Source organism: Oncorhynchus nerka, linkage group LG27 (genome assembly GCF_034236695.1).
Source record: "Oncorhynchus nerka isolate Pitt River linkage group LG27, Oner_Uvic_2.0, whole genome shotgun sequence".
Taxonomy (NCBI): domain Eukaryota; kingdom Metazoa; phylum Chordata; class Actinopteri; order Salmoniformes; family Salmonidae; genus Oncorhynchus; species Oncorhynchus nerka.
Genome location: NC_088422.1, coordinates 39,974,124 through 40,113,205, shown reverse-complemented (window position 1 = coordinate 40,113,205; position 139,082 = coordinate 39,974,124). Strand labels below are relative to the sequence as shown.

General features: G+C 45.6%; 2 protein-coding genes across 6 annotated transcripts; both read right to left on the bottom strand.

Moving 5' to 3' along the window:
* Positions 1–32,399: 32,399 nt before the first annotated feature.
* LOC115111218 (serine/arginine repetitive matrix protein 2-like) lies at positions 32,400–45,603 on the bottom strand. Of its 5 annotated transcripts, none has more exons than XM_065011665.1 (13): positions 45,409–45,603; positions 44,650–44,884; positions 44,284–44,414; positions 43,855–44,020; positions 43,371–43,570; positions 42,344–42,461; positions 37,676–37,983; positions 37,353–37,404; positions 37,183–37,254; positions 36,879–37,003; positions 36,534–36,611; positions 35,929–36,091; positions 32,400–33,834 (listed from the first exon to the last, which is right to left on the bottom strand). In XM_065011665.1, the coding sequence occupies exons 2-13, from the start codon at positions 44,822–44,824 to the stop codon at positions 32,609–32,611; spliced, it is 2,814 nt and encodes a 937-aa protein (XP_064867737.1). In that variant the 5' UTR covers positions 44,825–44,884; positions 45,409–45,603; the 3' UTR covers positions 32,400–32,608. The 5 variants fall into 5 exon arrangements, with proteins under 5 accessions (XP_064867737.1, XP_064867740.1, XP_064867738.1 ...); XM_065011668.1 differs by having other exon boundaries at positions 44,650–44,840; XM_065011666.1 differs by lacking the exon at positions 45,409–45,603 and adding an exon at positions 45,239–45,402 and having other exon boundaries at positions 44,650–44,907.
* Positions 45,604–47,907: 2,304 nt separating this feature from the next.
* Positions 47,908–116,933, bottom strand: LOC115111767 (semaphorin-4C-like). The gene is made up of 16 exons (XM_065011663.1): positions 116,378–116,933; positions 69,294–69,497; positions 61,934–62,088; positions 59,448–59,510; positions 58,616–58,714; positions 57,779–57,875; positions 57,541–57,660; positions 56,751–56,902; positions 56,062–56,237; positions 55,579–55,723; positions 55,123–55,336; positions 53,748–53,863; positions 52,946–53,103; positions 52,596–52,687; positions 49,773–52,356; positions 47,908–49,434 (listed from the first exon to the last, which is right to left on the bottom strand). The coding sequence occupies exons 2-15, from the start codon at positions 69,394–69,396 to the stop codon at positions 51,452–51,454; spliced, it is 2,595 nt and encodes an 864-aa protein (XP_064867735.1). The 5' UTR covers positions 69,397–69,497; positions 116,378–116,933; the 3' UTR covers positions 47,908–49,434; positions 49,773–51,451.
* Between the last annotated feature and the right edge of the window lie 22,149 nt (positions 116,934–139,082).

Here is a 139,082-nt window from a genome sequence, read left to right as displayed (position 1 = left end):
CTACATAACTAGTACAGTATCTTCATATACTTTTCACAACATCAGGAATTGGGTCAGAAAACAGAGATTGATCGCAGGTAATAACACAACTGCACAGGTTATGGGAAAACTAGCCACATGTGAGGAACACTTGTTATTATAACTTTGCCAAGCAACGTGGTTATCACTTTGCATAGCAGAACAAATCAACTGAAATAGCAACAACAACAACAAATCACAGAACACCAGCAAGCCACTTCTCGTGGCTAGTTAGCTAACGTTAGTTGTGTTCAAGTGCCTTATATCAGCAAGCACGCAAACGTTAGCTAGCTAGCTTTCTACTCCATGCACAACATAAACATGATAATTGATTACATATGTATGGTAGTCAGTAACTGATGAAGATAAATCGTTTAAAAACTATGCTGTGACTTAGTAGCTGTGTTCGTTATCTGGCTAACATTGAGCATGTGTCTATCGTTAGTTAGCTAACGTTAGCCATGTCGGTCAAAACAGATTGGTGGTTAACGTTCCAGTTAGCACAGCTAGTTACAGTAGCGTTAGCGATCCATGAAACAGCCCCAAGTGCCTAACTTTCTCAATATTTACTGCTCTGGCTCTTTACGTCACTCTAGTACTGATATGAATTGTCAGGCAATTATGTGGTTACAAACCTTCCCGCGAACTGAAGTTATTTGCTTGGGAGTAGTGACGAAATAGCTCAAAATAGTAACAACGTGTAGTCTCGGTGAAGGAAAACCGTGTTTTGACACAATCAACAATGACAGATTCATACAACGCCCGAGGCTTCAAACAATAACACATGCCATCACAAGGAATAATCCCATTTAGAATGTCATGGATGATATTCGCGGTGAGATCACGGCCTACAAAGCCGAGGCACAATGTAAATTACAAAACGGCCATAACCGCTATCCGGCAAGTGCAAACATGAAGATCTCAAAGTGCTTGGAGAATGTTCCATTAACATGACATGTTCTATGGCCGCTCGGCCTCCGCCTCGGCTCTGGGTGAAAATATTTCCCCGCAAGACTCGTCCCTACACACCGCTAGATAACCCACACCTCTCCCTACTTCCTTCCTCCATCACCCACCCTCCCACCTAGTGCCTGCGGTGAAGCCAAGGCCGTTGGAGCGAAGTAGGCCTCGGCTCACTCACTCACTCGCCCCCTCCTTCCTTCCATCCAACCAACCAACCAACCACCGCCCCCCCTCGCGATCTTCATCTCCCGTACCCCTTTCCCTCTACCTCTCGCGGTTCCCAGAAAGCTAGGACGGATCCAGTTCGGGTTTTAAAGGGAAGCTCGGAGAACTTGTAATATCCTCTCCCCACTAGCCGCTACTCACCGTAATTTCGTGTCGAGTTGCCGAGTAGAATGTGCCAAAATTCATTCGAATCAGAGACAACAACAAGCCCAAAAATGCAGCCAGAGACCAGAGGCTCCAAAGCTGACGCCATCTTTGAGTGGAACAGGAGCTCAGCTAGTGGGGGAGGGGGGAACAGTCGGGGCAAGGGACCGTCTGCATCGTTCAAACGCAAACCCTAGTGGACCGGACAGGAAAATACACTGCAAGGGGAGAGGGGGGGGACAACAGAGTTGAAGCTGTGAGGGGTGGATATTGGTTGAACACATGAAATGGAAGAAAGGGACAGATGGTGAAGGGATAGGTGTTCTTGCTTTCTCCACTGGGGCGCGCGCACACGGATATTGCCGTTTAGGGGAACGTCTGAATTTATGCCTTTACAGCTGGCTCGTAAGAGAAATCAAAGCAACTGAGTGTGGTTTTAATGTTAGAGGGTATTTAAAGATCAAACAAGAGCCCTCCACACAGCCAGGTAGGTTCTGCAATCTATTGCAGCAGCTCTGTTATTTATTAGAGCAGGAGAATGAACCAGCAACTTATACAGTGCTCGAAATAGGCCTAAATGTTGAGGGCTTGTTACTATATATCCGACCATGCTTAGTAGGCTATCACTTGACAAAGCCTATCAGTTTATGTTGAGCGCTTATTCCCCGCCAGTCAGATTATGATACGTGGGCAGCTATTATCCTCCCACAAAAAAAAACGATTATGTAAATTGCCCGCAATGCCAAGCAACAGTAAACCACACCATAATAATAGAATTTTGGATTTCAACCTTTAATAGCTCTTACACAAAGCTTGTCATGACTATGTAAATTATATATTCTGAATCAGGGTAGGGTGGACAAAAATACACAGCTATTTTTTGTTGGAATTTCATTTTCTTCCTTATTTACAATCATCGATAGCTCCTACACAAACGTCCATGACTATGAAATTATATATTCTGAGTCAGGGGAGGATGGACAAAAATATAAATATTATACATGTTTTTCTTCAGGCTTTCAATCTTTAATATTTCTTGCATAAAGCTCTTACACAAATGGCAAGCTTTTATATATATATATATATATATATATATATATATATATATATATATATTTTGTCCATCCTCCACTGACTCAGAATATATACTTTCATAGTCATTGCACACTTTGTGTAAGAGCTATTGAATATTGAAAGTAACATTTTAAAAATGAAAATGTTCTAAAAAATGTTTTACTTTCACCAACAACAAAAAAGCAGTGGATTTTTGTCCATCCTCCCCTGACATATATACATACAGTGCCTTGCGAAAGTATTCGGCCCCCTTGAACTTTGCGACCTTTTGCCACATTTCAGGCTTCAAACATAAAGATATAAAACTGTATTTTTTTGTGAAGAATCAACAACAAGTGGGACACAATCATGAAGTGGAACGACATTTATTGGATATTTCAAACTTTTTTAACAAATCAAAAACTGAAAAATTGGGCGTGCAAAATTATTCAGCCCCCTTAAGTTAATACTTTGTAGCGCCACCTTTTGCTGCGATTACAGCTGTAAGTCGCTTGGGGTATGTCTCTATCAGTTTTGCACATCGAGAGACTGACATTTTTTCCCTTTCCTCCTTGCAAAACAGTTCCTCCTACAGACCAGTATCCCTTCTTTCTTTTCTCTCCAAAACTCTTGAACGTGCCGTCCTTGGCCAGCTCTCCCGCTATCTCTCTCAGAATGACCTTCTTGATCCAAATCAGTCAGGTTTCAAGACTAGTCATTCAACTGAGACTGCTCTTCTCTGTATCACGGAGGCACTCCTCACTGCTAAAGCTAACTCTCTCTCCTCTGCTCTCATCCTTCTAGACCTATCGGCTGCCTTCGATACTGTGAACCATCAGATCCTCCTCTCCACCCTCTCCGAGTTGGGCATCTCCGGCGCGGCCCATGCTTGGATTGCGTCCTACCTGACAGGTCGCTCCTACCAGGTGGCGTGGCGAGAATCTGTCTCCTCACCACGCGCTCTCACCACTGGTGTCCCCAGGGCTCTGTTCTAGGCCCTCTCCTATTCTCACTATACACCAAGTCACTTGGCTCTGTCATAACCTCACATGGTCTCTCCTATCATTGCTATGCAGACGACACACAATTAATCTTCTCCTTTCCCCCCTCTGATGACCAGGTGGCGAATCGCATCTCTGCATGTCTGGCAGACATATCAGTGTGGATGACGGATCACCACCTCAAGCTGAACCTCGGCAAGACGGAGCTGCTCTTCCTCCCGGGGAAGGACTGCCCGTTCCATGATCTCGCCATCACGGTTGACAACTCCATCGTGTCCTCCTCCCAGAGCGCTAAGAACCTTGGCGTGATCCTGGACAACACCCTGTCGTTCTCAACTAACATCAAGGCGGTGGCCCGTTCCTGTAGGTTCATGCTCTACAACATCCGCAGAGTACGACCCTGCCTCACACAGGAAGCGGCGCAGGTCCTAATCCAGGCACTTGTCATCTCCCGTCTGGATTACTGCAACTCGCTGTTGGCTGGGCTCCCTGCCTGTGCCATTAAACCCCTACAACTCATCCAGAACGCCGCAGCCCGTCTGGTGTTCAACCTTCCCAAGTTCTCTCACGTCACCCCGCTCCTCCGCTCTCTCCACTGGCTTCCAGTTGAAGCTCGCATCCGCTACAAGACCATGGTGCTTGCCTACGGAGCTGTGAGGGGAACGGCACCTCAGTACCTCCAGGCTCTGATCAGGCCCTACACCCAAACAAGGGCACTGCGTTCATCCACCTCTGGCCTGCTCGCCTCCCTACCACTGAGGAAGTACAGTTCCCGCTCAGCCCAGTCAAAACTGTTCGCTGCTCTGGCCCCCAATGGTGGAACAAACTCCCTCACGACGCCTGGACAGCGGAGTCAATCACCACCTTCCGGAGACACCTGAAACCCCACCTCTTTAAGGAATACCTAGGATAGGATAAAGTAATCCTTCTCACCCCCCTTAAAAGACCTAGATGCACTATTGTAAAGTGGCTGTTCCACTGGATGTCATAAGGTGAAAGCACCAATTTGTAAGTCGCTCTGGATAAGAGCGTCTGCTAAATGACTTAAATGTCAATTTAAATGTAAAACAGCTCGAGCTCAGTGAGGTTGGATGGAGAGCATTTGTGAACAGCAGTTTTCAGTTATTTCCACAGATTCTCGATTGGATTCAGGTCTGGACTTTGACTTGGCCATTCTAACACCTGGATATGTTTATTTTTTAACCATTCCATTGTAGATTTTGCTTTATGTTTTGGAAGACAAATCTCCGTCCCAGTCTCAGGTCTTTTGCAGACTCCATCAGGTTTTCTTCCAGAATGGTCCTGTATTTGGCTCCATCCATCTTCCCATCAATTTTAACCATCTTCCCTGTCCCTGCTGAAGAAAAGCAGGCCCAAACCATGATTCTGCCACCACCATGTTTGACAGTGGGGATGGTGTGTTTAGGGTGATGAGCTGTGTTGCTTTTATGCCAAACATAACGTTTTGCATTGTCTTCATAGTCATCTCAAGCGTAGTTCAAAAGCTGTTGACGAGAGAAACCCGAATGTCCAATACAAAACTAATTTCACCTCAAATCCAAATCAAATCAAATCAAATTTTATTTGTCACATACACATGGTTAGCAGATGTTAATGCGAGTGTAGCGAAATGCTTGTGCTTTTAGTTCCGACAATGCAGTAATAACCAACAAGTAATCTAACTACACACCGCTCGGTACCATATCAACATCACCTATGAATGTTCTGCATTTCAGAAAGGGGGCTGCTTTCAACCCTGCTTGAAACAATATCATGTTTTTTATTTGCATATTATTCTGAAAGGTAAGTCATTTAGGCATATCAAGAAGCTGATTAAACAGCATGATCATTACACAGGTGCACCTTGTGTTGGGGACAATAAAAGCCCACTAAAATGTGCAGTTTTGTCACACAACAATGCCACAGATGTCTCAAGTTTTGAGGGAGTGTGCACTTGGAATGCTGACTAAAAGATTGTCCACCAGAGCTGTTGCCAGATAATTTAATGTTAATTTATCTACCATAAGCCACCTCCAATGTCATTTTAGAGAATTTGGCAATATGGCCAACTGGCTTCACAACCGCAGACCATGTGTATCCACACCAGCCTAGGACCTCCACATCCGGCTTCTTCACCTGCAATGGGGTCTGAGATGAGCCACTCGGACAGCTGATGTGCAAACCCACACTTTCAATCTAAGAATGTATGCACAAACTGTCAGAAATTGTCTCAGGGAATCTCATCTGCATGCTAATCTTCCTCACGAGGATCTTAACCAGACTACAGTTCTGCATTGTAACTGACTTCAGTGGGCAAATGCTCACCTTCGATGGCCACTGGCAGTCTGGAGAAGCATGATCTTTACTGGTGAATCCCGGTTTCAATTGTACCGGGCAGATGGCAGACAGTATGTATGGCGTTGTGTGGGCGAGTGGTTTGCTGGTGTCAACATTGTGAACAGACTGCCACATGGTGACAGTGGGGTTATGATATGGGCAGGCATAAGCTACAGACAACGAACACATCTGCATTTTGTCAATAACAATTTGATGATTGTGGACTACAGGAAAAGGAGGACCTAGCACACCCCCATTCTCATCGACGTGGCTGATGTGGAGCAGTTTGAGAGCTTCAAGTTCCTTGGTGTCCACATCATCAATAAACTAACATGGTCCAAGCACACCAAGACAGTCGTGCAACTCTCTGTTATTATCTATGCATAGTCATTTTAATAACTCTACCTACATGTACATATTACCTCAATTACCTTGACTAACTGGTGCCCCCGCACATTGACTCTGTACCGGTACTTCCTGTATATAGCCTCGCTATTGTTATTTTACTTCTGCTATTTAATTATTTCTTACTTTTATTTCTTACCTTTTAAAAAAAAAAAATTATTAACTGCATTGTTGGTTAAGGGCTTATACAGTGGGGCAAAAAAAGTATTTAGTCAGCCACCAATTGTGCAAGTTCTCCCACTTAAAAAGATGAGAGATGCCCGTAATTTTCATCATAGGTACACTTCAACTATGACAGACAAAATGAGGGGGAAAAATCCTGAAAATCACATTGTAGGAGTTTTAATTCATTTATTTGCAAATTATATCTCCATAGATTTGGGCCTAATTAATTTTTTCAATTGACCGATTTTCTTATATGAGCTGGAACTCAGTAAAATCTTAGAAATTGTTGCATGTTGTGTTTTTATTTTTGCTAAGTGTATGTACATAAGCAGTAGCGACCCGTTATTCAGGGCATGTGGGGTAGAGCCCCACCTGTTTTGCAAAGGAAAACACAAAAAAACATATACACTACCGTTCAAAAGTTTGGGGTCACTTACAGTGCCTTGCGAAAGTATTCGGCCCCCTTGAACTTTGCGACCTTTTGCCACATTTCAGGCTTCAAACATAAAGATATAACACTTTATTTGTTTGTGAAGAATCAAGAACAAGTGGGACACAATCATGAAGTGGAACGACATTTATTGGATATTTCAAACTTTTTTAACAAATCAAAAACTGAAAAATTGGGCGTGCAAAATTATTCAGCCCCCTTAAGTTAATACTTTGTAGCGCCACCTTTTGCTGCGATTACAGCTGTAAGTCGCTTGGGGTATGTCTTTATCAGTTTTGCATATCGAGAGGCTGAATTTTTTTCCCATTCCTCCTTGCAAAACAGCTCGAGCTCAGTGAGGTTGGATGCAGAGCATTTGTGAACAGCAGTTTTCAGTTCTTTCCACAGATTCTCGATTGGATTCAGGTCTGGACTTTGACTTGGCCATTCTAACACCTGGATATGTTTATTTTTGAACCATTCCATTGTAGATTTTGCTTTATGTTTTGGATCATTGTCTTGTTGGAAGACAAATCTCCGTCCCAGTCTCAGGTCTTTTGCAGACTCCATCAGGTTTTCTTCCAGAATGGTCCTGTATTTGGCTCCATCCATCTTCCCATCAATTTTAACCATCTTCCCTGTCCCTGCTGAAGAAAAGCAGGCCCAAACCATGATGCTGCCACCACCATGTTTGACAGTGGGGATTGTGTGTTCAGGGTGATGAGCTGTGTTGCTTTTACGCCAAACATAACGTTTTGCATTGTTGCCAAAAAGTTCAATTTTGGTTTCATCTGACCAGAACACCTTCTTCCACATGTTTGGTGTGTCTCCCAGGTGGCTTGTGGCAAACTTTAAACAACACTTTTTATGGATATCTTTAAGAAATGGCTTTCTTCTTGCAACTCTTCCATAAAGGCCAGATTTGTGCAATATACGACTGATTGTTGTATGAGTCTCCCACCTCAGCTGTAGATCTCTGCAGTTCATCCAGAGTGATCATGGGCCTCTTGGCTGCATCTCTGATCAGTCTTCTCCTTGTATGAGCTGAAAGTTTAGAGGGATGGCCAGGTCTTGGTAGATTTGCAGTGGTCTGATACTCCTTCCATTTCAATATTATCGCTTGCACAGTGCTCCTTGGGATGTTTAAAGCTTGGGAAATCTTTTTGTATCCAAATCCGGCTTTAAACTTCTTCACAACAGTATCTCGGACCTGCCTGGTGTGTTCCTTGTTCTTCATGATGCTCTCTGCGCTTTTAGCGGACCTCTGAGACTATCACATTGCAGGTGCATTTATACGGAGTCTTGATTATACACAGGTGGATTGTATTTATCATCATTAGTCATTTAGGTCAACATTGGATCATTCAGAGATCCTCACTGAACTTCTGGAGAGAGTTTGCTGCACTGAAAGTAAAGGGGCTGAATAATTTTGCACGCCCAATTTTTCAGTTTTTGATTTGTTAAAAAAGTTTGAAATATCCAATAAATGTCGTTCCACTTCATGATTGTGTCCCACTTGTTGTTGATTCTTCACAAAAAAATAGTTTTATATCTTTATGTTTGAAGCCTGAAATGTGGCAAAAGGTCGCAAAGTTCAAGGGGGCCGAATACCTTCGCAAGGCACTGTAGAAATGTCCTTGTTTTTGAAAAAAAAAACTTTTTTGTGTCCATTAAAATAACATCAAATTGATCAGTCTACAGTGTAGACATTGTTAATGTTGTAAATGACTATTGTAGCTGGAAACATCTACATAGAATATTTACATAGGCGTACAGATGCCCATTATCAGCAACCATCGCTCCTGTGTTCCAATGGCACGTTGTGTTATCTAATCCCAGTTTATAATTTTACAAGGCTAATTGAGAAAACCCTTTTGCAATTATGTTAGCACAGCTGAAAACTGTTGAGCTGATAAAGGAAGCAATAAAAATGTCCTTCTTTAGACTAGTTGAGTATCTGGAGCATCAAATCAAATTTTATTTGTCACATACACATGGTTAGCAGATGTCAATGCGAGTGTAGCGAAATGCTTGTGCTTCTAGTTCCGACAATGCAGTAATAACAAACGAGTAATCTAACAATTCCAAAACTACTACCTTATACACACAAGTGTAAAGGGATAAAGAATATGTACATTAATGTCACGAGTCCGACCGAGGGTGTTTCCCCTTCCCGGGCGGGTGGCGCTCGGCGGTCGTCGTCACCGGCCTATTAGCTGCCACTGATTGTTTTTCCTCCCCCTCCTTGTATGTTTAGTGGTAGCACCTGTTCATGTTTAATTAGTTTGTCTTTATTAGACAGCCGGCCCGCCTGGTTGTTGTGCGGGATTATTTCTATGTAACCTTCGGCTCTGTGTTAGAGGTACGTGTTAGTGCCTGGTCGTGATTTTTTCCATTGTACATTTTGATTCCCTGTGGTTGGGAACGTAACTTTTGTGAGCACCCTGTGGTGCGTTGGTGCTATTAAAAGATGCACAGCATTGAACTCTGTCTCCTGCATTTGACTCCACACCCACGACACCCGGAGCATTACAGAATCCCGCACCTATCAAATTGAATGGAGTCAGCAGGAGCAGCAGCCAACCCTCTCCCATCGATGGAGGAACGGGTTCTCCACCACACCACCGTCCTCCATCGGATCGGATCCGCGATGGATCAAGTGATGGAGAGAATGGACAGATGGGAGAGGAGTGGTCTCCTCTCTCCACCTTCGGCACCCACGGTTCCGGACTCCCCATCTCCCGACTCCAGCACCCTCCTTCTGACGCTACCGGGGACTTATGATGGAGCGGCGGCGGGTTGCCAGGGGTTTCTGCTTCAGCTGGAGCTATACCTGGCCACCATCAGACCCACTCCCTCAGGAGCAGAGAGGGTGAGTGTCCTCATCTCCTGCCTCACGGGTCGTGCTCTGGAGTAGGCGAACGCAGTCTGGAATGGCCCAGACTCAGCGCGGGAGCACTACACAGAGTTTTCCCGTCGCTTCCGTGCCGTGCTTGATCACCCTCTAGACGGCCGAGCGGTGGGAGAACGACTATTTCATCTCAGGCAGGAGAGGAGGAGCGCCCAGGATTACGCGCTGGAGTTCCGGACCTTGGCAGCCGGATCTGGGTGGAACGACAGGGCCCTTATGGACCACTACAGGTGTAGTCTCCGAGAGGACGTCCGCCGGGAGTTAGCGTGTCGGGACACCACTCTGTCACTGGATCAGCTGATTGACATGTCCATTCGACTGGATAATCTGCTGGCTGCCCGCGGGCGTTCAGAGAGGGTCCTGTGCGTTCCACCACCCAGCCCCTCCGCTCCCATTCCAATGGAGTTGGGAGGGGCTGCGCCGAGGGGTACCAGAGGAGGAGGCCTTCCCTGCACCAACTGTGGTCGGAGAGGACACACGTCTGATCGGTGCTGGGGGGGTCCGTCTGGGAGTAGAGATGGCAGGCGGAACGCTTCTCGGTCACCCCAGGTGAGTCAGCATCAAACTCACCCAGAACCCCTTGTTGGCCACATGTTTGTCTTAACCTTTTTCCTTCACTTTTCCCCTCTTCCCAGCATAGGGCGCTAGTCGATTCAGGCGCAGCTGGGAACTTTATGGATCGCGGACTCGCCCTTAAGTTAGGGGTTCCGCTGGTACCGATAGATTCTCCTTTCCCCGTGCACTCCCTAGATAGCCGGCCATTAGGGTCAGGGATGGTCAGGGAGACCACGGTCCCACTGGACATGGTGACGCAGGGGAATCATAGGGAGTGTATCAGTTTCTTTATTATTGATTCGCCTGCGTTTCCAGTGGTGCTGGGGACTCCCTGGCTGGCCCGGCACAATCCTAAAATTTAGTGGAGACAGGGGGTTCTCCAGGGGTGGTCAGAGGAGTGTTCTGGAAGGTGTTTAGGAGTTTCCATCGGTGCCACGTCGGTGGAGAGTCCAGACCAGGGTTCCACGGTGTGCATTCCCACTGAGTATGCCAATTTGGCAATCGCTTTCATTAAAGTGAAAGCGACTAAATTACCACCTTATCGACCGGGAAGGGATTGTACGATAGATCTCCAGGTAGACGCTGCGCTTCCCAAGAGTCACGTGTACCCGCTGTCCCAGGAGGAGACGTTGGCAATGGAGACATATGTCACAGAGTCGCTGGGACAGGGGTACATTCGGCCCTCCATTTCACCCGTCTCCTCGAGTTTCTTTTTTGTGAGGAAAAAGGAGGGAGGCTTGCGTCCGTGTATCGATTATAGAGGTCTAAACGCCATCACAGTGGGGTATAGTTACCCTCTACCTCTCATCGCTACGGCGGTGGAATCGTTCCACAGAGCGTCGTTCTTCACAAAACTGGATCTCAGGAGCGCGTGTAGTCTGGTGCGTATTCGGAAGGGAGACGAGTGGAAAACCGCATTTAGTACTACATCAGGCCACTATGAGTACCTCGTCATGCCGTATGGGTTAAAAAATGCTCCAGACGTTTTTCAATCCTTTGTAGACGAGATTCTCAGGGACCTGTGGGGGCAGGGAGTGGTTGTTTATATCGATGACATTCTGATCTACTCGGCCACTCACACCGCGCATGTGTCTCTGGTGCACAAGGTGCTTGGTAGACTGCTGGAGCATAACCTATACGTCAAGGCTGAGAAATGCGTGTTCTCTAAGCGAGCCGTCTCTTTTCTGGGATATCGCATTTCCACCTCGGGGGTAGTGAAGGAGGTGCAGCGGTTTTTGGGTTTTGCCAACTACTACCGGAGGTTTATCCGGGGTTTTGGCCAGATAGCAGCTCCCATCACCTCACTGCTGAAGGGAGGCCCGGTGTGGTTGCAGTGGTCAGCAGAGGCGGACGGAGCATTCAACAAGTTGAAGGCGCTGTTCACTGATGCACCCGTGTTGGCGCATCCGGACCCCTCTCTAGCATTCATAGTGGAGGTGGACGCGTCCGAGGCTGGGGTGGGTGCCGTGCTATCACAGCGCTCGGGTACGCCACCAAAACTCCGCCCCTGCGCTTTCTTCTCAAGGAAGCTCAGCCCAGCGGAGCGTAACTATGATGTGGGGGACCAGGAGTTGCTAGCGGCGGTTAGAGCTCTGAAGGTGTGGAGACACTGGCTTGAGGGGGCTAAGCACCCTTTTCTCATCTGGACCGACCACCAGAATCTGGAGTATATTCGGGCAGCTAGGAGACTTAACCCACGTCAGGCAAGGTGGGCCATATTCTTCATCCGGTTCCGGTTTACTTTGTCTTATAGACCGGGCTCCCAGAACGTGAAGACTGACGCACTGTCCCGCCTTTACGACACGGAGGATGGGTCCACCGAACCTACTCCCATCCTTCCCGCCTCAAAGCTGGTAGCCCCAGTGGTATGGGAGGTGGACTCGGACATCGAGCGGGCGTTACGGGCTGAACCCGCGCCTCCTCAGTGTCCAGTGCGGGGCGAAGGTACGTGCCGCTTGGTTTTCGGGACAAACTGATTCGGTAGGCTCACGTCTTACCCTCCTCGGGTCACCCTGGGGTGACGAGGACAGTGGGGAGCCTTCAGGGGAGGTATTGGTGGCCTACGTTGGCTAAGGACGTTAAGGGTTATGTCTCCTCCTGTTCAGTGTGTGCTCAGAGTAAGGCTCCTAGGCACCTTCCTAGAGGGAAGCTACAACCCCTCCCCATTCCACAGCGGCCATGGTCACATCTGTCCATAGATTTCCTGACCGATCTTCCGCCGTCTCAGGGGAACACCACGGTTCTAGTGATTGTGGATCGGTTCTCTAAGTCCTGCCGTCTCCTCCCCTTGCCCGGTATCCCTACAGCCCTACAGACTGCGGAGGCATTATTCACCCATGTCTTTCGGCACTACGGGGTGCCGGAGGACATCGTTTCTGATCGGGGCCCCCAATTCACGTCTCGGGTATGGAGAGCATTCATGGAACGCTTGGGGGTCTCTGTCAGCCTGACCTCCGGTTATCACCCTGAGAGTAATGGGCAGGTGGAGAGAATGAACCAGGAGGTGGGTAGGTTTCTGCGGTCGTATTGCCAGGATCGGCCAGGGGAGTGGGCACGATACATTCCCTGGGCTGAAATGGCTCAGACCTCACTATGCCACTCCTCTACTAACGTGTCCCCTTTTCAGTGTGTGTTGGGGTACCAGCCGGTCCTGGCACCATGGCATCCGAGCCAGACCGAGGCTCCTGCGGTGGAGGAATGGGTACAGCGCTCCAAGGAGACCTGGAGGGCCGTCCAGGAATCTCTACGACAAGCGAGTGGACGGCAGAAGAGGAGTGCTGACCGCCACCGCAGTGAGGCCCCCGTGTTTGTACCGGGGGACAGGGTCTGGCTCTCGACCCGAAACCTACCTCTCCGCTTGCCCTGCCGGAAGCTGGGTCCGCAGTGTGTAGGGCCCTTTAAAGTCCTGAGGAGAATAAACAAGGTGTGTTATCGATTACAACTCCCTTCCTATTATCGTATTAACCCCTCGTTTCATGTGTCTCTCCTCAGGCCGGTGGTAGCTGGTCCCCTGCAGGACAGTGAGGTACCGGAGGTCCCCCTGGACATCGAGGGGTCCCCGGCATACACGATCCGGGCCATTCTGGACTCAAGACGCCGGGTGAGGGGCCTGCAGTACCTCGTGGACTGGGAGGGGTACGGTCCGGAGGAGAGGTGCTGGGTACCGGTGGGGGACATCTTGGATCCATCCATGTTGAGGGATTTCCATCGCCTCCATCCGGATCGCCCTGCACCTCGTCCTCCGGGGCGACCTCGAGGCCGGTGTCGTCGTGCTGCGGGAGCCGCGCGTCAGGGGGGGGGGGGGGGGGGGGGTTACTGTCACGAGTCCGACCGAGGGTGTTTCCCTTTCCCGGGCGGGTGGCGCTCGGCGGTCGTCGTCACCGGCCTATTAGCTGCCACTGATTGTTTTTCCTCCCCCTCCTTGTATGTTTAGTGGTAGCACCTGTTCATGTTTAATTAGTTTTTCTTTATTAGACAGCCGGCCCGCCTGGTTGTTGTGCGGGATTATTTCTATGTAACCTTCGGCTCTGTGTTAGAGGTACGTGTTAGTGCCTGGTCGTGATTTTTTCCATTGTACATTTTGATTCCCTGTGGTTGGGAACATAACTTTTGTGAGCACCCTGTGGTGCGTTGGTGCTATTAAAAGATGCACAGCATTGAACTCTGTCTCCTGCACTTGACTCCACACCCACGACACCCGGAGCATTACAATTAAGATATATATGAATGAGTGATGGTACAGAACGGCATAGGGAAGATGCAGTAGATGGTATCAAGTACATTATATGCATATGAGATGAGTAATGTAGGGTATGTAAACATTATATTAAGTAGCATGGTTTAAAGTGGCTAGTGATATATTTTTTACATCAATTACCATTATTAAAGTGGCTGGAGTTGAGTCAGTGTGTGGCAGCAGCCACTCAATGTTAGTGGTCAGGGCGTGAGTTGGGGTGGGCAGTCTATATTTGTTTTTCTATGATTTTGGGGATTTCTATGTTTCGGCCTAGTATGGTTCTCAATCAGAGGCAGGTGTCATTAGTTGTCTGTGATTGAGAATCATACTTAGGTAGCCTGGGTTTCACTGTTTGTTTGTAGGTGATTGTCTATGTTAGTTGCTTCTGTCAGCACAGTTCTTATGATAGCTTCACAGTCGTTATTTGTTTATTGTTTTTGTACAGTTTACTTCGTGTTTTTTGTCATCTATTAAATTATGCATTCACACCACACTTTGGTCCGCTTCTTACGACGATCGTGACACCAGACCCTCTTCTTACCAGAAAGATGGTTGTTTCTGTCGACACAATGCGTGAAGAAACCAGCTGGCTGCACCGACTCCGATAGAGTCTCTCGAGTGAGCCATGTTTCCGTGAAGCAAAGAACAGTCTCAGTCTCTGAGAGACTTCCAGCGCCGACAGAGATGGCCACCTCGCTTTGCGTTCCTAGGAAACTATGCAGTAATTTGTGGGTTCGATTACAGGCTCAAAATGGCCAGACACAAAGAACTTTCTTCTGAAACTCGTCAGTCTATTCTGGTTCTGAGAAATGAAGGCTATTCCATGCGAGAAATTGACAAGAAACTGAAATCTCGTACAACGCTGTGTACTACTCCCTTCACAGAACAGCGCAAATAGGCTCTAACCAGACTAGAAAGAGGAGTGGGAGGCCCCGGTGCACAACTGAGCAAGAAGACAAGTACATTAGTGTCTAGTTTGGGAAAGAGATGCTTCACAAGTCCTCAACTGGCAGCTTCATTAAATAGTACCCGCAAAACACCCATCTCAATGTCATCAGTGAAGAGGCGACTCCCGGATGCTGGCCATCTAGACATAGTTGCAAAGAAAAAGCCGTATCTCAGACTGGCCAATAAAAATAAAAGATTGGCAAAAGAACACAGACACTGGGCAGAGGAACTCTGCCTAGAAGGCCAGCATCCCGGAGTCGCCTCTTCACTGTTGACGTTGAGACTGGTGCTTTGCGGGTACTATTTAATGCACCAGATTTGCCCGTTCCTGCTGTGAGATGTTACCCGACTCTTCCACCAAGGCACCTGCAAGTTCTCGGACATTTCTGGGGGGAATGGCCCTAGCCCTCAACCTCCGATCCAACAGGTCCCAAACGTGCTCAATGGGATTGAGATCCGGGCTCTTGGCAGAACACTGACATTCCTGTCTTGCAGGAAATCACGCACAGAACGAGCAGTATGGCTGGTGGCATTGTCATGGTGGAGGGTCATGTCAGGATGAGCCTGCAGGAAGGGAACCACATGAGGGAGTAGGATGTCTTCCCTGTAACGCACAGCGTTGAGATTGCCTGCAATGACAACAAGCTCAGTCCGATGATGCTGTGACACATCGCCTCAGGCCATGACGGACCCTCCACCTCCAAATTGATCCCGCTCCAGAGTACAGGCCTCGGTGTAACGCTCATTCCTTCCACGATAAACGCGAATCTGACCATTACCTCCGGTGAGACAAAACCGCGACTCGTCAGTGAAGAGCACTTTTTGCCAGTCCTGTCTTGTTCAGTGAAGGTAGGGTTGTTCCCATAGGCGACGCTGTTGCCTGTGACGTCTGGTGAGGACCTGCCTTACAACAGGCCTACAACCCCTCAGTCCAGCCTCTCTCAGCCTATTGCGGACAGTCTGAGCGCTGATGGAGGGATTGTGCGTTCCTGGTGTAACTCGGGCAGTTGTTGTTGCCATTCTTTACCTATCCCGCAGGTGTGATGTTCGGGTGTACTGACCCTGTGGAGATGTTGTTACACACAGTCTGCCACTGCAAGCTGTCCGTCCTGTCTCCCTGTAGCGCTGTCTTAGGCGTCTCACAGTACAGACATTGCAATTTATTGCCCTGGCCACATCTGCAGTCCTCATGCCTCCTTGCAGCATGCCTAAGGCACATTCACGCAGATGAGCAGGGACCCTGGGCATCTTTCTTTCAGTGTTTTTGAGTCAGTAGACAGGCCTCTTTAGTGTCCTAAGTTTCATAACTGTGACCTTAATTGCCTACCGCCTGTAAGCTGTTAGTTTCTTAACGACCGTTCCACAGGTGCATGTTCATTAATTGTTTAATGGGAAACAGTGTTTAAACCCTTTACAGTGAAGATCTGTGAAGTTATTTGGATTTTTTACGAATTATCTTTGAAAGACAGGATCCTGAAAAGGGGACGTTTCTTTTTTTGCTGAGTTTATATATACAGTTGAAGTCGGAAGTTTACATACACCTTAGCCAAATACATTTAAACTCAGTTTTTCACAATTCCTGACGTTTAATCCTCATAACAATTCTTAGGTCAGTTAGGATCACCACTTTATTTTAAGAATGTGAAATGTCAGAATAATAGTAGAGTGATATATTTCAGCTTTTATTTATTTCATCACATTCCCATTGGGTCAGAAGTTTACATACACTAAATTAGTATTTGGTAGCGTTGCCTTTAAATTGTTTAACTTGGGTCAAACGTTTCAGGTAGCCTTCCACAAGCTTCCCACAATAAGTTGGGTGAATTTTGGCCCATTCCTCCTGACAGAGCTGGTGTAACTGAGTCAGGTTTGTAGGCCTCCTTGCTCGTACACACTTTTTCAGTTCTGCCCACAAATGTTCTATGGGATTGATGTCAGGGCTTTGTGATGGCCACTCCAATACCTTGACTTTGTTGCCACAACTTTGGAAGTATGCTTGGGGTCATTGTCCATTTGGAAGACCCATTTGTGACCAAGCTTTAACTTCCTGACTGTTGTCTTGATGTTGCTTAAATATATCCCACATAATTTTTCCTCCTCATGATGCCATCTATTTTGTGAAGTGCACCAGTCCCTCCTGCAGCAAAGCACCCCCACAACATGATGCTTCCACCCACAGTTGGGATGGTGTTATTTTGCTTGCAAGCATCCCCCTTTTTCGTCCAAACATAACGATGGTCGTTATGGCCAAACAGTTCTATTTTTGTTTCATCAGACCATAGGACATTTTTCCAAAAAGTACGATCTTTGTCCCGATGTGCAGTTGCAAACCGTAGTCTGTCTTTTTTTATGGCGGTTTTGAAGAAGTGGCTTCTTCCTTGCTGAGCGGTCTTTCAGGTTATGATGATATAGGACTCGTTTTACTGTGGATATAGATACTTTTGTACCTGTTTCCTCCAGCATCTTCACAAGGTCCTTTACTGTTGTTCTGGGATTGATTTGCACTTTTCGTACCAAAGTACGTTCATCTCTAGGAGACAGAACACGTCTCCTTCCTGAGCGGTATGACTGCTGCGTGGCCCCATGGGGTTTATACTTGCGTACTATTGTTTGCACAGATGCACATGGTACATTCAGGTGTTTTGTAAATTGCTCCCAAGGATGAACCAGACGTTTGGAGGACTACCATTTTTTTCCTGAGGTCTTGGCTGATTTCTTTTGATTTTCGCATGATGTCAAGCAAAGAGACACTGAGCAAAATAAATAAATTAATTAAATACAGTTGGGAAAGAGGTAGTTGTTTGGGCTAAATTATAGGTGGGCTATGTACAGGTGCAGTAATCTGTAAGATGCTCTGACAGTTGGTGCTTAAAGCTAGTGAGGGAGATAAGTGTTTCCAATTTAAGAGATTTTTGTAGTTCGTTCCAGTCATTGGCAGCAGAGAACTGGAAGGAGAGGCGGCCAAAGAAAGAATTGGTTTTGGGGGTGACTAGAGAGATATACCTGCTGGAGCGTGTGCTACAGGTGGGAGATGCTATGGTGACCAGCGAGCTGAGATAAGGGGGGACTTTACCTAGCAGGGTCTTGTAGATGACATGGAGCCAGTGGGTTTGGCGAAGAGTATGAAGCGAGGGCCAGCCAACGAGAGCGTACAGGTCGCAATGGTGGGTAGTATATGGGGCTTTGGTGACAAAACGGATTGCACTGTGATAGACTGCATCCAATTTGTTGAGTAGGGTATTGGAGGCTATTTTGTAAATGACATCGCCAAAGTCGAGGATTGGTAGGATGGTCAATTTTACAAGGGTATGTTTGGCAGCATGAGTGAAGGATGCTTTGTTGCGAAATAGGAAGCCAATTCTAGATTTAACTTTGGATTGGAGATGTTTGATATGGGTCTGGAAGGAGAGTTTACAGTCTAACCAGACACCTAAGTATTTGTAGTTGTCCACGTATTCTAAGTCAGAGCCGTCCAGAGTAGTGATGTTGGACAGGCGGGTAGGTGCAGGTAGCGATCGGTTGAAGAGCATGCATTTAGTTTTACTTGTATTTAAGAGCAATTGGAGGCCACGGAAGGAGAGTTGTATGGCATTGAAGCTTGCCTGGAGGGTTGTTAACACAGTGTCCAAAGAAGGGCCGGAAGTATACAGAATGGTGTCGTCTGCGTAGAGGTGGATCAGAGACTCACCAGCAGCAAGAGCGACCTCATTGATGTATACAGAGAAGAGAGTCGGTCCAAGAATTGAACCCTGTGGCACCCCCATAGAGACTGCCAGAGGTCCGGACAGCAGACCCTCCGATTTGACACACTGAACTCTATCAGAGAAGTAGTTGGTGAACCAGGCGAGGCAATCATTTGAGAAACCAAGGCTGTCGAGTCTGCCGATGAGGATGCGGTGGTTGACAGAGTCAACCAGATCAATGAATACGGCTGCACAGTAATGTTTCTTATCGATGGCGGTTAAGATATCGTTTAGGACCTTTCCCCCTCTTAACTTAGCCTACTGTTCTGACTTGGTGGTACACATGTAGCCTGTAGCCTGTTTTATATAAATTGTATCATTGAACATTGTAAGAGCTTTGATTGTCTGCTTAAATGCCCCTTTTATTTATCCTACGGTTCTGACTCGGTGTACAGGGAGACTACTGTAAGAACGATCCATGTTCTGAATTCTGTCGCTGTACATTTCAAAAGTGCCGAACAAATAGTTATATTGATTACGTCTGTCCTAGCTCATTAATGTCTTAATCAAAATTAAAGATGGCCTCTTATGCTCTCGTCGTTCCCTTATGCTATAGTTTGTACATCTCAATTGTCCGTAGAAACCCCATTTGTTTAAGCAAGTCAGCCATATCAGCTGTGTTTTTTTGAAATGGCACTAAATGAGGCTGAATTAGCTGTTTCGCTGCCAGACAAGGCTCCACTGATAGCCAGGTGTAGCGGTGGTAAGGATTCACTCCATGGTGCTGAAAAGAAAGCTCTGCTGTTGGGACAGCTTTGTGTAGGCCCTAACACCTCCTCGATCACACCGACAGCATCATTGCATTTTGGTACACCAGAAGTACATTCATTTCAAATGGAAAACTGTGTTTGCCTTGCAGCATTGCATTGCAGAGGCAGTGCGTTCTGTGTGGTGCATAACGTTGGATTTATCGAACGTATGCGTCAAACTGTATGCATAGACTGCTTGACAGAAATGGTAGCAGAAGATTAATCTTGAACTTTGGTTCCACACATCCAGAAGATGCTGTGTATTATTTTGCACAAAAACACTGTCGGTGTGAGCAACAGTTTGTGGGCACAGTTTGTCACTGTTTTATAGTGCAATTAATGTATTGTTTAGTGTTGTGTAGTGGCTTTGCTGGCATGCATTTAAAACATGTTTAGTTTTTTTTGCTACACCTAGATTTACGTGATAAAATTGCCACTGTGCGCAAGTGCATTGTCTCTTTGGGCTACATCTAGCCCATTCATTGTCTCTTTGGGCTACATGTAGCCCATTCATTGTCTCTTTGGGCTACATCTAGCCCATTCATTGTCTCTTTGGGCTACATCTAGCCCATTCGTTGTCTCTTTGGGCTACATCTAGCCCATTCATTGTCTCTTTGGGCTACATCTAGCCCATTCATTGTCTCTTTGGGCTACATCTAGCCCATTCATTGTCTCTTTGGGCTACATCTAGCCCATTCATTGTCTCTTTGGGCTACATCTAGCCCATTCATTGTCTCTTTGGGCTACATGTAGCCCATTCATTGTCTCTTTGGGCTACATGTAGCCCATTCATTGTCTCTTTGGGCTACATGTAGCCCATTCATTGTCTCTTTGGGCTACATGTAGCCCATTCATTGTCTCTTTGGGCTACATCTAGCCCATTCGTTGTCTCTTTGGGCTACATCTAGCCCATTCGTTGTCTCTTTGGGCTACATGTAGCCCATTCGTTGTCTCTTTGGGCTACATCTAGCCCATTCGTTGTCTCTTTGGGCTACATCTAGCCCATTCGTTGTCTCTTTGGGCTACATGTAGCCCATTCGTTGTCTCTTTGGGCTACATCTAGCCCATTCGTTGTCTCTTTGGGCTACATGTAGCCCATTCATTGTCTCTTTGGGCTACATGTAGCCCATTCATTGTCTCTTTGGGCTACATCTAGCCCATTCGTTGTCTCTTTGGGCTACATCTAGCCCATTCGTTGTCTCTTTGGGCTACATGTAGCCCATTCGTTGTCTCTTTGGGCTACATCTAGCCCATTCGTTGTCTCTTTGGGCTACATCTAGCCCATTCGTTGTCTCTTTGGGCTACATGTAGCCCATTCGTTGTCTCTTTGGGCTACATCTAGCCCATTCGTTGTCTCTTTGGGCTACATCTAGCCCATTCGTTGTCTCTTTGGGCTACATGTAGCCCATTCGTTGTCTCTTTGGGCTACATCTAGCCCATTCGTTGTCTCTTTGGGCTACATGTAGCCCATTCGTTGGCTCTTTGGGCTACATCTAGCCCATTCGTTGTCTCTTCGGGCTACATCTAGCCCATTCGTTGGCTCTTTGGGCTACATCTAGCCCATTCGTTGTCTCTTCGGGCTACATCTAGCCCATTCGTTGTCTCTTTGGGCTACATCTAGCCCATTCGTTGTCTCTTCGGGCTACATCTAGCCCATTCGTTGTCTCTTCGGGCTACATCTAGCCCATTCGTTGTCTCTTCGGGCTACATCTAGCCCATTCATTGGTGCTAACTACCTTTAGCGTCTATTCATTAAGTTATCTTCTGACTGGGGGAGATAAGAGCCCCAGCTGATTCTATCTTTTTTTATTTGAAAGATTATATTTCGCTGTTAGGAAAGATAATTCCATGTTCCGACAACCTTATGGCAAGCAATGATTATTTATGTTTCTAAAAGTGAAAACAGAGCATCGGGATTGTAGTTCACATGGTCCCACCTGTCAGCGGTGCTTATAGCTGAAAACCCTTGGGATAAGGCAAAATGCCTTGTCAATGCCTTGGGTTCTCCAGAGCAAGGCTACATCATGGGTCCATGCTATTCGGAATCCTTGGGGAGTACCTACCCAATTGAAGTTGACATTTTAAATGGTTACGGTTAGGGTAAGGTTAGGGTTTAGGGTAAGGAAGTCCCACAGATCCTAGATTGCACTGACCTTACATCATGCATGGATCAGTTTAGTGTCACATTAGTGAATGACCCTATGGCTACATTTACACAGGCAGCCCAATTCTGATCTTTTGCCAATAATTGATATTTTGACTGATCAGATCATATATTTTGCTAACAACTGGGGAAAATATTAGAATTGGGCTGTTAGAAATTACACTATCGGCAATGTAGCCTATAATGCATTTAAATCTGTCAACCACATGGATTTTAAAATGTCCTTAATTCTTTAGTTTCCTCTTTGCTGAATAGAAAACAACAACATCTGCCTGTCTATCAACCAGGCAAAGACCAGCCCTCCTTATTAGAACTCCCTATTCATGGATGCAAAATGTAATTATCTGAAGCTTTGTTTAAAATGATTAGCCCCCTGCAGTCCTCGGAGTGGGATTATCAAGTTATAAAGGGAGCAATTAGATCAGAAGAGGTTTTCCCTGTTTAGAAAAAACATGAGACATCACATATGCACATTGAAGTAGCTACCTGTAGGCAAGGTAGGTACATAGGTAGGTAGGTACAGTAGGTAGGCAGGTAGACATGCAGGCTGTGTTACCTGTAGCAGATTTTGACAAAAGAGAAATATCAAATATGTGTGCAAAAAAAATATTCTTAGCATACATGAAACCATCATCACAAGCATACATCTCAAAATATTTAAAAATGGCATCTTTCAAATATTTCAGTGCTACAGTGATCATAAATTTAAACTGAGCAAGAAATAGAAAGCACAGATAGAAGATGGGGAATGCTCATGGCATCCCCCCTTGACTCAGATCTACCATCGCAATCAACATCAATTAATAATGTCATGTACTATCTATTACAGAGATTATATCAATTGAGTCTGGTTTAACAAAAAGAGTGGGTACACCCTCCTGGGTATGGGAGTACTCACTGAATATAGTGCATTCGGAAAGTATTCAGACACCTTGACTTTTTCAACATTTTGTAACGTTACAGCCTTATTCTAAAATGTACTAAATTGTATTTTTTCCACTCATCAATCTCCACACACTACCCCAGAATTAGAAAGCAAAAGCTGGTATTTGAAATTTCTGAAAATGTATTTATTTTTAAAGATATCACATTTACACAAGTATTCAGACCCTTTACTCAGTACTTTATTGAAACACCTTTGGCAGCGATTACAGCCTCAAGTCTTCTTGGGTATGACGCTACAAGCGAGGCACACCTATATTTGGGAAGTTTCTCCGTTCTTCTCTGCAGATCCTCTCAAGCGCTGTCGGGTTGGAGGGGAGCATCGCTGCACAGCTATTTTCAGGTCTCTCCAGAGATGTTCGATTGGGTTCAAGTCCGGGCTCTGACTGGGCCACTCAAGGACATTCAGAGACTTGTCCCGAAGCCACTCCAGCGTTGTCTTGGCTGTGTACTTAGGGTCGTTGTCTTGTTGAAAGGTGAATCTTCGCCCCAATCTGAGGTCCTGAGCTCTCTGGAGCAGGTTTTCATCAAGGATCTCTCTGTACTTTGCTCTGTTCATCTTTCCCTTGATCCTGATTAGTCTCCCAGTCCCTGCCACTGAAAAACATCCCTACAACATGATGCTGCCACCACAATGCTTCACCATAGGGATGGTGCCAGGTTTCCTCCAGACGTAACGCTTAGCATTCAGGCCAAAGACTTCTTGATTTCATCAGACGAGAGAATCTTATTTCTCATGGTCAGAGTCCTTTAGGTGCCTTTTGGCAAACTCCAAGCGGGCTGTCATGTACCTTTTGGTGATGAGTGGTTTACGTCTGGCCACTCTACCATAAAGGCCTGATTAGTGGAGTGCTGCAGAGATGGTTGTCCTTCTGAAAGGTTCTCCCATCTCCACAGAGGAACTCTGGAGCTCTGTCTGAGTGACAATCGGGGTCTCTTGGTCACCTCCCTGACCCAAGGCACTTCTCTCCCCCGATTGCTCAGTTTGACCGGGAGGCCAGTTCTAGGAAGATTCTTAGTGGTTCCAATCTTCTTCCATTTAAGAATGCTACAGGCCACTGTGTTCTTGGGGAACTTCAATGCTCCAGAAACGTTTTGGTACCCTTCCCCAGATCTGTGCCTCGACACAATCCTGTCTCTCAGCTCTACAGACATTTCCTTCGACCCCATGGCTTGGTTTTTGCTCTGACATGCACTGTCATCTGTGAGACCTTAAATAGACAGGTGTGTGCCTTTCCAAATCATGTCCAATCAATTGAATTTACCACAGGGTGGACCCCAATAAAGTTGTAGAAATATCTCAAGGAAGATCCATGGAAACAGGATGCACCTGAGCTCAAATGTAAGTCTCATAGCAAAGGGTCTGAAATAAGGTATTTCTGTTTTTAATTTTTAATAATTTTGCAAAGAAAATCTAAAAACCTGTTTTCGCTTTGTCATTGTTCTACATATTATTGTGTGTAGATTGCGGCTGCAACGTAACAAAATGTGAAAAGGGGGAAGGGGTCTGAATGATGCACTGTATATCACCCTGGATTTTGGTAAAGCAGATGTTTGGTTTTCTATCCGTTCTGATCAACAGTGGGAGCAGATTACTTTTTTCTTTTTGTCCTTGCTGCTGTTTACACACTGGCCCATTGAGGGGTCCTGATAGGCAATATTACCACCAGGCAGAGTGCAGACAGAAGGAGAGGCATTATCATCCTTTTCACAGTATTATTCCAATCTTATAGTGTGGAAATAGATATATAAAACACATTAAATCACGTTTTTTACTGCACTGGGCCTTTAAAATACATACAACTGGATTTTGAGCAGTAGAGAAAGATAACAAATGAAAACATAAATGGAACATAATGGGACTTGAAATGAACATTTCCACAATGAAGACAAACACTGCTGATATTACATATATACTAGAGTGTTGAAGAGTCGGTGTAGCTGTGAGTGAGTGACTCCAGTCAATCTTTGCAGTGGTGCAGCCAGACTCATATCACTGTGCAGAGATCCTGTTTTGAGTCCTGCACAGATAGCTAGGCAGCGGCCAGGACTGCTTTTGTCTGTGTTAACTAGAAAGCTTCCTGCTGTGGCTGGCTCCTAGCCAAGTTCCAAAACCCCAACCCCACTGCTCACACCCCTCCCATCCTGGAATGGGCTGCTGAAACATACAACGGAAATTTCCAGGCCTGTCCGCCCAAGAACATGCCCCCACTGCATCCCCACCCACATGGCCCCTATTCCCTCCCCTCCCTCAATCCAAAGGGGACAGAGAGCAGCTGGAAGGTGAAGTGCATCGTGTTGGAAACCCAGAGCAGGGCCCTCCCTGACTGGGGACACACTCCAGGGATTGAGGATGGAACTTAAAGTCAAGCCAGACACCTCTCGCTCACTCACAAAGTGGTGGAGAACTCTTTCCACGCTTTCCTTTTTCTGAAATCCCCTGAAAACATAAACTCCTCCACTAGTACCTTAAAGTACCTTTAAAGTGCTTTGAAGTACACTTCTCTGTCAGACAGTGCCCAATTGAAAGACAAAGGAGGAGGTTGTGTGGACAACTCTGTTTGACAAATCAATTGTCTTGCTGACTGTACTTTGCAATCCTTTCAGCGTGAGTACATTTACAGCTGTGTCGCTGACAAGGTCATTAACATGAACAACTAATTCTGACTCTAATATAATTAATCCTAAGTGGAGGAGTTCTGTATTCAGTAACGATGACAGAAATGTACCTCCTCTGCAATGGAGCTACTGACACACTGTAACAAATCCGTAGGTCCATGAAGGAACCTGTTGGTTCAAAACGTGAATTTTACTCTGTCATAATACGAGGCAATACTTTGAGATACCATCTGCTAATTGCTATACGGGCAATTTGGGTCCTTCTGATACCATAGCTAAACCCTGTTGGAGAAAATCCATTGGCCAAGGCACCATTCCAAACCAATGCCAGTTTTCCATTCCTCCAAAAGCACGATTCTCAGACAAGTCTTACAGCAGGATGCATGTCATAATGTAGTGCCTCTGATTTGACGTGTTAAGAGAGGGACATTATTGGTGTTAAAACTCAATTGATGGTTTAACTCTGGCTTAGATCCATTTCTGCCATAGACATCTTCCTAGGTGGGTCAGCAGCCCCCAGTCTATTCAGTGTGTTGTGGGAACCCCTTTGTCTAGACACCTAGGACCCTCCCCTGGGGCTATAGTCACTGATACACAGTGGTATCACAAGCCCCTCTGCCTGAGAGGGCTCAGTCAAGGGATATCAAGTTGTCTTTATCTGGAAGGTTCTGCATACAGAGAAGAATGCTTCAATATCCTGGGTGATCAGTGTTTCTGTGCTCATTTACATATCCATATAGATTATTTCAGAAGACAAACCAAACATTACACACATAGAAGTTGAAAGATTGTGAAGATACCATGTGGTGTATGTCTTCTACCGTAGCTTTGTTCCTAAAAAAAAGAAGTGTGAGTATTTCCATAGTCTAGTCAGTCCATAGACCTTGAGTTGTAATGTGTGGTCTAATATTTACAGAGCAGGATGCCCCTCAGACAACAATGCCCCCTCCAAGAGCCTTTCACATTCCTGTGGGCCCTATTGGCGGGCTGGGGACTTAACCTCTGGAGCTCAACACTCATTGTCTGCACTGCCCCCCCCCGCTGTCTCTGCAGACTCCCATAGTATACCCCCATTTTCTCATTCCCGCAACATTTACTTTCTCAATAATCTCCTTCTCAACTAGTGTTACTGCTTCTGCTTTAGTAGCTTCATTATGAGTCAGGATTCATGGCTACTGGGGCATGTGAGTTTGTCTCTGAATTAACATATAGGTAGGTAGTGGAGAGTTCTTTAATATCTCAAGTGTTCTGTGGATATGCCTTTGTCCTTGAATAGTCCCTGTTAATATGTCATTGATACATATTCAAGACCCATATGAAATTTCGACAAGTCAGTCTACTGGGTTCCTTTTAAGTCTTATGCACTTCCTTATGAGATAAATTGCATTAAACACCTAATGTAAGTCCTTGGTTAGTATTGTATGATCCTCATTATTCAGTGATCCAGTCATCCATTCAAGATGGCACATAATTAAGATCAGGTTTGTGTAAAGATCTGTATGTTTGTCTCCCCCCTGTGCCGACCAGGGGAAACGAGAAAGATGTGGGAGAAATACAGTATGTTTGCAGTGGAGGCTGCTGAGGGGAGGACGGCTCATAATAATGGCTGGAACAGAGCAAACGGAATGGTATCAAACACATGGAAACAGTGTTTGATGTATTTGATACCATTCCATATAACCGTCTTCCATAATGCTACTACAATCATGTCATAGATAGTATAATTGTACAAATAGACATGAAATTGGCATGTCACAGCTAATCTACAGGCCCTCTGACCACTGCCAGACGGCCATAGAAGAGCAGTGGGGAGAGGCTATGAGGCAGACCCCGCGCCAGAAGGAATCAGTTGGAGGGCATTTGATTTCCATAGGCGGCAGGTTTTTAAAAAAATGGGTGTAATAGTAAAAACCATGGGCAGCTCATGAGTTTCAAGTTTGGGGAAGATTACAATTTATCCTACCATTTCTACCGATCTGCATGCCATTTATGAATATTTATATATGCACATTTTCATGGAACAGTTTCATTTCAATAATAACGTTTTCGTTTCTCAAAATTATTGTCACGTTGTTAATCATATCAATCTAAAGTAAAATGATAAAAATCCAAAAGTTTAAAATCAACTATGGCAAGAGCTCTAGCCTCTGTCATATGGACACATTGATACACTGTGATCCATTGGCGGCTAAATAAATGAGTTCAGCTCAGAGATAGCCTATAGGCCAATGCAGCAGTACGCTTATAACGTCCATCATCAACTAAGTAAAATATATAGGCCTAAAGCCGACAACTAAAAACGGTAGAAAATATTCTGATAAATTCCGGTACTTTCAATCACATTCACCTCTCTTCTCCACCTGTCTGACTCCCTTTCTATCTTTCTTGACATGAACTATTGCTAGTGATGTTCAACATTTGATCAAATCATCACCTTATTTTCTTCTTCTTCTTGTTGCAATATTTGAAATTATACTCAAGAATACATATATTCACAAACATTTTAGACACTTTTCACTGACAGCCGCAACTCAATTAGTTAGACATATTGTCACCCGCACTACCCAAATGGCGAGCTTCCCAAACACACTTGTGATTTAAAACAATCTACAGCAACAACAAAAAATGTGGCTAAGTTATGCTTCCTGGTGAAGTATTTTGAATGATTTTATTGAGACATTTATCATTTTGGCTAAACATCAATCCAGCATCCTAACTGCACTCGCCAACTTTCCTTTCCAATTCGCAAGAGGCTGAAACCAGAGATCTGAATATAATGACGAGATGCTCATGTCTCCGGGCTAACAATGAGAGTCTTTTGTCCCAAAGGCGGGAAGGCAGGCGACAAGCGTAGGTCTGCATATTCTTCCAATAGAAACGCATTGGGTTTATACTGGACAGATTTGAGTTAGGCCTCTTGCTTCGCCTCTTCCTTTCTGCTGAAGCTATAAAACCGGAGAAAGCATCCGTGCGAGCGAAACATAGCCCCTCTATGTGTAGCCCATGTATCTAATGATGTCTGGACATACATAGTATGACATACCATACTCATTTGGTCCAGACAGCATCAGGTACATGGTCTACTATGCTTACTAAAACAGGGGTGTGCCGTTTCACTCGGCTGGATGCTTTAACTGAGATTGATGAGTCTTTCTTTCTGCGCGAGTCTCAGATAAATAAGTGTTTCCCAACCTTTCCCTCAGAAACACAGACACATAGGGGTACTATGTACCTCAGCATATCCCAAAGACACACCTTGTCAGATTGTCTCATCTAGTCCAGACATGCCCAGGAAGAAACTATCTTTCCTTATACAGTTGAAGTCAGAAGTTGACATACACTTAGGTTTGAGTCATTAAAACTCATTTTTCAACCACTCCACAAATTTCTTGTTAACAAACTATAGTTTTGTTAACTAAGTCGGTTAGGACATCTACTTGTGCATGACAAGTAATTTTGTTTACAGACAGATTATTTCACTTAATTCACTGTATCACAATTCCAGTGGGTCAGAAGTTTACATACACTAAGTTGACTGTGCCTTTAAACAGCTTGGAAAATTCCAGAAAATGTCATGGTTTAGAATTGGAGGTGTACCTGTGGATGTATTTAAAGGCCTACTTTTAAACTCAGTGCCTTTTTGCTTGACATCATAGGAAAATCAAGCGAAATCAGCAAAGACCTCAAAAAAAAAAAATGGAGACCTCCACAAGTTTGGTTCATCCTTGGGACGAATTTACAAATGCCTGAAGCTAGCACGTTCATCTATACAAACAATACTACGCAAGTATAAACACCATGGAACCACGCAGCCATAATACCGCTCAGGAAGGAGATGTGTTCTGTCTCCTAGAGATGAACGTACTTTGGTGTGAAAAGTGCAACTCAATCCCAGAACAACAGCAAAGGACCATGTGAAGATGCTGGATGAAACAGGTGCAAAAATATTTATATCCACAGTAAAACAAGTCCTATATAGACATAACCTGAAAGGCTGCTCAGCAAGGAAGACGCCGCTGCTCCAAAACCTCCATAAACAAGCCAGACTTCGGTTTGCAACTGCACATGGGGGACAAAGAACGTACTTTTTGGAGAAATGTCCTCTGGTCTGATGAAACAAAAATAGAACTGTTTGGCCGTAATGACCATCGTTATGTTTGGAGGAAAACGGGGGGGTTTGCAAGCCGAAGAACACCATCCCAACCATGAAGCACGGGGGTGGCAGCATCATGTTGTGGGGGTGCTTTGCTGCAGGAGGGACTGGTACACTTCACAAAGTACATGGCATCATGAGAAAGGAAAATTATGTGGATAAATTGAAGCAACATCTCAAGACATCAAGTCTTGTTAAAGTTAAAGCTTGGTCGCAAATGGGTCTTCCAAATGGACAATGACCCCAAGCATACTTCCAAAGTTGTGGCAAAATGGCTTAATGACAACAAGTCAAGGTATTGGAGTGGCCATCACAAAGCCCTGACCTCAATCCTTTTGAAAATGTGTGGGCAGAACTGAGAAAGCGTGTGCGAGCAAGGAGGCCTACAAACCTGACTCAGTTACACCAGCTCTGTCAGGAGGAATGGGCCATAATTCACCCAACTTATTGTGGGAAGCATGTGGAAAGCTACCTGAAACATTAGACCCAAATTAAACAATTTAAAGCAATGCTACCAAATACTAATTGTGTGCATGTAAACTTCTGACCCACTGAGAATGTGATGAAAGAAATAAAAGCTCAAATAAATCATTCTCTCTACTATTATTCTGACATTTCACAATCTTAAAATAAAGTGGTGATCCTAACTGACCTAAAACAGGGAATTTTTAGTAGGATTAAATGTCAGGAATTGTGAAAAACTGAGTTTAAATGTATTTGGCTAAAGCGTAAGTAAACTTCCAACTTCAACTGTAGGAGTGTTACTGCTACTCGCAATACTGTTCTTCAGTTTGATGTTTGTCCCTCACTCAGAACATGTTGTATGTTGGTTGGCTAATTATCATACCTCAAGTCACTTGTCAATCAAGTGACCAGAACAGCTCTATCCCACTTAAGCTTCTATTCGAATTAGACTTGTATTTATCTACTCATATTAGAGCCCTGGGACAAGTCACCTGTCAAAGGAAAAGAGGTAGCAACCAGCTAACACCGCTACAGACATAGCAGCTGGACAGACCAGGAGAAAAACACGAGGCTGGGGCCCTTAGGAGCCCTTGGTGCTGCAGTAGTCCATTCCACTCTTTGTTGCTCTCATCCTCCTGCTGTCCTTAGCTCTATAGGAAACCCATGCAGAGCGGAGGGAGAGTGACACCACAGAGCATGAATAATAGAGAGCTCAGATCCTCATCCTACAACACTAAGGTCCTGAGGAGCATGTCGGAACAGGAACAAAACGGTCATCCCCATTGACTTTGGAAGAGTAGGGATGTGTATAATGTATGTAACGTTAGTGTGACCTTGTTATTAAGGAACGGTTGTCTTTTGTTGGAGTAGCTTTTTGCAGAACGTGTAAAAACTGATTTACTGTAAGATCTTGTAAATCACTCAAAGTATCAATGACCCCATCGGTAAATAAATGTCATTATTCCACGAACAGGAAGTAACATTTGCGTGATTCATCACTTGGCGTCACACGCACTTTATTTATAGGTAGGGCAGTCAGGCCTACACAGTATATCAAAACTGGAGATAGGTCATAAAGTGGAGCCACATGCATTTTCATTGCAACAGCTGGAAAGTGCAGTGTAACATATAGACCTCCTGCACAGAGTGATGATTGAGAGAGGTTCAAGACTACATTTTTGTAACTCTCCCTCTCCAGCTGTCAGCCCGTTCACTATCCCATGAGGGGGGGGGGGGGGGTTGCCACGGTGACAGGAGGCCACGTCTTGGGGGCGTCGTTTTGGTCAAAGGACTCCATTGTTCTTGTGTTAAGCCGTCTTCACTATGCCTGTCTGCCAGGCTCAGGGGCTTCACACCCCGACACACACTGGCCCAATGAACCCATTAAGTAGTAGGAGGAGGCACGTTCAGACAAACACTGCAATTACAACACAAATCACCTTTATAGACAGCGAGGAGGAATGAAGGCATATATATTAGTCCAACTACAAGGACGGAACAAAGACAAATTGGTAAATGAATCAGATTCTATTAACGAGTTCACGTAAGAAAGACAAAACTTACAAGAAAACTGAACAGAATGCATGTTGTAGTATTTCTTGAAGTCTTTAAAAGAACAAAGACTCCACATAATAGTACAAGGGCACAATAGCCAATGACGGGATTGAATATCAAGTGGTTGATTAGGCCTGATAAATTGTTTGATATGCGTGTTGTCCTACATGTCCCCACCTGGCCAGTATGTTTATCAGCTCAGCCATCCATCTTCTACAGAGAAAAACCGGAGGGATCTTGAAACAAGACAAATCACTGCTTTACCCTTAGTTTACACTGTCCTGTATTGGATGCGTTAGGTATAGTCAGTTCCAACCCACTAAATTGTATTCTCTTACCATATAGTGAAAAGATCGATTTCGCCAAAGGTTTGATAATATATATTGGTCTACGCCTTGGTTGTGTCATTTTGTGCTGCTGTACGGTCTTTGGGCCTTAGTTCAGAGGGGACAGTGACCTCTACTGGTCAACTACCAGCACCCAGAATGAAATGGCATATCAAAGTACATGATCCTTGCAGATTGTTTTTATTGCATACTTTAGTCCCCTGCTATTTGATTTATTTCTGCATTTACCAGAGCGTGTATCCATATGCAGAGCACGTTATTTTCCTTTCCATTAGCGAAAACATCCACTTCATGTCTATAAAATAGGGAGGAAGCCTGGTTCAGCTCAGACTGTAATGGTCAAAAGAGCCAAGGAGACATCCTGCTCGAAGGGGAAATGTAGAACAGTATGACTTACTACAATGGTGACATAGATGCACTCTGATTACCAGTAGATAACTGTGCTCCTCTCTGTGTATTGACAAGCTTGGCCCATGAAACCAGCTACAGATCGGTACAGTCTGATCTATTGTACGAAATAACCATCGTTTTTACTAGAACATATAGTCGTCACAGGAGGGGAGGGCAGCTCATAAATGTCTGTAACGGCGCAAATGGAACGGCATCAAACTCATGAAAACCACGTTAGATACCATTCCACCAATTACCTCCAGCCATTACCATGAGCCTGTCCTCCCCAATTAAGTTGCCAACAAATTCCTATGACATACTGTATGTTTTCAACTTTAGGCATGTGTATTTCAAGAGAGGCCTGTACAATGTTTAGACGATGAATGGTTTGGAAGATACCCATTTTATTTAATGGATACAGGAGGTAAACATTTTAAAAATGACTAAATAACTGCCAGACAGCGCAATCACATTAACGGAAGACCTTATTCTATTTACACAACTTGTTAACGACTAAAAAACAAAAAGGTTTATAAAACTCCCAACAAACAATTAGCTCAGAACCACACCCATTTAGCTTCTCTAAAAGTATCAAAAAGGCAGGTGTGTATCAAATGCTACCCTATTCAATATAATATGTACTACATAGTGAATAGGGTGCCATTTCAGACACCGACAGGCTAGGGGCAGCGTGAGCAGCTCAACGGTCCACTTACTCCAGGGGCGGGGCAGTAGAGCCTGGATTGAGCTGCGGCGGCTCCTGGTCTCCCTGCGGATAGCCCTGATGGAGTCTGGGGAGGTTTGGGGCAGCCAGGCCAGGCCGGAGCCTCTGGCCTCAAGGGTGCTGCTCTGGCTCTGGTTCCTCAGGCTGCGGCGGACAGACCGACGCCCCCTGCTGGGAAGAGGCCGCAGCACATCGTCGATACTGAACTCTTCCTGTGCCCAGGGGGGAAGGAGGGAGTCTCGGAAGGAGGCCTGTTCTGTAATGCTACCCTGCTCCATCTCTGACCTGTGGATGTCATTCTCCACATCTTGCCCGCTCTCCTCCACTGCCTCTGGACCGTTTGACTGAGGTGCCTGAGCCTCCTCCCTCTTCTCTACGACTGAGCTGGCGTATATAGAGCTCCTTCTACCCCTGGAGCGGCCTGGGCCCCAGGCTTCTCCGCTCTGCTTGCCTTTGTTTGGTCTCTGTTCTACATGGCTCACTGCCTCCTGCTCTAATGAAGCCACTGTGGCGCTAACCTCATGTGTAGGAGGGCAGCATGTAGTGTCTGCCCTAACTGGACTTTCCCCACTCCTACCTGCATCTGGTAGTGTGCAAGTGCATTGATCTGTATCTACAGGGTCTGAGGTACACTGAGCATTAGGTTCACCCTCTCGGTCACCAGGTACAGTGTGCTTGGCTGGACTGGACACTGAAACCTCTGCCTGGCTTGTTTCTGTTGGGTCTTGATCAGTGTTCTCTACCTGCTCTTCACTGAGACAGTCATCAACAGGAACACTCACCTTCCTGCCTTTCCCTCTACCTCCTCTAATAACACTCGGTTCTTTCTGCTCTTTGGTTCTGAAGGTATTTGTTGGACCTGACCACCGTCTCCCGGCCCGTGCTGCCCTCCCAGTCCCAGAGTAGCCTGTGGTAAAGCCTACAGGGGCTTCTGAAGGCCCAACAGATGGCTCTGCAGCTGGGATGGTGTCTTCTGGTGAGACCCCACCGGCCGCGGGGCACAGGCGGCTTTGCCACAGGGCTGCAGCCATGACCACTCCAGTGATTGGGTCGCTGTTAATGACATCTTCCAATAGGCTGGAGTCTTCTTTGGCTGTGGAGGGAGGACACACAGCATGGATGACTTAAGCAATAAGGCCCAGGGGTGTGGTATAGGGCCAATATACCACGGCTGAGAGCTGTTCTTCGGCACGACGCAAAGTGGAGTGCCTGGATACAGCCCTTAGCCATGGTATATTGGCCATATATCACAAACCCCCGAGGGGCCTTATTGCCATTATAAACTGGTTACCAACGTAATTAGAGCAGTACAAATAAATGTTTTGTCATTGCCATGGTACACGGTGTGCTATACCACGGCTTTCAGTCAATCAGCATTTAGGGCTTGAACCACCCAGTTTATAACACTGTCTAGACTACAGATACTACTACAACAGACAGTTGAATGGCTGTACTTGGACATGCTCCGAGTCAGACTGAATGGCCTATGTGAGAATGTTTACACAATACACAGTAGCAGCATTCTATTGTTGACTGTACTTAGTACTGTATCAAGTGTCAGTCAGTGAGAGAGGAGTGGCCTTGAGCGGTGTATCTTCAGTGTCTTCATGAGTGAGTGTGGATATAGGTATTAGAGGTCGACTGATTAATTGGGGCCGATTTCAAGTTCTCATAACAAATCGGTAATCAACATTTTTGGACGCCGATTATATTGCACTCGACGAGGACACTGCGTGGCAGGCTGACCACCTGCTACACAAGTGCAGAAAGGAGCCAAGTTGCTAGCTAGCATTAAACTTATTTTACAAAAAACAATCTTAACATAAACACTAGTTAACTACACGTGGTTGATGATATTACTAGTTTAACTATCGTACCCTGCGTTGTATATAATCAATGTGATGCATGTTCATTTATCATCGAATCACAGCCTACTTCGCCAAACGGGTGATTTAACAAGAGCATTCGCGAAAAAAAGCGCTGTCGTTGCACCAAACGTATCTAACCTAACCATATCAATGCCTTTCTTAAAATCAATACACAAGTATATATTTTTTAAACCTGCATATTTAGTTAAAAGAAATTCATGTTAGCAGGCAATATTAACTACGGAAATTGTGTCACTTCTCTTGCATTCATTGCAAGCAGAGTCAGGGTATATGCAGCAGTTTGGGCCGCCTGGCTCGTTGCGAACTATGTGAAGACCATTTCTTCCTAACAAAGACCGTAATTAATTTGCCAGAATTTTACATAATTATGACATAACATTGAAGGTTGTGCAATGTAACAGCAATATTTAGACTTATGGATGCAACCCGTTTGATAAAATACAGAACGGTTCCGTATTTCACTGAAATAATAAATATTTTGATTTCGAAATGATAGGTCATTAATATGGTCAAATCCAGAAACTACGGCTCGTATTTCTGTGTGTTTATTACATTATAATTAAGTCTATGATTTGATAGCGCAGCCTGACTGAGCGGTGGTAGGCAGCAGCAGGCCCGTAAACACACTTTCCTGCATTTGCCAGCAGCTCTTCGCAATGCTTCAAGCACTGCGCTGTTTATGACTTCAAGCCTATCAACTCCCGAGATTAGGCTGGCAATACTATAGTGCCTACAAGAACATCCAATAGTCAAAAGGTATATGAAATACAAATGGTATAGAAAGAAAGTCCTATAATAACCTCAACCTAAAACTTCTTACCTGGGAATATTGAAGACTCATGTTAAAAGGAACCATCAGCTTTCATATGTTCTCATGTTCTGAGCAAGGAACTGAAACGTTAGCTTTTTTACATGGCACATATTGCACTTTTACTTCTCCAACAGAGTTTTCGCATTATTTAAACCAAATTGAACATGTTTCATTATTTGAGACTAAATTGATTTTTATAAATCAAATAAGTGTTCATTCAGTATTGTTGTAATTGTCATTATTACAAAAAATATAGATACATAAATAAAAATCGGACGATTAATCGGTATAGTCTTTTTTCTGGTCATCCAATAATCGGTATCTGCGTTAAAATCATAATCGGTCGACCTCTAGTAGGTATACAGTGAAATCAGCAGAGTGGAAGCCTTGCTCTCACCAATCCAATCATATTTAATCAATGATTAGTTCAAGGAAGGAATGTTTCTTCCTGGGCAATCAAAAGACAGCCTAACAGCGGCATGCTCACCTGTGTGTCTGGAGGTGTGGGGGTGTTGAGGGGTGGGGGAGCAGCTGAGGGAGGACAGGTTCTCTCTGATTGGGCTGAGGTTGGGGTTCTTGGATGCATAGGCTCTCTTCCCATACAGAGAGTGATTTACCTCCTTCTTCCCAAAGCCACGCTTTGCTAAGTTCTAGAGAAACACAAACAAACTGAATACCCAAGCTGGTTTGCCCCAGCCTTACAACCGTGCACCTCTCCTGATTTATGTTTTGATATTGTTTTACTGACACCTCTGAGGGATACAGTAATTACATCAATCAAAGTAGACTTCCTTCTTTGGTCCCTTGAAAACGCTCATTCCTTTCATGTTCAGAACTAAAGTAGATCCCACAAGTACTCAAAACACCACCTTCTAAATATAGTTTGGTTCTTGCTCAATTTGAATCACCTAAATCCCTTGAGCGCGAGGAAGGCAGATTGACTGTGGCTAAATAAAAGGAAGTTAGAACGAGGCAAGTAGCTTGGTGTATGTAATACCTCCCCGAGGCTTAGCTCACTACTATCCACAGCCTCAGAGTGTAATATCATAAGTCGCTAGAGAAAGTAAAGTGATGAGCAGAGCCCAGACTGACCTTCATCCTCCCACAGGCAGACTTGGCAGCCGTACGCGTCGACCTCTTCTTCACAGGCTTAATTTCCTCCTCTGGTTGCTGAAAGAGCAGAGAAAAGTGAGGGATATGGAGAGAGAGAGAAATAGAGGTAGAGAGGGAGAAATAGGTAGTGAGAGACAGGTTGCATTAGGATAGGATCTATTTCGTTATACTCGCAAGATCTTCCATTGAGATTAACCCTAAATCATCAGATGAATATAATATTAAAACTATGGTAACATTAGTCCAGAGATAATCTTGTCATTGGTGTGTAAGTGGAAGAAATGAGGATATCCTGTTCTGTGAATGAGTGGTGTGTTAACTGACCTTTCTCTTTCTGCTGCGAGAGCGGGCTGTGGCAGGGGCGTCTGATTCTGGTTCACGGTCCAGGGCAGGATCAGGCACTGGGGCGGGGTCAGGCACTGGGGCGGGGTCAGGCACTGGGGCAGCATCTACAGCAAACACCTCAGTTTCAGACTCATTTGGCACCACTGTAAAATCAATGACTTGAGGCTGATGAGGAGATGTGCTGTTACTTAAGGAGAGAGAGAGGGTGTGGAGAGAGGGTGTGGGCGGTGGATGAAATATAATCCGTCTGAAGTGGGAGTCAACTGAAGTGACACTCTCTCACCTGGCAGTGCCTCACAAATGGAGTCCTCCTTTTGGAAAGCGGAGTTCAAATCCAGAGGTTGAGCCTCCAGCTCTGTAAATATGTACAGCAAGTAACAATGTTATGTTTTACACAGAGCTTGACTGGAAATATAGCATCCTCTCAGCCATGATCACTGTTCAACAACCAACCTGCATTGTCCAAGGAACTGTCAACGTCATCTTCCATTGAAGGGAAAGTGATCTGAGGACAGAGAATTACTACATTATTTCCATGGTGAAAAACAACTAACCCACATGCTGAATTACCAAGAATAACAATTCAATCAGTCCATTCTCATGAGGAACACTGTAGCTAAATGTTTTGGCAACGTAAAACAAGAGTTCCTTATTGGACGATCAGGTAGTCCCTTCCTGTTTCATTACATTTTCTTCTGTTTGGTGCCTAATGAATACAACCCTTACTTCATAATTTTTGCAACAGGTCAATCACTGTGTTAGTGAGTGACTTGTACCTTTCCCTGAGTGTCAGCGCTCTGTTCCCCACAGCAGGGCCCACTAGTGAGGGGTGGGGATGCTCCAGTCAGAGAGGGGCTGCTGAAGTCTGGCTGGGCCAGGTTTAAAGGGGTCCTCTGGGGGGTCTTCAGCAGGGACCTCAGCTGGGACACCCCGGCAGATGTTGGGACCCTGCCCGGGGTGCCCCCCTTCCGTAGAGGGGTGCTGGGGGGCAGCTTCTTGTCAAAGAGCTCGGGGGGCAGCAGGATCCCGAAACGCACCTGCTTCTTCACAGTTGAGGTAACGTTACCAGAGGAATCAGCTTCATCTAAAGGAAAAATACAGATTTATCATCACTTGACCCTACTCAAAACAGCTCTATTCAAACAACTGCTTCTCTTACAGAAAAATGTGGTTCCATTTTAGTCGGTCGTTCGGTATGACATTCACCTGAACTAAAAACACGCCAATGAAATGCAGAGCCCACCCTCGGAAGCGCCGCCTTCCTGGCTTTAACACCTGGGCTCGGATTCACTTCCTCAATTCAGCTCGACTGAAGGTGAATTTGTCAAACAACTTCCAAGCACACAAAGACTAGTGGATTCGGCTCCAACTTAGGTGTCTGTGGAGAGAGTACTCATCCCCCTAGACGTTGCTAGCTTTGGGTCTTGGTGTTTGCTAAAAGCTAACTACTTTCTGCTCTGCTTGTGTAGCTCCAGGTCTTATAATATGCCATTTAGCAGACGCTTTTATCCAAAGAAACTGAGTGCATACATTTCATGTATGGATGGTCCCGGGAATTGAAGCCACTATCCTGGCATTACAAGCTCCATGTTCTACCAACTGAGCAAAATAGGACAATGCTTCCTATTTGGGAAGAAATGTGGAATGCTTCTTAATGTTTGCTAAAAGCCTACCACTTTGGTTTTGAACCATCAACCATACTCTAGTCCATTTACAATGAAAATGAAAGATAATCCTGTTTGCCCGGGGTGGAAACACGCTCAAGCAGGGCCAGCTCCAGGCATAAGCAGTCACTTAGAGTCAGTGCCCCAAAACATTTGACAGTGCCTTCAGAAAGTATTTATACCCCTAGAGACTTATTACACGCTGTTGGACAGATTTCAAGATGGATTCAAATTAATAATTCTCACCCATCTACCCCATAATGATAGTGATTTATTCATTGAAAATGAAATACAGAAAATTCTCATTTACATACATATACACACCCCAGAGTCAATACATGTTAGAATCACATTTGGCAGTGATTACAGCGTACTGGGTAAGTTTTAGGGTTTTGCACAATTTTCAAGTCTTACCATAGATTTCCAAGCATATTACAGTAAAAACATACTTTGCCACTCAGGAACATTCACTGTCTTCTAGGTAAGAAACTGCAGTGTACTCAGTAATCTGTTGTATTGGATTTGCCCCGAACATAACACTTTGTAATCATGACAAAAAGGTCATTTATTTGCCATTTTTTGTTGTTGCAGTTTTACTTTAGTGCCTTGTTGCAAACAGGATGCGTTTTGGAATATTTGTATTCTGTACAGGCTTCCTTTTCACTCTGTCAATTGTGTTAGTATTGTGGAGTAATTACAATGTTGTTGAGCCATCCTCAGTTTTTCCCTATCACAGCCAATAAATTGTGCGACTGTTTTAAAAGTCACCATTGGCCTCATGGTGAAATCCCTGAGCGATTTCCTTCCTCTCTGGCAACTGAGTTAGGAAGGACGCCTGTATCTTTGTAGTGACTGGGAGTATTGATACAACATCCAAAGTGTAATAACTTCACCATGCTCAAAGGCACATTCAATGTCTGCTGCTTGATTTATTTTTTACCCATCTACCAATAGGCGCCCTTCTTTGCAAGGTATTGGAAAACCTCCCTGATCTGTGTGGTTGAATCTGTGTTTGAAATTCACTGCTCAGACAATTGTGGGTGGGGCAGTCATTCAAAACACTATTATTGCAGACAGAGTCCATGCAACTTATTATGGGGAGTTGTTCCTGAATTTATTTAGGCTTGCCATAACAAAAAGGGGTTGAGTACTTATTGACTCAAGACATTTCAGCTTCTCATTTGTAATTAATTTATACAAATTTTGGAAAACATAATTCCACTTTGACATTATGGAGTATTGTGTGTAGGCCAATGAAAATCAAGGGGTGTGAATACTTTGAAGGCACGGTCTATAGACGAAACAAAAAATAAATGCAATAATTTCCAAATAATTTCAGTTCATAAAGGAAATCAGTCAATTGAAATAAATTCATTAGGCCCTAATCTATGGATTTCATATGACTGGGAATACTGATATGCATCGATTGGTCACAGATATGCCTAAAGAAAAAGTAGGGGTGTGGATCAGAAAACCAGTCAGTATCTGGTGAGATCACCATTTGCCTCATGCAGCGTGACATCTCCTTCACATTGAGTTGATGAGGCTGTTGATTGTGGCCTGTGGAATGTTGTCCCACTCGTCAATGGCTGTGTGAAGTTGCTGGATATTGGCGGGAACAGGAACACGTTGTTGTATACGTCAATCCAGAGCATCCCAAACATGCTCAATGGGTGACATGTAGTGGAAGCTGCGGATCTCATCACGGTATCTCTATGCATTCAAATTGCCATTGATAAAATGCAATCGTGTTCATTGTCCATAGCTTATGTATGCCCATACCATAACCCCACCGTGGGGCACTGTTCAGAATGTTGACATCAGCAAACCACTCCGCCACACGACACGGTCTGCCATCTGCCTGGTAAAATTGAAACCGAGATTCATCCCTGAACAGCACACATAGCCACCGTGCTAGCGACCAACGAAGGAGAGCATTTGCCCACTGATGATGTTGGTTACGACGCCAAACTGCAGTCAGGACGACGAGAACGTAGATGAGCTTCCCTGAGAAGGTTTATTTGGTTGTGCAAACCCAGTTTCATCAGGGTGACTGGTCTCAGATGATCACGCAGGTGAAGAAGCCAGATGTGGAGGTCCTGGGCTGGCATGGTTACATGTGGTTGTGAGGCTGGTTGAATGTACCGCAAAATTCTCTAAACACGACAGCTGAGGCAGCTTAAGGTGAAAAAATTAACAAATTCTCTGGCAACAGCTCTGATGGACATGCCTGCAGTCGACTCCTTGAAAACTTGGGACATCTGTGGCATTGTGTTGTGACAAAACTGCACATTTTAGAGTAGCCGATTTCTTGTCCCCAGCACAAGGTGACTATGTAATGATCATGCTGTTTAATCAGCTTCTTGATATGCCACACCTGTAAGGTGGATGAATTATCTTGGCGAAAGAGAATTGCTCATTAAGATGAATGTAAACAAATTTGTGCACAATATTTCTGGGATCTTTTATCTCAGCTCATGAATCCAACACTTTACATGTTGCGTTTATGTATGCATGCATGTATGTATGTATGTATGTATATACACAGCACCAGTCTGTATCACAACCGGCCGTGATTGGGAGTCCCATAGGGCGGCGCACAATTGGCCCAGCGTCGTCCGGGTTTGGCCGTCATTTGTAAATAAGAATTTGTTCTTAGTTGACTTGCCTAGTTAAATAAAAAGGTTTCAAATAAAAAAATCAGTCAACAGTTTGGACACACCTACTTATTCAAGAGTTTATTTATTTTTACTATATTGTAGAATAGTGACGACATCAAAACTATGAAATATCACATGGAAATGCTTATTTGAGTTCTTGCATAATATGTATGGACTTGGTATTTCACCAAATAGGGCTATCACCCCTACCTTGTCACAATATACCACCACTACCATGTCACAACACAACTGATTGGCTGAAACACATTAATAAGCAAAGAAATTCCACAAATCAACTAAGACACCTGTTAATTTAAACGCATTCCAGGTGATTACCTCATGAAGCTGGTTGAGAGAATGCCAAGTGTACAAAACTGTCATCAAGGCAAAGGGTGGCTACTTTGAAGAAACTAAAATATATTTTGATTTGTTGAACATTTATGGGTTACTACATGATTCCATGTGTTATTTCATAGTTTGTCTTCACTATTATTCTACAATGTAGAAAATAGTAAAGATAAAGAAAAACCCTTGAATGAATAAATGTCCAAACTTTTGATTGGTACTGTATAAACAGTTATTTTATTATCATGACTGTATTCATCCATAAATCGTCAGTTATGCTAAGGCTGGGAATTGCTAGGGACCTCACGATATATTATCACCATGATACGAAGGTGCCGTTAAGATGTGAATTCACAAAGTATTGTGATTTTACACTGGGATTTTATTGCGATTCCATATTCCAAACATATTGCTTACCATATGTCTGCTGCAGAGGGACAAGAGAACGCGAGAACTAGTTTAGATCAGTCATGGAAATAAAAGTGCTGAAAAACCAATTATTATTATTATTTAAAAAGATGGAGAACAAGCTATGAAGGAAGTTTTGGAGTTTTGGTGCAGGTACAGCCAACTAGGGCAAATAAATATATACATGCACAGCGATAGCCAAAACGATATATCGTCAAAAATAACATACCGAAATGCAACCGCATCAAGCCCCCTCCATCACTAGGTTACCCAATTATATAATTGCCATGCCAGGCCTATCTGTAATATGCTAAGCTTGCACTGGGCTTCAAAGCACAGACAGGGGAGCAGCATATAGCGTATTTACCTGTGGGGTTCATCTCCAGAAGAGATGGAATGGCAAACAGAGGGGACAGAGTTGTCCTGTCTGGTCCTGAATGCACAACCAGAGGTTGGTTGGAGCTGTGGACTTCAAAGGAGCATTCCTGTTGAGTGAGAGGGAACCAAACAGAATTTTTGAGAGCCAGGCAGGAACATGGGGTGAGAATAGCAGTTGTGTGCTCTGTAGAGCTGTGAGGACTTCACAGACAGAAGAGAGGAGGCTGGGGTGTTGGGTTGTGTCCCAAATGACACTCTATATAGGGAATAAGGGATATAGGGAATAAGGTGCCAGTTGGGACACATATTTGGTCTGTGTGTAGATAAAGCCTGGTGGCTTCTTACTTGCTCCTGCTCCTCCTTGGTGGGAGTAGAAATCTGCTTTAGAGGAGAGGACTGGGGCTCCCCCCGTGTGACCTGGGACACAGTATTAGTATGCAGGGCTGGTGGCAGGGACACACTAGCGCGTTCTAGCTCACCAGAGAGCTCAGTGTCATTCTGGGGCTGTACGCCGGGTGTTACAGTGAGAGCTGGATGATGGTCCTTGTTCTGGACAACTGCAGCCTGGGGTAGGGGGTCATGGTGGGTTTCGTGGACGTCAGAACATTGTGGCCACAGTAGAATAGTTCATAGTAAAATACATTTGGGCGGCAGCGTTGCCTAGTGGTTAGAGCGTTGGACTAGTAACCGGAAGGTTGCGAGTTCAAACCCCCGAGCTGACAAGGTACAAATCTGTCGTTCTGCCCCTGAACAGGCAGTTAACCCACTGTTCCCAGGCCGTCATTGAAAATAAGAATGTGTTCTTAACTGACTTGCCTGGTTAAATAAAGGTAAAATAAAAAATAAAAACATTTAGTTTAAATGAGCACTTTTCAATATTTATTACCAGTTGATCAACATGTACAAGCCAATGTCGCAAAAAACATCAACACACCAACAGATGCTGAATGGTTGGCCAAGTTATATTTGTCATTCAACGGACAGAGAAGTGCTTGGTGAGTGTGTGGTGAGGTTACCTCATTGTTTTGTTGCTGCTTCAGTATGGTGCCGGTGCGTTTGAGGACAGGAGTGTTGGCCTCGCCAATTTCCTCCACACAGATCCCCTGGGAGACTGCTGTGCAGCGCCTCTTACTGGGTGGTGGAGTTAGAAAGGGAGGCTGGCTCACTGGGGTCTTGTTCTCCTTCCCACCACTGCTATCATCACAGCTCCACCCATCTGAGAGTTAAGACAACACCCATAAACAACCACAGCCCAGAATAGAAAACCCTTATAGAAGACACTAAAAAGGGCAATCTGTAGTATCTGGACATTTCTCCATTCCCTCAAAGTAGTATAACAAATATATCAACACCCATAAACAACCACAGTCCAGAATAGAAAACCCTTATAGAAGACACTAAATTCTAACTAGTTGAAAACTGAAATGGTATACTCAAAGCACCAATTTCAGTTCATGTAATAATAACAGATTAATAAATGAGTCACTGAAGCAGACTAACCACCAGACAGAAAATCTCTTGTCTTGATGCATCCCCCGGTGTGATTGTCCTGTTGTGGCACCGGTTCATTCTCATTCTCCTCCACAGCCATTATGCTCTGGAAAATAGCCATCTTCTGCTTTAGAGTAGAGGGGAATCTGGGAGAGAAGGATCTGGCTTGGGTAGGCTATGAAGAGAAAGACATGGTAAACACACCATTTCAAATTATTGGTTTCAAACCAAGCTGTTTGACAAATTAGAGACATTGTAGCAAGAGAGACAGCTTATAGGCCTATGTCATAAATTGAATTGACTCTAGCTAGGAGAATTGCTAGGTCCAATTCAGATTAACACAAGCAGTCCTAGAGCAACCTGTATCTGCAGTCCACTACCTACAGTATTTTTATTGCACAATCTTTGAGTATGATCATGCATGAGCAAACATCTCACCTGTGTGGCTGTGGGGGGAGTTTTCATCCTCTGTTGGGCTATGTAGCGGATAAGGGAGTTGGTCTCTGGTGAGCCCCGTACCCCAACATTAGACCTCCGCTTAACCTTCAGCTGAGCCAGGCGAGATTTTTCTGGAGAAAGACGCATTTAATAGATGCACCATTTATTGGGACATTCTTAGTTCAGAAAAACTCAGATTTTATTGCATCAAAGCACTGTGTAGACCCTATAACATAACGTCACATTGCCATGGAAAATTTGTGTTTCCGTTGACAATAACGAGTTGATTAGATACATGGTAACGCCAGAGAGAGCAGTGTACCCATTGGAATGATAAGCAGCTAACTTCTTCAATGTCTGAATTACCTTTGGCGTTAGAAGACGGCGTGAAGCTCTGAGGGGAGAAATCCAGTTGGGAGGGTGTGAGCTGGGATAATTCCAAAGGTGTTGTGATGTTGCTCAGAGGAGGACACGAGGCCTCCAGTTCATTCAAGGTTTCAGCTCCCTCAACGTTGTCCATTTTCAGCTCTGAACTGGCCATGATCTAACTTACCTAGCTACAACAGAAAGGAATCCAAGCGACTTCAGTGGGGTCTTTCACCTGAATTAGAGATCACCCAACTGCTGTTAACAGTCGATCAAATTGGATCAATGACGCATTCAAGGAAGGCAAGGCTGACAAAACAAGCAACGACTGTTGATCACACACTAAAACAAGTGGTTTATTATGCGACAGGCATTTGTGGCTTGCACGTTATTGACACTATGCATCAAACAAACATTAAACACATCTTACAAAGCCACTTACAACTTTTATAAAACAAACTCTGAAGTTAGCTACAAGTTCACATTTGACTGTTTGCTACGTTACAAACTGGCTAACGTTAGCTTGTTGGCCAGTTAACGTCGTTAGCTAACACTAGCTAGAGTTAACACTCAATCGACAGCATCTTACCTTAAAAATAATGTTTTTTAGAAACGCTACAATATCCACCCTTATGAATCCAACTAGACTTAGCTAAACATACCAACTAAATGACTACAAGAATCAAACGTTTTTCAGCTAGCTAACATGCTTGCTAGCTAGTCCATACTAGTGTAATTTTCAAATTTCGCACCACTCACAGTAGCTGTGGCACGAACATCCTTCCGCGACCTAAACAAATGTTGGTTAACGTTAACATGTCCAACGAAATCATTACATGTATGTTAAAACAAACTCAAAACTAAATTCAAAAAACATTTTCGTTAAAACTTGTCAAAATACGGATATAAATCGATAGTTATGGACATTTGGGCACTATTTCGTATGTCTACAAAACGATCTAGTTTCATACGAACTGGCCAATGAATGTGAACGTATATGTCACGTGTCTCTTGAATACCCAATGAATCACATCCGTTTTAGTGCTCCAAAATTAGTTCCTACGCTAGCAAAGAGGAAGAGTCGAGCAGAACATTATTTCCATTTAAATAATCTTTGTAGATCATATTTTTCCTTGCGCACTGGTGTAGGAACAGCTCATCCATTCCCAAGTTTCCAAACTTCTTCCCAAAAACAAATGAAAACTCTTCTTTGTGTTAAAACTTGGTCTTACATTGCCTATACATTTGGTAAGATGAATTGGACCCTCTGGTAGTAGTCCGTTAGACGGCCTTTGGCATACTCTGGTAGGCCCCTACTCAGTCTCTACTGCTGCTACTCATACAAATACAGTTTTCCCCCTCGTTGACAATTCACCTGATAATTGCCAACATCCAATCAGTCAGACAGACAGGTTGCAGCCACCTCACAAGCATCTTTATTTACCTCCAAACAGGGAGGGGAGAGTTAGTGTGCCTAAGCTTTAGAAAAAAAGGTGCTATCTAGAACCTATAAATGTTCTTTGGTTGTCCCCATGGAACCATTTTCACCCCTAAGTGTAGCTTTGTAGTATTAGTCTGAATGCAAGACCAAGGATTTTGATACAGGGTTGAAGAAAATCTCTTCAGACAAAACAATGTAGACCTACTGTGTCCTTCCTCTCATTACTGTCTGTCCCCAATGGTGGAAAAAGTACCAAACTGTCATACTTGAGTAAAAGTAAAGATACCTAATAGAAAATGACTCAAGTAAAAGTAAAAGTCACCCAGAAAAAATCCACTTGAGTAAAAGTCTAAAAGTATTTGGTTTAACATGTACTTCAGTATCAAAACTAAATGTAATTGACTAACTAAAATGTAATTGATAAACTATACTTATGTACCAAAGGTAAAAGTATAAATAATTTCAAATTCCTTATCCAACATTCAGATATCCTTTACAAACAAATCATGTGTTTAGTGATGCCAGATCAGAAGCAGTAGGGATGACCAGGGATGTTCGGTTGCTGCGTGAATTTGATTATTTTCTTGTCCTGCTAAGCATTCAAAAGTATTTTTGGGTGTCAAGGAAAATGTATTTTCACAAGGAACGTAGTGAAGTAAAATTAATCGAAAATATGAATAGTAAAGTACAGATACCCCCAAAAAACTACTTAAGTAGTACTTTAAAGTATTTTTAGTTTGGTACTTTACATCACTTTCTGTCCCTCTGACGCTCCCTATACAGTATACCCACGGTCCACCTTCTTCCTATTCCTCCTTCTCCCTCTCTCTTTCACTCTCTCTGTTGCCTGTGTGTGTGTGTGTGTGTGGGTGCGTGCGGGCATGTCCGTGTGCGTGTGTCCGTGTGTGCATGTGAGTATGATGAGATGACATAGCCATGGTTGGTGACCTATAAAGAGGGGATTAAAGCAGTTCTCTGTGACCCAGCTGTGTACACCGTGACGTCACACTCCCACCCCTCCCTCCCTCCCTCCCCACAGTTGGGTCCGTCTGTCTGGCACACTGAGAGCATGTGGCCTCGCTAGCACCAGGCATACAGGCAAGCAGCAGGCACAACGTGAACAGGGAAGAAGAGACTGAATGAGCGCCAGACATGGTAATGCAGGCCTTGAAACAGGAGAAAGAATAGGCCTAATACAATAGATTAATAGGCCATATGTCTGGCCTAATAAAGTAGAATCAGGCCTAATAGAATATAGCCGTGGCTCCCAGGCTTCGCTCAAGGTGAGGTTCAAGTCTGTGACAGAGGCTAAGTGAAATATTATAATAATAAGCTTGGGCCTAATATCAGGCCTAATATAATCTTCTTCTTTTTTTAAAGAACTCCAAAAGGACAGGGCCAGTCATCCTCCTTTGAGATGTTACAAATTGTCTCCCCTTCTTTATGAAGACCTTATATCATTATTATAATTCCCCTGTGCGATAAAGAATATTTCATGAGGTATCTTACTTGAGTTCTTCCATAATATGTTTGTGATGTTTGTTTCCTGTTAATTATATTTGACAGCTGGTAAAGCTCTTCCCATAGCTACTTGTTTCAATTAGTGAGAGCATACGACTACATCCTTTTCACATGCTGCCTCTAATGCACTGAATGCTCAGGCTGCTGTCGCACTAATGAGCTGAAGCACACTCCGATTTTCATTTGCAGCATGTATAATGTTGTACCCTTGAATGTTGGATAACAGAGATGTTTATGCTTACACCCATACTCTTGGTTTGATTATAACCATGAACCACCAGCACACATGTACACAATTTGGGTAGATCTCTACTTTTATTCATGTATATATACACATATAAAAAATAAGGACATATGTACAATGATAATAAATATCGACATGTTTGTACAAGCAAAATAAGTTACTTAACATCCGTTAAAAAAAATTGTGAACAAACAGGCAGGGGAACCTTTGCAACTTAAAGCCAAAAAGGAAGAAATGATAATAATAATAATGATAATATAACAATGATAATATTGAATAACAGCAGAATCAAAAGCCTTGAGAAGACTGTGGAAGGCATTGTTTTTGACAGGTATATTGTAATAACTAGCCTATCTATATCCAGAATTGTTACACACAGGTAAATATTTATTTTGGTAGCTTTAGCATTGTATTTAACTAGGCTAGTCAGTTAAGAACAAATTCTTATTTTCAATGACAGCCTAGGAACAGTGTTCAGGGGTAGAACAACAGATTTTTACCTTGTCGGCTCGGGGATTTGATCTTGCAACCTTTCGGTTACCACTAGGCTGGCTACCTGCCGCCCCAACATCCCTTAGCCTACCATCCCTTTTGTGAGTTTGATGGATAACATTCTTTTAAAACAGTTTCATGACTTATCAGACATAATGTCCATTGGTAGACAAATCAGATAAATATCTATACCAATCTTAACAGCTCCTGTAGCTGTTGATGCATAATACATGGTTAAGTGTCAGAACCAATGCGTGGTAACATATTAAAACGTACATATTTTCAAATGAAAGGCATCTATAAATATTTCAGATTTAGTATCAAACCTTAGATCATCAAATTATGAGTTATCATTTGGTTTTAAGGAGGTTGCTGTGCTTGGCTGGTTCTATGACGTTCAAAGGTTTTGGTGATTTGTTTACCTTTTCATGAGCTAGGGAATCAGGGATACGCTTCAGTAGATTACTACTGACATGTAAACAGGATGTTGACCAGCCGCGAACATTTTGCCTTCTGAAAAAAATTAAGCTCTAAATAAAATATGCAGGAAAGTTCTAGACACGAGAGTTCTTTGAAGTGAAGTTGGACGGACGGTTGAAACTTAAATATCAAAGTGGAATAATGAAATAATATTAAATAATAATGTTGAGAGAGAAAAAAAGCAACTGCAGTCTACTTTGGCTTATCCGAAGGTGAAGAGGCACGGCAAAAGAAAACATGTTTAGAAGATGGATTCATGAAGAAGTCCTTAACAACTCTAACCATATATTCTTTTTTTTTTCTAGAGAACATCAGCGTAGGCAAAAGTTTGAAACATGATACACTTCTTTTACAATTATGAGCATGTTATCGGAGATGTGTACAGTACATTTGCAGAGAAGGTCATGCAACACTAGGATGAACTAACCACTGATGGCCAAGTAAGGAAGTACCTCTTCAACTCAGGGATCGTTGCAATATTCTACATCCCCTTCAGCTGTCTCTAGTCTACATTGGGGACAGAAAGAAAGAAACGTCGTCACCCTCTTGTTCCTTTCTTTGTCTTGTGTTGTTCTCTGGTCCCTGCAGATGTGTCACACAGCCACCCCTGGAAGACAAAGCACAGGAAGGGTAAAACTAACATGTTAGAGTGGGCACACATAGTGATAATTGTACATGCAAGGCCACTTCCATGAGAGTAGAGATGATTCAGCATAATAAAACAACTATGTTTCATCTCAAAGGCTGTAAAACTCTTGATTGTGACACTTGTTTTTCTGGCTCGGTCTTTGGGTGTCTCTTAGGCTAGTTCCAGAATTGTTCACGCCAAGCCATAACAGTGACATAGGAGTCGGCATGACAGCACAAACAGATCTAGCCTGGCTAGAATCTTTGTGTGTCTGTAGGCTTTTAGAGAGAGAGAGAGAGAGAGAGAGAGAGCCATACCTCTGATTGATGTGCCTCTGATTGCTCTCTGGACCTGTTGGTTTGTCACAGGCCATTCATCTATCTTCCATCTGTTCTCCGCTTGTCCCTCCAACAGCACAGGGCAGTGTGTGTTTACAGTTGAGTGTCCATCCTTCTCTCTGTGTTCAGGCTTTCCACAGTGGTGCCAGGTCATTCTCTGGACGTCATTCGGTAAGTGGGCGGGGTTTGGGGAAATAAGTGGTTAAAGGGCGTGTCCAGGTACAGTGCTGCTCCGTCCCCTCCAGCACACACTAGTACATCCACCACGTTTGGCATTCAGGGCGGTGCAGGGAGGGAGGTCTTGGCAGTTCAACTCGCCACCACCCCCGCCCAGACACAAACATACCATGTAAAGAGCTTGTTGAGACATCCACTGCAGTCGCAACAGTTTAGTGAGAGTTGACCTACATTCCCCCATGCCATCCCTGCTACTTTACTGAAAACAATGCCTTTGCCTCATCTGAAATTCAGAATAATAAGCGAGTGTGCTATTGTAGGTTCTGCTGTGGGATTATGTCAAACAGACATGTCCATAACCATATCCCAAGGAAGTGTACAAGCATCAACCACTTGTGTAAATGTGTAGTGTAGTTATTGTAAAAGTAGTGCTAAAATGTATTTACTAGTGTGGATGTTATTCGGGGAGATATCTACTTTGTGCAGGGATATGAGAAGTTTGTACGTGCTTCCATCACATTCTCATTCACAGAGAGGCGCTTTAAAGCCATTGGTCTCTATTTGTCGCTTCCGTAGTCCGCAAGGCATAGAAAAAGAACACATAGAAATGTCTTCATTTAAATTGTCACAATATATCAATGTGGCAGGAGTTGAAGACCTTCTCAGAGGAAAGACTGACAACGTGAAAAAAGTACAAATTGAGCCGAGGAAGTCTAATTAAGAGTTTGTCCTTCATGTAAACCCCCCATGTCTTTCAAACAAAACTCACTTCATTTTCTCTCTCTTTATCCCACTCGTTCCTTCCCAGGTTTTACCCCCTGAGAGGGGAACGTGATTGTCGTCATGCTTTTGGGATTAATTTGTCTTTTATGTGGCTCTCTCACTCTCTTTGCTCACAAATACAAAATCGACTTACTTACTCCCGTGTTAAGTGCAGCAAGCGAAAAAGTCCTCAACAGAACATAAAAACAGCAAGCCAGCTCCTCCATCTTTCAGTCAGTCAACTCGTGCTGCTTGCTTTATTGGTTTAGCCCTGAAGCTACAACCTTGTCATGAGTTGTTGGTTGTCTCTTATCCTGAAGGAGTTCTCTCAGGAAATCTCTCCATTTGTTTGAGGTGAAGGCTGAGTTCAATTGTCTTTAAATACCGAATTTACACAGCTTGGGATTTGCACAGTGAAAGCAAGTGAAACTGGTGAAGAAGGTAAAGTGTGACGTATGGAACACAATAACAGGAGAGGATGCTGAGGAACGGGTCGGGGTGTGTCACCTCACATGCTGTGTGCAAAAGAAACATCTACCACCAGTCACAGAGTCAGCCAAACGAGCACTGGCAGAAAAAAAGAGAGAGAGCATGGAGCGAGAGTGGTGTCGAGAGAGAGAGGCGTCCTCTAAAGGAGGGAGGTAGGTTAGTTGCCGTTCGTTCTCAATTTTTTTCATTTTTTTCTTCATTGCAACGGGCGTGGAGAAAGACGACTGCTGCTACACAGACGACTCTTCAGGGTTCGCGTCGGGCAGCACGCTCCTCTGCTGCAGGGTCCGACGCAGCTCCTCCTTGAAGGGGCTGGAGTAGTCGTTCCCGCCCCCGCTCAGCCCCAGCCCTCCTCCACCAGAACCACCCCCGCTAACCCTCTCCTCCCCGGCCGAGCTCAGGTTGAGGCGGATGTAGCCGTTGCTGCCGGAGCCCCTGATGTTGGTGAGGCTGAGCCGGCTGGGGGAGTGGATGGGCTGGCCGGGGATGGCGCTGGGAGACGCCGTGGGGGCATGGTGGTGAGACTGGCTGCTGGGGCACAGGGCGTGGCCGGGAACGATCTTCAGCGAGCCGTCTGAGTAGTAGTAGTTGGCGCCCGTCTCCCAGAAGCGGTCCTCGTCGCTGGGCATCTTGCTGGGCACGAAGGTAGGTGGCTCCTTGGGCAGGGTGATGGGGTAGACCAAGGTGCTTTCCAGGGGCTTCATCTCCGTTCCTTTACCTATGGCCAGCTTCAGACGCCTCCTCAGATACAGAGCTGCCACCAGTAGTAGTAGACAAGCGGCCCCCAGGGTGATAACCAGCACCCAGAACAGACCCATGCTGCCGTCAGGGGCCCGGGCTGCCATGACCACAGGGGAGCTGGCCACCACCGACACCTGGTAGCGCTCCATCTGAAACTTGACCCCCTGCTCCTCGGAGTAGCACACGTAGCGTCCCGCGTGCACCGGCATCACGTTGGGGACCACCAGAGCCTTCAGAGTCCGGTCGAAGCGTGCCCCCCCGGCCTCCTCGTCTCCTAGCTGCAGCTCCCGGTCATTGAGGAGCCAGGAGGGCTGGGCCAGGTTGGACACCAGCTGGCAGGGCAGCACCATGTCTGATTCCACCACTACTGTCACATTCCTCAGTCGAGAGTTGTCTGGGAGAGAGAGAGAGGGTATGTGTTAGCCAAGATGTTTAATTCCTGAACTCTAAGTTCAATTCATCTCAATTCAGTTCAATTCGCTTAGTTCAACTCAACTGAATTAAACTTGATTCAATTACTAAATTCTAAGCTCAAATCCATTCAATAACTATCAAAAAACTACAACTGTAGTGACCAGTTATTGCCACAAGGGGCCACCAGTCCAGTTCCTCTCCAGTTCCTCTCCTACTCACCAGGGCTGGGGATGGCCACAGGCTTGTCAAACTTGGCTTTGCCCCTGCTGAATCTCTCCAGCATCAGATCCTGGGATAGGGAGGAGGTAGACCTGTGGAACAGAGAGCACAGAGAACAGGCATTAATAACATGTTTTTCTGCTATTGGCCTCCACTTTCTGCTACTGGCCTCCACTTTCTGCTACTGGCCTCCACTTTCTGCTACTGGCCTCCACTGAGCTGCTGCTAGCACAGGTGGACCCAGCCCACTGTGCAGGAGCAAAGCAGAGGAGGGGACAAGTAGAAGAGGGGAAGGCAGAACCACTGAGCAGGGCAGAGGGGGAGTGGAGGGGAGAGGCAGGCATGCTCACCCGCGGTGGAGGTCGATGCGGACACAGGCGCGACCCTCACTGTCCCAGGCACAGTAGGGGTCCCGGGACAGAAGGCAGTCTGGCTGCGACTGATAGCGGCTGCAGTTAGCCAAGGGAAGCTGGAGCACTTCTGAACGTGAGCCAATGTACAAGTACTTCTGCAGACATATTCAGACAGAGACAGAGGGAGAGAGAGAGGGGGGTTGAGAGAAAGACAAGAGGGGAAAAAGAGAGAGGGAGGAGATAGAGATAGTTGAGGAGGATGGAAGAAACAGAAAAAGAACAAGTCAGACAGAGGGCAGTGTAGATAATGGGATAATCGCTCTCAATTACAATAACATTTTGTTTTCCCTCCCCTCTTCTTTCTCTGTTTGGCTAGAGAGCAAAGCTTGTTATGAAATAGCTGGCCAGGAAAAGCCTGGTTTAATTAGATAAGGATCAGCATGTGAGTGTAATGCCAGTGAAACAGAGTGGTGACACTCAGACATGTGAGGGCATAATGGTGTTGAGTAGGGCCCGGAGTCTTTCCTAGTTGCGTCACATGATCAGGGAATACTCCTGGTCCAGTGATGGTCTATGTGTAAGTAAACTCAGAACGGCCCAGAGGGCAGGACCCAACCTCCTGCTTCTGTAGTGTGAGGCAGCTGGATGTACAAGTACAACTTGATGGTCTATGTGTAGAGCTGGGGAAAACTCCAGACCCTAGTGATGGTCCATGATGGTGTAGGGCCAGGGAAAACTCCTGGGCCTAGTTATATGGACTATATGAACAGATGGGGAAATCCCCTGGCCTGATTGTTACCTTGGTGTGAGAGATGGTCAGGCTGTCCACTGGCTGGGGAGAATCAAACAGCTGTATCTCTTCAATCACATGGGCCTCCGAGCCGAGGATCACTACCCTCTGTAACCAGCCGTCCGCTAGAGGAGGAGAGGAGAGAAAAGAGAAGAGGGGATAAAGAGGAGAGCAGGTAGGATGAGAAGAGAGGTACATCATTTCAGAATGTTGTACTGTACTTTACTCTTTGGGTAATATTGGGAGCAAGGTTACATCCCCTGCATTGAAAGGCAATTGAGCTGCTGCTGCCGGCGGTGTGACCTTGTGTGTCTGTCTGGGTGGATGGCGCTATTATGAGCAGAGATCTGCTGTGTGTGCTGAACCTGCCCTGCCTCCTGCCCTCACCACAGTGGGACTGTCATGGATAATGTGAGGGACTGACCCTGGACCCTACGGGAGCCTGGCACAGAGCAGAGCAGCAACACACACACACACGCACACTCACACACACAAACACGTAAATGCTGTATCATGCTCCTCGCTCGCTGTGTCGAGAGCATTTCGGCTAATCCCCCAATCCCATCCTCCGTTTCTAACTGTCCTCGCCAGACTTGTTCTCTCCGCATCAGCTGTCATCCTGCTGCAGTTAATAGCTAATCAAGCCCGCAGCCCAATTGGCAGTGTGTACGTGTGCCAAGGGCCCCGTTGAGTTTGTGCTGTGAAGCAAGGCAGCAGGGGGCCTGCCAAGCTACTGAGCCCATCGTCAGTCTGACAGTCATGGGCCTCCAACACACCGCAGGCACAGTCAGGGATTCACTCTACACTGCACTGCAGTGAGTGGAATTCTAAGTAGTAGGCTACTTAATGGGAAGTAGCTACTGCAGTTGGATGTACTGTATGTTATTGATGAAAGGCATTGTCTCCCGACAGGCAGTGTCCTTCCTAGGCCACATGCAGTCTTCAACGGTCTTCAACAGTCTTCAACCGTCTTCAAACAGCCACGCAGCTGGAGTCGTCCTGCTATCTGACGTAAGACAATCTTATGGAAGTAGGATGAAGTTGTCCTGAATCCACCTGAACACTGATCTCAGGCAAACTGTGGGTCTTGAGGGTTTTCTTAGGAGGGTTGGGAGTTAAAGTAAACTGATCCTACAGCTGTGGTTAAGGGCATCTTTAGTGGGCATATGGGTTAATCTGGGACCTGTCTTGGTACTATACTGTTATGTTGCGTATAGGAAGTTCTTACACAGTACACTGATCTCAGTCAGTTTTGTGTTTCCTCCATTGTGGTTAAGCTGAGGTGGTAAGGTCAAAAATATTCGGAATCTTGCGGCAACTTCAAACTCGACCATCTTCAGTGGGTAGATTCTTAGCCCGCGCTGTACGCACTGTCAGTAGCTACCTGTGCCTAAGAAGAGCATGTTGTATGCCCGCGTGTCCAGGGCGCTGACCCGGTCCACTGCCAGGCGGGTGAAGTTGATGCCCTTGGTGAGCAGTAGGGGGCGAGCCTGAGCCTTCTCCTCCATCAGAGGGTGCTTCTTGGCAAAGTTGAGGGTGGCGTCTGGCAGCTGAAGAGAGCTGTTGTAGCCGTTCTCCCTATGCCAGCTCGTAATACACTGTGCCGTGAAGAAGAAAGGCGAGAAGAGACAGAGAGGAGAGAACAGAGAGCCGTGAGAGAGAGAGAAAGAACAGAGAGAGAACAGAGAGAGACGTGAGAGAGAGGGAGAAACAAGGAACATTGTTAGTTGCGGGACAGGCTGGCATTGCTTGTTGGCTCTGATCACTCTCCAAACTCTCCCTGTCCAAGTCACTCTATTCCTCCGCCCCCCCCCGCTCCCTCCCTCCCTCCATCACTCACCGCTCCGGGCCGTGGGCTGGGGACAGTGCCAGTGTATCGCCCCCATCTCTGCGACGCGTCTCTGTACTCCTTATAAGGGCCATCAAACACCTTCTTCACCTCCCCTATCTGGTACTGACAGACTGCTGACACATCCACATCGCCCCTGGGACAGGAGAGAACAACAAAACGACGGGCTTAAGGTTATTACCTAGATGGGTTGTTTCTGTGGTCATTTTTACATTGTCTGTTTGTATGAGAAATAGAATGATGGTTGTGCTCCACTAGGAGATAATAACAGAATTCAAAAGGTCCGTACACAGACAAGACACGTTAGCTGACTGAAGGCCGTTAAAACTGTAATTTTGGGCATAAGATCATATTTTCAAAAGAAGAAGTCACACCAAACCCAGTGTTAGTAAAAGTGCTAAGTTAAGTTGGAGAGAGAGAGCCTCTTCTCTTTGGCACATCGGACCCCCTGGCGGTAGTGTTATTGTGACTCACCACTGGGCGTGGAAGATGCCATAGAAGGTGGTGGTGCGCCAGTCGGTGCCTGGCAGGGTGAAGACTGCCCGCAGGTTGTTGAAGGTGACGTGTCGCTCGGGGAGAGAACACACCAGCCTGGCCTTCTGGAAGGTGGTCCACTTCTTCTGCAGGGTCCTAGTGCCCCCCAGATCACCCTGAGGCGAGAGACACACAAGAGTCAGTCAGGGGTCAGGAGTCAGGAGAGGTGGCATATTGCCAATGTGGAGGGGAAAGTCAGTTCACTTGCATTATGATTTGCTGATGGCTTCTGATACCATTTTAGGGTTGAATTGGGTGAGAAGAGTGGTCTGATAGACTTGGGAGGGGACAGAGGAAAAGTTAGGAGAGGTAGTCTAGGGGCAAGGGTTTATCCTTTGACCTCACCAGGAAAAAGGTTGTATGATGTAATGAGAGTGGATGGCAAACTCTGAGCTCATAACTCGCAACTTCTCCTGATAACTATTGACACCTAATGAGGATAGGACTGGGTGAGAAGAGTGACTGGAAAGAAAGAGTGAAAAGAGGGTTGGAAGTGTTTGAGTCTCACTGTAAAAAGTCTGTGAGCAGAGTAGGATTGAGTGGTTTGCTTGTGTGTGTGTTCCGTTGGCAGTGTGTGTGTGTGTGTGTGTGTGTGTGTGTGTGTGTGGCCATATATGCGTGTAGCCTACCTTACAGACACGGGCCACCCTGGCCACAGTGAGCTCCGTGTCACAGTCCAGCTCAACAGCTCTCTCACTAAAGAAGAAGTAGATCTTGTCATCATCCCCCTCCTTGCTGCCACTGCTCTCCCTCACCAGGGCCGAGCCCACAAAGTCAGGTTCTGATGGGACAACACACACACACACACACACACACGATTTATGAACACGCACGTATGACTGCACAGTCACACACACTACCACCTCCACTCCCCCTAATCTCCCACCCTCTCACATGCGCTGCTATTTAACCCTCTAACCTCGTCTCAATTTTATACCCTCTCACTATCCCTCATCTCTCTCACCCCTCTTCCCTCACGTATCCCTCCTGTCCACTTCTCTAACCTCATCTCTCCACCTCTCACCTCTCACCCCTCCACCAGACTCTTTCACACTCTCGCCTGCTTTTTCCATCTCACTGCTTCTCTGCTCCTATTAGCTAGCCTCTAACCCAGTCCTTTTCTTATCTCTCGTGTCTCGTCTCCCTCTCCAACTCTTTCCCCATACATAGACTATCCTTTTTCCCTTTCTTTTTCCATCTAACCCCTCTTCCTCTCCACTTTTCCTCTCCCTAACTTCCTCCATCTCCCTCTCTCTCCCATCCCCCTCTCTCCATCACTTCTCTCTCTCTCTCTCTCAATTCAATTGCATTATTGACATGGGAAACTCTCTCTCTCTCTCTCTCTCTCTCTCTCTCTCTCTCTCTCTACCCTCTCTCTCTCCCCCTCTCTCTCTCCCCCTCTCTCTCCCTCTCTCTCACCGTTGAGCCAGGCCGGCAGGTATTCACTCTTCATGCTGTAGTGTTGCTGTCCCAGGTTCCTCAGGATGACAGGCTCAGTACCCAGGAAGTTGTTCAGTGTGGCTGAATACAGCTCCTTGTCTGAGAGACACAGAGACAGGCAGGATAGGCACAATTAGGGAACAGTTACACATAGAATATAAAAGAACAGAATAAATAGAATAAAACAGAATAGAATAAAACAGGATACATGACCTACCCACTATAAGGCCTGTGTGGCCCTTGGCTGGGTCATAGGGACACTTGCCCTTCCCATCCTCAAGGGAGCCAGGGTTGAGACTAAAGTGGTCTGCATTCTATGGAGAGACAGAGGTGGTCAGTGGTCTGTGTCGACTAACACAGCTCCGGGCTCTGTCTGTCCGTGACAACATTTGTAACAGGAGCCACAGTCCTCGCTCCCTGCATCCACCACACTGTCTTATCATATCACCGTTACAAACACATGTAGAGCCAGATACCACGGCCTCGTTGGCATTGAATACTCTTTCCTTTGACACAGAGGATTCAGCCTTAGGGAGGTTGTGGTGTGGAGGCATGGAGATAGAAGATATGAGACATGACACCATGTCAGTGGTGCTGCTAGCTGTGAAGCCACCACAAGGACAGCTCAATTCTAATATAACTCTAATACAACCCTAATACAACTCTAATACAACCCAAATACAACTCTAATACAACTCTAATACAACTCTAATACAACCCTAATACAAGCCTAATACAACTCTAATATAACCCTCATACAACTATAATACAACCCCAATACAACTCTAATACAACCCTAATACAACTCTAATACAACTCTAATACAACCTTAATACAACCTTAATACAACCCCAATACAACCCCAATACAACTCTAATACAACTCTAATACAACCTCCTGACAGAGGGAGTGGGATGAAGTTGGCCCTATTTGTCCATAATGGCACCCTTTTCCCCCTATAGTAAACTACATTTGACCAGGGCCCAGGTCAAAAGTAGACCACTAAGTAGGGAACAGCCTGTAATTTGGGACTCAGCCATTGAAAGCCACTCACGATGTAGGTGCACTTGGGCTGGAAGGCGTAGGTTCCACAGGTGTAGAGGTGGGTGTGGTTGTAGCTCTGCAGGAAGCGGATGTAGTTGAAGCACTCCGTCTGTGGGAGGGGGAAAGATGGGGCTGAGACTGAAGCATAATATTCAACCATTTATAGCAATAAGGTGGTACTCAGTCTAAGGTGGTACTCAGTCGAAAGGGGTACTCAGTCTAAAGGGGTACTCAGTCTAAAGGGGTACTCAGTTTAAGGTGGTACTCAGTTTAAGGTGGTACTCAGTTTAAGGTGGTACTCAGTCTAAGATGGTACTCAGTCTAAAGGGGTACTCAGTCTAAAGGGGTACTCAATCTAAGGTGGTACTCAGTTTAAGGTGGTACTCCGTCGAAAGGGGTACTCAGTCGAAAGGGGTAATCAGTCTAAGGTGGTACTCAGTCTAAGGTGGTACTCAGTCTAAGATGGTACTCAGTCTAAGATGGTACTCAGTCTAAAGGGGTACTCAGTCTAAAGGGGTACTCAATCTAAGGTGGTACTCAGTTTAAGGTGGTACTCCGTCGAAAGGGATACTCAGTCGAAAGGGGTACTCAGTCTAAAGGGGTACTCAGTCTAAAGGGGTAATCAGTCTAAGGTGGTATTCAGTTTAAGGTGGTACTCAGTTTAAGGTGGTACTCAGTCTAAGGTGGTACTCAGTCTAAGGGGGTACTCAGTTTAAGGTGGTACTCAGTTTAAGGTGGTACTCAGTCTAAAAGGGTACTCCGTCTAAGGTGGTACTCAGTCTAAAGGGGTACTCAGTCTACAATGGTACTCTAATGTAAACAGAAACTTTTAGGATATGTACCTGGTTGTTCTTGCCCTTGGTGGCACACTCTTTCTTCTTCTCCTGTGGTGCTGGCCACTCAATCTGAGAGAGAGAGAGAAATAGAGAGCGAGAGAAAGGGAGAGAAATAGAGAGCGAGATAGAGGGAGAGAGAGAGATAAATATAAATATATATAAATATATATATATATATAGAGAGAGAGAGAGAGAGAGAGAGAGAGAGACAAAGGGAGAGAGAGAGAATTAGAGGGAGGGATGTGTGTGTGAGAGAGAGATGAGTGGACGAGAGAGACGGCAACAGTAACAGATTGAAAGAGAGTTGGATGAGAGAGAAAGAGAGACATAGAGGGAGAAGGATTTAGAGACAGCGGGAGGAGAGAGAGACAGATAGAGGGAGAAGGATTTAGAGACAGCGGGAGGAGAGAGAGACAGATAGAGGGAGAAGGATTTAGAGACAGCGGGAGGAGAGAGAGACAGATAGAGGGAGAAGGATTTAGAGACAGCGGGAGGAGAGAGAGACAGATAGAGGGAGAAGGATTTAGAGACAGCGGGAGGAGAGAGAGACAGATAGAGGGAGAAGGATTTAGAGACAGCGGGATGAGAGAGAGACAGATAGAGGGAGAAGGATTTAGAGACAGCGGGAGGAGTGAGAGACAGATAGAGGGAGAAGGATTTAGAGACAGCGGGAGGAGAGAGAGACAGATAGAGGGAGAAGGATTTAGAGACAGCGGGAGGAGAGAGACAGATAGAGGGAGAAGGATTTAGAGACAGCGGGAGGAGAGAGAGACAGATAGAGGGAGAAGGATTTAGAGACAGCGGCAGGAGAGAGAGACAGATAGAGGGAAAAGGATTTAGAGACAGCGGGAGGAGAGAGAGACAGATAGAGGGAGAAGGATTTAGAGACAGCGGGAGGAGAGAGAGACAGATAGAGGGAGAAGGATTTAGAGACAGCGGGAGGAGAGAGAGACAGATAGAGGGAGAAGGATTTAGAGACAGCGGGAGGAGAGAGAGACAGATAGAGGGAGAAGGATTTAGAGACAGCGGGAGGAGAGAGAGACAGATAGAGGGAGAAGGATTTAAAGACAGCGGGAGGAGAGAGAGACAGATAGAGGGAGAAGGATTTAGAGACAGCGGGAGGAGAGAGAGACAGATAGAGGGAGAAGGATTTAGAGACAGCGGGAGGAGAGAGAGACATAGAGGGAGAAGGATTTAGAGACAGCGGGAGGAGAGAGAGACAGATAGAGGGAGAAGGATTTAGAGACAGCGGGAGGAGAGAGAGACAGATAGAGGGAGAAGGATTTAGAGACAGCGGGAGGAGAGAGAGACAGATAGAGGGAGAAGGATTTAGAGACAGCGGGAGGAGAGAGAGACAGATAGAGGGAGAAGGATTTAGAGACAGCGGGAGGAGAGAGAGACAGATAGAGGGAGAAGGATTTAGAGACAGCGGGAGGAGAGAGAGACAGATAGAGGGAGAAGGATTTAGAGACAGCGGGAGGAGAGAGACAGATAGAGGGAGAAGGATTTAGAGACAGCGGGAGGAGCGAGAGACAGATAGAGGGAGAAGGATTTAGAGACAGCGGGAGGAGAGAGAGACAGATAGAGGGAGAAGGATTTAGAGACAGCGGGAGGAGAGAGAGACAGATAGAGGGAGAAGGATTTAGAGACAGCGGGAGGAGAGAGAGACAGATAGAGGGAGAAGGATTTAGAGACAGCGGGAGGAGAGAGAGAGACAGATAGAGGGAGAAGGATTTAGAGACAGCGGGAGGAGAGAGAGACAGATAGAGGGAGAAGGATTTAGAGACAGCGGGAGGAGAGAGAGACAGATAGAGGGAGAAGGATTTTGAGACAGCGGGAGGAGAGAGAGACAGATAGAGGGAGAAGGATTTAGAGACAGCGGGAACAGAGAGAGACAGATAGAGGGAGAAGGATTTAGAGACAGCGGGAGGAGAGAGAGACAGATAGAGGGAGAAGGATTTAGAGACAGCAGGAGGAGAGAGAGACCGATGGATAACAGAATGAGAAGGCAGATGTTGAGATAGGTGCAGAGTGAAGACAGTGGGGCAGGTGGCATCCAGTGGCCCGATCATCCCTCTACACTTGGTAGACAGAGCAGCAGCGAACAGGTGGGCTGCTTATTACTGGGCTGCTCACAACACAGAACTGTTGCATGTTCATCATCAGTCACACAATGGTCCAATTCATGCTAATTAGAAAGTTTAATCAGATAACAATCCCCATAGCGCTGGTATATGTCTGAGTGGGATATGAGATGAGAGGGGACAGAGGCATCTTAAGACATTTTATCAAGCCTTTATTGCACGAGGCTAATTACAGTGATTAATCATGTAATAGCCTTGTTCCCCCTCCACCCCTGAACAGGCATCGGAATCAGGAAACTTTACTGCCATGCAACAAAGTGAAGGAACGTTGCACAAGAAGCTGTCTGTGGGGTTAAGGTCCCAGCTGTCGTTGGTGTCTGCTGCACTGAGGTGTTTGTGTGTAGTTACCTGAGGTCGTAGCTGTCTGCTGATGTCGTTAGGGTCCAGGGCAAACAGGGCCTCTCTAGCTCCTACATACAGAACCCTCTCGTGTTCTGCTAGAGTCGCCATGGTGTAGTTCCACACACCTAGAGCCCGGAACCTGGCCATGCTGTCCAGTACCTCTGTAGAGGAACACGCAAACAATAATGTTAGAAACACACACGCGTCTCACTTGAGCTGAAGGCAAAGCCCATCGAAGTGTTGCCCATCTTTTTTTGTCACAAATCAAGCGCCTTTGGAACTACATGGGAGCTCAGCACTGGTGGGATGGTGACGACTTTCAGTTTCGTCAAAGTGGCACACACAGAGAGACACAGGGAAAGGCCCAGTCACACATACACCCTAACCAACACACACAGAGAGACACAGGGAAAGGCCCAGTCACACATACACCCTAACCAACACACAGAGAGACACAGGGAAAGGCCCAGTCACACATACACCCTAACCAACACACACAGAGAGACACAGGGAAAGGCCCAGTCACACATACACCCTAACCAACACACACAGAGAGACACAGGGAAAGGCCCAGTCACACATACACCCTAACCAACACACACAGAGAGACACGGGGAAAGGCCCAGTCACACATACACCCTAACCAACACACACACAGAGACACAGGGAAAGGCCCAGTCACACATACACCCTAACCAACACACACAGAGAGACAGAGGGAAAGGCCCAGTCACACATACACCCTAACCAACACACACAGAGAGACACAGGGAAAGGCCCAGTCACACATGCACCCTAACCAACACGCACACCCAGTTACACACCCCACCCAACACAAACACCCAGCTGCACACCCTATCCAACACACACACCCAGCTACACACCCTAACCAACACACACACACAGCTACACACCCCACCCAACACACACACCCAGTCATACATACACCCTAACCAACACACTCACCCAGCCACACATACACCCCACCCAACACACACACACCACACACACACACACACACACACACAAACCAACACACTCACCCAGCCACACATACATCCCACCCAACACACACACCGAGCTACACACCCCACCCAGCACACACACCTAGCCACACATACACACCTCACCCAACACACACACCCAGCCACACACACCCCACCCAACACACACACCCAGCCACACACACACAATGCAGTAAAAGACAAACACACAGGGAGAAACTGACAGAGCACAAATGCAGTTTAGTTTCCATTATCCACGCCTGTGTTTCCTGTCGTGTCTTTGCGTCTCGCTCTTAGCAAAGGGAAGTCATCTGCGAAACGTCAGGCAAGCCTCAGTAAAGTGATGTCATGAATTGAATAATAATATTCCTGTAAAAAATCAAACCTGAGATCCTACAGCAGGGGGAAGAGACTTCACTTCTGATTTATGGTGTGACTTCCTTCCTGGCCTACTTTAAGGGTATAGCAACGAACCAGAACTATAGAGGTGGTGGGGTGCAGGACAGCAAGTCAGAGAGAGAGAGAGAGAGAGAGAATGGAGGTATAGAGAGAGAGAGAGAGAGAGAGAGAGAGAGAGAGAGAGAGAGAGAGAATGGAGGTATAGAGAGAGAGAGGAGAGAGAGAGAATGGAGGTAGAGAGAGAGAGAGAGAGAATGGAGGTATAGAGAGACAGTATAAGGAGGAGAGGAAACTGGAGAGGACAGGCGGTGGAAGAAGGTAATACACGTGGAACTAGAGTTATTATCTAGAGAGCAGCAGCGTGTAAACATTGGAGGGTATTGGCGCGTGTGCTGGATGAGGAGAGACGAGATGAGAAGAGGAGACGAGACATCCTCAAGGGAGCCCAGAGCACATCTGCTAGGTTCTACACAGACAGAAAACGCGCACGCGCACACACACACACATACACACGCACATAAACACACACACTTGCACACATGTAAATACACATAGACACGTGTGCTGACATAAACGGTTGTGCACTCCAGCACACTCGCTCACATACACATACACACGCACACATACCCACGCACATAAACACACACATACATAAACACACACACTTGCACACATGTAAACACACATAGACACGTGTGCTGACATAAACGGTTGTGCACTCCAACACACTCGCTCACATACACATACACACGCACACATACCCACGCACATAAACACACACACACACACACACACGCACACATAAACACACACACTTGCACACATGTAAACACACATAGACACGTGTGCTGACATAAACGGTTGTGCACTCCAACACACTCGCTCACATACACACACGCAAACCTTCCTCCCGCCACACATACTGGCAAACACCCCTCCTGGGTACCTGCATAGTGACAATAATGTTTGTCCACAATCACAGAAAGTTTTGCAGAGCTTGAAGGGGGTTGTGTACAATTATTAGTGGCAGTGTCATTGCTAGTTGTTATGGGAGGCTGCACTTCCCACCTGTCACCACACAGGGGCAGCCCTGAGGCCTGTCTGCGTGGTAGGGGGCCTTAAAGGAAAAATCCACTCAAAAATATTTTGGTGTTAATACAGTGGACGGAGGGGTCTTTGTCTGATCTAGCAGTTGTTATGAACAGACACCAGACATTAAAGTAACAACATAAGAGGACAGACTTTACTAGTAAGGGAAAATATAATGAAAGGGGAAAGAGGAACATGCCACAGAAATGAGAGCAAAGAGAAGATCTAATGACTCCAACAGATGAGACACACGCACACACACACACACACACACACACACACACACACACACACACACACACACACACACACACACACACACACACACACACACACACACACACACACACACACACCCGCCCACCCACACACCAAAGGGAAAACTGCAAGCCCATAAAATGTTGGTTGTTGGTGAGGCAGCAGAGGTCTGTGTCTCTCCACAGCTGAACTCTTGAGATGTGCCAAGGTCAGTTTGATGGGTTCTATGGTAACAAGAGCTTTCGCCCTGTGATGTTAAGCTAGCCACTACACTGAAGGAGTTCTATACTTCCATCTCTGTGATGTTAAACTAGCCACTACACTGAAGGAGTTCTATACTTCCATCTCTGTGATGTTAAACTAGCCACTACACTGAAGGAGTTCTATACTTCCATCTCTGTGATGTTAAGCTAGCCACTACACTGAAGGAGTTCTATACTTCCATCTCTGTGATGTTAAACTAGCCACTACACTGAAGGAGTTCTATACTTCCATCTCTGTGATGTTAAACTAGCCACTACACTGAAGGAGTTCTATACTTCCATCTCTGTGATGTTAAACTAGCCACTACACTGAAGGAGTTCTATACTTCCATCTCTGTGATGTTAAACTAGCCACTACACTGAAGGAGTTCTATACTTCCATCTCTGTGATGTTAAACTAGCCACTACACTGAAGGAGTTCTATACTTCCATCTCTGTGATGTTAAACTAGCCACTACACTGAAGGAGTTCTATACTTCCATCTCTGTGATGTTAAACTAGCCACTACACTGAAGGAGTTCTATACTTCCATCTCTGTGATGTTAAACTAGCCACTACACTGAAGGAGTTCTATACTTCCATCTCTGTGATGTTAAACTAGCCACTACACTGAAGGAGTTCTATACTTCCATCTCTGTGATGTTAAACTAGCCACTACACTGAAGGAGTTCTATACTTCCATCTCTGTGATGCCCCACTCTAGCTGTGTGTGTGTTTCGGTGTGTGCGCCGTTTTGGGAGAGCTCAGGGTCGGTCTAGTGGAAGGAGGGAGGGAGGCCAGAGCGGCTGGCCAGGCGAGGCGGTCCAGGGAGCAGAGAGTAGGGCTCAGTCAGGACTGATTCAAGGCTAGTTTAGATCTCCTCTGATGTGCCTCCGTGTACGCTGCGCCTCCCCTCTCTTCTCCAGCAAGCTAACGCTCCTTCTTTTCACTGAGTGCTTAACTATAAATACTGCCACGTTCTGCGTTACGCTGCTAACCATGGAGGAGCTCACACACTGCACTATAATTAAAGGGCTATTTTAGGACCTTTGAAGCAGCAACACAGACTAAGAAACAAGGAGACATATACATTGTGTAGCCCACCGCCCACTACAAAAAGACACACACACACACTCAATCCCTCAAGTCAGGTACCCACATGGGGATAAAGGTACACACAAACATTAGCATCACGGACACACACACACACACACACACACAAAGCCAGTTGTTGTATCAGGAGACTAGGGAAACTTCAGAGTGGATTGTATTGAATGTCAAGGCATGAGACAGAATGAGAGCAGAGAGAGAGAGAGAGAGATAGGAAGCACTGTGTAATTGCTGTAGATTAGCAAAGGGAGTGGTGAGAGAGGAATGAAGGGAACTGGGAGAGACGGGGGAGGAGGAGTGGGAGGGCAAACATGGAAAGGAAATGTTAAAAGTGGATTAACACAACAACAGGACAAGTGGAGGAGTTGCTGATTTATTCCACAAATGCCCTTTCTGAAGAAGGGTGTCACAGTTAAGACTGCCCTACTCCAACCTGGCTAGAGAGAGAGAATAGAGCGGGGATGCATTTATGAAAATCATAGCCGTTCTGTTACAGACCCCCAGCTGTTTACTGAACAATATGACTTAAAGCCCCTCTACTCCACTCTAGGTCACATCTGTGCCATGCTATTAATCCCATTCAATCAGAGACATAGTGGAAGATGGAGGATGGAGGGATGGAGAGATGGAAGCTGGGGGATGAGTGACACATGTCAGATAGTGTGTGGATGGATGGATCATTTATCTCTCTCTGTCTGTCCTCCCCCAATCACACAAACACACCCACCACAACTTTGTCCATCTATCCCTCAATCCCTCCCAACCACTCATTACTGTAATTGGTGGGCAGAGAGGGAGAGAGAGAGAGAGAGAGAGAGAGAGAGAGAGAGAGAGAGAGAGAGAAAATGAAAAAGTCCATCCCCCATCTCTGTTCTGGGTGGATCTCACTTCACATCCTCATTCTATCTCTCTCGTTCAATCAGCACCACTCATTTGCTTTGGTTTTTCCTTTTAAGTTCTAGTCTCATTCTCTGCATCAAAGCATCCTGCTGGCATTTCAAACAAACTGCCCGTCCCCCGTCCCTCTTTCTCTCTCTGACCACAGCTGCTGTGCTTTGTGTGGTGATGGTTTACAGGGCTCTGTCATTGGGGTTGGGCTGGGAAAGGGGAGAGGGGTGTGCCGGGGTGAGGGGAGACAACCACCCCCCAAACTGCATTTTATCTGCTCCCGACTGTGTCCGCCAAGTGTTTGAAAATAACCTGCCAATGGATACTCCAATCAGGCGTGCCCAAATCAGGGCGCAACGAGGGTGTGTGAGAAATGAGAAAGAGAGGAGAGTGGAAAGAGAGAGCGAATGACAGAGAAGAAGAGAGATGGAAAGATGATGGAAAGATGGAGAAGGAGAGAGAGAGAGTGAGAGAAGTAGAAGTAGAGAGAGAAGAAGCAGTTAAAAGTGTTTGTGTTTTTCCCCCTTCATAACCTAAATGACTTTAAGCCACACATAATTATAGAGGCGGGGCCTGGGTGGGCAGAGAGAGGGAGTAAACATTATCTCTGCTCTGATCCCCCCCCCAAACTGCCCGGGAGTACTAAATCCCTCAGACAGCCAGGCTAAGCATAATTCATACACACACTCTGAGCCTCTCTCTCTCTCTCTCTCTCTCTCTCTCTTTTTTAATTGTCTCACGTTTGCTGACACCAAACTGCATACAAAAACACATTTCTTTTATTATCCTTGTGGGGACCAAACACTTGATTCCCATTCAAAATCCTATTTTCCATAACCCCTAACCTTAAACTTAACCTTCACCCTCAAATAAAAAAGTTTGTTTTTAGGATGGTAAAACAACACACCACACACACAGAGTTCCTGTTTATGTGATCTGCGTGTGCAGGGAGACAGCTCCACGCGGCATAAAACACTTTGTAGACGTTCCGCGCTGTGTGTGTATTTGTCTTCTCCGTCTCTTCCCCACTCCGTTGCTCCTCTCGCTACTGTGCAACTCTTTCCTGTCCTTTTAAGGCAGTCTGCTCCCTGCTCCTCTCCTTCTGCTCTCTCTTTCTCTCTCTCTCTCTCTCTCTCTCTCTGCTCTGTCCCTCTTTCTTCAACTCCATTTGTCTCTGACTCTCTTCTCTTTAACTGTCTCTGTCTCTCTGTCTCTCTGTCTCGTTGAGATAGTGATTGTGTGAGCGAGCTGCATGGCTGTTTGCATTGCCTGCTGAATGTTTACAGAGTCTGTTTATTGGTCTGGGATGAGCCTGTGGATTGACTAGAGTTGAGTGAGCAGGAGTTGTGTGTCACCGTTAGCCGTGTCCCTCAAGCTGCTATTGACTGCTTGTCCATTGTTTTTTTTTTCATTGTATCCCCCAGCCACACCCCTCACCACCAACAATGGCGGTTGAGTGCGAGTCGGGGACAGGAAAAGGAGCGTGGGGAAGATGGGAATCAGAAAAGAAGACAGAAAAGGGGCTGCTTTTACGTAATAGCAGTCTTGCTAAGTGTAGCCGAAACGTGATCTCTTTGTGAAAATAGTACAGGCTGTTTGGTTCTTAGCGGGGCTGAGAGCAAAGAAAGGAGGGAGGTGTGGGATAAAAAGGAGAAGGAAGAGAAGGACGTGGAGGGAAAGTAAGGACAGAATAAAGGTGTGAGGTGGTTATGTGGTATATGTGTGACACAGAGGCAGAAGTACGTTGCTTCCTCTATTGAAATGATATACTGGTTTTTCACTGACTGCTGGACAACAGAAGAACAGAAGAACAGGAAACAGAGTGACTGGGAACAGTTAATATAGGCTACATCTGAAATAGCACCCCTCGTCCTGATTGGCCCTGGTCAACAGAAGAACAGGAAACAGAGTGATTGGGAACAGTTAATATAGGCTACATCTGAAATAGCACCCCTCGTCCTGATTGGCCCTGGTCAACAGAAGAACAGGAAACAGAGTGACTGGGAACAGTTAATATAGGCTACATCTGAAATAGCACCCCTCATCCTGATTGGCCCTGGTCAACAGAAGAACAGGAAACAGAGTGACTGGGAACAGTTAATATAGGCTACATCTGAAATAGCACCCCTCGTCCTGATTGGCCCTGGTCAACAGAAGAACAGAAGAACAGGAAACAGAGTGACTGGGAACAGTTAATATAGGCTACATCTGAAATAGCACCCCTCGTCCTGATTGGCCCTGGTCAACAGGGTGCCATTTCAGGCGCAGACATGGTCAACAGAAGAACAGAAGAACAGGAAACAGAGTATCTACTCACCCTCGTCCTGATTGGCCCGCATTTCAGGCGCAGACATGGTACGGCCGGTATCTACTCACCGCGGTATCTGACCGTCTTGCGTGGGACTGGGTTCCAGTTGAGACATAACGACTTCTCCCAACCAATCAGAAGAACCAACAGCAGGACCTTAGCCTCACCCATGGCTCCGATGGGACCTGCCCAGTCTCAGCAAGGCCGTTGATTCGCTGGTGGACGGATGAGTGACAGGGGAGATAGACAGTGTGGGCCCAACCTCTGGCAGCCTGACAGAGAAGGATAAAGCAGAATCAGTTAAAGCATCAGAACCGACTACCACGATACCTCGTTAGCGTAACAGCCGTGCAACATCCGCAAACAACTTATCAGAGCTCTGTCAAGCCAATCCAACGACAAGCTATTCAATTGAAATGCAGCGCTATCAAAGTTAATGTGTGTTGGCAGCACATCAACCAGACTCTGGAAATGAATGTCGAAGCAAGGACAATTCAACACACAATCTGGTTTATGATAATTCTCTTAAATGAATATGTCAAACGTCAGACTTGTTTTGTCTTTGACAGGTGAAGCTACCGGTAGCCTGTTCAACTAATGGAGGTAAATGATACAAACATCACTGTAGACACGGCTTAAAAATACACAAATAAATGCTGCAGGAATAGACTATCAAAGACATCCTGCTTTCCCTCCTGTGGAATCATCATTCCACACCTGCTGGCGTCTATCGGGAAGCCAAATCAACACTTTGATGCTGTTTACCTATTTGAGAAGAAAGCTGTTGACTTCTAAACATGCATTAAATGTCAAATTGTGTTTACTCTCGGAGATTAAATGAAAAATATCCGTCTGAGCTGTTGCATTTTTATTGCTCAATGTCATGTGAATTTGAAATGTCCGTTTCAACAGGCAGACTTTCTGTCCCGTTTCAAAATACTTTCTGTCCTGTTTGGCATTTAGGAGACGGGGGTGTGAATTGAGATGCGGAGCCTGTACTGCACGTTCTGAACCCAATCTGACTCCTATTGATTTCTCTTTTTGGAAAGTAAGAGCAGCCGCACTGACTGAAAAAGTCCAAGATCATCGAAATGTGCTCTAAATGAGTCGGCTTAAATGGAGGGCCGGGATAAGAATATCTGATGGCTCACAGCTCACAGCTCTGACTTCAGGTTTTATTGGATCAATGAGGAGGCCTTTGGCTATCGCCTTGAGTGTAGAGAGGGGGGGGGGAGAGAGTGAAGGAGAGATAGAGAGAGAGAAGGAGGGACATGGACAGAAAGGTGTGTTTAGAAACATGGAGGGCGTCTGAAACCAGTAGCGACAGGCTTCACGTTATCTTCCAAGCTGCTGAGAATCCTCCAGTCCTCAATAACGGCGTTCTATCTTCTTCTTCTCTTTCGGCCTACAGTTAAGAAATGGAGTGAGTCAGCGTCCTGGAGGTAGGATTAAGAGGACTAGCCTGTGTAAACATACTGTAGCAGGGGAAGGTGAGGTGAAGAGAGGAGGAGGAGGCGGGGGGCTTGTGTGTGTGTGTGTGTGTGTGTGTGTGTGTGTGTGTGTGTGTGGGGTGGGGGAGGAGGCGGGGGGCTTGTGTGTGTGTGTGTGTGTGTGTGTGTGTGTGTGTGTGTGTGGGGTGGGGGAGGAGGCGGGGGGCTTGTGTGTGTGTGTGTGTGTGTGTGTGTGTGTGGGGGGTGGATTCAGCAGGTCTAACAGGCAGTTAGGCAGGCAGACAGCCAATCAAGTATCCCTCCCGGCTGTATTGAATCACCTTATAATGATTGGTGGAGGGGACTTGTTTTCACTGGGCCGCTAATGACGTTCAACAAATTAGAAACGACGTGGCAGACTAATAATATCAGTCAGTGTTCCCCACAAACACAAGCTAATTAGCCTGACGTTGAGAGAGAAATAAAGCACGTGTTCCGATTATGCTGCTTCGTTTGTGTGTTTGGATCCAGCTAAGTCCCCCAGGGGAGATGTTTCTTCCGATGAGGATGGATGTCGGGAAAGCAGGTTAGGATCAGGAAAGAGGGGGGCCTAGGACAGGAAGTGAGTTAAGCGGAATATCCGTTCTCGAGTGTTGTCCATCTCTCTGTTCAACCTCTGCCCTCCTGTTTCCTTCCCTCGCTTCCTGTCCATCGCTTCCTTTTTCCTCCCTTTTCATCAACTGATAACGAGCCCTTGTGACCTTTGACCCCATGACCTTTCCAGAGGTCACAGGTGTCCAGGCAGAGAGAGTTCACTGACAGTGTCGTACCACTACACTAGAGTGGAGGAGGCCATTAACACAAGCTGGACATACAGTATGTACAAAGAACCACACCAGAACTACCTCTCCTCCCTCCTACCCCAAAACAAATAGATTTATACAAGGCTCTTCCTTCCTTCCTCTCGCTCCTTCCCTCCCTGCCCTTCTCACCCCCCCCCCCTGTATTTGAACATAACCTATTTCACCTCAGCGCTGAGGGCAGGATCAAACCCCCTCACTCACACCCTCTATGCTATGTACAAAACAGCTGGAGACATTTTTTATGGAACATTTCCACTCACTTTAAAAGTAAGTGAAAATACTGTCTGGTGGAAGCAGTGGTGTATCTAACTGAGCACAACTACAATCTACTAACACACACACACACACACACACACACACACACACACACACACACACACACACACACACACACACACACACACACACACACACACACACAGCTATGTCTTACTATACTTGTGGGGACCATTCAAAATCCTATTTTCCCTAACCCCTAACCCTAAATCTAACCCTTACCTTTAACGTTAACCCTAATCTTAACCCTAAACCTAATCCTAACCCTTACTCCTAAACCTAAACCTAGCCCCTAAGCCTAAATCTAACCCTTACCCTTAACGTTAACCCTAATCTTAACCCTAACCCTAACTAACCCTATCCCCTAACCCTAAACCTAATCTTAACCCTAACCCTAACTCTAACCCTATCCCTAAACCTAATCTTAACCCTAACCCTAACTCTAACCCTATCCCCTAAGCCTAAAATAGCATTGTGCAAGTGAGGACTGGCAAACTGAGATTTTTTGTTGATTTACTATTATTGTGAGAACACACACACACACACACACACACACACACACACACACACACACACACACACACACACACACACACACACACACACACACACACACACACTCTCCAGAGGGATAAGCTCTTAACCCTAATTTGCTGCAGGGGCGCCGTACTACTATGGCTGACCCTGTAAAACAACTCATTTTACTGCATCTATCCGGTGTCTGGGACAATACACCTGCTCCATTCGGACCTGCTAGGCTGCCATATGGACAGGCCTCCTTGACCCAGTTCTGACACTGGTTTGACCTGCTAGGCTGCCATATGGACAGGCCTCCTTGACCCAGTTCTGACACTGGTTTGACCTGCTAGGCTGCCATATGGACAGGCCTCCTTGACCCAGTTCTGACACTGGTTTGACCTACTAGGCTGCCATATGGACAGGCCTCCTTGACCCAGTTCTGACACTGGTTTGACCTGCTAGGCTGCCATATGGACAGGCCTCCTTGACCCAGTTCTGACACTGGTTTGACCTGCTAGGCTGCCATATGGACAGGCCTCCTTGACCCAGTTCTGACACTGGTTTGACCTGCTAGGCTGCCATATGGACAGGCCTCCTTGACCCAGTTCTGACACTGGTTTGACCTGCTAGGCTGCCATATGGACAGGCCTCCTTGACCCAGTTCTGACACTGGTTTGACCTGCTAGGCTGCCATATGGACAGGCCTCCTTGACCCAGTTCTGACACTGGTTTGACCTGCTAAGCTGCCATATGGACAGGCCTCCTTGACCCAGTTCTGACACTGGTTTGACCTGCTAGGCTGCCATATGGACAGGCCTCCTTGACGCAGTTCTGACACTGGTTTGACCTGCTAGGCTGCCATATGGACAGGCCTCCTTGACCCAGTTCTGACACTGGTTTGACCTGCTAGGCTGCCATATGGACAGGCCTCCTTGACCCAGTTCTGACACTGTTTGTCCTGCACAAAGCAGCAGCTGATGGCTGAGTGTACTTGTGCGTGAGTGTTCAAGACATAGTGAGGGTGGGTGTTCAAGAGCTAGATCTACCAGAGAGCCCAAAATACTGGGTGCGTGTGTATGGATGCGGATGTGTGTGTGCGTGACATACTGGCAGATTGTGTAGTGTTTGTGTAAGAGCAGGCCTAGATGAAAGAGTGATAATCAAAGAGGGTTTGATCAGCTGCAGTGTGTGTGCGTGCGTGCGTGCGTGTGTGTGTGTGTGTGTGCGTGTGTCTGTCTCATGGGAGGCAGTGAGGGAGCTCTACAGCATCCATCCCTACCAGAGACAGATACACACACACTTCCTGCCAATCCACTGGCCTGCCAACAAGCGGTCTCAGTCTATCTCTCTATAGTACCTGTACACTACTACATCATGTATAGTATATAGTTAACTGACCAGGGCTGGGGACAAAACTATTTCTTATTCAGACAGTCAGTTCAGGGGATGAATTGAAATGCAATCTATTACCTGAACATTGCCCATAATTCCCCCCTATTATTATCAATGCAGATGTTTTTATTCATTAAATAAATCTTAATTCACTTTTAGAATTGACTGACTTCAAAGGAACCCAACCCTAACGATCAGTCAACAATCTGAGAAAACCATATATGAAAGCACAATCCTGTCTCCAGCCAGACATAAAGTTCCTCCCTACAGATAGAAAGCCACTGTATTTCAGATCAGTGTCCCCAGGCCCTCATCCTTTGAATCCTCTCCCCCCATCATCTCCCTCCCCTAGGGATGGTGGTGGGGGGGGGGGGTCCTTTACTGCAGCAGACAGTCCCCTGAGAGAACCACCATTACTCAGGCCTCCAGCCCCTCCATGCCTCAGTACTCAGCCATGATAATACTGCCTTCATCAAGGCCTTATCAGTTCCATCAGGCCAGCGGCTGGCTGTAGTTAGAGCTGAAATTGATCAAACTGCCCTGTGACCACACCACACCACACCACACCACAGCACAGCAGAGCTCAACTCATTTCAATCACACAGGAGTCAACCAGACTACTGGAAATCCATCTGGCTCGGAGTCACTCGCTCTCTGATACACAAACACACACACAATCTCTGTCTTTGTCTGTCTAACTCACGCACCATTTCTCTGGCTGCCTCTGGCTGTCTTTCACACACATTATCCCTCTGCCTCTGGCTGTATTTCACACGCATTATCCCTCTGCCTCTGCCTGTCTTTCACACACATTATCCCTCTACCTCTGCCTGTCTTTCACACACATTATCCCTCTGCATCTGGCTGTCTTTCACACACATTATCCCTCTACCTGTCGTTCACACACATTATCCCTCTGCCTCTGGCTGTCTTTCACACACATTATCCCTCTGCCTCTGCCTGTCTTTCACACACACATTATGCCTCTGCCTGTCTTTCACACACATATTATCTATCTGCCTCTGCCAGTCTTTCACACACATTATCTCTCTGCCTCTGCCTCTCTTTCACAGACATTATCCCTCTGCCTATCTTTCACACACATTATCCCTCGGCCTGTCTTTCACACACATTATCCTTATGCCTCTGCCTGTCTTTCACACACACATTATCCCTCTGCCTCTGTCTGTCACACACACATTATCCCAATACCTGTCTTTCACACACATTATCCTTATGACTCTGCATGTCTTTCACACACATTATCCCTCTGCCTCTGGCTGTCTTTCACACACATTATCCCTCTGCCTCTGGCTGTCTTTCACACGCATTATCCCTCTGTCCCTGGCTGTCTTTCACACACATTATCCCTCTACCTCTGCCTGTCTTTCACACACATTATCCCTCTGTCTGTCTTTCACACACATTATCCCTCTGCCTCTGGCTGTCTTTCACACACATTATCCCTCTGCCTCTGCCTGTCTTTCACACACACATTATGCCTCTGCCTGTCTTTCACACACACATTATCTATCTGCCTCTGCCAGTCTTTCACACACATTATCTCTCTGCCTCTGCCTCTCTTTCACACACATTATCCCTCTGCCTGTCTTTCACACTCATTATCCTTATGCCTCTGCCTGTCTTTCACACACACATTATCCCTCTGCCTCTGCCTGTCTTTCACACACACATTATCCCTCTACCTGTCTTTCACACACATTATCCTTATGACTCTGCCTGTCTTTCACACACATTATCCTTATGCATCTGCCTGTCTTTCACACACATTATCCTTATGCCTCTGCCTGTCTTTCACACACAGTATCCTTATGCCTCTGCCTGTCTTTCACACACAGTATCCTTATGCCTCTGCCTGTCTTTCACACACATTATCCTTATGCATCTGCCTGTCTTTCACACACACATTATCCCTCTGCCTCTGCCTGTCTTTCACACACACATTATCCCTCGACCTGTCTTTCACACACATTATCCTTATGACTCTGCCTGTCTTTCACACACATTATCCTTATGCCTCTGCCTGTCTTTCACACACATTATCCCTATACCTGTCTTTCACACACATTATCCTTATGACTCTGCATGTCTTTCACACACATTATCTCCCTCTCTGATTCTCCCTCTCAGATTCTCCCTCTCCCTCTCTGATTCTCCCTCTGCCTCTGGCTGTCTTTCACACACATTATCCCTCTGCCTCTGGCTGTCTTTCACACGCATTATCCCTCTGTCCCTGCCTGTCTTTCACACACATTATCCCTCTACCTCTGCCTGTCTTTCACACACATTATCCCTCTGTCTGTCTTTCACACACATTATCCCTCTGCCTCTGGCTGTCTTTCACACACATTATCCCTCTGCCTGTCGTTCACACACATTATCCCTCTGCCTCTGGCTGTCTTTCACACACATTATCCCTCTGCCTCTGCCTGTCTTTCACACACACATTATGCCTCTGCCTGTCTTTCACACACACATTATCTATCTGCCTCTGCCAGTCTTTCACACACATTATCTCTCTGCCTCTGCCTCTCTTTCACACACATTATCCCTCTGCCTGTCTTTCACACTCATTATCCTTATGCCTCTGCCTGTCTTTCACACACACATTATCCCTCTGCCTCTGCCTGTCTTTCACACACACATTATCCCTCTACCTGTCTTTCACACACATTATCCTTATGACTCTGCCTGTCTTTCACACACATTATCCTTATGCATCTGCCTGTCTTTCACACACATTATCCTTATGCCTCTGCCTGTCTTTCACACACAGTATCCTTATGCCTCTGCCTGTCTTTCACACACACATTATCCACAGTATCCTTATGCCTCTGCCTGTCTTTCACACACATTATCCTTATGCCTCTGCCTGTCTTTCACACACACATTATCCCTCTGCCTCTGCCTGTCTTTCACACACACATTATCCCTCGACCTGTCTTTCACACACATTATCCTTATGACTCTGCCTGTCTTTCACACACATTATCCTTATGACTCTGCCTGTCTTTCACACACATTATCCTTATGCATCTGCCTGTCTTTCACACACATTATCCTTATGCCTCTGCCTGTCTTTCACACACAGTATCCTTATGCCTCTGCCTGTCTTTCACACACAGTATCCTTATGCCTCTGCCTGTCTTTCACACACATTATCCTTATGCCTCTGCCTGTCTTTCACACACACATTATCCCTCTGCCTCTGCCTGTCTTTCACACACACATTATCCCTCGACCTGTCTTTCACACACATTATCCTTATGACTCTGCCTGTCTTTCACACACATTATCCTTATGCCTCTGCCTGTCTTTCACACACATTATCCTTATGCCTCTGCCTATCTTTCACACACAGTATCCTTATGCCTCTGCCTGTCTTTCACACACATTATCCTTATGCCTCTGCCTGTCTTTCACACACATTATCCTTATGCCTCTGCCTGTCTTTCACACACGGGCTCTTTCCGTCTCCCACAGAGAACAAAACAAGGTTGCACTCTGGTAAATGCTCTAAACGTTTTGACTCTATCTGAGTCTGTGTCAGGAGATCTTTCTATCCCTCACACACTATTTCTATGGCGGTATTTGGCTTCTCCCACGCACACACACTGTTTCTCTGTAGGACTCCGTCTGTCTCTGTTTCTCTCCACCTACAGATGTAGGATCTTCATTTAAGCCAGGCTGCTACAGCACAAAAAGAATCCTGCAGCAACAGCAAATGTGAATTAGTATGTGGATTATAATACATTGACATATAATACATTCTGGAAAATTCTCAGAAAGAATGGTCCAATTAAGATCCTACATCTGTATGCTTGCTGCCTCTGGGGTATATGTACAGTACAGGTTGAACTCTCTCTCTCTCTCTCTTTCTCTCGCTCTCTCTCCCCTCACCCTCTCTCTCTCTCTCTCCCCTCACCCTCTCTCTCTCTCTCCCCTCACCCTCTCTCTCTATCTCCCCTCACCCTCTCTCTCTCTCCCCTCACCCTCTCTCTCTCTCTCCCCTCACCCTCTCTCTCTCTCTCTCTCTGACCTTGTGCTCTCAGCCCTTTCCTGACACATGTTGTTGGTGATGAGCACGCACAAGCGTGGAGAAACCTGCGGAGGCTCAATGTTCACTTTGCACCCTGCCCTGCCCAGGGGCTGCTGGGATAGCTCCCTGACCTGTCGTTTATGCGCTCTGTGTGTGTGTGTGTGTGTTCATGTGTGATTTTGCCGCTCGATCGTCTTTGCTGCAGGCATCATTAACACCAGCCAGTACAGCCGCGTGTACAAGCTACACATACACACGCACACAATACTGTCTGGATTTCTCACGTGTTAGCAACCCTCACAATCACTAACCCCTCATTATGAGACAAACCAATACAGAATATGTACGCACCCACATCTGACTCGTAGGACTCGGGAACAAACTAGTCCATTTTTTTAGCAGAGACATAAAAACATCTTTAAACCAAATTACACTCAAAGCAACACAATTCTTTCCACCCAGTCTTTTCAGTTCATTAAAAGTTGTTTTCCCATTTTGCATTTCAGGGCCGCACCAAAACAGAATACACATGTCCTACCTAATATAAATGACTGAACATCGCGTCATTTAATGGAGAGAGTGGAGGGAGTGGAGACTAGATAAAACTGTTGATGTGCTCTGCTCTGTTCTTTGGCTCAATAGGAGAGAGACCGCCTACCTAGCTTCTATAGGGGGCTAATTGTCCTTTAGTCCCCTACTCATCTCCCTCCCTTCATATCCTTCCCTCCCTTCGTATCCTTCCCTCCTCCTGACCGCTAGGCCCAGGTCAGCTTGTAGAGAGCCCTGAGCAGAGCCCTCTCTTTCACAGCCAGGGCCCTGGGAAAAGGTCAAGACAAGCTGACTTCAGCTCTTTCTTTCTTTCTTTACACTAAGAAAGATATATATATATATATATATATACAGAGATATATATACAGTGGGGCAAAAAATGACTGTCATTGCCAACAAAGGGTATATAACAAAGTATTGAGATAAACTTTTGTTATTGACCAAATACTTATTTTCCACCATAATTTGCAAATAAATTAATTAAAAATCCTACAATGTGATTTTCAGGATTTTTCCCCCTCATTTTGTCTGTCATAGTTGAAGTGTACCTATGATGAAAATTACAGGCCTCTCTCAAGTGGGAGAACTTGCACAATTGGTGGCTGACTAAATACTTTTTTGCCCCACTGTATATATATATATATATACACAGAGAGAGATATATATAGAGATATATATATATATATTTATATATACAGATATATATATATATATATATATATATATATATATATACAGATATATATATATATATATATATAGAGAGAGAGAGAGAGAGAGTGAGAGAGAGACAGAGAGAGAGAAGAGAGAAGAGGAGGGCAAGGATGTAAGGGTACGAGGAGGAGGAGGAGGAGAAGGAGGAGGAGGAGGAGGAGGAGGAGGAGAAGAGAGTGTGAGAGAAGAGATAATTATAAAAGAGAGAGGGAGTGATAATGGAAAAGGAGAGAGAGAAAAGGAAAACATGAAATAAAGAGAACAGAGAAGGTAGAGAGTGTGGAGACTGAGTGATGCTATCCTTCTATTGTAGCTCCTTATTGGATCTATTAAGGGGAAATGGTGCTCTGGGCCGTGAGGCTGCATCAGTGCTCGGTTTCACTCTGCCATTACTTTGCTTTACATTAAGTGAACCTGGCCTGCTCTGTCTAACACGTTCCCCCGATCAATGAGCTGAGAGGGGGAGGAGGGGTGATGAGGAGACAGGGGGAGGTGAGGCGAAGCGGCCTTACGGGAAGATAAGAGTGATCGATAAGGGTATCTGCTGCTGGCTCAGACCCACCATGGAGTAGGGAGGAATACAGTTCCAGGTTACTCTTATTACCAGGATGATGGGCAGAGTGTGTGTGTGTGTGTGTGTTCCTATGTGTCAGTCATCAAAGGCTGCTGCCTCTCTCCCTAATGTATTCCTCTCTCTCTCGAAACCCCTATGCATCCATACACCCCTCCTCTTTCCCTGTTCCTCTCCTCCTACCCATATGCCTCTGCTCCTTATCTCTGTGCTTTACCTCTCTCCTGTTCCTCTCCTCCTACCCCTATGCCTCTGCTCCTTATCTCTGTGCTTTACCTCTCTCCTGTCATCTCCTCCTCTTCCTTCCCTCCCCCAGCCCTCTCGGCATGCAAAAGGCATCCTGTCAGCGAATAGCTATTTATGATCAGCAACCAATATCCCTCAACTGAGACAGAGAGAGACAGAGAGAGAGGGAGAGACAGAGAGAGACAGAGAGAGAGAGAGAGAGAGAGAAAGAAAGGGAATAAAAGAGAGAGACGTTGCCCAAGGCTATTTTCCCCCAGCTTATGTTGTGTATGAGTATGAGCGCTGCCACTTCTTCTTTGGTGTCTCTGTATTCTGTAGGTGGTGCTGGATACAAATGACTTGGCTTGTTTGCCTGACACTCTTATCCCCAGCAATTTGCAAAAGCCTGGGCTGTAGAATCTATCTGAGCACTTGTGTGTTCTTTCAAAGCGACAATGAGACGCTGCACAAGGAAGTAATTGAGTGGGCTTCCATCCACACTGTCTCACACTCAGACCCGAACTCCAAACACGTAGCTCCACACAGCGGTCTCATCAAACACACGAATGTTCTCCCCAGGCTCTCCCTCTCGCTCTCAATTTCTTTCTTTCTCCCCCCCTCTCCCTCCTCATAGTCTGGCTACTGAAGGCTATCTTGTTGAAAGATCATTTCTTTCCAGCAGTCCCTAAAATGTAATTTCCATGTCCAATTTTGACAACCCCTCCCCCACTCTATTTTATTTCCCTTCTCCTCTCCCCTTTCTTTCTTTTAATTTCTCTTATTTTCCACTCCCTGCTTCTGTTCTTTTCTTTCTTCCCCTGCTCCCTCTCTGATTCTCCCTCTTCCTCTCTGATTCTCCCTCTCTGATTCTCCCTCTTCCTCTCTGATTCTCCCTCTCTGATTCTCCCTCTCTGATTCTCCCTCTTCCTCTCTGATTCTCCCTCTCTGATTCTCCCTCTTCCTCTCTGATTCTCCCTCTCTGATTCTCCCTCTCTGATTCTCCCTCTCTGATTCTCCCTCTCCCTCTCTGATTCTCCCTCTCCCTCTCTGATGCTCCCTCTCTGATTCTCCCTCTCTGATGCTCCCTCTCCGATTCGCCCTCTCTGATTCTCCCTCTCTGATTCTCCCTCTTCCTCTCTGATTCTCCCTCTTCCTCTCTGATTCTCCCTCTCCCTCTCTGATTCTCCCTCTCCCTCTCTGATTCTCCCTCTTCCTCTCTGATTCTCCCTCTCTGATTCTCCCTCTTCCTCTCTGATTCTCCCTCTCTGATGCTCCCTCTCTGATTCTCCCTCTCTGATTCTCCCTCTCTGATTCTCCCTCTCCCTCTCTGATGCTCCCTCTCCGATTCTCCCTCTCTGATGCTCCCTCTCTGATTCTCCCTCTCTGATGCTCCCTCTCCGATTCTCCCTCTCCCCTCTCTGATTCTCCCTCTCTGATTCTCCCTCTTCCTCTCTGATTCTCCCTCTCCCTCTCTGATTCGCCCTCTTCCTCTCTGATTCTCCCTCTCTGATTCTCCCTCTTCCTCTCTGATTCTCCCTCTCTGATGCTCCCTCTCTGATGCTCCCTCTCCGATTCTCCCTCTCTGATTCTCCCTCTCCCTCTCTGATTCTCCCTCTCCCTCTCTGATTCTCCCTCTCTGATGCTCCCGCTCCGATTCTCCCTCTCTGATGCTCCCTCTCTGATTCTCCCTCTCTGATTCTCCCTCTCTGATGCTCCCTCTCCGATTCTCCCTCTCTGATTCTCCCTCTTCCTCTCTGATTCTCCCTCTTCCTCTCTGATTCTCCCTCTCCCTCTCTGATTCTCCCTCTCCCTCTCTGATTCTCCCTCTCTGATTCTCCCTCTCTGATGCTCCCTCTCTGATTCTCCCTCTCTGATGCTCCCTCTCTGATTCTCCCTCTTCCTCTCTGATTCTCCCTCTCTGATTCTCCCTCTTCCTCTCTGATACTCCCTCTTTCTCTCTGACTCTCCCTCTTCCTCTCTGATTCTCCCTCTCTGTCTGCTTCCATCTCTGTTCTCATCTTCTTTGTCTGCTTCTTTGTTTCTCTCTTTCTGTCTGCTCACCATTCTGTTCTCCTCCTTTCATTCTCCCTCTCCATCTCTGATTCTCCCTCTCCATCTCTGATTCTCCCTCTCCATTCTCCCTCCCTCTCCATCTCTGATTCTCCCTCTCCATTCTCCCTCCCTCTCCATCTCTGATTCTCCCTCTCCATTCTCCATCTCTGATTCTCCCTCTCCATCTCTGATTCTCCCTCTCCATCTCTGATTGTCCCTCTCCATCTCTGATTCTCCCTCTCCATCTCTAATTCTCCCTCTCCATCTCTGATTCTCCCTCTCCATCTCTGATTCTCCCTCTCTGATTATCCCTCTCCATCTCTAATTCTCCCTCTCCATCTCTGATTCTCCCTCTCTGATTCTCCCTCTTCCTCTCTGATTCTCCCTCTCTGATTCTCCCTCTCTGATTCTTCCTCTCTGATTCTCCCTCTCGGATTCTCCCTCTTCCTCTCGGATTCTCCCTCTTCCTCTCGTTTTCTCCCTCTCCCTCTCTGATTCTCCCTCTCCGTCGCTGATTCTCCCTCTCCCTCTCTGATTCTCCCTCTCCCTCTCTGATTCTCCCTCTTCTTCTCTGATGCTCCCTCTCTGATGCTCCCTCTCTGATGCTCCCTCTCTGATGCTCCCTCTCTGATTCCCCCTCTCTGATTCCCCCTCTCTGATGCTCCCTCTCTGATTCTCCCTCTCTGATGCTTCCTCTCTGATTCTCCCTCTCTGATGCTCCCTCTCTGATTCTTCCTCTCTGATTCTTCCTCTCTGATTCTCCCTCTTCCTCTCTGATTCTCCCTCTTCCTCTCTGATTCTCCCTCTTCCTCTCTGACTCTTTCTCTCTGACTCTCTCTCTTCCTCTCTGATTCTCCCTCTCTGTCTGCTTCCATCTCTGTTCTCCTCTTCTTTGTCTGCTTCTCTGTTTCTCTCTTTCTGTCTGCTCACCATTCTGTTCTCCTCCTTTCATTCTCCCTCTCCATCTCTGATTCTCCCTCTCCATCTCTGATTCTCCCTCTCCATCTCTGATTCTCCCTCTCCATCTCTGATTCTCCCTCTCCATCTCTGATTCTCCCTCTCCATCTCTGATTCTCCCTCTCCATCTCTGATTCTCCCTCTCCATCTCTAATTCTCCCTCTCCATCTCTGATTCTCCCTCTCCATCTCTAATTCTCCCTCTCCATCTCTGATTCTCCCTCTCCATCTCTGATTCTCCCTCTCCATCTCTGATTCTCCCTCTCCATCTCTGATTCTGATTCTCCCTCTCCATCTCTGATTCTCCCTCTCCATCTCTGATTCTCCCTCTCCATCTCTGATTCTCCCTCTCCATCTCGGACGTGTGTCTGTAAAGGTCTGTTTCTGTAGAGAAGGCAGCAGACCAGCAGTGGCCATGGCCACTTCTTCTCTGCGCTTTAAGACTTCCTGTGGGAGTGTCAGTTAGAGCCAGCTCTGCTCACTGAAGGTCACTTTGGGCTGGCAGAGGGGTGGGTGGGTGGGAGGGGGGGGAGGGGGGGGGGGGTTCTGCTTTCAATCAGGTTAATGTCCCTCTCAGAGGAGCCAGAGCAGAGAGCAGCAGACACAAACACACTCATGTGTGCACACATACACATACACAGGCACATATGCATAGGCACACACACACCAAACACACTCGAAGTGCACACATTTTCACATGGTAAAAATCAGTCACAGGTAGGCACACAGACACGCTCACCCACCTTTTTACCCCCGGTAGACGCCACACACACACACACGCACACACACACACACACACACAAAGGGATTCCGGATGAAAGCAGAGCACTGCTAGGTCTCTCATGGCTCCGGCTTCAAGAGCTTAGCTCAGACTCACACCGCATGTCATGTAGCTCCCAACCACCACTGAGCCCAGTGCTACAGGCAGGATTCACATGTCAACATCAATGGCTTCATAATCATATTGAGAACTCTATACGGCTGGGTGACGGTTCAACATGGCACAGTCCGTCTACAATTACAGTGAAGTGTGCTACGAAAGAGTACTAAACCTTTGACACTGCAATCCTCAATAACTGCAGAACAATGGCTAATGGGAATAGAAAATGGGAGCCCGGGGAGCCACTGAAATAAATATCAATCTCGATTCTACATCACAAAAACAGGCAAACGCACGAAAAATACACCCGCAAATAGACATTATGGAAAAAGTAGGCTGTTGCTGATCGAGTTACTTTAATCAAATGACCTGTAAACTCAATTCAATGACTGAATCTGTGCTGTTCTCCTTCTGGGAACCTTACGCAGGTTGTTTCTGCTAAAGCATTTAACCCACTCGAACCTGGGGCGCTGCCGCTAACTAAAACCAGTGCAATGGCTTTACGATCTGCTGGGAAAATCTCTGCTGCGTATGTGAACAAATAGACGTTTTCTCATGGTAGGAAGGTGTAACGCTACTGTCTGTCCTACCTACCGGAGCATTTACAAAACACAGTTAGAGGGAGGCACGCACACACACACACACACACACACACACACACACACACACACACACACACACACACACACACACACACACACACACACACACACACACACACACACAGTGCATTGGCTAAAGCTAGTGGATTTTCCTAAATAAGCAGGTCATCAAAACCATTCCATTCCCTCTCTCTTTAGAAGTAAGGAGAAGCAACTCCAACTATGCTGCACTGCACACTGCATAATTACACACACACACACACACACACACACACACACACACACACACACACACACACACACACACACACACACACAGCTATGTCTTACTATACTTGTGAGGACCATTCAAAATCTTATTTTCCCTAACCCTTAACCCTATCCTAAAAACCTGACCTTAACCCTAAAACCTAACCCTAGCTCCTAACCCTAAACCTAATTCTAACCCAACACTAATTCTAACCCTAACCCTAAACCCTCGACAAATAGCATTTGACCTCATGGGGACCAACAAAATATCCAGATGGTCAAATGTTTGTTAGTTTACTATTCTTGTAGTGAACAGAAGACCAAAACACATCCACATGCACGCACACACGAACACACACACACACACACACCTCTTTTGATTTAAGTAGGAAAGAGCGAGAGAGGAGTTTCAGTAGGATTAAGTAGGAGAGAGTGAGGGAGAGGGGAATTTATAAAACACCTGTACACAAAACCCTACTCTCTCTGCCTCCAGCTGTTGCCCTGCTTATTCTGACAGGCTGACTGAGCAGCAACATGAAACTGAGCCAGACTCACATGAATTAGCTATGTGTAATACACACACACACACACACACACACACACACACACACACACACACAATGCTGTTTAAGCCTGTAGTTTTATAGGAAATTGCCCATGGAACTGTGATAAAGGAATTTTTCTATGGAGCCCAATCTGAGGAACCGGGCCGTGAATCAATTTGCACCAATTTGACACCCTCCCTCACCTGCCGAGGCCATACAGACAGGCTGAGTGAATAGTGAAATAATGACATCCGTCACATCCCCAAATGAACGTAGACAACCGTATAATGCAGAACAGCTGTGCCTCTTTTATCCCTGGAGAAAGAGTCCGGAGTATGAAGAAATCAGATGCAAATCAAAAGCACTATGGACGTGTGTGTGTGTGTGTGTGTGTGTGTGTGTGTGTGTGTGTGGGTGTAATGTAACAGTAATGAGAGCTGTAATCAGTGCTGTGGTTGTGAGTGTGAGGGCCTGTATTGAAAGCGACATGTGGCAATAAACCATCCAAGATGTCTTCCAGCCAGTCGCTCGGCGTTCTCCTCATCTCCTCCTAAAAGGGTCAGTGACAACGGAAGGGGTCGAACTGGGCCCATCTGGACAAGGTCAAAACCCCTAGACTATAAATGGGCCCAGAAAAGAGCTGTTAAACGAGCCCGGAAGACAACGATGTGTACCTCCTTTGTACTAAAGTATCCTTCAGCGCTGACCTCTCACCTCTCGGAGGGCCTCAATTATTCACAGGGTCGTGATTTATGTGCTAAGATTAGCACTCTGGGGCTGCGCCTCAAATGGCACCCTGTTCCCTATCTAGTGCACTACCTTTGACCAGGGCCCCCGGGGAATAGGGTGCCATTTGCGACGCACCCTCTGCCTCTCTGCCCCAGAAATGACCACCGCTGACCCTCTGGCTGCTCTGGCTCAGATAAAGGATTGAGGGGAAAGAGTCTTAGTGATTACACGGCTCCTTCTATGAATGTGCAGTTTGCGCACAAGTGGCTCCTTTCATTGCAACTAGCATCCATTCATTTGGGAAGTCGGCTGCACTGGCGGCCTAGTTAGCGACAGCGTTTCATGAATTGATATTAGCTTGGCTAGTGAAGCGAGATGCGCGGGGTGACGCGGCTCGCTAGCGGCACTGCTCATTACTCCTCTAACTATGCCAACGTGCTCAGAAGACATAGGCATGAAATAACCAGCACCTGGTGTCACTGTTGGCACGGGCTCAGCAAGTAGCAAATGGGCCAAGTCTAGGACAGACACACACACATATCAACGCATGCACACACACACTCAGCACTGAGCAGGTCTGAGATTGTGTGTGTGTGTGTATGTGTGTGTGTGTGTGTGTGTGTGATGGATTTGAGAATGAGAAAGAGAGAATCAATGTGAATGTAAGTGAACCATACCTCATGTACATCTGGGGCAGTGCCTATGTGTGAATGGGTTCATCGGTGCATATGCGATATCTATGTTTCTAAGTATATGCACTCAAGTGTGCGTGAGTGTGTGTATCAGAGACATTTGTGTGTGAGAGAGAATGTTGACATAAGTGGGAGGATCTCATGCTAATGCCTTGGCTTGGGAGCTAGTCTATTCACAACAAGCCCAAGGCTGTGGGAGATTTATCTGAATATTTCCCGCATTAAAAACAAAAGTCGAGCTTAACAAATCCCCGGTGGAGAAACGCCCACTGATAAACAGCTCCTTTCTCCTGGTTTAGTTACTGAACACTACACTGGACCCAGTCAACTCAGGTCATACACTCGCTCCATCCCTCTGCCTTTCTCTCTCACTCTCCGTTCTATCAGTCCCTCCATTGCATCTCTTTATGACTCTCCCCGTCCCTATTTTGTCCCCCCATTCCCCCGTCTCTCGCTCCGTCGTTCTAGCTCCCTCTCACTACCTGTAAGCCCTCCCTGTCCTCTCCATTTCTGTGTCCCTGGCGTTCTATTGCTCTCGCTCTCCATCTCGCTCCTCAACCCCTCTCCTCACCCTTTTATATTTAGAGGAATAACCTGCTGAGATACTAAATAAATTAAAAAGGATATATGACTAAATAACAAGGGGAGAGAACAGTGAAATACAGATGATAGAGGTTTAGGATGGTACACGCTACAAGGGAGAGAACAGTGAAATACAGATGATAGAGGTTTAGGATGGTACACGCTACAAGGGAGAGAACAGTGAAATACAGATGATAGAGGTTTAGGATGGTACACGCTACAAGGGGAGAGAACAGTGAAATACAGATGATAGAGGTTTAGGATGGTACACGCTACAAGGGAGAGAACAGTGAAATACAGATGATAGAGGTTTAGGATGGTACGCTACAAGGGAGAGAACAGTGAAATACAGATGATAGAGGTTTAGGATGGGCTACAAGGGGAGAGAACAGTGAAATACAGATGATAGAGGTTTAGGATGGTACACGCTACAAGGGAGAGAACAGTGAAATACAGATGATAGAGGTTTAGGATGGTACACGCTACAAGGGAGAGAACAGTGAAATACAGATGATAGAGGTTTAGGATGGTACACGCTACAAGGGAGAGAACAGTGAAATACAGATGATAGAGGTTTAGGATGGTACACGCTACAAGGGAGAGAACAGTGAAATACAGATGATAGAGGTTTAGGATGGTACACGCTACAGGGGAGAGAACAGTGAAATACAGATGATAGAGGTTTAGGATGGTACACGCTACAAGGGAGAGAACAGTGAAATACAGATGATAGAGGTTTAGGATGGTACACGCTACAAGGGAGAACAGAAAACAGAGAGGTTTGAAATACAGATGATAGAGGTTTAGGATGGTACACGCTACAAGGGAGAGAACAGTGAAATACAGATGATAGAGGTTTAGGATGGTACACGCTACAAGGGAGAGAACAGTGAAATACAGATGATAGAGGTTTAGGATGGTACACGCTACAAGGGAGAGAACAGTGAAATACAGATGATAGAGGTTTAGGATGGTACACGCTACAAGGGGAGAGAACAGTGAAATACAGATGATAGAGGTTTAGGATGGTACACGCTACAAGGGAGAGAACAGTGAAATACAGATGATAGAGGTTTAGGATGGTACACGCTACAAGGGAGAGAACAGTGAAATACAGATGATAGAGGTTTAGGATGGTACACGCTACAAGGGAGAGAACAGTGAAATACAGATGATAGAGGTTTAGGATGGTACACGCTACAAGGGAGAGAACAGTGAAATACAGATGATAGAGGTTTAGGATGGTAGGACACGCTACAAGGGAGAGAACAGTGAAATACAGATGATAGAGGTTTAGGATGGTACACGCTACAAGGGAGAACAGAACAGTTTAGGAAATACAGATGAAATACAGATGGTTTAGGATGGTACACGCTACAAGGGAGAGAACAGTGAAATGAAATACAGATGATAGAGGTTTAGGATGGTACACGCTACAAGGGAGAGAACAGTGAAATACAGATGATAGAGGTTTAGGAACGCTACAAGGGAGAGAACAGTGAAATACAGATGATAGAGGTTTAGGATGGTACACGCTACAAGGGGAGAAATACAGATGATAGAGGTTTAGGAGACGCTACAAGGGAGAGAACAGTGAAATACAGATGATAGAGGTTTAGGATGGTACACGCTACAGTGAAATACAGATGATAGAGGTTTAGGATGGTACACGCTACAAGGGAGAGAACAGTGAAATACAGATGATAGAGGTTTAGGATGGTACACGCTACAAGGGAGAGAACAGTGAAATACAGATGATAGAGGTTTAGGATGGTACACGCTACAAGGGAGAGAACAGTGAAATACAGATGATAGAGGTTTAGGATGGTACACGCTACAAGGGAGAGAACAGTGAAATACAGATGATAGAGGTTTAGGATGGTACACGCAGTGAAATACAAGGGAGGAGAACAGTGAAATACAGATGATAGAGGTTTAGGATGGTACACGCTACAAGGGAGAGAACAGTGAAATACAGATGATAGAGGTTTAGGATGGTACACGCTACAAGGGAGAGAACAGTGAAATACAGATGATAGAGGTTTAGGATGGTACACGCTACAATGGGGAGAACAGTGAAATACAGATGATAGAGGTTTAGGATGGTACACGCTACAAGGGAGAGAACAGTGAAATACAGATGATGGTTTAGGATGGTACACGCTACAAGGAGAGAACAGTGAAATACAGATGATAGAGGTTTAGGATGGTACACGCTACAGGGAGAGAACAGTGAAATACAAGGATGGTACACGCTACAAGGGAGAGAACAGTGAAATACAGATGATAGAGGTTTAGGATGGTACACGCTACAAGGGAGAGAACAGTGAAATACAGATGATAGAGGTTTAGGATGGTACACGCTACAAGGGGAGAGAACAGTGAAATACAGATGATAGAGGTTTAGGATGGTACACGCTACAAGGGAGAGAACAGTGAAATACAGATGATAGAGGTTTAGGATGGTACACGCTACAAGGGGAGAGAACAGTGAAATACAGATGATAGAGGTTTAGGATGGTACACAGGGGAGAGAACAGTGAAATACAGATGATAGAGGTTTAGGATGGGGGAGAGAACAGTGAAATACAGATGATAGAGGTTTAGGATGGTACACGCTACAAGGGAGAGAACAGTGAAATACAGATGATAGAGGTTTAGGATGGTACACGCTACAAGGGAGAGAACAGTGAAATACAGATGATAGAGGTTTAGGATGGTACACGCTACAAGGGAGAGAACAGTGAAATACAGATGATAGAGGTTTAGGATGGTACACGCTACAAGGGAGAGAACAGTGAAATACAGATGATAGAGGTTTAGGATGGTACACGCTACAAGGGAGAGAACAGTGAAATACAGATGATAGAGGTTTAGGATGGATGGTAGGTTTAGGATGGTACACGCTACAAGGGAGAGAACAGTGAAATACAGATGATAGAGGTTTAGGATGGTACACGCTACAAGGGAGAGAACAGTGAAATACAGATGATAGAGGTTTAGGATGGTACACGCTACAAGGGAGAGAACAGTGAAATACAGATGATAGAGGTTTAGGATGGTACACGCTACAAGGGAGAGAACAGTGAAATACAGATGATAGAGGTTTAGGATGGTACACGCTACAAGGGAGAGAACAGTGAAATACAGATGATAGAGGTTTAGGATGGTACACGCTACAAGGGAGAGAACAGTGAAATACAGATGATAGAGGTTTAGGATGGTACACGCTACAAGGGAGAGAACAGTGAAATACAGATGATAGAGGTTTAGGATGGTACACGCTACAAGGGAGAGAACAGTGAAATACAGATGATAGAGGTTTAGGATGGTACACGCTACAAGGGAGAGAACAGTGAAATACAGATGATAGAGGTTTAGGATGGTACACGCTACAAGGGAGAGAACAGTGAAATACAGATGATAGAGGTTTAGGATGGTACACGCTACAAGGGAGAGAACAGTGAAATACAGATGATAGAGGTTTAGGATGGTACACGCTACAAGGGAGAGAACAGTGAAATACAGATGATAGAGGTTTAGGATGGTACACGGGAGAGAACAGTGAAATACAGATGATAGAGGTTTAGGATGGTACACGCTACAAGGGAGAGAACAGTGAAATACAGATGATAGAGGTTTAGGATGGTACACGCTACAAGGGAGAGAACAGTGAAATACAGATGATAGAGGTTTAGGATGGTACACGCTACAAGGGAGAGAACAGTGAAATACAGATGATAGAGGTTTAGGATGGTACACGCTACAAGGGAGAGAACAGTGAAATACAGATGATAGAGGTTTAGGATGGTACACGCTACAAGGGAGAGAACAGTGAAATACAGATGAGGTTTAGGATGGGTTTAGGATGGTACACGCTACAAGGGAGAGAACAGTGAAATACAGATGATAGAGGTTTAGGATGGTACGCACGCTACAGATGGGAGTTTAGGATGGTACACGCTACAAGGGAGAACAGCAAGGGGAGAGAACAGTGAAATACAGATGATAGAGGTTTAGGATGGTACACGCTACAAGGGAGAGAACAGTGAAATACAGATGATAGAGGTTTAGGATGGTACACGCTACAAGGGAGAGAACAGTGAAATACAGATGATAGAGGTTTAGGATGGTACACGCTACAAGGGAGAGAACAGTGAAATACAGATGATAGAGGTTTAGGATGGTACACGCTACAAGGGAGAGAACAGTGAAATACAGATGATAGAGGTTTAGGATGGTACACGCTACAAGGGAGAGAACAGTGAAATACAGATGATAGAGGTTTAGGATGGTACAGGGGAGGAGAGAACAGTGAAATACAGATGAAGGGAGAGAACAGTGAAATACAGATGATAGAGGTTTAGGATGGTACACGCTACAAGGGAGAGAACAGTGAAATACAGATGATAGAGGTTTAGGATGGTACACGCTACAAGGGAGAGAACAGTGAAATACAGATGATAGAGGTTTAGGATGGTACACGCTACAAGGGAGAGAACAGTGAAATACAGATGATAGAGGTTTAGGATGGTACACGCAGTGAAATACACAAGGGAGAGAACAGTGAAATACAGATGATAGAGGTTTAGGATGGTACACGCTACAAGGGAGAGAACAGTGAAATACAGATGATAGAGGTTTAGGATGGTACACGCTACAAGGGAGAGAACAGTGAAATACAGATGATAGAGGTTTAGGATGGTACACGCTACAAGGGAGAGAACAGTGAAATACAGATGATAGAGGTTTAGGATGGTACACGCTACAAGGGAGAGAACAGTGAAATACAGATGATAGAGGTTTAGGATGGTACACGCTACAAGGGAGAGAACAGTGAAATACAGATGATAGAGGTTTAGGATGGTACACGCTACAAGGGAGAGAACAGTGAAATACAGATGATAGAGGTTTAGGATGGTACACGCTACAAGGAGAGAACAGAAATACAGATGATGAAATACAGATGATAGAGGTTTAGGATGGGTACAAGGGAGAGAACAGTGAAATACTACACAAGGGAGGGAGAGAACAGTGAAATACAGATGATAGAGGTTTAGGATGGTACACGCTACAAGGGAGAGAACAGTGAAATACAGATGATAGAGGTTTAGGATGGTACACGCTACAAGGGAGAGAACAGTGAAATACAGATGATAGAGGTTTAGGATGGTACACGCTACAAGGGAGAGAACAGTGAAATACAGATGATAGAGGTTTAGGATGGTACACGCTACAAGGAGAGAACAGAAAACAGATGATGAGGTTTAGGATGGTACACGCTACAAGGGAGAGATGATACAGATGATAGAGGTTTAGGATGGTACACGCTACAAGGGGAGAGAACAGTGAAATACAGATGATAGAGGTTTAGGATGGTACACGCTACAAGGGAGAGAACAGTGAAATACAAATACAGATGATAGAGAACAGTTTAGGATGGTACACGCTACAAGGGAGAGAACAGTGAAATACAGATGATAGAGGTTTAGGATGGTACACGCTACAAGGGAGAGAACAGTGAAATACAGATGATAGAGGTTTAGGATGGTACACGCTACAAGGGAGAGAACAGTGAAATACAGATGATAGAGGTTTAGGATGGTACACGCAGTGAAATACAGATGATAGAGGTTTAATGGGGAGAGAACAGTGAAATACAGATGATAGAGGTTTAGGATGGTACACGCTACAAGGGGAGAGAACAGTGAAATACAGATGACAGATGACGCTAGAGGTTTACAGATGAGGTTTAGGATGGTACACGCTACAAGGGAGAGAACAGTGAAATACAGATGATAGAGGTTTAGGATGGTACACGCTACAAGGGAGAGAACAGAACAGTGAGGTTTAATACAGATGATGATAGAGGTTTAGGATGGTACACGCTACAAGGGGAGAGAACAGTGAAATACAGATGATAGAGGAGAGAACAGTGAAATACAGATGATAGAGGTTTAGGATGGTACACGCTACAAGGGGAGAGAACAGTGAAATACAGATGATAGAGGTTTAGGATGGTACACGCTACAAGGAGAGAACAGTGAAATACAGATGATAGAGGTTTAGGATGGTACACGCTACAAGGGAGAGAACAGTGAAATACAGATGATAGAGGTTTAGGATGGTACACGCTACAAGGGAGAGAACAGTGAAATACAGATGATAGAGGTTTAGGATGGTACACGCTACAAGGGAGAGAACAGTGAAATACAGATGATAGAGGTTTAGGATGGTACACGCTACAAGGGAGAGAACAGTGAAATACAGATGATAGAGGTTTAGGATGGTACACGCTACAAGGGAGAGAACAAATACAGATGATAGAGGTTTAGGATGGTACACGCTACAAGGGAGAGAACAGTGAAATACAGATGATAGAGGTTTAGGATGGTACACGCTACAAGGGAGAGAACAGTGAAATACAGATGATAGAGGTTTAGGATGGTACACGCTACAAGGGAGAGAACAGTGAAATACAGATGATAGAGGTTTAGGATGGTACACGCTACAAGGGAGAGAACAGTGAAATACAGATGATAGAGGTTTAGGATGGTACACGCTACAAGGGAGAGAACAGTGAAATACAGATGATAGAGGTTTAGGATGGCTACAAGGGAGAGAACAGTGAAATACAGATGATAGAGGTTTAGGATGGAACAGAACAGTGAAATACAGATGATAGTTTAGGATGGTTTAGGATACAGATGATAGAGGTTTAGGATGGTACGCTACAAGGAGAGAACAGTGAAATACAGATGATAGAGGTTTAGGATGGTACACGCTACAAGGGGAGAGAACAGTGAAATACAGATGATAGAGGTTTAGGATGGTACTACAAGGGAGAGAACAGTGAAATACAGATGATAGGGAGGAGAACAGTGAAATACAGATACAGATGAGGATAGAGGTTTAGGATGGTACACGCTACAAGGGAGAGAACAGTGAAATACAGATGATAGAGGTTTAGGATGGTACACGCTACAAGGGAGAGAACAGTGAAATACAGATGATAGAGGTTTAGGATGGTACACGCTACAAGGGAGAGAACAGTGAAATACAGATGATAGAGGTTTAGGATGGTACACGCTACAAGGGAGAGAACAGTGAAATACAGATGATAGAGGTTTAGGATGGTACAGAGGAGAGAACAGTGAAATACAGATGATAGGTTTAGGATGGTACACGCTACAAGGGGAGAGAACAGTGAAATACAGATGATAGAGGTTTAGGATGGTACACGCTACAAGGGAGAGAACAGTGAAATACAGATGATAGAGGTTTAGGTTTAGGATGGTACACGCTACAAGGGAGAGAACAGTGAAATACAGATGATAGAGGTTTAGGATGGTACACGCTACAAGGGAGAGAACAGTGAAATACAGATGATAGAGGTTTAGGATGGTACACGCTACAAGGGAGAGAACAGTGAAATACAGATGATAGAGGTTTAGGATGGTACACGCTACAAGGGAGAGAACAGTGAAATACAGATGATAGAGGTTTAGGATGGTACACGCTACAAGGGGAGAGAACAGTGAAATACAGATGATAGAGGTTTAGGATGGTACACGCTACAAGGAGAGAACAGTGAAATACAGATGACAGGTTTAGGAAATACAGAGTGAAATACAGATGAGGTTTAGGATGGTACACGCTACAAGGGAGAGAACAGTGAAATACAGATGATAGAGGTTTAGGATGGTACACGCTACAAGGGAGAGAACAGTGAAATACAGATGAAGGATACAGATGAAATACAGATGATAGAGGTTTAGGATGGTACACGCTACAAGGGGAGAGAACAGTGAAATACAGATGATAGAGGTTTAGGATGGTACACGCTACAAGGGGAGAGAACAGTGAAATACAGATGATAGAGGTTTAGGATGGTACACGCTACAAGGGAGAGAACAGTGAAATACAGATGATAGAGGTTTAGGATGGTACACGCTACAAGGAGAGAACAGTGAAATACAGATGATAGAGGTTTAGGATGGTACACTACAAGGGGAGAGAACAGTGAAATACAGATGATAGAGGTTTAGGAGAACAAGGAGAGAACAGTGAAATACAGATGATAGAGGTTTAGGATGGTACACGCTACAAGGGGAGAGAACAGTGAAATACAGATGATAGAGGTTTAGGATGGTACACGCTACAAGGGAGAGAACAGTGAAATACAGATGATAGAGGTTTAGGATGGTACACGCTACAAGGGAGAGAACAGTGAAATACAGATGATAGAGGTTTAGGATGGTACACGCTACAAGGGAGAGAACAGTGAAATACAGATGGAGGTTTAGGAACAGTACAAGGAGAGAAATACAGATGATAGAGGTTTAGGATGGTACACGCTACAAAGGAGAGAACAGTGAAATACAGATGATAGAGGTTTAGGATGGTACACGCTACAAGAACAGTGAAATACAGATGATAGAGGTTTAGGATGGTACACGCTACAAGGAGAGAACAGAAATACAGATGATAGAGTTTAGGATGGTACACGCTACAAGGGAGAGAACAGTGAAATACAGATAGAGGTTTAGGATGGTACACGCTACAAGGAGAGAACAGTGAAATACAGATGATAGAGGTTTAGGATGGTACACGCTACAAGAGAACAGTGAAATACAGATGATAGAGGTTTAGGATGGTACACGCTACAAGGGAGAGAACAGTGAAATACAGATGATAGAGGTTTAGGATGGTACACGCTACAAGGGAGAGAACAGTGAAATACAGATGATAGAGGTTTAGGATGGTACACGCTACAAGGGAGAGAACAGTGAAATACAGATGATAGAGGTTTAGGATGGTACACGCTACAAGGGAGAGAACAGTGAAATACAGATGATAGAGGTTTAGGATGGTACACGCTACAAGGGGAGAGAACAGTGAAATACAGATGATAGAGGTTTAGGATGGTACACGCTACAAGGGAGAGAACAGTGAAATACAGATGATAGAGGTTTAGGATGGTACACAAGGGAGAGAACAGTGAAATACAGATGATAGAGGTTTAGGATGGGGAGAGAACAGTGAAATACAGATGATAGAGGTTTAGGATGGTACACGCTACAAGGGAGAGAACAGTGAAATACAGATGATAGAGGTTTAGGATGGTACACGCTACAAGGGAGAGAACAGTGAAATACAGATGATAGAGGTTTAGGATGGTACACGCTACAAGGGAGAGAACAGTGAAATACAGATGATAGAGGTTTAGGATGGTACACGCTACAAGGGAGAGAACAGTGAAATACAGATGATAGAGGTTTAGGATGGTACACGCTACAAGGGGAGAGAACAGTGAAATACAGATGATAGAGGTTTAGGATGGTACATACAAGGGAGAGAACAGTGAAATACAGATGATAGAGGTTTAGGATGGTACACACAAGGGAGAGAACAGTGAAATACAGATGATAGAGGTTTAGGATGGAGAGGGAGAGAACAGTGAAATACAGATGATAGAGGTTTAGGATGGTACACGCTACAAGGGAGAGAACAGTGAAATACAGATGATAGAGAGGTTTAGGATGGTACACGCTACAAGGGAGAGAACAGTGAAATACAGATGATAGAGGTTTAGGATGGTACACGCTACAAGGGGAGAGAACAGTGAAATACAGATGATAGAGGTTTAGGATGGTACACGCTACAAGGGAGAGAACAGTGAAATACAGATGATAGAGGTTTAGGATGGTACAAGGGGAGAGAACAGTGAAATACAGATGATAGAGGTTTAGGATGGTACACGCTACAAGGGAGAGAACAGTGAAATACAGATGATAGAGGTTTAGGATGGTACACGCTACAAGGGAGAGAACAGTGAAATACAGATGATAGAGGTTTAGGATGGTACACGCTACAAGGGAGAGAACAGTGAAATACAGATGATAGAGGTTTAGGATGGTAACAGAACAGTGAAATACAGATGATAGAGGTTTAGGATGGTACACGCTACAAGGGAAGAACAGGAAATACAGATGAAGAGTTTAGGAAATACAGATGATACAGATGAGAGGTTTAGGATGGTACACGCTACAAGGGAGAGAACAGTGAAATACAGATGATAGAGGTTTAGGATGGTACACGCTACAAGGGGAGAGAACAGTGAAATACAGATGATAGAGGTTTAGGATGACGCTACAAGGGAGAGAACAGTGAAATACAGATGATAGAGGTTTAGGATGGTACACGCTACAAGGGGAGAGAACAGTGAAATACAGATGATAGAGGTTTAGGATGGTACACGCTACAATGGGGAGAGAACAGTGAAATACAGATGATAGAGGTTTAGGATGGAAATACACGCTACAAGGGAGAGAACAGTGAAATACAGATGATAGAGGTTTAGGATGGTACACGCTACAAGGGGAGAGAACAGTGAAATACAGATGATAGAGGTTTAGGATGGTACACGCTACAAGGGAGAGAACAGTGAAATACAGATGATAGAGGTTTAGGATGGTACACGCACAAGGGGAGAGAACAGTGAAATACAGATGATAGAGGTTTAGGATGGTAAGGGAGAGAACAGTGAAATACAGATGATAGAGGTTTAGGATGGTACACGCTACAAGGGAGAGAACAGTGAAATACAGATGATAGAGGTTTAGGATGGTACACGCTACAAGGGAGAGAACAGTGAAATACAGATGATAGAGGTTTAGGATGGTACACGCTACAAGGGGAGAGAACAGTGAAATACAGATGATAGAGGTTTAGGATGGTACACGCTACAAGGGAGAGAACAGTGAAATACAGATGATAGAGGTTTAGGATGGTACACGCTACAAGGGAGAGAACAGTGAAATACAGATGATAGAGGTTTAGGATGGTACACGCTACAAGGGGAGAGAACAGTGAAATACAGATGATAGAGGTTTAGGATGGTACACGCTACAAGGGGAGAGAACAGTGAAATACAGATGATAGAGGTTTAGGATGGTACACGCTACAAGGGAGAGAACAGTGAAATACAGATGATAGAGGTTTAGGATGGTACACGCTACAAGGAGAGAACAGTGAAATACAGATGATAGAGGAGGATTTAGGAGAGAACAGTGAAATACAGATGATAGAGGTTTAGGATGGTACACGCTACAAGGGAGAGAACAGTGAAATACAGATGATAGAGGTTTAGGATGGTACACGCTACAAGGGAGAGAACAGTGAAATACAGATGATAGAGGTTTAGGATGGTACACGCTACAAGGGAGAGAACAGTGAAATACAGATGATAGAGGTTTAGGATGGTACACGGAAAGGGAGAGAACAGTGAAATACAGATGATAGAGGTTTAGGATGGTACAGCTACAAGGAGAGAACAGTGAAATACAGATGATAGAGGTTTAGGATGGTACACAGTGAAATACAGATGACAAGGGGAGAGAACAGTGAAATACAGATGATAGAGGTTTAGGATGGTACACGCTACAAGGGGAGAGAACAGTGAAATACAGATGATAGAGGTTTAGGATGGTACACGCTACAAGGGAGAACAGAAAACAGAGGTTTAGGATGGTACATACAGATGATACAGATGAGAGGTTTAGGATGGTACACGCTACAAGGGAGAGAACAGTGAAATACAGATGATAGAGGTTTAGGATGGTACACGCTACAAGGAGAGAACAGTGAAATACAGATGATAGAGGTTTAGGATGGGCTACAAGGGAGAGAACAGTGAAATACAGATGATAGAGGTTTAGGATGGTACACAAGGGAGAGAACAGTGAAATACAGATGATAGAGGTTTAGGATGGGAGGAGAGAACAGTGAAATACAGATGATAGAGGTTTAGGATGGTACACGCAAGGGGAGAGAACACAGATGGAGGTTTAGAACAGTGAAATACAGATGATAGAGGTTTAGGATGGTACACGCTACAAGGGAGAGAACAGTGAAATACAGATGATAGAGGTTTAGGATGGTACACGCTACAAGGGAGAGAACAGTGAAATACAGATGATAGAGGTTTAGGATGGTACACGCTACAAGGGGAGAGAACAGTGAAATACAGATGATAGAGGTTTAGGATGGTACACGCTACAAGGGAGAGAACAGTGAAATACAGATGATAGAGGTTTAGGATGGTACACGCTACAAGGGAGAGAACAGTGAAATACAGATGATAGAGGTTTAGGATGGTACACGCTACAAGGAGAGAACAGTGAAATACAGATGATAGAGGTTTAGGATGGTACACGCTACAAGGGAGAGAACAGTGAAATACAGATGATAGAGGTTTAGGATGGTACACGCTACAGATGATAGAAGGGGAGAGAACAGTGAAATACAGATGATAGAGGTTTAGGATGGTACACGCTACAAGGGAGAGAACAGTGAAATACAGATGATAGAGGTTTAGGATGGTACACGCTACAAGGGGAGAGAACAGTGAAATACAGATGATAGAGGTTTAGGATGGTACACGCTACAAGGGAGAGAACAGTGAAATACAGATGATAGAGGTTTAGGATGGTACACGCTACAAGGGAGAGAACAGTGAAATACAGATGATAGAGGTTTAGGATGGTACACGCTACAAGGGAGAGAACAGTGAAATACAGATGATAGAGGTTTAGGATGGTACACGCTACAAGGGAGAACAGTGAAATACAGATGATGAGGTTTAGGATGGTACGCTACAAGGGAGAGAACAGTGAAATACAGATGATAGAGGTTTAGGATGGTACACGCTACAAGGGAGAGAACAGTGAAATACAGATGATAGAGGTTTAGGATGGTACACGCACAAGGGAGAGAACAGTGAAATACAGATGATAGAGGTTTAGGATGGAGAGAGAGAACAGTGAAATACAGATGATAGAGGTTTAGGATGGTACACGCTACAAGGGAGAGAACAGTGAAATACAGATGATAGAGGTTTAGGATGGTACACGCTACAAGGGAGAGAACAGTGAAATACAGATGATAGAGGTTTAGGATGGTACACGAAATACAGATGAAGGGAGAGAACAGTGAAATACAGATGATAGAGGTTTAGGATGGTACACGCTACAAGGGAGAGAACAGTGAAATACAGATGATAGAGGTTTAGGATGGTACACGCTACAAGGGAGAGAACAGTGAAATACAGATGATAGAGGTTTAGGATGGTACACGCTACAAGGGAGAGAACAGTGAAATACAGATGATAGAGGTTTAGGATGGTACACACAAGGAGAGAACAGTGAAATACAGATGATAGGGTTTAGGATGGTACACGCTACAAGGAGAGAACAGTGAAATACACGCTACAAGGGAGAGAACAGTGAAACAGATGATAGAGGTTTAGGATGGTACACGCTACAAGGGAGAGAACAGTGAAATACAGATGATAGAGGTTTAGGATGGTACACGCTACAAGGGAGAGAACAGTGAAATACAGATGATAGAGGTTTAGGATGGTACACGCTACAAGGGGAGAGAACAGTGAAATACAGATGATAGAGGTTTAGGATGGTACACGCTACAAGGGAGAGAACAGTGAAATACAGATGATAGAGGTTTAGGATGGTACACACGCAGTGAAATACAGGTTTAGGATGGAGAGAACAGTGAAATACAGATGATAGAGGTTTAGGATGGTACACGCTACAAGGGAGAGAACAGTGAAATACAGATGATAGAGGTTTAGGATGGTACACGCTACAAGGGAGAGAACAGTGAAATACAGATGATAGAGGTTTAGGATGGTACACGCTACAAGGGAGAGAACAGTGAAATACAGATGATAGAGGTTTAGGATGGTACACGCTACAAGGAGAGAACAGTGAAATACAGATGATAGAGGTTTAGGATGGTACACGCTACAAGGAGAGAACAGTGAAATACAGATGATAGAGGTTTAGGATGGTACACGCTACAAGGGAGAGAACAGTGAAATACAGATGATAGAGGTTTAGGATGGTACACGCTACAAGGGAGAGAACAGTGAAATACAGATGATAGAGGTTTAGGATGGTACACGCAAGGGAGAGAACAGTGAAATACAGATGATAGAGGTTTAGGATGGTACACGCTACAAGGGAGAGAACAGTGAAATACAGATGATAGAGGTTTAGGATGGTACACGCTACAAGGGGAGAGAACAGTGAAATACAGATGATAGAGGTTTAGGATGGTACACGCTACAAGGGAGAGAACAGTGAAATACAGATGATAGACAGATGACACGCTACAAGGGAGAGAACAGTTACAGATGATGGTTTAGGATGGTACACGCTACAAGGGAGAGAACAGTGAAATACAGATGATAGAGGTTTAGGATGGTACACGCTACAAGGGGAGAGAACAGTGAAATACAGATGATAGAGGTTTAGGATGGTACACGCTACAAGGGAGAGAACAGTGAAATACAGATGATAGAGGTTTAGGATGGTACACGCTACAAGGGGAGAGAACAGTGAAATACAGATGATAGAGGTTTAGGATGGTACACGCTACAAGGGAGAGAACAGTGAAATACAGATGATAGAGGTTTAGGATGGTACACGCTACAAGGGAGAGAACAGTGAAATACAGATGATAGAGGTTTAGGATGGTACACGCTACAAGGGAGAGAACAGTGAAATACAGATGATAGAGGTTTAGGATGGTACACGCTACAAGGGGAGAGAACAGTGAAATACAGATGATAGAGGTTTAGGATGGACACGCTACAAGGGGAGAGAACAGTGAAATACAGATGATAGAGGTTTAGGATGGTACACTACAAGGGAGAGAACAGTGAAATACAGATGATAGAGGTTTAGGATGGTACACGCTACAAGGGAGAGAACAGTGAAATACAGATGATAGAGGTTTAGGAGACGCTACAAGGGAGAGAACAGTGAAATACAGATGATAGAGGTTTAGGATGGTACACGCTACAAGGGAGAGAACAGTGAAATACAGATGATAGAGGTTTAGGATGGTACACGCTACAAGGGAGAGAACAGTGAAATACAGATGATAGAGGTTTAGGATGGTACACGCTACAAGGGGAGAGAACAGTGAAATACAGATGATAGAGGTTTAGATGGTACACGCTACAAGGGAGAGAACAGTGAAATTGAGGTTTAGGATGGTACACGCTACAAGGGAGAGAACAGTGAAATACAGATGATAGAGGTTTAGGATGGTACACGCTACAAGGGAGAGAACAGTGAAATACAGATGATAGAGGTTTAGGATGGTACACGCTACAAGGGAGAGAACAGTGAAATACAGATGATAGAGGTTTAGGATGGTACACGTTACAAGGCGATGAACAGTGAAGGAGAAACACAAAACAACACGTCCCCCTCCAGACTTTAACCAGAGTAAACAGGTGTCCGAGTAGAGGAGTTGTACTGGCGAGGACACCTGCGCTCCAAAAGGCACCACGTTCCTTAATAGCGCACTACTTTTGACCAGGGACACAGCCATGCTGCTGTTAAGTGTCTAGGGAGCAGTAATCAGGACTCCTCGAAGGTCAGAGATAGCTCGTGTTCCTTCCTGCCTCACACAGAGGGTCAGAGATAGCTTGTGTTCCTTCCTGCCTTATACAGAGGGTCAGAGATAGCTCGTGTTCCCTTCCTGCCTCACACAGACAGACAGAGATAGCTTGTGTTCCCTTCCTGCCTCACACAGAGGGACAGAGATAGATCTTGTTCCCTTCCTGCCTCACACAGAGGGTCAGAGATAGCTCATGTTCCTTCCTGCCTCACACAGAGGGTCAGAGATAGCTCGTGTTCCCTTCCTGCCTCACACAGAGGGACAGAGATAGATCGTGTTCCCTTCCTGCCTCACACAGACGGACAGAGATAGCTCGTGTTTCCTTCCTGCCTCACACAGACGGACAGAGATAGCTCGTGTTCCCTTCCTGCCTCACACAGAGGGTCAGAGATAGCTCGTGTTCCCTTCCTGCCTCACACAGACGGACAGAGATAGCTCGTGTTCCCTTCCTGCCTCACACAAAGGGTCAGAGATAGCTCGTGTTCCCTTCCTGCCTCACACAGACGGACAGAGATACAGGGAGATCCTGTTTCCTTTGAGTCCCTCTCTCCTCTCGGCGTGGAGACAAAGAATACAGTCAGCTCGAGCGCACACTGCACATAGACTTGAATTGTTTTGTGAGACATTTGATCTAACAAACAGGCATATTGTGTGTGTGTGCTTGTGTGTGTGTGTACACCTCAGCAGGGGGGACTCCGGGGCAGGGCAGGGTGTTGTGTTGATGTCATGTGTTTTCTGCCTCCCAGTGCGTCCCCCTGGACAGCTGGTAAAGTGACAGAGAATACTATAGAGAGTTCAGGACAACAGTCTGCAGCAGCACAGCAGGCTAATGACTGAATACTGCTCACACGGCTACAGGGCCAGTCTCACAGCTACCTATGTCTCGGTCTCAGCTCTCCTCAGCTGGAATATCACTTTATCGCATTGATGGGGGAGGTAGTGAGGGGATGACAACACACACAGTGCCATCACCTAGGCATTGCTGCACACGTGTGTATGCGCGTACGCACGCACACACAATCTCACACCTCCTCGAGTACACATCTATGACTAAAAAAGGGGATAAAATATGACAGAAGCTGAGAGAGTTTGCCAGGCAGGGAGAGGCTGAGAGGAGGGCACACTTGAGAGAGAAAAAAAGCCAGCGGGAACAAAGGAGAAAGGCACACAGGGAAATGAAAGGAGCGAGAGAACGGAGGAGAGGAGAAGGGACGGGAGATGGAGAGGCAGGGCTGCACACACTCAAAGGGCCCTGGATGAGGTCATCTTTATTAATATCCCCAATAACAACAAACATCCCAACTCTCCATCCATCCCTCTCTCTCTTACTCTCTCTCTCCCTCCCTCCCTCATCCTCCCCTCTCCGGCTGCTCCTTGAGCTCCTTGAGAGATGGTGAGGCCTTCTCTGACGCAATGGGAGGCCTGGTTGAGTACAGGGCTGCGGGCAAACACACACACACACACACACACACACACACACACACACACACACACACAGACACAAACACAGGCAGAGAGTGCTGCAGAGCGAGCAGCCAGCCCAGCCGGGAGCTGTGTGGAGGTGATCTGTCAGAGGGTAACGGTGCGGAGCGGTGGGGGGTATGGTGGTAGAGCATGAGGACAGACAAGGCGGGGACTGCAGACACACGGACAGATTTGTTCCTTCTGACAGGAGAGGAGAAGGATGGTTCCCTTCTAGCCTCGCTGCAGGGAGGAGGCGAACAGGTAGTGGTGTGTGTGTGTATAGTGTGTGTGTGTGTGTGTGTGTGTGTGTGTGTGTGTGTGTGTGTATAGTGTGTGTGTGTGTGTGTGTGTGTGTGTGTGTGTGTGTGTGTGTGTGTGTGTGTGTGTGTGTGTGTGTGTGTGTGTGTGTGTGTGTGTGTGTGTGTGTGTGTGTGTGTGTGTGTGTGTAGTAGTGTGTGTGTATAGTGTGTGTGTGTATAGTGTGTGTATAGTGTGTTTGTTATCCTCCATGCACGTCTAGGTCACATCTCCTGCCTGATGATGAACAGTTAAGAGTCTGACAAACAGCCTAGAACACAGCATGATAAAGCCTAACAACCAGGCCTCTGGCGCTCTCTGTCTCACTCTCTCTCTTATGGGCCCCCAGCCAATAGAAACAAGCAGCCACCATCTAACATGTCCATATGGCACCACATTCCCTTTATAGGGAGCCATTTGGGACAAACGTCCATCTAAACAGGGGCCTCAAATCTGTCTGGTGCAATTTACAATAAGTGCCTAGAGGTCAGCAGCAATGATATTTCCATCCTTGCCCCTCTAATCGGGGATTGATTCAGACCTGGGGCAACAGAGTGGTTTCTCTGGCCAATCAATGAAATGAATGAATCAATTCAATTCAATTCATTAAATGAATTCATTAATCAGGGGGACGAGAAGAAATCAGTAACACTGTGCACCTTGAGGCCTTGATTTATATCACGGATCAAACCTCTTAGTCCAGGGTCGTGTCCCAAATGGAACCCTGTTCCCTTGTCTTTGGATGGCTTCATTCTCCTCTTCTCCCCTGGACGGAGTGCTTCAACTACATCCGCTTCCTGCAGAGCTACAACCACCTCTACACCTGTGGAACCTACGCCTTCCAGCCCAAGTGCACCTACATCGTGAGTGGCTTTCAATGGCTGAGTCCCAAATGGCACCACTATTCCTCAAGAGTTTATTTCCATTTTTTTCACATTTGCAATTTTTCGTCTGAAATGAATGCTCATGGGTTTCTTTCAATGTGTATGACTGTTATTCACTTTTGAAACATTTTTTTATAGAGGTATCCAACACTCTTGTTGTTTTCCAAGATGCGCTATTATGCGTAGTCCAGGTGGCTGGAACGTTCCAGAAGGTTTTTGCAGCTGGCCCAAAAGGGAGTCATTTAGCGAATAATTTCCATTATATTTGTCTCTTCAGTCATAAGTTAGATTTTTCTAAATATTTTTTTCTCCACACTTAGGAACGCAATCAGAACCGTATCTTATTCATTTAGGCCCCTGGTTCATTTAGGCCCCTGGTTCATTTAGGCCCCTGGTTCATTTAGGCCCCTGGTTCATTTAGGCCCCTGGTTCATTTAGGCTACCCCCTGGTTCATTTAGGCTACCCTCTGGTTCATTTAGGCCCCTGGTTCATTTAGGCTACCCCCTGGTTCATTTAGGCTACCCCCTGGTTCATTTAGGCTACCCCCTGGTTCATTTAGGCTACCCCCTGGTTCATTTAGGCTACCCCCTGGTTCATTTAGGCTACCCCTGGTTCATTAGGCTAGGCCCCTGGTTCTGGTACCCCCTGGTTGGTTCATTTAGGCCCCTGGTTCATTTAGGCTACCCCCTGGTTCATTTAGGCTACCCCCTGGTTCATTTAGGCTACCCCCTGGTTCATTTAGGCTACCCCCTGGTTCATTTAGGCTATCCCCTGGCTCAGCCAGATACAGTGATAGGCATCTGTCTTCCTCAGCGGTTTACACGCTGGCTAACTAGCGTTACGATTTGAGCTTTTGAGTGTTATGGATCCCTTTGACTGTTTGAAGCCTGTGATATCTGTTCCTGTTGGCCAAAAGAGGAAACTTTCTGAACTCGTGAAAAGTAGAGAGCCAAGATCCAGCGACAGAGAACAATAATAGACTACTAGCTGCAAAAATAATGAGGCTGAAAACAGCAGGCTGTGTCACTTCCACAATAAGAATCAATCCATCCTTGACTGGCAAATTAATTGCGACATACTTTCAATGTCCTTATTATTCCTTAAATCCTCCCCTAAAGTTTATATAATCAAACTAAAAAAAAGATTCCCTTGATTAATCCTAACAAACAAAAAAATATTTCAAAAGTTGCTTAAATGTCCAAAAGGAAAATAAATTGTATGCACTTTCACCCTTTGGATACAATGTTTGTTTTTTTGCAATTCCTGAAAATTTATCTCTCTCTCTCTCTCTCTCTCTCTCTCTGTGTCTCTCTCTCTCTCTCTCTCTCTCGCTCTCTCTCTCTCTGTGTCTCTTTCTCCCCTCTCTCTGTGTCTCTCTCTCTGTGTCTCTCTCTCTGTGTCTCTCTGTCTCTCTCTATGTCTCTGTGTCTCTCTCTCTGTCTCTCTGTGTCTCTCTCTCTCTCTCTGTGTCTCTCTTTGTCTCTCTCTGTGTCTCTCTGTGTCTCTGTGTCTCTCTTTGTCTCTCTCTGTGTCTCTCTGTGTCTCTCTCTGTCTCTCTGTGTCTCTCTCTGTCTCTCTCTCTCTCTCTCTCTCTCTGTGTCTCTGTGTCTCTCTTTGTGTCTCTCTATGTGTCTCTCTCTGTCTCTCTCTGTGTCTCTGTGTCTCTGTGTCTCTCTCTCTCTCTGTGTGTCTCTCTGTGTGTCTCTCTCTCTCTCTGTGTCTCTCTTTGTCTCTCTCTGTGTCTCTCTCTCTCTCTGTGTCTCTCTATGTGTCTCTCTCTGTGTCTCTCTGTGTCTCTCTGTGTCTCTCTGTCTCTCTCTCTCTCTGTGTCTCTCTTTGTCTCTCTCTGTGTCTCTCTCTGTGTCTCTCTCTGTGTCTCTCTCTGTGTCTCTCTGTGTCTCTCCCTCTCCCTCTCCCTCTCTCATCCATTTACATTGGTCGAGGGCTTAGAGAACCAAGGCCCTGATAATGCACCATGTGAAATTATGTTAAAGTGTAACGGCAGCTATTAAATGGTGTTTAAGTTGCGAAGAGATCGAAAGATGCCATGTAATACCCTCAATAATGGTATAGGGGAATGATCTCCTCTTTCAAAAGTCTGCAGCCTAGGATATAGGAGACAGGAGGAGGAGGACTTTGTGGCATGGATCAAACGAGAAGAAAGAAAACATTGGCTGGCCCTTTAAGTGAAGAAAAGAAACGGAGGACATTTTGTTATTGCCGCAACAGAAAAACAAAAACTGTAGGGTGGTTTACTAGAGGCACCAGGGGGGAAATGAAACAGACATAAAGAAATCGAATAAACAGACAGACAATGTCCTAATCCGGCCTAAAGTCAGTTATAGGCAGCGCCAGGACTTCAGACACAAAAACACAAAGGTACTAGTAATGTACCTGTAGTGGCCATGGTGAGGAGAATGAGATAGCGACAGAGATGAAGAGCTAGATGGAGGGAGAGAGAGAGAGAGTTCAGAGCTAGCGTCCTGTAGGACGCTAAGTACTGTCCACCTGTGCGGTCCATTGATTGAATGAGCGATGAGAGAGAGCACTAACGCCACATTCTCCTGCTTGCCAATAAATCAATAGACCACTTCCAATTACTGCATCTGCTACTGCTGCTGTTACTGCTGCTACTATATACAGCTGCTGGGCTGGGCCAATACACTGAAAACCATCACCACGACCACTCTCCTCTGATCATGGTCTCACTGTGCATGGGCCAGGTGACCTAGAGGACGGCATGCCAATGTGGTGTAAGTGTGTGTGTGTGTGTACGCGACTCACAGAGAGTGAGATAGGAGAGAGAAAGAGAGAGAATTAGCGAAGGCGACGATGTAAAGAGCGTTAGATAGATAGGGGTGTGTGTGAGTGTACGGTCGGTCAGCACCCTCCCGCCCTGCTGCTGTCGCCATGACTCAGTCAGTCAGTGACTGCATCTTAATTCGCCTCCTGAAAAAAGCACACAGACACAGACTCATAAACCGGTTAGTAAGGCACTGTGGACTCCCTGCTGCAGTCACGAAACACACGCACACGCACGCACACACACACACGCACACACACGCACACACACACGTAGCGGACATGAGTCGGTCATGGTCACGCGGTGAGGTAGCCCCGCTTGCGAACTTCCAAATCAGTGTCTGCCCACAGCCCAAAAGGGAATTTCCTCTTGGTCTGATGGTCTAAGACATTGGTTGCTCCCGCGTGTCACATACACACAAAGAAATCTCAATGTAGATGAACCACAGAGCGAGTCACACGCTCAGTATGCAACACCATAGGAGGTTGCAGGGGAAATACTAGCGGACTGGTTTCTGACGACATGCAGTGGTTCCCCATCAGCTGACGGAGCACCAAGCCAGAGAGTGATGGGCAACAGACACTATGTCACACCCTGACCATAGTTGGCTTTGTATGTTTCTATGTTTTGTTTGGTCAGGGTGTGATCTGAGTGGGCATTCTATGTTGTGTGTCTAGTTTGTCTGTTTCTGTGTTTGGGCCTGATATGGTTCTCAATCAGAGGCAGGTGTTAAGTCATTGTCTCTGATTGGGAACCATATTTAGGTAGCCTGTTTTGTGTTGGGTTTTGTGGGTGATTGTTCCTGTCTCTGTGTTTGTTACACCAGATAGGGCTGTTTTGTGTTGGGTTTTGTGGGTGGTTGTTTCCTGTCTTTGTGTTTGTTGCACCAGATAGGACTGTTTCGGTTTTTCACGTTTCTTGTTTTGTATATTGTTCTATTTTCATCTTTCATTAAAGATGTATAAAGAGAGCCACGCTGCATTTTGGTCCTCCTCTCTTTCAACAGAAGAAAACCGGTACACACTATGTGTGGCACGGTCATATGGCATGGCTGTACGCAGCTCTCTCTCTCTCTTCCTGATGACTTGCTAGAGGAGCAGCAGTCAACCAGCCACACACACACACACACACACACACACAGCAGAACAAAGTAAACGTCCGCACAGCATCTCACACACACAGACAACGCGTGCACACACACACAGGCCGCACCCGTGGTGCCCCGCTGTGTGGGCGACTGCCACACACACACTGCAACATTTATTTAAAAAGGGGTCCCTCTCCCACAGGGAGCGAAAGACAAATTTAAGACATTTAATCCTGGCACACAATTCACGGTACATCAGTCGATAGGCCTCGGCACAGGGGAGGCCGGAACACTGTGAATTTTAAGAGGGGGGAAAAAATTGAATTCATTTACTTTACAGGTTGGCTCCCTTATCAGCCAGAGAGAGACAGAGGGAGGAAAGCAGGGGGGAAGACGAGGAGGGAGGGAGAGGGGGAGGAGGAAATAGAGAGGGAGGGAGAAGGAGAGAAGGAAGGAGGAGAGGTGGAGGAGGAGAGAGAGAGAGATAAAAAGCGGTGGTAAAACAGAGGTGGAAAGGTAAGCGATTGGAGGTATCCATCTGCATCTCTGCCTCTCTCCAGCGCGTCTCATTCCATTATTTCTCAGGCCGCTTTTAAAGGGACGCTTTAAAGGTTTTTTGATGCGTAGAAGCAGCGAGTTTAAGAGAGAGAGAGGGCGCGCACAAAAGAACTCACTCCACCCAGCTACCACTGGGCTATGTCTCCTGCCACTATGGGGCTGGGTTCAACACTGGTTAAATATCAGAATAAAACATAGTTTGCCTTTCTCTCCCCTTTTTCAGGAAAAATAAACGTTGCTTAATAGGCGAAAAAAATCAGCTCCTTGATAAACTGTTCCATATGCCACGAGTCAGTGTGTTAGAGAGAGAGGTGAGGGAGAGAGGGAGGAGAGTGGTGAGGGAGAGAGGGAGGAGAGATGGGGGAGAGGAAGGAGAGTGGTGAGGGAGAGAGGCGGGGGAAGAGAAAGGTGAGGGAGGAGAGTGGTGAGGGAGAGAGGCGGGGGAAGAGAGAGGTGAGGGAGAGAGGGGGAAGAGAGAGGTGAGGGAGAGAGGGGGAAGAGAGAGGGGGAAGAGAGAGGTGAGGGAGAGAGGCAGGGGAAGAGAAAGGTGAGGGAGAGAGGGGGAGATGGGGAGAGGGAGAGAGTGGTGAGGAGAGAGGCGGGGGAAGAGAGAGGTGAGGGAGAGAGGGGGAAGAGAGAGGGGGAAGAGAGAGGTGAGGAGAGAGGGGAAAGAGAGAGCGATAGAAAAAGAAAGCGGCACGTGGAGACCGTCTATAAAAATACACAGGGCACACAGCTAGGGGATTGTGGGAGAGAGAGAGAAACAAGAGAGGAAAGCAGAATGAGAGAGCTAGGTCTGAGATTGATGGTATAATTGTTGACTGCTGGTCCAGCCTTATCTCACTCTCTCCAGGTCTGTGTCACCCTCTCCTCTCCTCTCCTCTCTAGGTCTGTGTCACCCTCTCCTCTCCTCTCTAGGTCTGTGTCACCCTCTCCTCTCTTCTCCAGGTCTGTGTCACCCTCTCCTCTCCTCTCTAGGTCTGTGTCACCCTCTCCTCTCTTCTCCAGGTCTGTGTCACCCTCTCCTCTCTTCTCCGGGTCTGTGTCACCCTCTCCTCTCTTCTCCAGGTCTGTGTCACCCTCTCCTCTCCTCTCTAGGTCTGTGTCACCCTCTCCTCTCTTCTCCAGGTCTGTGTCACCCTCTCCTCTCCTCTCTAGGTCTGTGTCACCCTCTCCTCTCTTCTCCAGGTCTGTGTCACCCTCTCCTCTCTTCTCCAGGTCTGTGTCACCCTCTCTTCTCTTCTCCAGGTCTGTGTCACCCTCTCCTCTCCTCTCTAGGTCTGGGTCACCCTCTCCTCTATCTCCCTCAAATCCTCCAACTCCTCTTTTCTCTCTCCCTCCCTTTCTCTCTTCCGACTTCCTTGTGTTGCCGCCTCACCCTCTTCGGGGTCTCTGAGTCCATCTTCCCCCTCCCTACCTCTCTTCCTCTCTCTATCCCTATCTCTCTTGCTTTCCCTCCTTCTCACCATATCTCCCCATCTCACCATATCTCTATCTCTCTTTCCTTTTTCTATATTCACCCCCTCCCTCCCTCCATCTCAGTGAGCCAGAGAGGGTGTAGCGGGCTGGAAGAGATCAGCAGGGGGTCTGCAAAGTGCAGCAAGCTCGGGGTCAGAGGTCTGACTACTGCAGGCTGGGAGGACAAGGGGGGAAACACAGACACCCCTCACATGCACACACCACACCCCTGTGGGGCCCCCTCGCCACAGCCACAAGCCGCCCCAACACTCCTAACAACAGCCCCATTATTGGACCTAGCTCTGGCTCTGTCTGCAGTTTACGCAGCTGGGAAAGGAGGCATTGACATTGGACTGGACTGGCATTGAGCTGCCAACAGGAGGCGCTAGGCTAGGCTAACCCCACTCGCCAACTCACCACACCCTGGGAGAAAAGCTGTCTCAGTCCAACCACGGTGGCTGAGCTCAGCTGGGGTCTGGCGGGAGCTTGGCTGAGTCTCTAAAGGGCGAGACCCAGTGATAAGCCGTGGCTCTGTGCCTCTGCCCCGGCTCTCTCCTGTCGAAAAAGGCCATCAACTCAGCTCAGCCTCACTCCTTCCTGGCTAAGCTCCTGCTTCATACCAGCTTCAGGGCTACTTTTTATTGTTATTTTTGTCCAGCCACAGTTTATGTGTTTGTGTGTGTGTGTGTGTTTTAGTGTGCGTGCGTGTGTGTGTAACAGGCCTGCGCTCCGGGCACTTCCTGCCACTAACGGTTCGGTGGCGCAGTCACACGGGAACACAAGGCGAGCTGTATCGGAACAGAACAATGCCAAAAAAAAGCTCTAATAAAAACAAACTGCAATGCTCAACTGGGGGAAATAGGCTCGTCTCCTGCTGTTCATCTGCATGGATGGACCACAGTCTGCAAACACAATGCAGTGCCCACAGGCCCACAGTCAGGGAAGGCTAGGTAACACCGGGAAAAGCTTTATTCTCATTCTGCTACTACACACTCCTACCCCATGGACCACCATGTTTATTACACACAAGCACGCACGCACACGCACACACTGCATAATACACACCAAACACACAACTACAGACACAATGGACCCAAACAGCCCTGGCTCATTAACTAGAGCACAAAGGATAACAGTGACATTGATGCTAAGGAAACAGAATGGACAGTAGAAAGAGAAAGGCTGCTGAAAACATCTGTTCAAGGAGAGCGAAAACAATATGAGTTCCAACTTCCAACCAACTAACACACATCAATCTCCTCTCTGAGCGACATTTCTGTAAATAACATGTTGTAGGTGCCGTCCCAAATGGCACTATTAATACAAGGGCACTACTTTTTGATCAAGGCCCGTAGGTCCCTGGTTAGAAGTAGTGCACTATATAGGGAGTTGGGTGTCATTTGGGACGGACTCATACAGTACGTAGGCCTTATACCGCCCGAGCTTGTTGGCAAGCCTTTGGCACAAAGGAAATCACTGTCCAACTGTCTCTAATACAATCCAGCTTCCACCTGCTTCAGGGGAGCCCACAACCAAATGCTGAGATGAGACAAATGGAGGAAAAAAAAAGATGACCCCACCTCAGGCTGTTCTAAGAAGCTGTTATGAGATGGAATAACACAGAATGTACGTTGAACAAATATCATTATGCCAGGCAACACACACATAAAATGACAGAAACATATGCAAGTAGATGCCCCCCCCCCCCCCCCCCCCCCAACAGAGCGAGTTTTGAAAATCAGCATGGGAGCCTTGAGGGACGACAGTGAAATAGCAGATCAGTGGTCAATACTGGTCAGCTGGTATAAAAGAAACACAAGCAGCTCTTTGCTCTATCCAGCGCCTCCCCCCCTCTCTCTCTCTCTCTCTCTCTCTCTCTCTCTCTCTCTCTCATACATAACGCAACGCTTCGGTCGGAACACTGGACTTCTTATGAACCGTGCAGAGAGAGAAGGAGAGGTTTCTCTGAAGCTGAATATCTCAAACTACAGTGCACGTCCTCTAGGGATTTTGACCCAGAAGACAGCCCAAAGTGTCTCATCTTATGTAGAGCTAGAATGTTACTGTAGAACCAGAACCGGGGACAGAAATCACCAGTGTGATCTATTCACAGGACCGCTCCTATGTGTGTGTTTGTGAGTTTGTTTAACCCTCCTTGTGGGTACCATAAGTCCTCACAAAGAGAGGTCAAACAAGGAAAATTCAGGTTAGGAATTTGGGTTAGGTATAGTTTTAGGGTTAGAGGTTTGGGGTTAAGGTTAGAGTTATGGTTAGGTTAAGGTTGGGTTAGATTTAGGGTTAGGGAAAATAGGATTTTAGATGGGAATCAATTATCTGGTCCCCACAAGGATAGCAATACAAAACTGTGTGTGTGTGTGTTTTCGACTGCATTCAAAATGGTGTGTTTTAAAAAGTAACCATGTGTGTTCGTGTGTGTGTGTGTGCTGCAGAGTGTGTGCTGCAGAGGGAACCCAGGCAGCTACACTTCACAGTCCTGCGTCGATGAGTGTTTCTCTCTCTGGCCCACAGCTGCACACACAGCAGCCTCTCTCCAGCACACAGAGGGCTTTGGGAGCACCATCAAAACACAGGCCTATACCAACCCAAACTACCCCCACCCCTATCCCTGATCCCCTCACCCTCTCCATGATGCACTTAAAACACTATACCCCCCCTGCACCCCGCTTCTCTAAACATCATGCTGTGTCCAGCCCCAGCCCAACCCCCCACCGTTTCCCTTCAGGCCTAACACACACACACACGTGCACACGCACACACAGACAGACACAAAGCCAGATGACCCATCTGCTCCTGTTCCGAAGCCCTCTCAGCTGGCCTGCCTGCATCACACCATCACAGCCCCAGCCACTGGCACGGACTCTGCACTCCTTTACTCTCCACTGCTGCCGACCGACAGGCCTGCTATAGTGCTGATACAAGACTATCACCCTCATTACACACCAGGATAGAGAGAGGGTGGGAGAATAGAGAGAGGGTGGGAGAATAGAGAGAGGGTGGGAGAATAGAGAGAGGGTGGGAGAATAGAGAGAGGATGGGAGAATAGAGAGAGGGTGGGAGAATAGAGAGAGGGTGGGAGAATAGAGAGAGGGTGGGAGAATAGAGAGAGGATGGGAGAATAGAGAGAGGGTGGGAGAATAGTGAGAGGATGAAAGGAGGGTGGAGTAGAGAGACAGGGTCAAATTGAGGAGAAATGGAGGCTGAGAGAGAGAAGGATGAAAGGAGGGTGGAGGAGAGAGACAGGGTCAAATTGAGGAGAAATGGAGGCTGAGAGAGAGAGAAGGATCGGAGAGGAATTAACATTTGAAGATGGAGAAGGATCCAAATTCCAAAGGAGAGCAATGAATCGTGAAAAGAGGGGCTCTTTTTTTAATCTCATCCCCAGATTGCTGCAGCAACACAAGGTTAAAATCAAACTGTTGCTCACTGAGCTGTGCAGTGAACCGCATGCATTCAAACAGATTATTGCTTGCGAACAAAACAGGTTGAAATCAGTTGTGAATATATATGCAGGCGTTACGGCATCACCAGCAGAGAGAAAAGAGATTGATGTAACCGTGTAATTCACATGTTTGGATGGCTGTCTGCCACGCGTGGTCACTCACTCCAATTTCTGCTGCGTTTACATTTCACAAGAGGCACAGGGATGACCGAATGCACTGTAGCAGCCAGACGCAGGACATGTGTTGGTGCTCCATGTCCCAGGCATGATGCAACCACCACACAGGACAGCTAGCTTCACGCACACGCACACACACACACACATACACACACGCTAGCAGAGGATAATGGAGATAAAGAGAGCCAAGTGGTTACAAATCCATCTTTCGCCACTTAACCTAAAGAACGACGGCATCACAGTATTAAAAGCTCTTTATAGGCCAACCATGAGGCTGCCTGCGAGGGGGCTGAGGAGCAGTGGGGATTCTGGGGACTAGGAGGAGGGGCAGGCAGCAGGATGTGGGGCCCATTGTGTGGCAACAATGAAGAGATCAACCCGGCAGGAGCCAAATCGGACTCTCAATAGACGCTTTAGCATCTGGGGGGAGGGAGGGCACTGAGTGTGCATGCTTCCACCACCATTTCCCCTGCCTGCCAAATGGACACACACAGGCCCTGGAGAAGTGTGGTGAATATCCCTAGACACACATGGGCACACACCCTGGAAATGTCAACACACCACCGACACCATTGGCATTGTAATTTCACTGTGGCAGTATTATTCGTTGTGCGCGTCCGCGCACACTAGCACGCACACACACACACACACAGAGACTTTAAAAACTGATCGTGGACCAGTCCTTAGGAATAAAGTCAGCACCACACAATCCAACGTGCGCAAACCCTGTTGTCCAGTCAGTCAGTCACCCAGCAAAGCAGTTCAACTGTTCTGCTCACACGCTCTAGCCAATTACTATAATCAGTCAGCTGAAGCTAACATTTACTTCATTACCGTTAAAAAGAAAGCAACAAAAAATAACTGGTCGAATTAATGCGTTAAGCCACTGTGAACTGGATAATTGTATAATGTTTAATAACGGTAAAATAGTCCTCTCCAAAAGATCTATCGTGTGATAACAACGTACACATATCAGACACGTGATTTTCTTTCGAATCTGATCTAATTACAGTGGCTGTTTCGCAATCCAATGTATCCAAATGGCTTTAACAGTTAAGCTACGCTGTGCCCGATTTTAGACAGCATACGTACTCTATTTCACTCACTACAAACGTGGCACACATACATAGAACATGTATGTCGAGAAAATAAGGAAACTGTCTACCCAGATGATTTCGAACAGCATCGAATAAACATGGTCTGAATCAGGATTTAAATTTGATTTTGTAGGCTAACAAAAAAAACATTTGATTCGCTTCCAACTGCTTTCCAACCGCAGTGCGCTGTTTACAGTGGACTAGTAGAGATAAAGTTGCAGCAAGAATACAATTACGTTAGGTAAAAAACATTGTCCAGTATACATAAAACCCGGTAAGAACAGTGTAGCCCACTTTTAAAGCTTGTGGCAACAGTTGGAGCCCTGCTGACTAAGCCAACGAACGGATCAGATGTTTTTCTCATTTTTTCTCCTCTTATTTTTGGCTACTTTAAATATTCAACATTAGGCATTCTCACGATGTATCCAACCTACAGGATAACGCTCAAGGGATTTGAATAATGTTGCAATGATCGCAAAAAAACTTACCGTAGTATTCGTTCTCTTCTGTAAGCTTCTCTGTTCAGCAGTTGTGATGATAATAATGCAATAGGCCTACTCTCTCTTGTCAGTTCTCTCCGCAGTCGCGTAAACTGACGACAGATTCCGTATCCTTTTCCTTTCCGTTATCTCGGCTTTGTTTTTGGACGATTCAGTTAGTCATAAATGATTCCACATTCCCAACAAATGTCACTTGTATTTGTTTGCGTTTTTCCTTTCTTGCGAAGCATCTGGAAATCAAGACATATGATGCTGTCAGTTTACATAGCGGAACTCGCTCTCTGCTCCGCTCACTCCCTCAATCGCCAGGCTATGTAATAGGAAACCAAGAAAGAAACAATACGTAAATAAGATCCACTTCCAAAGCATATAAAACCTCTCCTCGGCGCTCTCCGATGCAGAACTGCACAACTCTCGATATGAAGAAGTTTCTGCAGAAATAAAAACAGTCAGTAGATAGAGAGAGAGGGACATCGGTTGGTCGTCGCATTAATGAACAGATATTCCGGTGGAATACCGGTTAAGTGTGCCTATACCGTTACGCTGCAGCGTGTGCCATACTTCTGTATTACGTATCACAGTGGGGACCAAGGATGACACAAAGGCACAAACAGGTCCCCGCCCATTCCCCCTGTGCAATTCCCAGACCAGACTATTTGATAGTCCCAAAAGTCAGGTTACAGAGGAATAGCCCTTTTGATGAGTTATGGTAATTTAGGCATATATAACACACTATATAGATATGAATGTGAGTTTGATTAGGTAAATGAATATCAGATTTCTAGACCATTTTTGTGATTTGTTTTAGGACGTGGACTTCTGTGAGGAATAAAATATATGTCTATCTGTCTGTCTAGTGATGACGAGAAAGTAAAATATTGTATGATGATATTGTACAGGTGTCGGATCTTAATTTGACCAGTTTCTCAAAGCAGGAAAATAATCCTGCAGCAAAAGGGAATGTGAATTATTGTGTGGATTATAATGGATGTACATTTTTGTAGGGTTTGATATATATTTAGTTAGGGGCAATCAAGACGGACATTTTTTAAATGACACATTTTTGAATTATTTTGAAACGGTGCAGGAAATTTCCTGCAACAGGGTGATTAAATTAAGATACTACAACGGTATGATGGAGGGGAAGAGAACAACAGATCTGAAAGAGGAAACATACAAAACATGGGATTATGATTGGCAGATTAGGTGGCGGGATTAGGAGGTATAGTATAGTAAAGAATCCGATCATCTCAAATAAAAGAGAAGAGATTTCATACTAATAGATTCCGACCAAAGTTTGATCTTCTTTGTCTCTTGGTATGGGAATGGATGATTAAAAGTCCTGTGTGAATGCATGTGTAATATATGTACAGTAAACTGTTACCACAGTGAGCTATAGGCATTATAATATGTCAATATTATGGGTTGTTATTATAATAGACTCTGAAGAAGTGATTTGCATTAAGACTATAAATCCAGTAGCCTATGTTATCACAGTGGGTTAGATATTGTAATAAAGTGTTGCGTTTCTGACAGGCTCAGAGGAAATAGTTGGCTCGTGTTTGAAAATTGGCCCATAGCAGTTACAGAAATGTCAAAGTGAATTGACTAAGTCTCAGACATAAATCTCCAGACAGTGGAGATGTGTAGCTCCAAGCGTGTATGGCATAGATAGAAGGTATGTAAAGGTGAAATAGTGAAGAGGCCCATTCAACTTCAATCACTAAGTCAATTGTGTTACTTCTGTCACTTTAGTTGTGTAATGTTGATGTACTATGCCTACCAATAGGAACGGTAAACAGGTATAAGCACTCCAATCCATTGCGTGTTTTTGCTGAAATCAAACATCTGTGAGCTAGAGGGTGGAGCTACATTTGTTTTAGTTCAAGTGGCATCATTCATTCCTGTCAGATTTAATGTAGAGACCTTTGCAGTTTGCACATGAAGCCTTGAAACAACCCTAAAAGCATAACTTAGAGCTGCTGACAAAGAGTGCAAGACACAGTGCCTTCGGAAAGTATTCTGACCCCTTCCTCCTTTCCACATTCTGTTACGTTACACCCTTATTCTAAAATTGATGAAAGAAATGCTTTCCCTTAAATCAATATACACACAATACCCCATAATGACAAAGCAAAAACAAGTTTTTAGAAATGTACATAAGTATTCAGGCCCTTTGCTATGAGACTCGAAATTGAGCTCAGGTGCATCCTGTTTCTATTGACCGTCCTTGAGATGTTTCTATAAATTGAATGGAGTCCACCTGTGGTAAATTCAAATGATTGGACATGATTTGGAAAGGCACACACCTGCCTATATAAGGTCCCACAGTTGACAGTGCATGTCAGAGCAAAAAACCAAGCCATGAGGTCAAAGGAATTGTCTGTACAGCCTGGAGACAGGATTGTGTCGAAGCACAGATCTGAGGAAGGGTACCAAAAAATGTCTGCATTATTGAAGGTCCCCAAGAACACAGTGGCCTCCATCATTCATAAACGGAAGAAGTTTGGAACCACCAAATCTTCCTAGAACGGGCCGCCCGGCCAAACTGAGCAATCGGGGGAGAAGGGCCTTGGTCAGGGAGGTGAACAAGAAACTGATGGTCACTCTGACAAAGCTCCAGAGTTCCTCTATGGAGATGGGAGAACCTTCCAGAAGGACAACCATCTCTGCAGCACTCCACCAATTAGGTCTTTATGGTAGAGTGGCCAGACGGAAGCCGCTCCTCAATCTTGATGAAAGATTGAACTCTTTGGCCTGAATGCCAAGCGTCACGTCTGGAGGGACTGGGGGACTAGTCAGGATCGAGGGAAAGATGAACGGAGCAAAATACAGCGAGATCCTTGATGAAAACCTGTTCCAGAGTGCTCAGGACCTCAGACTGGGGCGAAGGTTCACCTTCCAACAGGACAACGACCTTAAGTACACAGCCAAGACAACAGAGGAGAGGCTTCGGGACAAGTCTCTGAATGTCCTTGAGTGGCCCAGCCAGAGCTCGGACTTGAACCCAATCGAACATCTCTGTAGAGACCTGACAATAGCTGTGCATCTATGCTCCCCGTCCAACCTGACAGAGCTTGAGAGGATCTGCAGAGAAGAATGGGAGAAACTCAACCTGTCACACCCTTATCTGTTTCACTTATCTTTGTGATTGTTTCCACCCCCCTCCAGGTGTTGCCCATTTTACCCATTATCCCCTGTGTATTTATAACGGTGTTCTTAGTTTGTCGTTCGCCAGTTTGTCTTGTTTGTTAAGTCAACCAGTGTTTTTTTGTATCAGTTCCTGCTTTTCTCCAGTCTCTCTTTTCTCGTCCTCCTGGTTTTGACCCTTGCCTGTCCTGACCCTGAGCACATCCGCCTGACCACTCTTCCTGCCCCTGACACTGAGCCTGAATGCTGTCCTGTATCTTTGCCCCGTCTCTGGATTACCAACCCCCCCAGAACGCTTCAATGGAGAGTCAAGCACCTGTTAGGGGTTTCTAGCTCAGTGTGCCCTAATTTTGGGCATCAGCTCTCCTCCTTCCCCTCGGATCGCTCCAAGATAGCCTATCTCATCACGCTGATGTCCGTGAGGGCTCTCACCTGGGCTACTGCTGTATGGGAACAGCAGCCGGCCATATGCGTTGGTCTGGAGAGGTTCGTGGGAGAGGTGAATAAGGTTTTTTACTCCCCATTCTCCGGGAGAGAAGCTGCCTGGGAGATAATCCAGCTTCGGCAGGACTCCTGTAGTGTGGCTGACTATGCAGTGGAATTCCGGCACGTTGGCATAGGAGAGTGCTTGGAACCAGGAAGCACTGTTGAATATGTTCCTGCACGGCGTCCCGGAGGAGGTCAAGGACAAGCTTGCTGCTCGGGAGTTACCTACGCATCTTGATTCCCTCATTGCTTTGACCATCCGAAATGATGGGTGACTACGGGAACGACAGAGGGAGAGGAAATTCGACTTCACTCGCACGTCCAGGGATTCCAGCTTGACTCCGAGTCATCATGGAAGTCCCCAACGATCCCGTTGCTGAGAGAACCCGAGGACCCCCGACCTTTCACGAGAGTCGCCGGAGACTGCTGAGTAACCGCTTCCCGAGCCTATGCAACTATCTAGAGCTGGGCTAACGCTAGCGGAACGGCAATACAGGATCAACACGAAGAGTTGTCTGTATTGCGGGACTCTTGGTCATTTTGTGTCCTCTTGTCCTCTAAAGAGATCAGGCTCACTGGTAGGAGCGAGTTCTCTGCTGGGTCATATGGAGAACTTTCCTGCCTCCCTTGCTCGCACCCCTGTTCATGCCATTCTGCTGTTTAGCCAGTCTAAATCTCTCCAGGTTCTCATTGACTCTGGGCAGATGAGAGGTTTTTTGGACACTACCCTGGCTTCCGAGCTGAATATGCCCACTCAGCCCCTCTCCACTTCCATGGATGGTAGAGCTCTGGACGTGTGTGCTACAGGCCTGTGTCACTCATATTACCACTCCCATCAACCTACGGGTGTCAGGGAATCACAGTGAGTATTTAATTCCTACTCATCAAGTCTCCTCAGATTCCCATGGTATTGGGATTCTCCTGGCTCCAGCAACACAATCCTCTCATCAACTGGTCTACTGGTTCCATCATGGGCTGGAGTCCATTCTGCCACGCCCAGTATCTGAAGTCAGCACAACCTTCCCCGGGACATCTTCCTGCTTGCTCGGATGGTGCCCGGGACCTCTCCGCCATTCTCACCTACATTGGGGACTTCCTAGCTGCAGGATTTATACATCCTTCATCCTCTCCTCCGCTACCACTCATCTCCTCGGCCTTCGAGCTGCTCCAGGGGGTCATTGTATTTTCTAAGCTGGATATACGGCACGCCTAACACCTGGTGCGGATACGGGAGGGGTGGAGTGGAAGACCGCATTCAACACGGCCAGCGGCCACTACGAGTATTTGGTCATGCCATTTGGCCTCACCAACAACCCTGTCGTGTTCCAGGTTCTGGTAAATGATGTTCTCCGTGACATGTTGAACCGGTTCATCTTCGCCGACATTGATGACATTCTTATCTTCTCCCTCTCCCCCCAATAACATGTGCTCCATGTCCAACAGGTTCTTCAACGCCTCCTGGAGAACCAGCTGTTTGTCAAGGCAGAGAAGTGTGAGTTTCATCGCTCCACCATCCCCTTTCTGGGGTACATCATCTCTGCTGGGAGTGTCCAGATGGATCCCGGGAAGGTGATAGTGGTGGTAGATTGGCCCCAGCCTTCTTCCAGAGTGCAGCTGCAACGCTTCCTGGATTCGCCAACTTCTATCGCCGCTTTATCTGGGGTTACAGCACCCTGGCTTCCCCCCTGTCAGCACTCACTTCTCCCAAGTTACCCTTCACGTGGTCCCCTGCTGCTGACCGGGCGTTCCCTGGAACTCAAACACCGCTTCACCACTGCTCCCATCCTGGTTTATTCTGACCCTTCCCTTCAGTTCGTGGTGGAGGCTGATGCGTCGGATGTAGGAGTGGGTGCGGTCCTGTCCTAGCGTTCTGCCCTGGACCTGAAGCTACATCCCTGCGCCTTCTTCTCCCATTGCCTCAACTCCACAGAGAAAAACTACAATGTGGGAAATCGTGAGCTTCTCGCAGTGAATATGGCATTGGAGGAATGGAGGCACAGGCTGGAAGGGGATGATCATCCATTCAAACCATTGGACCGACCACAAAAACCTGCAGCATCTCTGCACCACCAAACGCCTCAACTTCAGGCAAGCTAGATGGGCCCTGCTGTTCACATAGTTCAACTTCTCCCTCTCATATCGGCCGGGATCCAAGAATGTCAAGCCGGAGGCACTGTCTCGCCGTTATAGCGCCGTTATAGCCCCATGGCTATTACCCCAGAGACCATCCTTCCCACCTCGTGTCTGGCAACGGCACTCAGTTGGGGTATAGGGAAACAGGTCCGGGAGGCACAGCGTTCCCAGCCTAAACCCCGGATGTTCGTGCCTGACGTGGTTGGATTTTGTCAAGGGTCTCCCTCCGTCTGAGGGCAACACTGCCATCCTGACTGTGGTTGACCGGTTTTCCAAGGCCGCCAACTTCATTCCTCTCCCCAAACTACCCTCGGCAAAGGAGACGGCCCAGCTCATGGTGCAGCACGTCTTCCGGATCCATGGACTGCCCGTGGACATGGTCTCCGACTGGGGTCCTCAGTTCTCGTCTCAGTTCTGGAAGGCGGTCTGCACCCTCATTGGGTTGTCGGCCAGCCTATCCTCTGGGTTCTAGTCCAATGGCCAGTCGGAGCGAGCCAACCAGGACCTAGAGACAACTCTCCGCTACCTGGTCTCCACCAACCCCACCACCTGGAGCCAGCAGCTTGTGTGGGTGGAACGCACGCCCCTGTTGCTGTAGTAAACATTGTTACGTCGACATGTCTAAAAACCTGTTTTTGCTTTGTCATTATGGGGTATTGTGTGTAGATTGACGACGGGGAAAAACAATTTAATATATTTTATAATAAGTCTGTAACGTAACAAAATGTGGAAAAAGTGAAGGGGTCTGAATAGTTTCCCAATGCTCTGTAGATAGCCCAAATACACCACTCAGCATGTTGTGTAACACTTACCCAATATGTTGTTAGAGTGATGGAACAGTCAGGAAAAACAATAACAAGTCAAGTTAAATGCTTACAGAAATTAGGCTACAGACAGTTTTGTTTTTTCCAAAAGTTAATTTAAAGGGATAAAATATGCAGATTTGCTTGGATAGATCCTCTGATCCTCTGAGAGGATAGATCCTCTTTTAGTAATCACTGGTTTGATAAGCCATCATAGACCTAAATGCCTTGGCATGTTCATGCTGTAAATGAAATTAAAGGGAATCTATAAGCTAGCAGGGTTATGTTGTCTGCTGGAAAGAGATTCAAGGCCTGAGATACCATAGATAAACGAGAGCGAGAGAGAGAGATTTCATGTGGTGGTGAATTGGTCTCAAACGGAAACACATATGATGCAAACTGTCACGGCTGATGAAAGGAGAGGACCAAGGGGCAGCGTGGTGAGCGTACATTTTCTTTAATTAAGAAAAATGACGCAGACAAAACAATAAACAATACCAAACAAACCGTGAAGCCTAAGGCTATGTGCCATCAAACAAAGTTAACTTCCCACAAACACAGGTGGGAAAAAGGGTACCTAAGTATGGTTCCCAATCAGAGACAACGATAGACAGCTGTCCCTGATTGAGAACCATACCCGGCCAAGTCATAGAGATGGAAAATCATAGAAACACAACACATAGAAATGCCCACCCCAACTCACACCCTGACCAAACCAAAATAGAGACATAAAAAGGATCTCCAAGGCTGATCTGAGCTGATTCCGTAACGTGGCAGTGTGTAAAAAATAATGTGGCAGTATGTAATGTGGCAGTATGTAAAAACATTGTGCCAGGCAGGTCAATCAAATAATAAACAGACACATGAAACCTCTAACTGTCGCTAAATAAATCCAATGTGAAAAGATTGAAGGATGATCCGTGCGAGGCAAGCCAATGTAGGGCTTGGGTTGCACATCATAAACGTAGCACAGATTACCAAAGGAGTGATTCACAAATCAGGTCAATCCTCCCGGTAACAAGAGAGAGACTTGGGCTGTTATATTGATGGGAGTTTTAAACCCTGTGGAGCTCCAGCTTCAAGGGGAAAAAATATCCCCAGACGTATTATAAGCGAGATAGCAGCACACTTGAAATGCTAAATCATTGTTTTGTTCAATTCTGCTTATTTTGGTCCCAGAGTAGAGCAAGCCTGTCTTGCCAAGGTTGAATGCTGCAACAAGCTCTCACAGTCTCACATCAGAATTAGCCATTCATCCATGTTCCTCAAACGTCAAATTTCAAAGTTGCTCCAAAAGTCACATTTCTAAGTGTTTAAGGTTACGTTTAGGCATTAACTCCAAATGTTTACGGTAAGGGTTAAGTGTGGGCATTAACTCTGAATGATTAAGGTAAGGGTTAAGTTTTGGGATAGGCTTCAAAACAAAAATCTCCGAAACAACTATCGCTGGATTCAAACATGCAACCTTCGGCACTAAAGGCAGATGCTTACATCATTCTGCCTTCCCCACCCGCATCGCCCCAGCAAAACCAAAACCTACTTGAAGTGAACAGCGCTCACTGTTGCCCGTAGTTGCCGGTTTCAACGTCATCACCCAACGCCCTCAGACAGGGATGGACGTGGACTACTGACTTGTATCACGTGTGACAAGGCTGTGAATTACAACCCCGTTTGAATGAATCATGAGCTGCAGTAGAAACAGTATTAGAACATGATTGAGCACATGGTGAGAAAAACAGCTGTAGAAAACAGGCCAGAACGGAGTGAGAAGTGGGGTACTGGTTCATTATGACAAAGTTCAGGGGTCAACTCCCATGAGCCTTTGCTGTGGTGGCTGCAATCACTCAGGCTGTGTCTCAAATGACACCGTCATTGGTGCACTACTTTTGACCATTCTGACCAGGGCGAATAGGGCTCTGGTCAAAAGTAGTGCACTAAAAAGTGGAAAAGGTGCCATTTGAGACGCATCCTCACTCTACCTGTTTTTTTCTCCATTTGAAATTTCCATTACGACAAGCTAGGCTCTGGTTTATAGAGGCTACGGTTTATGAGGGAAGGTTTATGGCGTTTAAAATAACAAGGTAACTATTCTGCTTTATTTAACACAGTACCCTATTTCTGAGCATGTTAGGCCTTTTAGCTACTGTACCGGTTCATTGCAATTATTGAAATGCACACCAGAGGCCACAGCTAAAACCGGACAAAGCTTACATAATACATATTTGCAGTATTATGTATTTGTTGTATTCTACCAGGTAATTGTGGCCTAAAATCAACCTGTAGATCACAAGCTACTGTAACTGAATGGATTAGTTATTATTTATGCTTACTTCATCATGATTTGTAATGAATAGCTAATAATGCATATTTTTAAAATCAAGACAAATAGGAATTACTGAGGTACGACGTAAGGAAGTAACATACAGTATTGACGTTTTGATCCTGAACACTGATTAAGGGATCTGTCATAAATCGCTTCGTAGGCCTTTTTGCAACATTAGCTTCTTGACAGCCACCATTCTCCTCAAATGCTGACCTGTCACATTTCATTACATTGCAATTTTACAAGTAAACATTTGAGGAGAGAAACAGAGAAATGGCAACATTTCGTGTTCGATTTTCTTTCTCTCCAATATTTCACTGCTGTGGCATCGACTGTAGAAAATCATTTATATTGAGATGAGAGTTATAAAACATGTCCGATATGATAAGTTGCACCGTTCTATTCTGGCCGAGCCAGGAAATTACAGCACAGCACCACATGATTTTATTTGAGTAGCATATTCATTAAAGGACGATCGGATTTGACACAAACGTTTTTTAATCCTAGCACTTCCTAGACTGAAATGCCCTTCATTAACGTAACTCACAAGAATCATAGATCTTTTTCATCTAACCTACGAAGAGGAATACGCTTTTTAGAATCACCTCGAAACACATTGAGTTATTAGAAGTCTCAAATGGAGCAATATCTTCATCAAAGCAGAACAGATCCATCTGTAACAAACGTCCCCGCCGTCTCACTCTTTAAATACTCAGCTAAATCTCTTAAAAAAAAAAAACCCATCAGAGATTGAGAAATAAACATTCTCTAAGCATAAACTCTCCTCCACTTAATTTCAGTAAGTTCCTAATTCTATAAATCTTCTTAAGTGCTTTTTAAAGTCTGGCACACAAAACCCCTCTTTGCCACACTTTGTCTCTTATGTCTCTTATGGCATATCAATATGCAAATGTTCTTGTCTTATGTAAAGAGAAAAGTTTGGGGTCTGTTTAATTCTGTTGGAAACTGTTAAAAGTGAATGTGGGCTCCGCGGCTGCTGCGGCTTGGGTCCCCAGGCGGCTGGCTGCGTTGTTCCTGTGCGTGTTCAGTCAGTCTGTGAGCTGTGGTAAAGTTGCTGAGGAAGGCAGAGCTGGGACCCAGGGGACCCCACACCTCTCAGTCACTCTGTCCCCCCCTGGCCATTGAGTCACCATAATGAGCAGCACCACCAGCCTCCCAACCCACAGCTCCCTCTCCTCCCTCTACCCTCTTCTCCCTATGGTACGCATGCTACACTGCCTGCCTTACTGCCTGCCTGCTTGAGACCTCACTTTATAATACATAAGCGAACAGCGCATACATGGGAATTTATATATAGCCTACGGGTACAGTATACGACTAGATTTAAAAATGTATTTCTTTTTATTTCACCTTTATTTAACCAGGTAGGCTAGTTGAGAACAAGTTCTCATTTACAACTGCGACCTGGCCAAGATAAAGCAAAGCAGTGCGACACAAACCACAACAACCACAATAGGCCATAGTAGCGGAGTAATTACAATTTAGCAAATGAACACTGGAATGATCGATGAGCAGATGCTGATGTGCAACTGCTTCTACACCTGCATTGCTTGCTGTTTGGGGCTTTAGGCTGGGTTTCTGTACAGCACGTTGAGACGTCAGCTGATGTACGAAGGGCTTTATAAATATGTTTGATTTGATGTACTGTACATGAGGGAAGGTGGGAGGGTTGTACAATGAGTTATGTTCACGTGTTGCCATTAACTTAGTACAGTAACGAGCTTTTCCAAGAAGACCTGTCTTTTTCAGATGAGACTAGAAGTTTCAAGTGAAATGTTTTGGTTTGACGTAGCCATATAAACTTCACTGTAAAAGCAGTCTTCTGCCGGAGGCTATGTGGTGATATAGCAACCCAGTAAACGGTCCTGTCCACTGAAGGAGCTGCCAAGAATCCTGAGCACGGCTCCTTGCCTCCACCAGCTGATCTTGTGTACAAGGGCTGCATGTGTCCCAAATGGCACCCTATTCCCATATATAGTGCACTACGTTTGACCTGGGGCCCTGGTCAAAAGTAGTGGACTATATAGGGAATAGGTTGCCGTTTGGGACTCAGCCTCTGCCTCTGCCTAGAGAGGAATGTTGTTTTTGTGACTGGCTGTTGAATTTGACGTTTGAAAGCCTCAACCAGCTGAACCAGTTGATGTGAGCATAAAAACGGAATGTTGTTGAACATGGTGCAGATTGTGATGCATTTCTATTAGCTGGGGTGGGGAGGAAATGCCCTCGTCAACCAACCTTGTGCCAGGGGTGTGAGCGTGCAACTACCACACACACGTTTTGAACATGTGTGCCATCTCACATCAACATATTCTGCCCACATCTGCCCTCGTCTGATTTGACCCATCACCCCTGACTGCACCATGAACACTCCATTATAAGTCATCTGATTCCGGTTGTTAGGAGTTACTGAGATGCGTTCTCTGTGATGAAATTCAATCCATTTACCTGAGACACACCACTCCTTCACTCCATGTAACAAGTATCCAATTTAAGAGGGCTAATTTTACCAGTCCATCTTGTTAGGTCTCAAGAGATATCAAGGCCTGCCAGGAGTTGATTTCGGGAGACAGCCGTTGCCCCACACCCCGTGCCCATCCTACCAGGGGCATTTTCCACTGGCATGACCCCGGTCCCCCCAGCCCCTCTATGTATTGAGGGAGACAGTAGGTCTTCTCTCTCTCTGTGCCAAGGCCATGAAGGCTGGCTTCCAGGCTGGCACAGTGTCAACATTCCCCACAGTTTGGCCATAAGAATGCTACAGCAGAACACAGTCATCTTCAGACTCCTAAAGGGCAAATCAGTCATCTGTGAAAAACACAGTAAATACTAAACACCACTTCCTATAAACGCCCATCATTACAACCAGCAATCCTTCATGCTTCTAAAACGTGGTCCCGGTTGTTTCCGGGACTACCTGGTTACTAACACCAGTGTAGAGGGCTTTGTGATATATAGGGAAAAGCAAGATAAATGACTTGGCCTGGCCTTCTAGATAATATGTCAATTTTCTGTCCTTTAAAGGCCTTTACAGTGCTTCAGGTCTCTTTGAGGAGCTGCTTGCTGAAGTTCGATCTCTGGCAGGAGCCTTGGATGATGTTTGAACTCCCTCTGACATTTATTCACTGACCTTTACCTAAACCTACCTAGACGGAACGGTTTTCCGAGCTTATCCTGACACATCTAGCTCCTTATGCAAAGGCCTTGTCATGTTCTAGAAATCTAATATTGGACACTTTTGACCTGACAATATTTAATTTAATCCTGAGGTAAGACATCTCTATTGGACGCTTTTGAACTGTCATAGGAATGTTGATGGGGAAATGTATTGATATAAGGTCGTATGTGGTCATCACGTATTTCCTGTACACTTGTCATGTCAATGGAGTGACTGCATCATGCTGGTTTAGTAAGCAGACTGGTACCATTGTCTCTGTAACATGCAGAGTGTGGGCACAATGATAGACTTAAGCCCCATTGTTATAGGAGTTGTTTAAATACCAGAATGTCGTTAATACCTCCAACACTGATTCACACATAGTGGTCACACACATACACACACGCACGCACTCACTCACTCACTCACTCACTCACAAACACACGGAGCATTGTGCTCTATCTACGTACCAATGAAAACCACACTTCCAATAAGGTCTCTGTCTGTGAGTATGTGGAGGAACAGCCGGTACAGTATATGTATATAGCAGTACAGTCCTCTTTTGTACAGGGCTTGAATTGTGCTTCACAACCACTTAAACCCCCCACCCCCCTCTGCAATACCAATAAAACCAGGATTATTATTATACCATAATGTATGGCTGCTGACTTTACAAGCTCACTGGAGCTCAGAGAGAGAGAGAGAGAGAGAGAGAGAGGGTCAAAGCCCCTATTCCTCCTTCTAGGTAAGCATATCCAAAACCATCAATTAACCCCTTTCTGCAGGCAGGGAAAAATAAACACACTGACCAATCCCTTTTTCTCTGCAACAGTCTTTCTGTCTCCGAGTCAGCTAGCTAGCCCTGCCCCTACTATACTACCTCCACTGAGGCTCTTTTCTTTGTGTTGTGTGAGTCTTTCCTTGTTCATGTGGAGGTCATCTTCAGGTCTATTTCTTCCCAGACCTTTCCTAGTGCAATATACTGTACATCCCAGGTCCTGGATGTTTGGAGCCACCATCACAAACTCAAGTTGATGTGATTTTAGCCATGCTGGCAGCTGAGGTTTGTAACCACGCCAATTCAGCCAGTGAGAGCAGATGGAGAACAGACAGAGAAAGGGAGAGAAAGAGAGAAATAGAGAGAGAAAGAGAGAGGCAAAAAGAGAAAGAGAGAGAGCGAGCGATTTCTGTTGATTTAAAAATATACATTTGGCCCAAACTAACTTTACTTCATTTTAACAGACTAGATAGTTAAACCCCCCGCACACACACACACTGTCCACTGTCCACCGCACATAGAACCCCCCTGACGCCCCACACCACTACAAAGTCCCACAGACGGTTCACCATCCCCCGATAAACATGCTCTAAGTCTCCTCCTCCCCACAGAAAAGACACCACTCCCCACTGATGGATCAAGGTGTGACACATATCTGTTCGTAGTGATAGCTCTGTGAATAATCCTCCACTGTAGATCAGCAGAGATGAGAGAGAGAGAGAGAGAGAGAGAGAGAGAGAGAGAGAGAGAGAGAGAAAGAAAGAAAGAGAGAGGGCCGGCACTGGGGTGGATGTAGATGTGGGGAGGGCCTGGTTCATTGCCTGTTGAAAAATAGGGGTCTTGAGGGAGCAGATCAGAGCCGGGAGAGGGGTTGGTGCTGGTGCTTATGCTGGGGCTGGGGATGGGGCTGGGGCTGGAACAGGGGCTGGGGCTGGGTAGGTGGGTAGGGAGGGGTTTGGTGGATTGATGCTGCATCAGCATGTGTGCAGTAATGTGATAGCAGGCCTGGCCGCACAAAGAAAACACAACTGCTCAAACAGTCTCAGTATGGCCATGGGGGGGGGGGGGGGGGGCAGAGCACAGTACCACTGTGGTAATTACCCTCACTAAGCCCAACCTGTACCATTAACAGGCCGGGATGGGGTGGGCTGGGGAGCTACGGGCTGGAAGCTAGGCTGCATACCAAATAGCACCCTATCCAATACATAGACATTTACATGTGACCAAAGCCCTATAGCACATAGGTTTCCATTTGGGAAGCAGGCTGAGGCACGGTGGCCAGGCAGGCTGCTAGGCTTTAGTCCCTCCAGCTGTGCTGAAGAGATTCAGGTTCAGATTCAGGCTCACACAGATGTTATTAAGCTAGCATATTACCTTAAAGGGAGGGGTTGAGAAGGATACTTTTTAGCCTACTCTGTAAATTAACCACTTCCTATTTGATATATTCTATACACCCCCACTCCCAGGGGTAGTATGTCCCACTCTGGCCCAGGCAGAGGGCTGTCACTAGTTACCACAGGCACAAAGTAAACATTAGCTATAACATAAAAATGCATGAAAACAGAAATTCGCTTTTTGGTCTTCATTTAAGGTTTGGGTTAGGCATAAGGTTAGCAGTACAGTTAATGTTGGTAAAATATAGGTTTAAATCAGATTTTAAGAAGATCAATTTCAGAAATAGGCAGAGTTTAGCCATAATTATGACTTTGTGGCTGTGGTAACTAGTGACGACCCATGCAGAGGGTCCCACATGACACATGCATTGTGTTTTTAAAAGTGAAATGCTTGAGTTAGCCCTGGCCCTGGTCCTGGTCCCCATGGAGTGCAGAGCAGAGTGAACATGGCTCAACGCAGAACATATGGGATGGATCATGTGTGTGGACATGTAACATAACAGGCCCATGTGACTATTTCACTCTCTCACACATACAGACACACACACATACATATACTCTGAGTGAACAAAACATTAGGAACACCTGCTCTTTCCATGACAGACTGACTAGGTGAATGCAGTTGAAAGCTATGATCCCTTACTGTTAAAAATCCTTCTGAATGAAGTGGATTTAAGCCTTGAGACAATTCCAACACGGATTGTGTGTGTGTGCCATTCAGAGGGTGAATGGACAAGACAAAATATTTAAGTGCCTTTGAACGGGGTATGGTAGTAGGTGCCAGGCGCACCGGTTTGAGTGTGTGAAGAACTACAAAGCTGCTGGTTTTTCATGCTCAACAGTGTCCCTTGTGTATCAAAAATGGTCCATCACCCAAAGGAACTGTGGAAACAGTTGGGCTAGCACCCCTGTGGAACGCTTTCGACACCTTGTTGTGTCCCTTGCTCGATGAATTGAGGCTGTTCTGAGGGCAAAAAAGGGTGCAACTCAATATTAGGATTTTGTTCCTAATGTTTTGAACACTCTGTGTAGCCACACACACACACACACACACACACACACACACACACACACACACACACACACACACACACACACACACACACACACACACACACACAGGGCCCATTGTGAACCAAAGCTCATGCAGAGTCCCAAACTAACTCCTCACCAGAGGCACTCCTGGGTTTTTATTTATACCGCTCCCCTTCGGAGAAAATGTTCCCTCTGAAACATGAGGCCTTTCTGAATCACCACCCCTGTGTGCTGCTGCTTTCTACTGAATAAACCAAGAACACACAGAGAACACCAGGCCCTGTTGTTTGTCAGCCTATTTCGGATGTTATGTTCTTAGAGGTGTCCTGAATTCTCTCTGGGTGCCTCCTAAATGGCGCCCTATCCCATATATAGGGCCCTGGTAAAAAAGTTGTGAACTATATAGGGTATAGGCTGCTATTTGGGATGCAGCCTCTCTCTCCTCTTCTCCATAGAGGTGTTTTGTTGAGCTGAGGACCGAGGATCATGTGTAGTCACTGCTGACTAGTGAGAGGTGATACGCTGCAATGTGACTTGTAGCGGTAACGTGGTGAGTAACAGCGTGACTTGTAACAGTAACGTGGTGCATGGAGCCAGGCCTGTGCTGTTTAAGTAGTTTGAGCACATCCTTGCCTGCTTCCCTGGTGTGGAATAGAAGGACCACTGGTCCACTTGAGACCTTCTCTGCTGCATATATCTGTGTAATGCATGCCAGCTACTAGAATTCCACTCATCTGCTAGGTATTGAATTCCCTACACTCTTAGAAGTAAAGGAGCCTGGAAGAACATTTTGGAATTCAAAAAATTGGCACACAGGGGGAACCTTTCCAGTTCAAAAAGGTACCTTCGAGGAACCCCTTTGAAAACGTTCTTTGAGAAATCCTTGTGCAAAGGTTCAAACCATAACCTTTTTGTGAACCTTTTTCATAATATATTGTAGAGGTGGCAGCCTATCAGAAGATTGGAGGCGTGGCTTAATGGAGGCGTGGCTTTCAGATAGTTCCTTTTGGCCACCCGTTAGAGTAAATGTAATTCCTGTTTGTACACAGCAAAGACTTTATTTTTTAATGCATATGACATCATCTAAACTGAATGGCATTAATATTGCTGATTACATATAGTAATAAAGCAGTAACAATTCCAACTTTGGGATATGCGTAGGCTGTGCTGTAGAGGAACTCATACACCTCTGTAAGCCTCATTAAAGCTTCAAACTGTCAGCTTTCAACCTTAACATGGCATGAAAATACAACAGAACAGATGAACAGGAATGACATTTACACCCCTGGGAGGCCTAAAAATATCTATCTGAAAGCCACGCCTCCAGTCCAGAGTTTCTCCGGGAACCCTTTGCTACATTGAAACATTAAAGGTTCCTCAAAGAACCCCTCAACTAACTAAAACTACAAATAGCTCCTTGAGGAACTCCAGGGATTTCTTGAGAATCTTCAGGGTTCCTCGAGTCACCACTAATTCTAAGAACATAGGGAGGCACTAATATGTTCAACTATCTGACTCCAACCTTACTCAACAATGCGAGAGAGGGAACGTGTGTGTGTGTGTGTGTGTGTGTGTGTGTGTGTGTGTGTGTGTGTGTGTGTGTGTGTGTGTGTTTGTGTGTGTGTGTGTGTATGTGTGTGTGTGTGTGTGTGTGTGTGTGTGTGTGTGTGTGTGTGTGTGTGTGTGTGTAAAGCAGAGGGAGAGAGAGAGAGAGAGAAAAAGAGCGATGTGCTATACATTTATCAATTATGATGGCGATGAGGGTAATTGAGAAAAATCGGTTGAAATTGCTGCTTTAATGATGTGAACAGAAAAGCTATTGCATTGTAGCAACAGTTCTAATGATTTCCCCCTGGCATCAAAACCATACATGACGGAGGTGATGACTTGACTGGATAGAAAATAAAACAACTTGAGACCTGACTTCGACATGAGGACTCAAGACTCGGGACTCAATTTAGACTTGAGACTGACGACTTGAAAGTATCTGGCCAGATTTTGTAATGTTTCGTCACTCATTTTGTGGCACAGAGTCTCCGTGGATTAGGCTCCTTTCCACGCAGCCAGAGACAGCATCACACTTGCAAAAAAAACTACAAATTGTCTAGTGAAATGTACATTGTGCCATCTGACCAACAAACTGTCAAATATAGCCTACCATTTGTGTTTTATATTCATACCTTTGTTTATTCGATTTGGTTACTAACATAGGCCTATGGCATTGCACCAAATTCTTGTCATCTGTGCTTCAGAACAAAAAGAACTGCGCTTCGTGACTGTCGACCAACAACCAGTCATCAGCATTGACTCGCAAAGGCGGGCACACATATCCAGATTAGTGACCAGAAAGCAATTGTTTAATATCTCTGATTTTCCCTGGCGAAAACAGAGTAGCCTACCTAGGTTAATATTATCCAATTAAAATTCAGTTCAGCAATCTGCTACGGACTCATCTTGGCCAGAACAATAAGCGGGTGATTTCATTGATCATTTTACTGTTTCGGATAGGCCTAGTTTGGGTGGGTTATAATTATATACCTCAGTGGCAGTGGAGGCTGCTGAGGGGACGACAGTTTCTAAAAATGTCTGGAATGGAGCAAATGGAAGGGAGGAAACCTTGTGTTTCATGGATTTGATACATTTCCTCTGATTCCGCTCCAGTCATTACCAAGAGCCTGTCCTCCCCAATTAATGGCACCTTAGGCTATATGTCCAAAGATAGCTGTGACATCTCACTACCTTCTACACTTATGGGATGACAAGTGAACATATTCCGGCGAATGAATTCTGATATTTATGAAGAAGAAAAAGGTTACAAACAGATCATGCATTCTATCCGATCCTGCAACGTACTCTGCGTACAGGTAGGCTGTGTGCCCCTCCTTGCTCTGTCCAGAGAAGTTCAAATGTGACATGATATTCGTAGTTGATATTGACTTTGAACATTAATGACTTTCAGCTGATAATAAATACAATGCAGTTTATTTTTGTATCAATATACAGCTCCCAAAAAATGTGGGTGCTCAAGTACAGTGGGGCAAAAACGTATTTAGTCAGCCACCAATTGTGCAAGTTCTCCCACTTAAAAAGATGAGAGAGGCCTGTAATTTTCATCATAGGTACACTTCAACCATGACAGACAAAATTAGAAAAAATATCCAGAAAATCACATTGTAGGATTTTTTATGAATTTATTTGCAAATTATGGTGGAAAATAAGTATTTGGTCACCTACAAACAAGCAAGATTTCTGTCTCTCACAGACCTGTAACTTCTTCTTTAAGAGGCTCCTCTGTCCTCCACTCGTTACCTGTATTACTGGCACCTGTTTGAACTTGTTATCAGTATAAAAGACACCTGTCCACAACCTCAAACAGTCACACTCCACTATGACCAAGACCAAAGAGCTGTCAAAGGACACCAGAAACAAAATTGTAGACCTGCACCAGGCTGGGAAGACTGAATCTGCAATAGGTAAGCAGCTTGGTTTGAAGAAATCAACTGTGGGAGCAATTATTAGGAAATGGAAGACATACAAGACCACTGATAATCTCCCTCGATCTGGGGCTCCACGCAAGATCTCATCCCGTGGGGTCAAAATGATCACAAGAACGGTGAGCAAAAATCCCAGAACCACACGGGGGGACCTAGTGAATGACCTGCAGAGAGCTGGGACCAAAGTAACAGAGCCTACCATTAGTAACACACTACGCCGCCAGGGACTCAAATCCTGCAGTGCCAGACGTGTCCCCCTGCTTAAGCCAGTACATGTCCAGGCCCGTCTGAAGTTTGCTATAATGCATTTGCGACTCAACTCGTCGTGTTTGGAGGACAAAGAATGCTGAGTTGCATCCAAAGAACACCATACCTACTGTAAAGCATGGGGGTGGAAACATCATGCTTTGGGGCTGTTTTTCTGCAAAGGGACCAGGACGACTGATCCGTGTAAAGGAAAGAATGAATGAATGGGGCCATGTATTGTGAGATTTTGAGTGAAAACCTCCTTCCATCAGCAAGGGCATTGAAGATGAAACGTGGCTGGGTCTTTCAGCATGACAATGATCCCAAACACACTGCCCGGGCAACGAAGGAGTGGCTTCGTAAGAAGCATTTCAAGGTCCTGGAGTGGCCTAGCCTGTCTCCAGATCTCAACCCCATAGAAAATCTTTGGAGGGAGTTGAAAGTCCGTGTTGCCCTGCAACAGCCCCAAAACATCACTGCTCTAGAGGAGATCTGCATGGAGGAATGGGCCAAAATACCAGCAACAGTGTGTGAAAACCTTGTAAAGACTTACAGAAAACATTTGACTTCTGTCATTGCCAACAAAGGGTATATAACAAAGTTTTTTGTTAACAAAAGACTTTTGTTATTGACCAAATACTTATTTTCCACCATAATTTGCAAATAAATTCATTAAAAATTCTACAATTGTGATTTTCTGGATTTTTTTCTTCTCATTTTGTCTGTCATAGTTGAAGTGTACCTATGATGAAAATTACAGGCCTCTCTCATCTTTTTAAGTGGGAGAACTTGCACAATTGGTGGCTGACTAAATACTTTTTTGCCCCACTGTATATGATCTATGATTTATTTTGCATGCTCACCACCAATTGGGTATCAAGCAACAATTACTAGGATAGACCTACTGGTCTGTTGGTAAGTCAAAATTGCTTGAAATGTATATTTGAGTTATGAAGCTTTACATAATCAAAATGGGTTGTAGATAACATAACGGAAAGGGCTGTCTGGTAGCCTCAATAAATAGACACAGATTTTGTGACCTTGGGACAATAAGGTTATATCTCCAATAAGCATAGTTCTGAGATATTTAGCATCAGTTTTCACATCCCAGATCTCAGAACTATTTTGTAGTGAATTATTTTTTCATAATCCATTAAGGTCTTCACCTTAAAGGTACCTTAAGTACAGAGTATCGAAGTGCTGACACATTTATAATTTTTTTTTTTTTTAGATAGAACCTTATGGCTCTGAATGTCAATCTGAGACCAGTCTGACACTTGTGAATTAGACATGTTCAGTTTTTAAGAATACTAGCTATATGAACACATAAGGATAAAATAACACTATTTTACCAAAATTAAGAAATGTATTATGATCAATAGACAAATTACTGTCGTCACTGAACAACGATGTGACATCATTTACCTTAAGATTTCTGACAGTGTTGTTTTTGGTCGTTGCTTGTGTGCCATTATTGCTGGTTAGTCTAGACCATACAGGGAGACGGCAAAGACGTGTTCTGATTGGTCTTTCTGTATTTCTTCAGGCTTGTGATTGGAATGCAGATCGAACATTATAGCGCCAAGTTCAACTGCGTTTATGCAAATAAAACCTTCTAGTTGATAATTTTTTTCAATTAAAATGTACTTTAAAAAATATATAACTTTACAGACAGATGAAGAACCATCTAAAGATCTATTATATGATTTTTTTTTAAACAAAAATGTCAACTAGAATCTTATAGTCCCAAGGTCTCGATTTGTAGAACAAGTCATTGCATGTATAGATTTGTTTTTACTTGACTTGAGACTTGTCTTGGAAAAACTTGTGACTCGACGTGACTTGCTCTTAGAATGCATGACTTGGTCTTGACTCGAGACTCGACCCGTTCCACTTGGAACTCGACTTGTGACTTGAACCTTGTGACTTGAGACTTGCTTGTGACTCTAATAATCGTAACTTGGTCCCATCTCTGATATATTACACTGTACAGTATAGATACAGTACCTTCATAAAGTATTCACACCTCTTGACTATTTCCCCATTTTGTTGTGTTACAGCCTGAATTTAAAATGGATTAAATTGAAAATTTCTGTCAATGGCCAACACACAATAGCTCATGTCAAAGTGGAATGATTTTTTTCATCATATTTACAAATGAATAAAAAATGTAAAGCTGAAATGTCTTGAGTCAATAAGCATTCAACCCTTTTGTTATGGCCTTAATAAGTTCAGGAGTAAAAATGTGCTTAACAAGTCACATAATAAGTTGCAGGGACTCACTGTGCCATAATAGTGTTTAACAGGATTTCTGAATGACTACCTCATCTCTATACCCCACACATACAATTATCTGTAAGGTCTCTCAGTCGAGCAGTGAATGTCAAACACAGATTCAACCACAGAAAATAGGGATGTTTTTCCAATGCCTCATAAAGAATGGCACCTATTGGTAGATGGGTAAAAATATGTACATAGAGTACCAGTCAAACATTCGGACACACCTGCTCATTCCAGAGTTTTTCTTTATTTTCACTATTTTCTACATTGTAGAATAATAGTGAAGACATCAAAACTATGAATTGTGTAGTAACAAAAAAAGTTTGAAATAAATCAAAAGATATGTTTTACGTTCTTCAAATTAGCCACCCTTTGACATGATGACACCTTTGTACACTCTTGGCATTCTCTCATCCAGCTTCATAAGGAATCCTTTTCCAACAGTCTTGAAGGAGTTCCCACATATGCCTAGCACTTGTTGGCTGCTTTTCCTTCACTCTGCGGTCCAACTCCGGGAGGCCCAACCTCAATTCGATTGAGGTCAGATGATTGTGGAGGCCAGTTCATCTGATGCAGCACTCAATCATTCTCATTCTTGGTCAAATAGACCTTACACAGCCTGGAGGTGTGTTTTGGGTCATTGTCCTGTTGAAAAACAAATGATAGTCCCACTAAGCGCAAACCAGATGAGATGGCGTATCGCTGCTGAATGCTGTGGTAGCCATGCTGGTTAAGCGTGCCTTGAATTAGAAATAAATCACAGACAGTGTCACAAGCAGAGACCCCCCACACATTCACACCTCCTCCTCCATGCTTCACGGTAGGAACCACACATGCAGAGATTATCCGTTCACCAATTCTGCGTCTCACAAAGACACAGCGGTTGCAACCAAAAATCTCAAATTTGAACTCATCAGACCAAAGGACAGATTTCCACCAGTCTAATGTCCATCGCTCGTGTTTCTTGGCCCAAGCAAGTCTCTTATTCATATTGGTGTCCTTTAGTAGTGGTTTCTTTGCAGCAATTAGACCATGAAGGCCTGATTCCCTCAGTCTCCTCTGAACAGTTGATGTTACTTGAACTCTGTGATCTAGAGGCGAAAGAAACGCACACCTATTAAGGCGAGGTGCTGGCTAGTGGAATAGAACACTTAAAAAAGGACAGCCGCACACTCTAGGAGCTCAGATGCAAAAATATTTATATCCAACGTTTCGACAGACAAGCAATCTTCATCAGGGTATACTTGGGTTTTACTTGAACTCTGTGAAGCATTTATTTGGGCTGCAATTTTTGAGGCTGGCAACTCTAATGAGTTTTTCAGGAAAATAAATAAACATAATGGAGCTAAGCACAGTCAAAATCCAGTCTGCTTTCCATCAGACACTGTCACGCCCT

Bases quoted from the DNA above. Each gene is read 5' to 3' on its own strand.
- LOC115111218 (XM_065011665.1), bottom strand. From the start codon at position 44,824: ATGGCCAGTTCAGAGCTGAAAATGGACAACGTTGAGGGAGCTGAAACC. The intron at 44,021-44,283 runs GTGAGATGTTTG...TTCTCTTCATAG, and splicing joins CTCCCCCCACAGCCACACAG to CCTACCCAAGCCAGATCCTT. The intron at 36,092-36,533 runs GTCAGTCTGGGC...GTGTTTCTCTAG, and splicing joins CTGCCTGTGGGAGGATGAAG to AACTTAGCAAAGCGTGGCTT.
- LOC115111767 (XM_065011663.1), bottom strand. From the start codon at position 69,396: ATGGGTGAGGCTAAGGTCCTGCTGTTGGTTCTTCTGATTGGTTGGGAG. The intron at 59,511-61,933 runs GTAACTACACAC...TCTCTCTCTCAG, and splicing joins GCAGACAGCTACGACCTCAG to ATTGAGTGGCCAGCACCACA. The intron at 57,661-57,778 runs GTAGGTCATGTA...TGTGTCTCTCAG, and splicing joins CCACACAGGCCTTATAGTGG to ACAAGGAGCTGTATTCAGCC.